This window comes from Glycine max, chromosome 6 (assembly GCF_000004515.6).
Source record: "Glycine max cultivar Williams 82 chromosome 6, Glycine_max_v4.0, whole genome shotgun sequence".
In the NCBI taxonomy this organism is placed as follows: Eukaryota; Viridiplantae; Streptophyta; class Magnoliopsida; order Fabales; family Fabaceae; genus Glycine; species Glycine max.
The window spans coordinates 14,485,773-14,626,340 of NC_038242.2; the positions used below are offsets into that span (position 1 = coordinate 14,485,773).

Genomic DNA, 140,568 nt, shown 5'->3' on the forward strand with positions numbered 1-140,568 from the left:
GAAAAGGTTAACACGTGCCATTCAGACATTAATAATTATATGGGTTAATTGTTACAAAATATAACTAGGACTCATGTTGCTTATCAAGCACATAGTATTTAGGATAAAATTAATTTTAAAAAAAATATTTTATACATTGGGATTTAAGAGAGAAATTGGTTACGAGCATTAAATTATTTTTTTTACAATATTACTTATAGTTTATGAAAAATAAGAAAAAGAGCAAAATATACTGATAATTAGATGAGGTTTGTGAAAGCGTGAAAAAAAATAAGAGAGAGAAGTATTTTGTGTAATTTAACGAAATCTCAAGAGATATCAGTTAGAAAAAATATCTTGTCAAATAATTAGACAATAGATAAAGTGAGCCAGGAAAAAAAAAATTGTGAAAATAGAAAGATAAAACAACATCCTCGTCATTTTTGGAGCCCAGCACTTGGTGTTGTCGTGCGTAACTAGTTACAACTCACAACGTACCTTGTCTCTCCTATTCCTTTCCTTTATCAACATTTACGTGCTCCCCGTCCCGCCATGCTGAAATCAACCTTCACTCCAATTTTCTGGGTACTCACACCCAAACCCAAACCTCCAAAACTCCCTTCCCATGCAATCACAAACACCTTCTTCACAAGCAGCATGCCACATGTTCGACATAATGCCCCTGTCAACCCCATCACCCCACCACCCGCATCTTCAGCCTACATCCACCTCCCATTCTGCCGCAAACGCTGCCACTACTGCGACTTCCCCATCGTCGCCCTCGGCTCCACCTCCGCCCTAATCGACGACGACCCACGAGTCTCAAACTACATCCACTGGCTCTGCAGAGAAATCAATGCCACCAATGTGGACCAACCTGATGATGCCAACACCATCACACCCCTTCAAACTGTCTACTTTGGAGGTGGGACGCCCTCGCTGGTGCCTCCTAGGATGGTTTCCTCAGTGTTGGACACACTGAGGACGAAGTTTGGGCTGCGCGAGGACGTGGAAATATCAATGGAGATGGACCCGGGCACGTTTGATGCTGAGAAGATGCGAGGGATGGTGGTGCTGGGAGTGAATAGAGTGTCCTTGGGAGTTTAGGCGTTTCGGGAGGAGCTGTTGAGAGCTTGTGGGAGGGCACATGGGCTGAAAGAGGTTCATGAGGCTATTGATGTTGTCAAGTTATGTGAAGTTGAGAATTGGAGTATTGATCTTATAGCTTCATTGCCTCATCAGACTAGTGACATGTGGGAGGAAAGTCTAAGGCTTGCCATTGAAGCACAACCAACCCATGTTTCGGTTTATGACTTGCAAATTGAGCAAGGCACGAAATTTGGACGATTGTAAGTGCCAGTTATGACTAGCAGAAGCCAAGTTTTAAATTGCGGTTGTGGTTGCAGTTTCATTGTGATCTTTGATATAGTGGAAATTGCAAAATCACAGTCTGCCACCGCAATTTCAGCTTCAATGTCAAGGTTTTTGGGCTCTTCGTATCATAGAGAGAGTCTTTGAGGAAGAGTGTCAGAGAGAATGTCATTAGCATTCCTCTTCTCTTTTCCGCAATGTCAAGAATTGCGATACAACTGCAATTTAAAACCTTGACATCAGATGCAGCTGCAACTATGGTTGTAGAGAGATCCCAAAAACCTTGACATTGCAGCAGCAATCTCCGTCGCTGAGACCCTAAAAATCTTGAAGTTGCAGTCACAATTGTGGTCTTTATGACCCTAAAGACCTTGATGTTGCCGTCACTAAACATTTTTTAAAACCTTGACTAGCATTGATGGCTTTTTCTTTTTTTTTCTTTTAAAGCATTAAAATGATTTGGAACCTGAAGGTGAAAATGTTTACAGGTACTCACTAGGGGAATTCCCAATGCCTTCTGAAACACAATCAGCTGAGTTCTATAAGATGGCTTCAAGAATGCTTTCTGATGCGAATTACAATCATTACGAAATCAGCAGCTACTGCAAGAGTGGATATGAGTGCAAACACAACTTTATCTATTGGAAGAACAAGCCTTTCTATGGCTTTGGCCTTTGCTCTGCTAGCTTTGTTGGTGGGTTGAGGTTTTCAAGACCAAGGAAAGTGAACGATTATATTAATTTTGTGCAGAATCTGGAAAATGGATTCGTAAATAGCTCTGTTGAAGGCCACATTCATGGCAAGGACACAGTCATGGATGTGGTGATGCTGTCCCTAAGAACTGCACAAGGCATAGACCTAATGAGTCTCCAAGAATCGTTTGGCAGCTCTATTGTTTTGTCTTTGCTTGAGGCTTATAAAACTTATTTTGAGAGTGGACATGTGGTTTGCTTGGACGAGTATAGGAGAACCGTTAGAATAGATGACCTTAATTCTTTTTTGAACAACACTAATGCAGAAGGAAGGGTGGCTTATATAAGGCTAAGTGATCCAGAAGGTTTCCTCTTATCAAATGAGTTGATAGCCATAGCTTTTGGGGTTATCGACTCTTGGAAGGATATGCCTCCATACCAAGAAGCAGAAGCTACTTGAAAGCATGAATGAATCTGTTAAAGCAACACATAAGTTATAGATGATATTATCTAACAATTATTTTATGTTTATTTATATAGAGCAAATATTTGTTGAAAGGAGGGGATGCATTTTCAAACACTAATGATGGTCATCTTTACATTCTATTGACACAGGTCACATGATCTTCATAACAAATTAATAGTTCATGAAATGAGATAAATCAGGATTAGGCTTAATTGCACTTTTTATTTTTAACTTTTTTTTGACAAATTTGACTTCCAACAAATTAATTTGTTGAATTTTATTTCTAACTTTTTTAAGAGCTTACATATTTTATTTTTCGTCATTGAGGTAACGTGATATTTTAAAATAATTATACTTTTTACATCTAATTTTTTATTTTTTGACAAATTTTACCGTCATTTTTTTATTTTCTGGTAAATTTTACTCCAAAAATAAGAAGATTATAGGTAAAAATACCCCAAAAATCTGAATGTTCAGGTAGAAAACCCACAATCTTGAGATTAAAAGCTCTGAAGTTTTTTTTTTTTAAATGGAGCACAAATGAACACCAAAAAGATATATCTCACATCTAGTAAAGTTTCTCCTACCAAATATACAATTGCAATACCATTGCTCACACAAGGAAAAACGTTGCACGCCAAACAAAAGGCGTTTGGTGATCTCACCTTGTTGCACACTGATAGACCCTTTTATAAGTGTGCATGAAATCGACTTAGTGATGTGGATTATATTCAAATACTCTCTTTATCCCCATATAACATCTATTGATTGTGGACATGTTTCATTTGAATGTGAAAACAAAAATCTTTTAAGTGTTTTTTCTACAATGATCTTATAAGTGTTATTCTTTTATTTTAAAACTAAAGAGCTATTTGGGCAACACTTTGTGAAGGGCATAGACTTGTGTCAAGGAAGGAAAAAAAAGCACTAACAATCACATATTAAGACTTTTTACAAGAAACCATACTACGAGGAAACAATCTTACATGATTTTTGGATGCCTATAAGCTTATTTAAAACCTGAAAAAAGAGATAAAAGAGAAAACAGGAAATAGGAAGAAAAAGAGTGAAGAGTACACAAGTGAGGTGTTTAAAAAAGTAGAGTGCAAAAAATCATTCTCTTTATTTTATTGTGAGAAAAATAGAAAAATACATATTTAGACTAAATTATGATTTAATTTCTCATTTGAACTTTATATCTATACAAACTTTAAGTTATAGTTTCTACACTTAGCAATTATTCATTTTAATATCTACACATATTTTTTTTATTTGTTTCAATTATTACACGTACACTTTTTAATCCATTTTAATTTTTATAATTTTGGAATAAAGTCTCCAAAACGAATTAAAAAGTACATATGTATAAAAACTAAAACAAATAGTTTTTAAATTTAAAAACTAAAATGTAACAAAAAAAATTTAAAATTAAGACTTAAATATATTTTTTTTTGTTTTTGTAAGTTAGTATTTTTTTTGTCGTGTAAGTTTATTTTTTTATTTTTAATCTTTGTAAGTTGACTTTTTCCAATTTTAGTTCCTTTAAAATTATATTTTTTATTTATATATTAAAAAAGCACAAACTTATAAGTAAAATATTTTATATGGATTAAAATTTAAAATAATATAATTAGAAAATAAACTTACCAGACCTAAAAGTAAAAAAGCACTAACTTACTTAAACCAAAAATATATTCTAACCAAAAGGAAAGATTTTTTTTAAAAGACTTTTTACTATCAGGATTCTTAACCCAAGATTTTAATGGATTTCTAACACAGATTTTTAAGATTTCAAAGTACTTTATGGATTTTTAAGATTTTGAAAGATTAATACATTTTAAACAAAAAAATAACGGAAGTTACAAAAGTGAATGAAAAAGATGATAAATAAATTATAATGTTTGAATAAAGAAAATAAAAACGATAGAAATTTTAAACCTTTTAATAACAAAGTCATTATTGCCTAAAAAAATAATAAGAAAGTGATTCTCACTTCATGTTCGCCTAATTATTAGCATTTCTCCACATATCTGAACCTATATTAGTCCTCCATATATTAGCATTTCTCCGCCTATATTATTAACACAATAATAATAATAATAACACGCTGTCAAAAAAATAATAATAACACATTAATAATTAACATTTTAATAATAACACAAGAAAATAATAATAATAATAATGGACGTTGTAAAAAAACAAGTTGAAGAAACAGAAAAAAAAAGAGTTTTTTATTTTGATTTGCATATACAGTACTAAAAAAAAGCAATATGAAATCTTGATGCATATCAATTGCCATTGATGCATATTCATTGCCTGGACGTTGAAAACAATATGAATACGAAATCGTGAAGCATATACAGCACCCTTTGCGTAATATACATATAGTATGAACAATATTGACTATCGATTGCCATTAAAAAAATAGGTAAAATTGATTGAAAAGTTGTAAGAGAATGAACCTGGTAGTGGTTTGTGTCTTGTTGGGCAGGAGAAGAAAAAGTCTTTGGAAGATTATGAAAAGTCTCAAGGGTTTGGGTGAGATTGTTGGAGGAGTATTTTATTTGTATTTCTAACTAAAAAGTCTCTCAAAATCCATTCCACAAAAGAATCCATCAAAATCTATTTACATTTGAATACCAAAAGACATTTTAAAAGTGTTAATAAATCTCAATTGAATACCAACAGATTTTGTTGCCCTGAAAAAAAAAATCTTTATTGTCTTAATTGAATACACAAAACTTTTTAATCATAAAAAGTTTTTTAAAATCCTTTTAAAATGTTAAGCTCGTGCATGAATGAAATGGGTAATTAAACCATAAATTATTAATAGTGTTGAACAATGCTAAACTAAACCAAAATGAGTAACTCAAATAAGAATTTGAACCCCAAAAAAGAAAAATTAATTAATCCATATATGATGTGAGTAGTATTTGCGACGCAGGGTCTAAGCAATTTGATGCGGCGCGGGGTTTAGACTTGAGTGTGCATTCTGAGAGGAGAGAAGAGAAGATGGGGAAGAAGACGAAGAAACCCGGCAAAGGCAAAGAGAAAACCGAGAGAAAAACCGCGAGAGCCGAAGAGAAGAAAGCTCGCAGGGAAACCAAGAAGCTCTCTCCCGAAGACGACATCGACGCCATTTTGGTATGCTTTTGCTATTCTCTAGTTTATCTTCGATCACATTTCCATTTCACTTTCACGAAGTAATAAGTAAGCAAAAACCTAAAAACAAAACAATGAAACTTGTATTTGACACAGTTGAGCATTCAAAAAGAGGAAGCTAAGAAGAAGGATGTCCAAGTCGACGACAACGTTCCCGCGCCTTCTCCTCGCTCCAACTGCTCGGTAACTAACGCCGTTAACTTCACTCACTCACTTATTCACTCACATCTCACCGTTGCGTTGCGTTTTCCGTTTTCCGTTTTTTCTTTTATCGGCAAATGTTAGTTGTTAGTATTGCGTTTTCCGTTTCTTGACGCATCGTTTTGCAGCTCACTGTCAATCCATTGAAGGAGACCGAGTTGATTCTCTACGGCGGCGAATTCTACAACGGAAACAAGGTTACAAGTTTGAACTTTCAACTCAAACGCGATTGCGTTTATTTGTTGATTGAGTGCCGTGATGTGAATGAATTGTTGTTGCCGCAATGTGAATTTGTGCAGACATTCGTGTATGGCGATCTCTTCCGGTATGATGTGGAGAAGCTGGAATGGAAATTGGTTTCCAGTCCTAACAGTCCTCCTCCTCGCAGTGCTCATCAAGCCGTTGCATGGAAGAATTATGTTTATATTTTTGGTAATTCACTTTACTTTGGTGTTCAAGTTTAGCTGAGACGAATGGCGATGTGTGAACCATGTAACCAATCTCAATTAGCGGGATAAGGGCTTTAGGTATGTTTGAATTTCCGTTCAAAACATCGTTGAATGCCAATTCAATCTTTTTGTTCAGTCATGTTCGGGGGCCTTGGAACGTGCCAAAACATAAAAACAAACACACACCTTGTTTTTTTCGTTGTTGATAGCTGAGTTTACTAGCTTTTGCTTGCTGCCCACAGTTGAAAAATTTGTGTGGTGATTGCTATTTTACTTTTGTTTGGGCTTTAGGTGGTGAGTTTACATCTCCAAACCAAGAGCGGTTTCATCACTACAAGGTTAAGCTCACATTGCCTTGCTTTTGATATGCGACGAGATTACAAGAATGTGGTTTGGTGTATTGGATTTTGACTATTTGGTTATGTTATTTTTTGGATTTTGATTTGTTTAGGATTTTTGGATGTTGGACCTGAAAACAAATCAGTGGGAGCAGCTTAATTTGAAAGGGTGCCCCAGTCCACGTTCAGGACATCGAATGGTATATTCAGGTTCATGAGAAGTGATACACTCATTCATTTACTAGTAAGGGTGTCAGATTATTGAATCTTTTATCAAACAGGTTTTTGGTATGTTTGTTTCTGAAAATGCATGCTATTGTCTGGATTGCATTGCAAATGTGAAAATAGAATCACTACTTATAACATAGCATGTTTACAATTCTGTTAGAACATCAACCTTAGATGATCCACATCACAGCTTGATTTGGTTCATTTCATTGTAATATTCCCATTTTGAGAGTGCAGTACAGTCATGTCAGAAATTAAATAACAAGAACAATTTATTATCTTGTTGCTGAAGCTGATTTAATTACTAATATTCTTGTTGTTGAAGTAACAATTACCTAATAAATTTGGCAAGATACTGCTATTGGGAATACAAATCTTTTGTGCTGTTTGGTCTTAAACAGCTGCAAGGTTGGATTACTTGCATATCTCAATTCTTGGATGACAGAACACATTAATTAATTGACTTTTTTGAATCATCAATCATCATATTGTTTGCACTTGTTACTAGATTGCATGCTCCTGACATATAGAATATCTGTTCTTTCTGTGTCTGACTGCAGTAGCTAAGAGCCTATTTCATGCATCTTATTTTGCATACTTTAAGGATGGTTGCTTTGCTCATTCTAATTGCTAAAATCCTGAAACCTTGCAATATTCTCCCTTCCTCTTTTTTTCATTTAAATCTCTTAGTTTTTTTACAGAGAAATCCATGGCATGTCCACTCCAACTTGTTTGTGATTATCTGAAATTTTGTTCTTGTTGGTATGTTTAGGAACCTGTTTGTGATATCATAGTTACGAATCTTTATTTTAGTAGTTAATCACTGTGTGCCCCCCCCAATATCATATGGCATATTAATCCAGTTTTTTTTTGTCTTCATCATATAGTTGTTTGTTCTAATGCTTTATTTTGGTTAATTAACAGGTATTGTACAAGCACAAGATTATTCTTTTTGGTGGCTTCTATGACACTCTTAGAGAAGTGAGGTTGTTAATGCTGCTTACTTTTTTTTGTTGATAATTTTTTATTGTCCATAATTGTGTTAATTATATGTATGTGATTTTCTTTCCCATATTAAAAAAATAAAAAACTCTGCAGCAGATGAGCTTTCCGTAGCTAATAGTTAAATTAAAATGTTCTGGTTTTGAAAAATGAGTTCTAGTATATAATATCCATGATTCAACATAAATCTAATTAAGTCTACCGGCAATTGAATTCAGGGAGAAGCAGAATTTGAGCTTCTAATAAACTCAAGTTACAGGATTTCTTTGGATTTTTTCTCTGCTTGTAAATGCATTATTAGTATATACTATATTGCATGTCAACATCAATTTCTTTGTGAAAAGGGTCAAGATGGTAATTCCACTTGTAACCCCCTTGCCCGTGAAACAAGTAGAAATGAGGAAGGTGTAAGGTATCATTTCTGGTAGAGGAAATATTTAAAAGCAGTGTAAAGGAGGGAAGAGTGGCAGAAATGGAGAATAGTTGGTTATGAGTGGGGTAGGTCTCTCAGGCTGGGGGCTCAATCTCTGGTTTAGTCTTTTTTTTTCCTCATAAATTTCATTTCTATTCCAAGAAAATCCTTAATCACTGTTCTGGAGATAGCAAGACGGATTATACCCAACCAGATGCTCTGTTTTATTACCATTTTTATTCATTTCTTTAGTTCTGTTTACTGATTCTTATCAGGTTACTTTCTTTGCTTGATATAACTTCAAAGTTTTGTCTTGAACACTTTAATATTAATATACTAATGTGGTAATTTTCAAATATTTAAACTATTTTTTGCCTTTTCGGTGGCCTGTGAGTAATGTAATGAAGAGTTACACCATACACAGTATCATTGAATAGTCGCATGAAGTTGTTTTGTGAAATCACATGTATTAAGCCTTCTGAAATTTATCCACATTAGTTGATTTTATGGAATTTTGAGAAAATTAAATTGACGTTTTGTGTTTTAATCATGACATAGAGGATGAATCAGTTATTCAGAAACTTATGGTATCATAGTTGTGTAAATATTGAATGTTATTGACCCTATAAATTTTAAATTTTGCATTTGATGTTTTTTGTGTATAAACATAAACGAAGTTCTTTAGATTATTTACCTAGAGAGACCAGTCATTGGTATTGATTCACTTAATATCATTTCTTTGCCAGGTTAAGACCTTTTAATTGATTATGCAGGTACTACAATGATCTATTTGTATTTGACCTTGATCAATTTAAGGTAAATATATCTAAATAGCTGGGTTATTATGTTAATATGCTATTTACTATTTAAGTTCAGCACCAAAACATCAGGCTGTTTGATTTAATGTAATAATGTTGATTTTGTGTTCATTAATTTTGATTAATGCCAATGTGATTTTGTGTTATAGTGGCAAGAAATAAAGCCTAAGCCCGCAGCAATGTGGCCAACTGCACGTAGTGGTTTTCAATTATTTGTTTACCAAGATGACGTGAGTAAAATACTGATCCCCTTTACATGATGCTAGTTTTTGTTTTAAATTACTTGTATTTATGTGTTAGAACTGGTATCAAAAACAGCAAGAAAGATTGAATTTTATTGACTGAAAAATAGGGAAAATTTCCCTAGAAAAGTCTATATCCACTTTATGCAACTCTACATTCACCAAAAGTCCCTAAATTGCTGAACTTCGAGGGTCTGCACCTCCCAATGCCCAAAGGCTCCAATTCTCTCAAATTTTGACACGAGATCTCTCTTTCCACCTCCCCTCTTATTTATAGGCAATATGCCTTATTTCATTGACCGACTATCCTAACTATCTAATGTAACTAACTAATGGGTATCTTTCATTATGTTTATTACTATAGTAAAGTTTTCCCCTATGTACTGTATGATTAATTTGTGTGGCTCTACAAAGTAGTTTTGAAGTTCCTTTCACCTTGCAGATTTTTTTGTATGGTGGCTATTCGAAAGAAGTTTCATCTGATAAGAGCAACTCTGAGAAAGGAATTGTTCATTCAGATATGTGGTCCCTTGATCCTAAGTCTTGGGAATGGAACAAGGTACTTTGGAGTTAAGTTTAATATTGAGTGAATTTGTATATTTCTCTTCTTAGGCAAGTTTGAGCTTTGTTATATATTATAGTTTTGCCTTGCCCACTAAATAAAATGATTCTAGTCAGTGTTCAATAGCTGTACAAACTTCTTTGTTTATGCTTCAATTTGATTATGAAATATTTTTCTCTTATATTTGCTTCTCTGTCCCTTCCCCTCATTAGGCTCATACACACCCGATGACTCACTGAAAACAGTGCATTTTGTTATCTTTTTGTACAACTGATTTTTTTTTCATCATCTTTTCCCCCTTCATGACAGGTTAAGAAAAGTGGAATGCCTCCTGGTCCTCGTGCTGGGTTTTCCATGTGTGTTCATAAGAGGAGGGCTCTGCTATTTGGTGGCGTTGTGGATATAGAAGTTGAAGGTTAGCTTTTGTTTTACATGATTATTATTTTTGCTATTTGTGAAACAGCTTATATTTTTAAAGCAAGTGATTGGGAAGTCATCTCTATGACCTAATGCTTGTAAACAATTAATAAGATGAGACAGTCAGCTCAAATTCTCTTTTGAAGGGGTGTATTTCATTGTTTATGCTTGTTGTGAGGTTAGTATCCTAATTGCAGCAACACTGTGCAGTTGATGTAATGATGAGCTTGTTTTTGAATGAGCTTTATGGCTTTCAGTTAGACACCAATCGCTGGTGAGTCCCACATTCCATTGGTGCTTTTATGTCATATTCTAAAGTTGCCATTTATGAACTGAATTCTTCCATTGACTTTTGATTCTAAGTCATTGTAATTTTGCATTTTGCTCTGTAATTGATTGTTTTCTGCGTATACTGGTTAGAGCATAGGTGTGCTATCATATTTAATGCTTTTTTTTTTTTTTTTTTTATCAGCAAAGATAATTAAATTAATATGAAATAAAGTACCAGAGGTACTAATTACAGAGAGTATGGAATATTACATGTAGTGCAGAAGTAGTCAAATAGATCTACTTGTGTGGTGTACATCTATTGCTGTTTTGTGTGTACTACCCTCTACATAAACAAAAAACCTTGTCTAATATTGCTTGACCACTGATTAAAGTGGATTGTGAAATCCTTCTCAAATTGTCTAAGCCAAGTCCAGACTATAAAAATAGCATCTTCAAAAAGCCGATTAGCATCAAATTTTGCATTTGCAAACAAAATTCTGTTTCTGAGCTTCCAAATAGACCATGTTACCGCCAACCACCAGTACCTCCATCGCTTAGCCCTTATTCCTTCGATCTGGATAGAAATGTGCTGGATGAAGTGCTGTTTCAGGCTGAAAGGGAAAACACCTTTGATCTTGATTTACTTATTTAATCTTGTTTTGGTAATAGGTATCCTCTGGAGTTAAGAAAGGAGAAGTCGACTAAAGATAAGGTAGATTGGATGTCATGCAAACATACTTTGGATCTCATGAAAATTTTCCCCATTTTAAAACACATCCTATGGACTATTCTGCATGTTATATTTCTTCTTAATTAAATGGCTTTTGTAGTTAAAAAAAATAGAACAAAATTGTCCTGATGATGTTGACAAGAAGATAAATCCAGCATGTGCAACAAGAGAAGAAACTGAGGAGTCAGATGATGAAGAAAACAGCATTGATTATATATCCAAGAATATAGCGTCAAACATGTCTATTGATGATGGTGAAACACTTACCAAATCCGAAGGAAAGCCTAAGGAATCCAGTGCTAAATTGGACCTTCAAAGTTCTTTGCCTGAGGTTGTCTTTTTAGACCATCTTATGATACTACTCCTATTTTTACCCAGATATTGATTAATTAGTTTTTTTTCTCTCCAAATTTTTAGGTAGTGAAGCCCTGTGGACGTATTAATGCCTGCATGGCCGTTGGAAGAGATACATTATATATATATGGTGGCATGATGGAGATTAAAGATCAAGAAATCACTCTTGATGATTTGTATTCTTTGAACCTTAGCAAACTTGATGAATGGAAGTGCATTATACCGGTTTGTTATTTTTTCTCTAGTTAACTAGCTTTTTACCAATACATGCATATGTTCTATACCATAGTTATCAATCATAGATAGCTGTGTGTAGCAGCTAACTCCAAAAATGCTATAGCGGTATAGCCCATAGTGGGATGACCGCTATTTTCATACATTTTATACAGTTTATATAATTTATACTAAATACATATAAATGCTCAAAAATTAAAAAAAAATCAATACTAAAAAATATTGACATGTTTATAATTAACAAAAAAAGGTTATAGATCTTAGCTCTTAAGCAAACATACAAGTAAATAGTAACAAAGTAACTAAAGGGACAGAAACAAAATTAGTGAATGAGTTTGGGTCTTTGGGAGATAGATAACCAAGAAAAGACATCAGAGACTTGGACTAGAGAGACAATAAACAGATAACATAGACTGATGGAGCAGAGAGAACAAAAAAAAATAGAAAGGAAAAAAATCACATTAGAGAGACAATAACACAGAACTCAGGTTAATAGAAAACAGAGAGCATAAGAGAACACTGATAACAAGAAAAAAAACTGAGAATGAGAACGGGAGAAGTAAAAAGGCTGCTAGATAGGTTGTCGGAGAGTCTCCGGAGGGTCACAAAATGGTTGCTAGAGAGTCCCACAAGGGTTGTGTAGTAATCGCAAGGTAGGAGAGGAGACAAGTGAGCCATGATAGTTATGAACTTTGAAACGGTTTTCTACAAGCTGAAACCCTTTTTACCCAAAATTACCTCCATAAAATTAACTAAGGATTTTGGGAGGCTATTCTCAGGATTTTGGACACCACCAGCATAGTGGTGCTATAGCACCATGAATGCTGCTATGCTATTACTACCACTACGACCCGCTACAGTGAAGTGTGATGCTATGGCAGTGCATATAGTGGTCAGGGGCCGCTATAGCGTGCTATAAAGCAGCGCTTTTGACAACCTGCTCTATACTATAGATTCAAAGTAATAATATTATACATCTAGGAAATCAGATGTACCCCAATATTAACACTCTCTAAAAGTGCTGTTAGTTGTAGGACATGGACCTAGTATTCCTTGAGTTGGTAATCGTAGCATTGGGCAGATTTTGTGCTTGTTGTTGAGACTGATATTGCTGAAACTGCTGAGGAAATTGCCCTTGCTTTGAATCCATTCCCCATGAGTTGACAGAGGAGAAATTGTTAGGCTGATAAGCTCCATAATTTTGTGGTACTGAATTCCAATTGCCGGGGTTTGAAGAAGGCTGAAACCCTTGAAAGTTGGGAGGCACTTGAGTCGGAAGCAGGATGTCCAAGTTTGTAACAAACTTGACATTGCACATTGGGATAACGACCACCATTAGACATGGCAACGGAGCGAGGCAGGGATAGGTATTGCCTCCTCAGTCCTCGACCTCGACTCCCCAACATATCTTCATACCCGTCCCAGATACCTGACAGGTTGAAATTTGTTATCCCTTCCCCATACCAGCTGGGTATTGGATATTCCTGTCCCTGCCTTGTCCCCAGTTCAAATTTGTAAAATAAGTTTTTTTTTCGTCAAAAAATTATATTAAAAATCCGATTTTAGAAAAAATAAATTGATTGTTACGCATTTATTTTTAACTACTTATATATCAATAAATTCATTGCAGCACATTTGTCTACAAAAATTATCAAGAAAGGAATCTTAAATTATGTAAAAATTATAAAATAAAATTAAAAAGTAATAAATAAAATTAAGACTAACTCATTTGTCTTCCGTGATTCCATTGTTTTTTAAGGTAAACAAAATACACCAAATATTAAATAACATAACTCAAAGTCATAGTGCCCAATGTTCATCATTTCAAATTACACCAAATTAGAAATAACTAAAAAATGAAAACAATGTTCATCATCAAAATAACCACCAACTTCACCAAAGATGTCATCAACATTGCTTCCTCAACCAGGTATTTTTATGTAACAAAAGGGCATTTTAATAATTTCATCATCGAGACGGGTACGGGTATGAGACAAGTAGTGGCATTCCCATCCTCGATCCTGATTAAAAAAGTCGGGTAGTCCCTGAACCCGAACCCGTAACCGTACCCGGTCAACTTGGGTATTCTTTGTCAAAGTCGGGATGGGTTCGAGCGGGTATCCACGTGTACGGGTTTCATTGTCATGCCTAACCACCATGACCGTGGCTACAACCATTTCGACCGCCGAGACCATGTCCAAAGCCGCGATACCCAGAATATGAGTTGTAGTTCGAATTCGCATTTTTAGATGCAAAATTCGCTTGAACAGAAGACGACTGTTGCTGTGAAGGGAATTTCTATTAGATTGAGTGAAACGGTTTTTGAGGCAAGCTTCTTTTGCGGTAGTTCCTGAACCCGAACCCGTACTCGGTTAACTTGGGTATTCCTCGTCAAAGTCGGGACGGGTTTGAGCGGATATCCACGGGTATGGGTTTCATTTTCATGCCTAACCACCATGACCATGGCCACGACCATTCCGACCGTCAAGACCACATCCAGAGCCGCGATACCCAGAATATGAGTTGTAGTTCGAATTTGCATTTTTAGATGCAACATTTGCTTGAGCAGAAGACGACTGTTGCAGTGAAGGGAATTTCTGTTAGATTGAGTGAAGCGGTTTCTGAGGCAAGCTTCTTTTGCGATTTTTCCAATTGCATCTCATGCGCAAGAAGAGCTTCCACTTCCTCAATTTGCATCGGTTGAAATTTGCTCTCGATAATGGAAATCACAGAATTGTTGCCAGAAGGCAAACCTTCAAGGATGATATCAACATGTTGCTCTGGTGTAATTGGATCTTCGGCAGAAGCTAGCGTATCTGCTAGGGCTTTGATGCGCAAGAGAAATTCTGAAACAGTTTTGCTATCAAGAGTAGTGGACCGCAATTCTGCACGAAGTTGATGAGCTCTTGCTCGAGTTAGCTTCTGAAAGTGATCATGAATCTTTTCCCAAAGTTGAAAGGAGTGAACAGATCCTAGAACGCGCAACAGAATCGAGCTGGAGAGAGTTGATTGTAGCCATGTTAGGTGCATCTGATCTTGTATTTCCCACACAGTGTACACAGTGCCAGAGTTCTGATCGGCTTCATTTGCATATCGAAGAGGAATATTCGGACACACCAAGTAATAGTGTAGTTGATGCGCTTTGATCACTGGTTCTACTTGTTGCTTCCACAGCAAGAAGTTTGAATCAGTGAGCTTCTCAGAAATCGAGTGCGAGAACGCTGAAGATGAAGAGAAAGAAGGAGTAGCGGAAGGAGGAGTAGGAGATTCTGTCATTGAAGGATCTTTTTGGCTCTGGATACCAAATTAGAAAGGGATATCGAAAAGAGAAAGAGAGAGAGAATTTGTAAGACTTATGCATTCTGATATTATTATTCCCAACTGTTTTCAGTTACACTGTAGTTTATAAAGAACTGTGAGACTTGCAGAGCAAGCTACACAAACTTGTAGAAGAAGATTTTAAGGCTTGCATTGCAAGCTTCTAGTTAGTTAGGTGCCAGCTGTCGAGGACAGCTGGATAACTAACTTACATACTCTGAACCGAGTACAATACTCATATCTTCTGACTAAATATCAAATTGTTGTTCTATTTTAGGAGCTGTGTCTCTGTATATCTCTCTCTCACGAGAAATGGTTAAGCAAGAAATAATTAATTTGTCTCATTCACAATATAACTACTGAAGGAAGAGATGCTTTTTCGGTTGTCCCCCTCAAATAATTAGAGAATATATCTCAGGATTTAATTGCAAATCATAATGTGAACTGGGTGACTTATCTTCTGATTACAATGTGGAATGTACAAAGACTAGGTCCCTGAATATGAGCTATGCTGAATCGCTGATGCTGTTAATATAGCTTTTGTTGATTCAATTTCAGCTTATTTAATCTAAGAATATATTGTGATTGTAATTTCCTAATTATAAATACATTTTTACTTTATTTGCTACAATCTGATTTAGCTTTTCTTCAACCCAGGCGTCAGAATCTGAATGGGTGGAAGCTTCAGATGATGATGAAGAAAATGATGATGATGAAGATGAATCTGACAATGATGGTTCAACTGATGAGGATGAAGATGATGAGGAAGAGGAGGAGGAAGAGGTATAGATTCTAACTTTGTAATTCAAACAAGAAAAAAATGAATGAATTATTCCCGCCTCTCCTATGTTTTACTGTTATGTCTCATATTGAGAACCTAGTCAAAACCCTCAGTTTGGCTACAATCAACCTCAAAATAGTGTTAGGCCTTGCTACCTTGTGTATGTTATGGTCAAATGTCATTCCCGTATTTAGATTACAGAAAAGGACGGAAACCATTTATTTGGTGTAGTGAAATACTGAAATTAAGGCTCAAATGGCTAGGAAACAAATTGAATCTTTAGTGCAAGTGTGCAACTTCTGCAAATGAAGTGTTCTCCCCCTTTTTTCAATATTACAAGGTTGAACAAGGGTAAAACTGACATTTGACCACACAACATCCATGATCCAACATCTTTTGTTAATGACTATATAAGTGTGATAGCATTGAGTTAGTTGTAGTGTAGTAACTAGTTTTATAAGAAGATTTTAGGTTTAATAAGAAAGGGGACATCTGTGTAGTAAATGCAAAATTCATGTGAAGGGAAAATAGTTTATTAAATCTAACACGGGGAGAAAACAACAGAATAAACTATCTTTTTGGAATTCTGCTTCTTTACTTTTCCTTTCATTATTTCAATTCACTTGTGAGTAGTTGATTTCTTTCTCATTTTTTTTGGATATTTTAAAGTCAACCTATTTTCCATGAAAAGATGTGTAATGGGAACAAAAGGGGTTCTCTCTAAGAAACTTTGTTTTTTGCTACATGTTACTATATCCTTAACAGTAAATAATATTTTGATGGACAAAAATAAACTTGTTGAACCAGTAACCTGTGACATGATCTTTGCCCATGCTAAAAGTTGTAATCCGTGATAAACATTAAGCATTTCTTAGGTATTTTTCCTAAACATGCAATTGCTATTCCACACAGATAATGTTGAAACATATATGGGTGATCAACTCTCCATAACCAGAAAGTTTATTTTTCTCCAAAGCAAGGTTTCCTACATTATTAAATTGGCTTTACCTTTTGGTCACTAGGCTCAGAATGCATCAGTTCAGGTGGTAGATGCCGTTGCTTTAATCAAAGGGGTGGGAAAGAATCTGCGGAGGAAAGAAAGGAGGTCACGGATAGAGCAGATTAGAGCTAGTCTTGGCTTGTCAGATTCACAGAGAACACCATTGGTAATATATTGATATTTATTAAAAACATTTTTGACTGTTGATAAAACATTACAACTAGTGAATATATTAAAAAAAAAATTAGCTTATGATTTCTTGTACTAGTACCTTTGTTGATTGATTTTATCTGGTTGTCATTGTGCCTTTAAAAGCATCTCTGGGCTTTCAATTAGTATTTTTTCTATCCCACTGTTTTCTTAATTTGATTCTTGTTGCATCCCAAGCCAGGAGAATCCTTGAGGGATTTCTACAGGCGTACAAATATGTATTGGCAAATGGCAGCCCATGAACATACTCAACACACTGGAAAAGTAGGTTTTCTCTTTTCTTTCTCTAGTTATATGATTCTCTTATAACTTCCCATGTAAAATCATATTATCTTTGGTAATTTGATTTGTTTTATGAACCTAGGAAAGAGACTTGAAAAATTTATAGAAACAAGCAGCGAAAATGAACAATTTTATTGAACGCATGAGAAGAGGAGAAAGACTTTTTCTTCAAGTTACCCCTTAATGGAGTTGACAGAAAACAAGAGAAAACTGAGATAGAGAAATCTTATATTATTCAACCCAACTGAAAAGTTGTTTCAAGACAGTTTATATAGACAGTTATGCTAACTGTCAACTAACTCTAACAAACTTGAGCTAGTTAACATACAATAGAAAGAGAACTTACTACTATCTATAGTGAGGATCCAGAATACAACAGAAAGAGTAAAAAACACGAGTGAAGTATACTCTTATACTCCCCTGCAAGCTCAAGAGGGGTTGGAAGAAGGTCTTTCAACCACTTTGAGCTTGGACCTAAAAGAAATAAAGGAAGAAGGAGACAAAGCTTTGGTCACAACATCTGCAATCTGATCCATAGCAGGAACATGAACAACATCTAGCTTCTTGTTCAAAACTTTCTCTCTGACAAAAAACAAATCCAGCTCCATATGCTTGGTTCTAGAGTGTAAAACAGGATTGTGAGCTAATGAGACAGTGCTGGTGTTGTCACAGAGAATGAGAGGTTTAGAGTGAGCAACTTGAAGTTCAGACAGCAAGGACTGAATCCAAGTGACCTCTGCTACAATAAGAGCCATGCTTCTGTATTCTGCCTCAGTACTGGATCTGGCCACCACAGACTGTTTCTTGTACCACCAAGAAATGAGATTGGGTCCAAGAAAAATAGCAGCACCAGAGGTGGACCTCCTTTCATCAGGATCAGACGCCCAGTCAGCGTCACAGTAAGCATGAAGAGGAAAGGGACGGAGAGAAGCTGCCTGAAGACGTAATCCCCAAGAGATAGTACCCTTGAGGTTCCTCAGAATACGCTTAACAGCCAGCCAGTGCTATTCAGAAGGCTTGGACATGAACTGGCTGACCTTGTTAACAGAGAAACAAATCTCAGGTCTTGTAATAGTAACATACTGCTAAGCCCCAACTATTGACCTGTATAAGGTAGGATCAGAGAAATCTGGAGAGCCAAGCTTGGTTAACTTGCAGCCTCCAACCCAAGGAGAAGAAATGGGATTAGACTCATCCATTTTAGTCTTGGCCAAGAGATCTCTAATCAGTACAAGCTTGGTTAACTGACAGAATTATGGTTTCCTAATTCACTTTAGATACTCTGTATAAGGGAACCATAGTCCTGCTAAAATTGGCCCATTGTGTAATTTCAGCAGTACAACTTGTACTGATTAAGATATAATACAATATTATTTTTGCTGAGTAAAAAAAAAATCTGGTTGCCTTTGCACTTCTATTCCCAAAAAATAATCTAAATCACCAAGATCTGAGAGAGAAGACAGAATTGAGTTGAGCAACAAGTGAGTGAATGAGTTTTGTATTATTTCCAGTGATGATAATGTCATCTACATAGACTAATATATAGACAACAGGAGCATTTTCTGAAAAAACAAAGAGTGAAGGATGACACTTGCTGGAAGAAAAATTGAAGTTGAGAAGATTAGCTTTAAGTTTGTCAAACCAGGCCCTAGGTGCTTAAGACCATAAATAGCTTTGTGTAACCTGCACACTTGATGCTTGTTAGAAGCACAAATCCTGGGGGTTGGGACATGTATACCTCTTCTTCAAGAATGCCATTGAGGAAGGCATTGTTGACATCAAGCTGCTGAAGGAGCTAGTTGTTAGAAATGGCAAGAGAGAGTACAAGTCTGACAGTTACTGGCTTTATTACAGGGGGAAAGGTCTCCTTGTAATCAAAGCCTAACTGCTGGTGGAAGCCCTTGGCAGCAAGCCTGACTTTGTACTTGTTGACTGAACCATCAGGATTCTCCTTCACTCTAAACACCCACTTACATCCTATAGTAGTTCTAGAGGGCGGGAGATCAACCAGAGACCAAGTGGCATTCTTGATTAAAGCTGCATATTCAGTTTGCATGGCTGAGAGCCAGGAGGGATCATTCAAAGCTGCTTTAGTGGACTTAGGTTCAAGATGGGCAAGGAGAAAGGTAGGGTTAATTCTAGGTTTGACAATTCTAGATTTTGCACAAGTGCACATGGGATAGGTATTTGTGGGTCTGACTAAGGCATGAACAGTGTCAGGTGGGGGAAGTTTATAAGTTTGAAGCTGGTCAGTATTGGTAGTGAGGGACTGAGTATCAGGATTAGTGGATGAAGTGGTTGGTTGCGGGTTGGACAAATCTGGAGAAGTGGATGGTGAAGATGTAGTATGGCTAGTGACATTAGTAGCAGATGCAGGTTGGGTGGTAGACAAAACAGTGAGGATTGAGGTAGGGTCAGGAACCTCAAAGGTAATTAAAGAAGGTTCAGGAAGAAGGTTACAGTAAGGAAAACTGTTTTCATTGAAAGTTACATCTTTAGAGATATAGAGTCTACCATCAGCAACAAGACATTTGTAACCTTTGTGTGAAGGAAAATATCCTAAAAACACACATTCTTGAGATCTGAACTGTAGCTTGTGCTTGTTGTAGGGCCTTAGAAAGGGAAACGAGCAACTAAATACCCTTTAAAAGGAGTAATCTGGCTGTTTGTTCAACAACTTTTGATAAGGAACCTCATTACCAATAGCAGATGAAGGCAATCTGTTGATGAGATAGACACTGGAAATAAAAGCATAGTGAAGAGGCAGCTTAGCTTGAGACACCAAAGTAAGGCCAAGCTCCACTATGTGTCTGTGTTTGCGTTCCACTACTCCATTTTGATGATGAGTGTGGGGACAGATGAGTCTATATATGCGATGTTCCTCCAAAAATCTAGTAAAGGGTCTGAACTCCCCTCCCCAATTTGACTGAACAGCCTTGATAGAAGAATTAAATTGATTTGAAACCATAGTTTTAAACAGTTTAAAAGTTTCTAAGTTAACAGATTTATTTTTAAGTAAAACCAAGTGAATCTGGTGTTAGCATTCACAAAAGTAACATAATACCTAAAACCCAAAGGAGATGAAAATGGTGCTGGACCCCAAAGATCAGTAAAAATAAGATCAAAAGGTTTGTCGTAGACTGTGAGAGAACTAGAGGAAGGGAGTCTATGAGACTTCCCAATACAGTTATTACAAAAATCTGAAGAATTTTTATTAAGATTGGGAAGATTACAAAGTCTAAACACAGTTTTCATGGCATCAACACTAGGTTGACCAAGCCTAGAATGTCAAATAGCAAAAGAAACAGAATTACAAGATGTTGTATTAACAACAGGAACAACAACAGCAGTACTATTTGAAGACACAACAGGAAACTCAGTACTACAAGTAGCTTTATTTACAACAGAAATTTTTACAGCAGTATGGTTTGAAAGGGATGAATGAAAACTTTTTGAGGAAGACTTATACTGAGGCATGGAAGCAAAGGGCTGAGGAAACTGATAGAGGCCATCACTTCCCACAAATCCTTCTAGCAGAAACAACTTAGTATCATGTGATTTAACAAGACAGACAGATGAGTGGAACTCAAAATAAACATTATTGTCTTTACAAAATTGACTGTCACTGATGAGATTTTTTGTAATGGAGGGAACAAACCAAAGATTACTTAGAACAAGAGAAAACTGAGGGTTAATAGGAGAGGAAAAGGTTGATAGACCTGAGGAATTGATATTGAGGCCCTGACCATTTCCAATAGTTATTTGATCAGGTCCTTCAAAAGGTGTTACTTGCTGAATGTTCTGTGACATATTGGTCACATGGTGAGAAGCACCAAAATCAGGATACAAACTCTAAGAAGGTGTGACAACAGAACTAGTTAGAAAAATCTGAGGAGAGTTGGTTTGTTGTTTTGGAGCTTGAATAGCTTGTGGTGGAGGTTGAATGTAAGCATACTGGGGTTGAGCAACATACTGAACAGGTTTAGGATATTGAGAGGATGGAACCACATATTGAACAGGTTGTGCATCCTGAATCTGCTGTGAGGGAAGAGCAGAAGAAGTCCATTGAACAGTGGACGCGGGTGGAGGAAGACTTGGCACATAGTTCTCATCAAGACAATGATAACAGAATGATGCACCATGTCCAGTCTTGTAACATTTGGCATTAAACATCGGAGAAACGACCTCTGCCGCCACCACTGCGTTCTAGACTGCAACCACCACAGCCACGATGGCCAAAGTTTCAACCACCATGACCATCGAAAAATCGATTTCCGGTGGAATTGCCACCAGAAGAAGTCCGAGAAGTCAAATTGACCTGTACCTGAGAATTAGGGTTCGCTATTTGGGCAGAATTAGGAGTAGAGGAATTCTCTAGAGACGAACTGCCAGAGGTACCTTCAATAAGATTAATGGAACCTAGGGTTCGCTTGTGAGATCTTTCAATGTGCGACTCATGCTCTAGCAAAATAGTTCCAACTTCATCAATTGAGAGAGGATCAAATCTTGTACTAATCACTGAGATGGATGAGTCATACTCATCCAGAAGACCGTCAAGAATCATATTCAGATGTTCAAATGAAGACATCGATTCACCAATCGAAGTGAGTTCATTAACCAGATTCTGAACATAAAGAAGATAATCAGTGATGGAGCAATTACCAAGGGAGGACATCGGAGTTCATTGCGAAGCTGACGAACATGAGCCTAAGTAAGAGATTGAAGATGGTCCCATAGCTGCCACAACAATTTGCAACCAATAACACTTGTAACCATATCAGCATAAATGGTCGATTGGGGCCAAGCAAGAAGGAATTGGTTTTATTCTTCCCAAACGCGATATGCATCAGTAGTTGTATTAGAATCGCGATCTTCGACAGAGGCATATTTCTGCGGAATCAATGGATTAACAAGAAAATGACAAAGATGATGACTCTTGATCTCAGGCTCAACTTGTTGAAGCCATAGAAGATAATTTGTCGCATGTAGTTTCTGAGAAATCGAATGCGAAAGCTGCTTCGAAGAAGTCGCCGACGAGGAAGACGGTGGAGGGGAGGGAGGAGGAGAAGAAGCGGAAGCCATGAATGAAGGCTAGGTTTCGACCTAAGCTCTGAATACCATAATGGAGTTGAGAGAAAAGAAGAGAAAACTGAGATAGAAAAATCTTGTATTATTCAACCCAGCTGAAAAGTTGTTACAAGACAATTTATATAGACAATTATGCTAACTGTCAACTGACTCTAACAAACTTGAGTTGGTTAACATACAATAGAAAGAGAACTTAGTACTAACTATAGTGAGGATCCAGAATACAACAAAAACAGTAAAAAACACGAGTAAAGTATACTCTTATACCCCTTTAATATGAATTTTCTAATTCTCTAAATGAATCCTTCCATTTTTTTTCCCTGTTGATCTAACTGATCCCCTCTAGGGGAGGCCAAATTTTGTGATACGGAACGTAAATGAGTTATACCCTAGAACTGTCCTTTGTAAAGTTCCATCCCCCAACACCTTTCTTTTTTCATATATACAAATACATGTGTTCATATAGTTACACACTAATGAGTGCCTCATGTCTTTGGTAAAATTCTGCTGGGTTATAGGAACTCCGCAAGGATGGTTTTGATCTTGCTGAAGCTCGGTACAGGGAGCTAAAGCCTATTCTTGACGAGGTGATATTTTGTTACACTCATTTGTAGAGTATTTCTTCAATTTTGCACCATCGGTGTTTTAAGTAAGTTCCGAGTTATTTTCTTTGGACACTGCAGCTAGCTCTACTAGAAGCTGAGCAGAAAGCGGAGGAGGCCGAAGCACCAGAAACTAGTGCAAAGAAAAGAGGAAAGAAAAAAACTAGAAATTGATAATTTATTTAGCGCACATTTGGGTGTCGCCAAGAATGTAACATGCAATTTTGATTTAGTTTGATGTCATTATCTGCGAAAATTGTGCCAAGAATTTTGTGCACATAATGTGTCGCATGGTCGCGTTACATGTAATCAGTAACCGGCACACACCCAAAATTCAGTTACACTACATGAATTCCCTCCCCGAATGTGCAATAGAAAAGAGAAGAGTTAAAAGAGTTTGTATGGCGCCGAATTTATCTGTGCCTGAGTGTATTTAAATTTTTTTGTAGTTGTTTAATGATCTTTTAAATCTGTGATACATTACATTTGTTCTCCCTCTATCTCGAATATATGTAATATTTCTATTGAAATAGAGTATTAGCTGCTGTTCATTTTTGTGTTTATCATCAAATCATGATTAGTATGGAACCCGACTTAATCTAATGATAAAATGCTGATTGGATGCTTTCGATGCTCGGAAAATGTATGCTGAAGACGGGAATGTACGGTTGAGTATAAACGAAGTTATTGATATTAAATATTGCAAAGTTTAGTTGTTTTAGGAAAAATAAAGTGTTACAGTATTTTATAATAAAAAAATTAAATATTAATTATCTTTAGTAACTTCACTTCATGAAGCGAGAAAAAAAAATAGCTCAATTGAATAGAATTATTTCTTAAAAGGAATCAATGATTTAATATTTTAAAATGGTGAAATTTATTAAAAAAAAGTTGCTGATTTCTAAATGTTGGAACAGACTGCATTGCCAAGTTCACGACCTAGCTCGCCACTGCTTTTATTTATGTGAATAGTAGCATGTGCAACATGAAGAGAGAATTTATCAAAAAATAAATAAAGTATGAAGAGGGAAGGAAACTAATCACGTAAAAAGAAGAGCCTAACAAGGCCATTGCTTTCTGCTACATAACTGTATTTCATATATTCTTTCACAAGTACTGACAAAAACAAAAGCTCTTTGAAAAAAAAATTCCTTGGATTACCGTATCTTAAAAGAAGAACCCACCGCAGTCTCTACACTCTCCAAGGGTCAAGACCAGACACATCATATAAGAACCTATCTATATGCGTAAAAGTATATGGTTTAAATATTTGTTTCCTGTATTTTAGCATTTTTTTATTTTTAAAAAAATTGTTTTAATACTTATAACATGTGTTTATTATTTTTTTCATCATTAAAATATTTTAGATTGTATTTCTCACTGCTCAAAGTATACTTTTACTGTTTAAAGTGTTATTTAAAAGTACTTTAAGAATAAAAAATAAAATAAATACATTTTGCAAGAGTTAAAATGAAAAAAAATACACAAATGAAAATGAAAAAAAAATCAATTGAAGGAAAAAAATATTTAAACCAAAGTATAAATACAAATTTCTTTGCGCATGCTAGGATTATAATTTTATATAATGCCTTTTGAAAATTAAAGCTGCCTTGTGTTTACAAAGATAAAAATCCAAAAAGGGTATTTTGGTATCAGCTGCACGCGTGGCTATGTTCTGCCTCTCTATTAGCAGTAGCCAGAAGCCAGTCCCCAAGTTGGAACAAAATTTAAGGCAAAAATTAGCGTACACATTCTTAAAAGTTGAAGCTTTATTTGCCGAAATGGAATCTCACAAGTAACGAGAAAGAAGGATACTCCTAACTTTTTCACATAAACTATAAAAAATCTTATTAATCAGTGTCTTGAGAGGTTATTTAAAGAATTAATAATAAATAAAGATTATTAGTAAAGTTTGAAATTTATTAAAAATCATAATAAAATATATTAATATACGGGAAATTCCACTTTTAATCAATTAGAAATGGAATTTAAGAAAATAAAAAAAGTGGGATGTTAAAACTTGTAAGTGTCATCTAGTGGTTAGGATCATGAAATTATGAATAAGAATAACTTAATTTACGAAAAAAAATATTTATTTACCATAGATACTTACTTAGAGTTTTGTTTTTTACTTAATTGCTCATCCAAATTACAGAATTTGAACTCTTTCATTTGTTCTTTTAATTGTGATTGATTATCATTGGGTAGGTCTCCTAAAAAAAATTATTGGGTGGCTAAAATTGATTTAGTTATGTTAAATTTTATCTTAAAATCAATTGATTGAGACAACCAACTTAGATATTTTCTAATAAATTATACAATAAAAAAATGATTTAATTATGTGAACTGAAATTGATGGCCGGGGAAAGAAGAAAAAAGTATTTTAGATAACCCAGAACCAATTGAAATAAGCAATTTAAATGACCAAGGGTTTAAAGGCTGAAAATACCCAGTATTTTTTAATATTGTATGTAACTTTGAGTAGAGGATTATTATATTGATGAATATTAACGATACTTTTTCTGACTTTTTTCTAACCCTCTCTTTCTAATATTTATTTTTTAATGGATTAAAATTTATTAAATATCATCAATTTTAGTGAATCTATTTTCAAATCAGAAGAAAAATTATTAAATAAAAAATATTTTTAAAATTAATAATTTTCAACAAATTTTAACGAGCTATAAAGCTAGTATTAAGAAGAGAGTGTTTGTGACCAGCATTTCTCATATTTGTTTTCATGCATCATGCGTCTTGCTAAATTACTTCATTCTTCTAAACACGCATGATAACCGTTTGAACTTGAGAGCATTTTCCTCCATCCCCTCTTTCCTCTTGAATTCTATATCACTCTCTTGTCATTTCCCGTGTATGTTGCCTCAACTAGATATATTTATGAATAAATCTTCACTTAAAATTATATGAATTGATTATTTTAGTTCCCAAGTATATTAAAATTTTATTTAATACATGATTTTATAGAATGTTATTCATGATAATTATTTTTTTAAAGGCCAAAAGCAATTTGAGAGTATAATAAAATATTTGTAAATTATCTTTAAAATTAATTTTAATTCATTCAAATATTTTTTATATTCTTATAATAAAAAATTCTAAACATATTCATTAAATGAAATAAAATAACATTACTAAAACAAGTAAATATTATATATTAATAAAATCGAGATAGTTTAAAATATTTTAAAGTTTTATTCTTTAAATTTAATTTAGATTTCATAGTTTTTATTAAATTTTATTTTTATTTAATTTCTTAAGTTTTAATTAAAATAGTGTATTTATTAAATATTATTTAATATATAATGATATTACTAAATTCAGTTTAAATAAATTATTTTTTATTTTCTAAAAATGTTATTCAACAATAGTAAAGAAGATTTAAAATATTTTATCTTTTGTAATTAATGCTTAAATTTATTTAATTGATTATATGTATATATATATATATATATATTAAAAGTTTATTCATAAATAATATTTACATTTATTAATTAAAATTTATATATTTAATACTATTATGTATTTTTTGTTATAATTAAAATAAATTTATGTTGATTAAGTTACTTTTACATAATTGTAACAAAAAGCTAATTTATATTTTTTTTTATCAATATATTCTTCTATTGAATGAGGTTTTTAGTTTAATTTAATTTAATTCCTTAAAAAAAATTAGCAACTTTTATCTTTAAAGGAGTTTTAAGACTAAAAAAATGAAAATGATCAAATTGCTTTTACTTTAGGCTTAATTATAGAATTAGTCCCTTAATTATATTTTAAGATTTAATTTAGTTTCTTAATTATTAAAAAGGTTTAATTTGATCCCTGAATTGTTTAAAACAAAACAATTACACCATTTTCATCACATCTGTTATGACAAAAATAGATCCTTCATGTATCAGTTGAAATATTTCTAATCATTTTTTTTACCGTCTATATAAAAGAACATCCTCAAATTTCTCCAATTTTATCTAAACTGAACTCTTTAAAAAATATAATATTTTATATTAGTTATGTTGATTGACCAATGTAAAAAATATCATTTTTCTTCACATAATTAATACATCTAATGGAATTATTTTATTTAAAATAATTGAGAAACAAAAATACACCTTTTTAATAATTGATTAAACAAATTAAACTTTAAAATATAATTAAGAGATTAATTATATAATTAATCCTTTACTTTATTTTAAAGTTGTTAGGTTTAACATCTTGTCCTGCTGACGACTATGATAATAATAATATATGGAGTAAGGAATGAAATTTATGAAAATATTGAAAGAGAGAATCTAATAATATAATTAAAATGGACATGGTTGTGTTGCGGAGTGCACGCGGATTGAAGTTATTTTAGATTTTTAGTTTATCAAGTAATTTTAAGCTCAAGTCCATATATATAATTTATAACAAAAAATACAGATTTTCTATAAAAAAAAATACAGAAATGAATCTATTAGAAAATAGTATTTGTTTTAGATTTGGATATAATTCTAAACAAAATCAAAGAAGAGCACGGGCATTTCATTTCCTTTTTCTAATTTCATTATTTTCCATATCTATTATTTTATACTAGATTGATTCTAAGAATTTCACACACTATATATGTATGAGGCTCATAAGATTCCCAGATGTGTATTGCCAAAATAGTCTTTGATTTGTCAAAGATTTTAATTTTGGATTTTTAAATGTATCTTCTTGTCTTGCATGTTAATAATTGGAAACAAAATCAAAGAAGAATCGAGCACCAGTATTTTATTTCGTTTTTCTAATATCGTGGGACTTCGTGATTTTAAAGTACAAGCTATATTATATTGGAAGTGGATTGATTCTAACAATTTGACCCAAAGTTTGAATTTAAACGACCGACTGCATCATTAGTTCATCATCCGGAGTCAAATCCATATCTTATGCTATCAGTTAAATCAAATATCATATAATACCTTAAAAAAAAAAAGTCATATCTTAAGTATTTTGCCTAGCTAGGTACAATGGCCCCAAAATTGTAAAACTTTAACAAATAAATATCATAGGAGAAGAACAAGAGTTGTAAAAAAAAAAAGTCTATTTAATGAGAGTTATTTTTTTAGAGAAATTTAACGAGTTTTTTTTCTTTTTTTTAAGGTTAAAATTTAATGAGTTTTAAGAATACTAAAATTCTAGTTAAAATGCTGTAAGTAGTTAAGAAATACTTAAAGCATTTATTGAATATTTTTAATTACATGTGAATAAATATTAAATGGCTTCATGTCTTTTATGTAATTATTTTTATTAAATTTTTTTTAATTTATATTCCCAATACTCAGTAGTTAGTCCTTTAAAAAAATAAAAAAGGAAAAAAATAATTAATTTTAATAGGTAAATAATTATTAAGGTACAATGACCCCAAAATTGTACAACTTTAACAAATTAACATTATAGGCGAAGGACACGAGTTGCAAAAAAAAAAGTCTAATTAATGAGAGTTTTAAAAAATACTAAAATTGAAGTTAAAAATGTTGTAAAAATTATTTAATGAATTTATTATACATTTTTAATTAGACAAAAATAAATATAAAATGACTTTCATGTTTTTTATGTTATTAATTTTATTATTTTTATGTTTTTTAATTAATATTCCCAATACCTTTAGTCCTTTTAAAAAAAGGAAAAAAGTAGTTAACTTTACTAAGCAAATAATTACTTTTTTCAAGGTACAAGCAAACAATCACCCCAAAATTGTAAAACTTTAACAAATTAGGTCTTTCGTTCCAGATTATATCATGTTTTATAGGGGAAAAAATTGTTTTAAAATAGATGTTATTATACAACACCAATGTTATATTAAATATTCTTTCCAACATTACCCTTAATTATTACCTCGTAGGAGTAGTGTATAAGAAGAGCAAATGAGTTGTTAATTAGAAAGATAAATAATATATTAAGAAATTGTCTTTATATTATTACATGTTTGGGTCTACTTCAAAGATTCACGTTTTCCTCTTGTCAAAACGTTCAAATTGACACAAAAACAAGGAAACAGTTACATTAACCACTATTTCAGGTAAATGCTGATTAATCGTAACCCAACGGTACATCTCTCATAAAAGGAACTAGAAACACATTATGTTAATTGCAACTTAATATGCAGATATGATTTCTAATTACTCCTATATACAAAAACACAAATGACGATTATTATTTGGTGGGAAGAGAGATAATATATTAAGGTGATTTCATAAAATAAATAAGAGAGAGAAAATTGTTTTTCTTAAAGAATCACAATTAATTAGTTAATGAAAAATTGATTGAAAGTGAATATTTAATGATCGTTAACCTGTGCAAAGTTGCACAGGATAGAAAAATCCTTCTCTTTTAAATGTTTCGGATAAAATTCATGATAAGAAAGCCAGAGGACAAAAAACAAGGAAAAAGAAAATATAAAAAATTGGCATCATAAAAACCTATCAATATTATTACTATCTCTACTTCTCTTCTATTTATAAGATTCAACTTTTTAAACTTATTTGTTCAAGATTAAATTCAATTCATATTATCTTATGTATTAATTATTTTTAGATTAAAAATATTCTTAATTAAATAAGAAAAAAGTTATATTAGCGTGTATTTAGAGGGAAAAAACACAATGATATTTTTAAATATATATATATATATATATATATATATATATATTTAGAATAAATTTATATCAATTTCATTAATTAATTTTTTTAATCTTGATAATTTAGATATTTAAGATTTATAAATACTAAAGGATGTATTATTTCCATGTATATTTAGGTTATATTCTTAGTTAACTTCTCTTTTCTTTTACTAGTTGAAATTTTTTTAAAAATATTAGTTTTTAATTTCTAATTTTTTTATATTTTTTCACACTTTTATCTCAATATATTTAATCATTTACCTTGTTATGTTTTTAAATAAATAATAATTTTTTTGTTATTTAACATTTTTAAAATATTTTAACAACTAATTTTATCAAATACTTTTAATTTAATAAATTATTTTTTCAGTTTTCAATTAATTTTTTTTAGCTTCCAACTATTTTTACAGTTAATTTGTTAGCTTCTAAATACCTTTACTGTTATTTTTATCAAACATAATATTATTTTAATTGATAACGAGGTACCACTTGGCATTTAGTGTATACATTTTTTAAACGAAAAGAACAAACCATTTATAAATAACTAGCAGGTAAGCTAGGAATGATGAAACCAACCACCCTCAAAGTTAAACAATTTCTTCTCTTCTTCTTCATAACATAACGCTCTTATTTGGCTATTTCCACACGTTAACATCAGTATATTCACTCCTGCATGATATCCACTTGCCCAGAGAATAAGAAGAAAAAAAAATCTCATACTTTTAAGCGTTACCCAGATATACCGTAACTTCATTCACATATTTCTCACGCAAACCCACCAAAAACAACAACATAAAAGCTTGAGAAAAAGTGTGTGAGAGATGGGAAGAGATCTTTGTGCAAATGGAAAAATGGAAGGGTTGAGAAGCTCATGGTCCCAAATGGAAAAGGCCTTGAACGATGTCGTTTCAAAGAGCTTTGTTGGGAGGTACTTCAAGTTGGAAGCAAGGAAGAGCTGCTTCACCAGGGAGCTTCGTGCCGCCATGGCCACTTTTCTGACCATGGTATACATCATCACCGTAAACGCCACCATCATCGCGGTCTCCGGTGGAACCTGCTCCGTCGAAGATTGCTCGTCTCCGACGAGGCCGGACTGTAAGGTGAAGCCCGACGTTGGGTACGAGAGTTGTCTTGCAAAGACGAAGAGTGACCTGGTTGTGGCCACCGCTGTTTCTGGCCTTATTGGGTCTGTTGCCATGGGCCTGTTTGCCAACCTCCCTTTGGGCCTGGCCCCTGGCATGGGGCCCAACGCATACTTCGCTTTTAACTTGGTTGGTTTTCATGGTACTGGGCCGCTCTCTTACCAGACTGCACTGGCTGTGATCTGTGTTGAGGGAATTGTTTTTCTTTTGGTCTCTGCTGTTGGGCTGAGGGGGAAGTTTGCAAAGCTCATTCCCCATTCAGTCAGGCTTGGTTGTGCTGCTGGGATTGGGCTTTTCATTGCCTTCACGGGCCTGCAGGTCGGCCTTGGTGTTGGACTTATTGGGCCTGATGCTGCTAATCTGGTTACCATAACTGCCTGTAAAGTTGTGGACCCAGAAACTGGGGCTTGCTTGGGTGGGAAACTGCAAAGCCCAAAATTCTGGTTGGGTCTTGTAGGTTTTCTAATCACAAGTTATGGGTTGATGAAAAATGTCAAAGGGAGTATGATTTATGGTATTCTTTTTGTGACTTTGGTGTCTTGGTTTAGGCACACTGAAGTCACTTATTTTCCTGACACCCCGCTTGGTGATGCAAATTATAACTATTTCAAGAAAGTGGTTGATTTTCACAACATGGATTCCACTGCTGGGGTTCTTAGGTATGTTATTATATCCATATATTTATATTCACTTTGATTCTAATTTTTATTTCTTTATTTTCAATCACATTTATAAGATTTTAAATTGCGATTACAATCATAGTTGCATCTCTATTGCATTTCTTGATATTACAGAAAATTGTAAACAAATGTGACCAATGATACCACAATTTGTCACAAACACTCAAAAATCTTGACATTATTGTCAAAATTGTCATTGCACATCATTTGTTAAAACCTTTCATATCTATTAGTTTCTCTTTCTTTCATTATATTTTTTTTATCTCTCCTAATTTTTCATATTTACAATGTTTTAAATTATAGTCAGCACTTACATTTTCATTGTGTTTCTTAATGTTGTGGGAAATTACAAATAAATGTGGCTGATGCAGTCACAAATATAATTGCAAATACTCCAAAAATCTTTACATTGTATTTCACAAACTGTTTTTTAAAACCTTTTATATCTATCATTTTCTTGCTCTTCCTTTATATTATTTTTTTGTGTATATCTCCTAATTCCACCTTACAATTGGGGTGTATGTTTACCTTTTTCTCTTTTCAGCTTTAGAGGTTTCAACAAAAGGGAAGTTTGGGTGGCCTTGGCTACTTTGTTATACGTTGATGTGCTTGCCATCACTGGCACTATGTACACCATGGCAGAGATGGGAGGGTATGTGGACGAAAAAGGACATTTTGAAGGTGAATACGTGGCATACTTGGTTGATGCAGGTAGCACCATTGTGGGTTCTGCATTGGGTGTGTCAACCACAGCAACATTTGTGGAGTCATCAGCCGGTATGAGAGAAGGTGGTCGCACAGGACTAACAGCAGTTTTCATAGGATTCTTCTTCTTTCTGTCACTATTCTTCACTCCACTCTTGGCTAGTGTTCCTCCTTGGGCTATAGGACCCTCACTTGTGATGGTTGGGGTGATGATGATGAAGGTGGTGAAGGACATAGATTGGACCAACACAAAGGATGCAGTGACTGCTTTTGCCACCATGCTCCTCATGCCTCTCACTTACTCCATTGCAAATGGTATCATTGGTGGGGTTGGGCTCTACATTGCTCTTAGCCTCTATGACTATGCTGCAAGCATTGTAAATTGGTCGAGGAAGATGAGGAGAATGGTGGCCAAGGAACAAAACCAAGTTTCTGTTGACTCAGCAGTGGAAATGATATGAGATGCTATAATTTTGGTTATCAAAAGTGGACTTATGGTCTTTAGTTTTAGAAGTTTTTGTTTATAGATTTTAGTTGGTAATATATAGGTCGATCCTAGTCTAGAGTCAGAAGATGAAATGCATTCACAGTGTCATCCTACATACTATTTTAGCATAGTAGTAGCTTCATGAGTGGGAACTTGACGCTTGTGAGGGTTGTTTGCATTTATTTTAAGTTGGAGAGTAAAATTTGTGGGTTCAAATTTGCTGCCTTATAAGTGTTTTTTGCTTTTTGTTTTTTTACAATGAGGGCTAATGACTAAAGGCCCGGCCCCAAAGAAAACAAAATTAGCTTAGAATAGCATGTTTGGATTAGATTCAGTTTTTGGAGAAATAATTCTAAAATTACGTTGAAAGCTAAAACAATAAATAATTACTTTTATTTTTAAAAAATTTCATCATAATTTTAAGTCCTGGAATCAATTCTATTAGGTTGTAGTTGGTCACGGTCAAAGTGTTTCCCTTTATGCATTCTCTATGCATAGAGGAAAACAAATACTATGACCGACTAACGTTTACAGGCTTGAATGTTTTGAAGTTTGAACCATTGACCAATACAAATGTGCTTTGCGGCACTCATGCATTCCAAGCCCAGTCATGACTCATGAGTACTGTATTATTGCAGTATTGCCTAGTTTTCTTTGAAAACATGACTAGTTCTATCTTATAAAGCATATTTAACTCATAATTTCTCTTTGTTACTTGGTCACATTTTTATTTTTTTTCACAGAAAGGAGATTAACTCATATATCTTTGATAATCAACTCAGCAATACAATGTGAAAAATGCTGAAAATTATGGAGACCAGGTAGTAATGGAGCCACCCTAGCAAGAACATCGCAATATCATTTACTTGCCTCCTTACAAATTGAACATGAAATATTTCATTTCTCAAGTATCAAACAACCACAAAATTACTTTATCACATTTTAAGTAGATTCTACACGACTCTTTTTTCCTTTTTGCAACTTAAGTAACTCTTCTCTCCAACTCAATAATTTTAAACATTTTAATAAATAATTCTGATATCATATTCTTAATTATGAATGGAAAAAAATATTAGAAGAAATTCAGTCTTTTAAAATTATATATAGACAATCATGATGACTTTTTTTAGAGACAATATTTTTTTTAAAACATTTAAGAGACAATCATGATACCTTTAAAATCGAAGTTCACATATTTATTGATATTTATCGGTCAAAATTTAACCATATTCAAACTATTTTAATGATTAGAAAACTATTTAAATATTTGTCAAAAGAAAAACAGTTTAAAAATTATACTACTAAAAAAACATAATTACTATCTTTTGTTTACACCCGTAAATGCAAAGAATGACTAAATCTTTTTTTATGCGTGTACACAATTAAAAATAGTAATGAAATATATTTTTGAAATGATCAGAGCACCGTATACTGTCAATTAATTTATATTTTTATTAAAATAAATGACAAATAATAAAAAATAACAATCATAATAATAATTAAATAATAAATATAACAAATATTTTAAATGAGCTATAAATAAGCAATACTTACAACTTAATTTATTATTTTTATGTTTGAAATGAGCTACAAAATATATTTATGATTTGTTTATTTATAATCATAAATGAATATACCTACTAAAACAAGAACAAGAATAATAGATATTTCAAAACGGAAGCCAGTTTTTTATTGACGAGAAGCCATTGTGGATTTGTTGTACAGGATAATCTACGATGTACTGTACCAAAAATGATCTCAAACACTGCAGATGCTTCTCTGTACGGCTAACTAACATCATGACTTGTGGACTATACTTACAGCTAAGATACGTTGATACCTGCTCTCAGGATCAGCTCAACCTCAAAAATACACTCATCTTCTGGTTGAATGCTATTAGCTCTCCTAAAATCTAACCATCCATGTGTCGTGGTTGCATGGTAAAAGACCGGCCACAGTCTCATCAAGTGGATCCCGAAGGAACACTACCATCTTCTTATCCTGGAATGGTTTTACATAGCGAGTCAAAGGCAGGTATTCGGACAATTTCAGCAGTAAATACAAAATACAAGTGGTCATCAAAACAAACAAGATTGAGAAACCACATGTGATAAGCTAATTGAGAGTAGTAAAATTTGGCACTCAAAATACAAAGTGGTTCTAGGACTTGTGTAGCTATCCTATCATTAAGAGGCTGTAACCATAACGATAAAATACTTTTAGTGTTAATCTCCAATCAAAATTAAAGTTTCATATCGATAATCCTGACAATAGAAGTTGGCATCAAAGGCCGCACAGGCTACACTCTTCCATTGGAGAACAACACTAAAACTTAGAGTATTGTACCTAAGTTTTGTGCTAAACATAATCCTAGTCTGTAATGCAAAATCAGTTTACAGCATAAACTATATAATATAACAACTTAACAAGACATCGAGACAAGGTCAATCAGGGTCAGTTAATATCGCACAAGGGAAACATTATAATTGATCACCACTCAGGAGAGGGTGCAGTTTTAAAGTGAATCTCATTATCTTGATTAGATATGTCAGAGTCCATCTCTTCCTCAATCTCCTTTGGCAACCCTACAATGAGAGAAATTATCCATGAGAAAGAATTTGGTGATGCAAGTATAGAGAAGTGCATACACAAAGTGAGTACAAAGTTTAAAACAGAATTTGGGGGGGTGGGAGAATTCAACTCCTGTTGCTCATAAACTGAGAACCTGTTAATGTACATTATTGCAGCAAGTGCATGTACCCATGAATAATGACTAATGAGATATAAAGTGATAACAATTTCCACAGAAGTAATGGGAAAGAAAATCCCCGTTTCATTCAATTTATCCATGGAACCGCACAATTTGGGAGTCATGTCCATAGGCAATTTCTTCACTTCACCTGTAATCATAATAACTGATTAATAACCTGGGAAAATTAAAGTGCTTGTTTGAGAAAATAAATATAAACTGAGAAGATGCCCCATTGTGAATATGAGCGTCTAAGTGATTTGAGATCTCATTGAACTTCTGTTTGGTCTCACAAGAACCATCAATATGCAAAGCAGGTTCCTTTTTGGATATTGGAGCCTGATCACTTTCTGAAAATAAGCCAATGTGGAGTAAAAATAATAAAATCCGAATCTTGGATATCACCACATGTATTACAAGAGATAAACGTAGAAGCTTGAAGCACTAGAAGTGTGAAAAATAAGGAAGATTTACCAGGACAGTTTTTATCTGATCCTGTAACAAATTTAAGTCTAGAAATGAAAATGAAGCTACTATGTTAACTATAGAACCTAAGCCCTTGGAAAATTGGCACTCTTGAGCTTCCCCGCTGGACATGATGGTTTTGTTCTCTTTGTTTTCTTCAATATTCAAAGTAGAAGTCTTGTCATGTGTGCTTTGTATGCCTCATCTAGATTAGTACTTCTTCCAGACATTTCAAGTTCAGATATATCTAAGGCAGCTGCCATACTGAATATCCCTTCAAACATAGTATATTTACAATGTACGATTGCATCATTTTCAAATATATGGGATCCATAATCAAAAACTTTTAAATCTCCGTTCACAATTTTCATGGTCCCATCAACACCATGGCTCTGGTCAAATTCTAGACTTGTCGAATAACATGGGTCTTCACGGTGTTTTGATATGCACATAAGTTGGCCACTCTCCACACTATTTTGTGGTACTACTGAGTCAACCTCGCTGCACTGGCTTTTCATTTTCGGCACACGATGCTTGGAGACAAATAAGGCATTGGATTCTTCTCTAACTGGAGAGCCACTTCTGGCCCTACTTCTTCTGCTTTCTTGCTTTAGGAAAGTCAAGCTTTTCACATGCAGATGGATCATAGATCTTGACATCCAAGTGCAAATCCTTAACGTAATTGAATACCAGAAGATATCCAACTTTAAGTCCATGATTCAATGAAAAAGCACTCCATCCTTACTTTTACATTCCATTGCCATTGACTTGAACCATTGATAGCAATTTTCTTATTAACCAAGTCTGACACAATACTACTAAAAGAAGGAGGAATATACTGCAGTTCAAAAAGATGTTGAGAAATAATATACAAGATCAAAACCCATGGTCAACATAGAGGGAAATAAGCCAAAGAAAAAAGTAGTATGCAGATAAATGGATGGACCAGGCCAAAATGCAGGCTGCAGTATCTGCTTCAGGCAACACAAATAATATGAATGAATGTGTGATGTACCAAGCTCTATAAAAAGAAAAAATCACTTGTATATTGTTACAAAAGTAGAAAAGGTAAGCACAATAGAAATGAAGATCAAGTATATATTGGGAAGTGTTCAAACCAAAATCTTATTTGATCAGAAGGGATCAATTGTTTTTGGTCTATATATACATATTTCCTCAGCTAATAATGAGAATTCTGCGGGTCAGGAATTTTGGAACCTTTGGAAGAATCAGTATAAGCACCTTAATGATAGATCACAAGCAATACTTTATCAAGTTAAATATATGTATGTGTGTTACATGCAATACTTTATTAAGTTAAATAGATACGTGTAGAATAAGAAGCTCTTCTCTAGTAGTAATGTCATAGTAGTGTGCGCACCATCGTGTATGCCTCAACACTCAAATAGAAATGGGACTGAATTTTGCACTTTGGTTGCAATGTATTCAATCCCTCATCGCTGGAAAAAATGTATAGAGACAAGTTTTAAATATCAGTCACGGTCGCATTGCAACGAGTGCATTGCGTTTGTTGATATTGCAGCAAATCACAGACAAATGCAGTGTCAATTGCGGTTGCAGATAGTAAAAAAGACCTTGATCTTGCGGCCCAAATCACTGCCGCACACCTTTTTCAAAACCTTAACCTTCTGTTTGGATCAAGAATTTCAAAATTTCAAGGAATTTAAAATGCTTAGAATTTGAATTGCTTTGATTTTAATTTCCTTTATTTTTCAAATGCTTTGTTTATATAAATCAATTCAAATTTCTTTCATTTTAAATTTTTTGTTTGGATAGGATAATTCAATTTTCTTCATATGTAAAATTTCAATTTTATATTTTAAATAGATGAAATTTTAATATTAAACTTTATACAAAATAAACGCAATCTAATTTTGAAATATTAATTAAAAAATATTTTCAATTTTTAATAATTTATAAATACAAAATATTGATAATTTTAACTAGGGTTGTTTTGTCTAACCACAACCAGTGATGTTTTTTAACCGACATCAATCAAGACTATTTTTCGGTCGACATCAAATAAGGTTTTTTTGTCAAAGTATATCGGGAATATTTGTCAGCTGACGTCAGTTGAGGCTATTTTTTGGATAACGTTGGTTGAGTCTATTTTTCAGTCGATGTTGGTTAGATTTTTTTACCAATGTTGGCTAGGGTTTGTTTGGCCAACACTGGCTAAGGTCTTTTCGAACGACATTGACTAAGGCTATTTTTAGCCAACGTTGGCCTAAAAAATCCTAGCAGGCGTTGACGAAAAAATCTACCCAATATCAACTAAAAAATAGCTTGGTTGATGCCGACCAATAGAACCTACCCGATGTCGGCTGAAAATCATCATTGGTCAACATTGATGGAAAAATCCCTAGTCGAAGTTGGCTAAAAAATATCTCTGACCAATGTCGGACAAAAAACCCTACCCAACATCGACTATAAAATAGTCTTGGCTGATGTTGGCCAAAACCGATGTCGACCGAAAAAAATCTAGCGGATGTCGACTGTAAGAACCTAGTCGATGTCGACTAAAAATAATCATGCCTGATGTCGATCAAAAATACCTAGTTGGTGTTAGCAGAAAAAACCCTAGTCAACATCAACCAAAAAAACGTAGTTAATGTGGTTAAGAAATAGCTATGGTTTATGTTAGCCATAAAACCCTAGTCGATGTCAATAAAAAAATCCTAACCAACATTGACTAAGAAAATCTAGTTGACATCAGCCAAAATACCCTAGCTAAAATTAGCTAAAAAATAACCCTAGTCGATATTGGCTAAAAAATAATTTTGGCTAATGTTGGCTGGAAAAACTTAGTTGATGTCAGTTGAAAAACCCTAATAGATGTCTACTCAAAAGTTAATCATGATCAATGTCAGCAGAAAAAATCTAGCCAACATTGGTAAAAAAAATCATTAGTCAACATCAATTGAAAGAACCTAGATGACAACGGCAAAAAAAAATCCCATGACTGGCATTAGTGAGAAAATTTCCCATGACTGACGTTAGTGAGAAAATAACCCTAACCAACATCATCTAAAAAAAATCTTAGTCGATATCAGCAAAAAATAGCTTTGGTTGACATTATACAAAAAAAATTTGATCGAAAAAACCTCGATCAACGTCAATGAAAAATAACTTATATCGATATCGATCGTAAAAACTTTGGTCACCTGTAGTTGTGAGTGTTGAGCGAGAAAGAGTCGCGAGCAAGAACATGAGTTAGAGTGAACATCTCCGAAAAAAGAATTTCAAATTCTATGTTTTTTGAGAGAGTTTGAAATCCAAGTGTTTTAGTCAATCAAAATAATTCATAAAAATATCAAAAATTAAATTTCCTTTCAAATACTTTATCCAAACAAGCTATTTTATTATGAATCATTTTAAATTCCTTGAAAAAATGAATTTCTATGTTAAATTTCTTCATCCAAACACACCAAGAGATTTCAAAATATGAAAAATCCCCAACTGTAACAACGGCGTCATGTCTCAAGTGCAATTTACTGAAAAACAAATGTTTTTTCTTTGAAGAGTGCTTAACACATTCTACTATTAGCTAAATTTTATTGAAATGAACAAAATCACAAGAAAACGGTAAATAAAAAAGATGTAAGTGTTGGTATTTTAGGGGATCCTTATAAAATACCAATATAACCACCAGAAACACATTACGTTAAATTATCAAGAAGAGTTTTAGGAATACCTGAATTCATAATAATTGATCAAACAAACGCAATGGAATTTGAATCCGTAGGTGATTTCTGATCTATGTACTCTTCTTAGGATCTGTTACGGAACGGATAACCGGTTAACAGCATAACCGGTGGCTTCATGATTCTTCTTCAACTGGAACTTCTTTATTCCTTAATAAGACTTTCGTAACTCTTTAGATGGAGATAAGAGAAACTATATGTGACGGCTCGATATATTGAGGACCATAACCTTCTTATAGTGTATTAACCTAATAGGGTTCCCATTATTTTTCAATGGACCAACATTGACATCTATTCATTTAAGTTCATATCCTCTTATTTATTTGTCTAATGAGCTCATTTAATTTGATCACATAAAATAAAATCCAATAATGATAAATAGCTAGTATAATTGTCATATAATATTAACCCATGTTAATTATTTAAATAGAAAAGTCCAACAGTGAGACCTACTATGTTTTTTGTAATTTCCAAACAAATTCAATAGAAAAGGAAAAAACTGTGTTCAAAATAGTTATGTTCAAAATAGTTATGTGTTGTTAACATTTCTCTTTTTCTATCAAAGGAAGAGAAGCCTTGTGGCTGACTAGATGTTAAAGTTAAACAACAAAGAAACCAAATTTGCATGTAAACACAAAATAATAAGTAAAAGATATGGAAGACTAAGAATGTTTGGAAAAAAGAAAGTAAAAAATGTAGGAGAAGATGAATATGATATGATACAAACCAAAGTTGTTAAATGTTCTCGTTTAGTGATGAGCTTGAAGAAAGAGATGGGTGAAGGTGGTGAGGTTTGTTTTGTTTTGTGGAACAGTAGACAGTTGTCGGTGTAGGCAACACAAGCATAAACTCATTATCCCTCGCCACACATTTTTTTCTCTTCTCTCAACTCGATGTTCAAGTTTCTCTACTTCAAAACACACAAAAGCAAAAGCAAAACCCCAACTTAACATTTCATCTTTATTATTATTATTATTTTATTTGCAAGAGGAACAACAACAAGCTAGTGAAGCTAGTAGCTAAATCATGAGAGAAGTTAGCACTAACAAAATATTAGAACACGTGGCGCGGACAAGATATCACAGGATAGATACTAATTTTTTTTAGGGTTTAATAAGTTTTTAATCCTCAATTTTTTTGAAATTTCAAATTTTAACCCTTAAATAAATTTTTGACTTATCAACCGTTCTTAATTTTTCACTCCATTATATATTGTTGTCCTTTTCATCTATCTCTCTATTAACGGTTGGTGTGAATATATAATTGTCAATTATTCATATATCACGCCAATGTTTATGTTGATATGATATTTTTGTAAATAAAAATATATTTTTTTAATTTTCTTGTGATTGAAAAATAAATATCATTTAGTTATATAGAATGGAAATTGAATCGGTCCTTTATTTTTTGCCTAATATTTTTGTCATTTAAAATGAAAATTAAATCTTGTACTTTATTTTGTTAATTCTAATTAAAAAAATAATAAAATGAAAAATGTATATTTACTTTAATTCTTTCCCAATTTCTTTTGGTGAACATAATAAATAATTTTTAAATAAAAATGAAAAATAAATTTGTTCTAGAATTTTTTGCCTATTTTTTTGTTTAGTGAATATAAAAAATTATTAAATAAAATGAAAAATAAAATTGGGTGCTAGAATTACTCTTCCATTTCTTTCTTTGATAAATTTAAAAATTAAATAATTTCATGATCGAAGACATTCCATGAAAATAAATAAAAATGATGAATAAATATATACTTTAACTTTTTTTCCTTTTAGACTTGTAGTACCTCTATCTCCAAACACAGATGTCTTTTTATACTATTAGGAGATAAAGAATAGATTGACAACACACAAATATGATAATGAATAACTCCATAATTGAAGGCATTGCATGTTATATCAAGTGACACGTGTTTTTGTCGTGAGTTAAATTTTCATTACAGATTCACGATAATAGCCATTACTTACAATCAAAAAATAAATTATCAATCAACCATCCCCGAGCAAACTATAATAAGGTGTTACATGCCAAAAAAACATGTGACTATAAATGTATTAAGGTTGCATCAGTTGACTACAACAACAAAAAAAAACTTTCTCCAAGTAATCTATTTTTTTTCCTTTTCCCATTGACTTGATCTTGGATTTTTCCATCGCTTCCTACAAACAAATAAGAAGGGGCAAATTGTTAGTTCCAAACCTCCATTCATGTTTAACTGAAATTATAAAATGTAAAAAATTTACATGAGTTTCTTTCAAAGCCATGTAAGATTCAATAATCTCATATGGCTTCACTTTATCCTTTTCGGCCTACAAATATACAATAGCGCCTACTTAGAACCACTTAGATTAATGAAAACTAGTTTGCAAATGTTATATTATATGTTACCATCTTCTCTGCTAAAAGGACCACAAACCCAAGCATTTCTTCAGTTGTTTCAGTCACACGGCTTTTAGATGGTTTTTTTTCTTACAACCCTGGATGGTGTTGGCTTTGTTGGTGTTTTGGTACCTTTATTGACTTTGGTTGTTGCAGTTAGTCCTTTGCCTTTTGCATTAGATGATGGTGCACTTGATGCAACAATTGTTGTTTCTAGTTCAGTAGTTGCATTATCAACATTGGTTGTGGTTCTCGGATACCGTAAAAGAATAAATACAATACAAATGATCACATTATAAGTAGATTTCACTAAAAAAAAACATAACAAAACAAAGGTTTATTTGTTGAAGATGCACTTGAGATGCAGTTTGGTGTGCCCCTTGAGATTCATTATGATGTGTTCCTTGAGTTGTAGGTGGAGTTGCATCTATTACTACTAATAGTCCAACATGCTGTTAGAGTTTTAAATTCAAAATATAATAATCTTTATCAACCAAAAACAATAAAAAAACAACTTATTAAGTTTAATGTCTATACATTATCTGTGGGAGTAGCAGATTGTTGTGCTTTGTACTTGGTGCAGTGCCATTATCACATGTTCACCTATTATGTCCAGGTTTACCACAAATCCCACAATTGATCACAAGTGTTTTGCGTCTCTTCCTTAGTTTGGTTCTAGGCCCTTCTTTACTAGGCTTTCTCTTTCTTAATTTCTTTGGCCTTCTAGGTCCGCGTTTATTATTTGGTGGTAAACACTCATCATACGAAGTTTTGGGCAAGTGAGGTTGACCTTTTAAGGGAGATATGGCATTCTCATAGCACATTTTGTACAAGTCCTTACTGTAATATCTATGCACATACATTTATGGTTTTTTTGGAATTGACTATAAATGCCATGCCTACATGGGATACTAACTAGATTCCAAAAGTTACAAATACATGTTTTCTTATCTATGTCAACTATAAACTTTTTTGTGGAAAGGTTGTGGGACACTTCAAACACTGACCCTGTTGAAGAAGTTGCAAACCAATTACCATTATATTCAGTTTCTCTATTTAACCTTTTCAATGGCTTGGGCATTATCTCTCCATATTGTTTAAGTGATTTCTCTCTTAGTGCACTAAACTTACGCATTAAGTAAACTCTAATCCAATCAACCATGGTGAGAATTGGTTTGTCCCTTGCAACTAAAAATGTACTATTCAAGGACTCGGACAAATTATTGATAACAAAATCACATTTGGAAAGATACCTGAATTTTTATATGTACCAACTATTCATAGGTAGATTGCACAACCACTAATATGCTTCCTAATTAACGGCCTTGATCTGTTTCATCTTCTCAACCCATGCAACTTCGTATGTTGCCTTAGAAGCCCCCATCATAAGGTCCTTCATCATAGTGCCTCCTCCAAACTTCTTCTTGAAGTTCTACTATAAATGTTTGACATAGATTCTGCGTTCACAACCTGGCATCATTTCTTGTACACAGATATCGAGTCCCTATAAAGTGATACAAACCATTAACATTATCACATAAAATAATAATTCAGTAGTGGGGTCAAAATAATAAAGAAACATTATAATACCTTTTTCTTATATGACATAATTACCCATGGAACAACTATTGGATTGCCTATGTCTTCAAAAAGCAGTGTCAAAAACCATCTCCATATGTCCTTTGTGTGAATGCATATCATGTAGGTTTTGATGATGCCAAAGTATTACCTAAAGATGATTGTCATCATAAAAAAAGGGAAAATGTGAATGAATATCATGTAGGTTTTGATGATGCCAAAAATGTTACTTGATGAGCATGGATTGAATCAAGTCAAAAGAACAAGATCAAGTAAATCTAAGATAAGAACTTAGTAAATTTGTTTAAAGAATCTCAATTTGATTGCTTTAGTTTGGCCTCAACATCTTTAATATCAAACACTCTTTTATCAAAGGCTAAATTAGTTCAAAAAGATATTTTTGAACTGGTAATCGATTATCGGACTGTGTAATTGATTACCAGAGAGTTTGTGAAGATATTTTTTACTAACGGCACAAAATTATTGAATTTTGATCTATGTAATCGATTAATAGAATCCTGTAATCGACTACCAGAGTCCTATAATCGATTACCAAAGAAGAGATTTCAAAAAACCTTTGAAAAGTCATGACTCTTCAGAAATATAACTGTGTAATCGATTACTAGAATCCTGTAATCAATTACCAGTGAGAAAATTTTAGAAAAGTTTTTTGAAAAGACACGTCTCTTCAAACCATTTTGAAAAGGCACAATGGGCTTATATATATGTGCATCTGACTTCAAAAAGTAAGAGAGAGATGTTCTAAGAGAACTTAATTGTCAAATGCTCTCTAAACAACTATTGGCCAAACACTTGCAAATCTAATTAAGTATTCTTCTAAGATCTTTAACTTGTATTATCTTCTCTAAAAGAAAGAAAAACATCTGTACTTTTTGAAAAGATTTGTTGCGATCAAGAGACTGTTTGTCTCTTGAATTGTGAGAATCCTGAACACAAGGGAGAAGGATCCCAATGTGTGTTCAAAAGTTGTACAGAGTTTACAAGATAGTGGAAAATCTCAAGTGGGTTGCTTGAGGACTGGATGTAGGCACATGAAGTGACCGAACCATGATAAAATGATTTTGCAATTTTCTCTTCCCTTATCTTGTTTATTTTATTGCAACTAATTTTGTCTTGCACGTTTAAAAAACATTGATTAATTTAGTTGATGCTTCTTCTTTCTGCATTTTGAGCCTATCATATATTATTTAAAGGAGAGGATTAAAAAACTTGTTAGTCGGAAATTTGTAAGACTTAATTCACCACCCTATTAAGTTATTGAGGTCGCTTGTCCAATACTTTGTATTGGTCTCAACAATAACAAATGATTCTTCTCTATATCTGTCAAATTTCTCTACATTTACATATTATGTATTAGAACCTATTTCACTATCTAACTCTTCAGATAAATAATCTTCATCTACATCATCCAAATTTGACAAATCATGTGCTACCCCACTAAAGTAAAAAGACTTATGTGTTTCCCTTGAATTTACATCAGTAGTATCATCCTCGTTCTCTGTGTCCAAGCTAGTGTGCAAACTATCCTCCTCAACTCCACTACATATAAAATATTCATCTTCATCACTACTCTTGGTGTCACTTCCTCCATTGTGTACAATTTCAACACCATCCATTTGTTCATGCAGAACTTCCTGCACATCAACTGCAACTTCCTCCATATCAGGCACCTGCTCATTCACAACTTCCTCTGCAACTGCCTTCACACCAACCTCATGTTCATCCACAACTTCCTCTATAACTGCCTCCTCACCAGTCACATGTCCATCCATCACATTTGCCTCCCCATTAACTACAGCAGATGCCTCAACATCATCCATAATTGTCTCGCTATTATTTATCCAAGGCAATGGGTTTATAATATCCACATCAGTAATAGGAATTGGAATATGATCTAAATATATGAGAACTTCTTAATTAGTTGAAAGTGCATAATTTGCTAGTTTTATTGCTTATATGTCATCACTGGTCAACTTTAACCCTTGATCAAAATCTATATGATTTTGCTTCCACCACAATCTGAACTTATATTGTTCGGGTATCCTAATTCAACAACCAACCCAACAACTTCAAAGAATGACCAAGTGTCCACATCCTGGTTGCGAATGACATCTACATCTTCTTCTTTGTAATGTAGATGGGGATTTCTGCAGAAAGAACCCCTATGATGAAACACTATGACAAAAACCATGATTGGAAAAAAATATTAAAAAACTGTTATATAATTTGTCCATTTTAGTATAATATAATATTAAAGTGTCACTCTATTCATATCCCATGCAAGCATAAAGTATAGTCAACCAAGCTTACATATTAATGCCAAACACAATACCATACAAAAAAATAGCAATTCAAAACCCTAAATAAAGTTACATAATAGCATCGGCCCCACATAATTTTACTAGAATCACATGACTTGAATACCAACAACCCACCATTGTAGTATTCAATACACACCAAATAGCAAAAATAAAGATAGGACCACACACCAAAATAATCAAAAACATTTCTTGGTCCACTACATGCCCTCAGTTGTTGCACAAACAACTCAAGAATCTTTGCCTTCAATATAAATTGGTAGTCTTATGTTGTCTTCATAGAGTAACTGTCGCAACCTACCCTTCGGCGGGAGGGCGAAGCGAGGCTCGCAGGTGCGTCTTCCATGGGAGGAAAATGCGCGGAGTCGCCACCAACGTTTATTCGAGGAAAACATCGGAAAAACCGGAAAGGTGTGGTCTACGAACTTTAAGTGTGAAAGGTTCGGGAGTTGTATTTACGCACAGGGAAGATATTAGCACCCCACGCGTCCGTCCCGAGGGACGACAGCCTTTAATCAAGTGTGCAAATATGACTTCAATTTGTTTTATTTTCCCTTTTACGTTTTTTATGTCTTTTATGCCCTTTGTATTTTTTATCTTTTTGTGGTCGACAAGGGTGTTTCCCTCGCTCCTACGTATCCTCAATTGCGATGAGGAAATCAGACCTACGTAGTTCTTTCAGAACTAAACGTTGGTTAAGTTGTTTTGATCTTTTTCCGCAAGATCAATTTTAACCGAACAAAGGTCATTTAAGGCGTTGGACCATTAAATGATCTTTTGATTTTGAAAGGAGAGAAACGTTAAGGCGTTGGACCATTAATGATCTCTTGTTTTTGAAAGGAGAGAAATATTAAGGCGTTGGACTATTAACGATCTCTTGGGGTGGTCGACAAAAGCAGGACTTTTGCTCCTACGTATCCTCAATTGCGATGAGGAAATTAGACCTACGTAGTTCTTGCAAAAGCGGTAAAATTATGTGTTGATTTTATGTTTTTGAACGGTCCATGTTAACCGATAAAAACAAAGAGGACCGTTTAAGGCGTTGGACCTTAAAACGGTTTTGAATGACTTTTGCGGACGAAACTTGATTTGTGAGTTGATTTTAGCCTTAGTTTCACTTTGGTTATTAGTCTATTCATTCAAGGAAAACTTCCAAAGAAAAACGTCCGATTGATTTTTTTGATTATTTTATTCAAAGATATTTTGATTATTTTATTATTAATTTTCAAGATATTTTGATTATTTTATTATTATTTTGCCTTTTTTTGGTTTAACCGTGGTTACAGCGTGAACGATCAGTTAGATTTTGTTTTAACAGTGATTAAACGAGATTACAACACAAGTGATCGGTTGAAATTCATTTTATCATTTATTAGGTGAGAAAATGGCTTAAATAAACGGTTAAAGCACGTTAAAAATGGAAGAAAAGAAAATTGAAAGTAAGCGAAATTAAAGTGAAAGTACACAAAACAAGTAGGGACCACTAAGGGTGCATAGAATGAATTGAAAGATTCGATTTCGGGAACTTACCGGTTGAAGACCGAAGAACGACGAAGAACGAACGAAGAACAGTGAAGAACAATGAAGAATTTCCACAGAATCGCTTACGGAAGCGTTGCGGAAGCACTTCGACTCGATTTTTCTTCACAAAAACGTGTTTTTTGCCCAAAATAGCCGAAATGCATAGCCAAGGGATTTTTGAATATTTTTGAAACAGCCCCCCTCCCCTATTTACAGGGAAAAAGAGAGGTGCTTGCCGCCCAAAGACTTAATGAAGAAGATTTCTAAGCGCACCCGAATTACTAAGTTCACCCCCCTTTTCGTATTTTACGGAAAAGTTATGGAAGCCTTACGGAAGTGTTTCGGATTTGATTCATCTTTTTCTCTCTTCCCTTTCACCAATGTTAAGTGTGAAATATGCTTACCCAAATTTTTCGGAAATTTTACGGAAGCATTACGGAAGCCATGGAAGTCCCGGAAACCATTTTTCAAAAGCTTGGAGGAGCTTGCTGCCCAGTTGCTTCCTCCTTAAGCAACCCAACTTCTAAAATGTTCCGGAAGGGCCTAGACTCAAATTGCTATTTACACCCTTATCTTGATAAGTTCACCCCCCTCATTTTTGTGTTTTTGGCTGTTTTCTTTCCGAAATCTCATGAAACTTTACGGATTCCATAACGACATCCATTTTCTTTCCGAAATGTTGCGAAACTTTACGTATTAAGCAACAATGCTCTTTTTGACTTCCGAAATGTTGCGGAACTTTACGGATTGCGCAACAATGCTTCTTTGTGACTTCCGGAATGTTGCAGAACTTTACGGATTGTGCAACAATGCTTCTTTTTTACTTCCGGAATGTCGTGGAACTTTACGAATTACCTAATGATGGGTGTTAAGTACCTCGAGGCGGTGAAGCGAAGGTTGCATGCCACGTACAATGGTCCCCGGACGAAATTAGGGTATGACAGTAACCGTATCGTTTGTTTAATGCCTTCTGTAGGTGTGGGTTTTTGTTGAGGTTTGGGTTCTATCAAGGGTGGGGTTGCGTCAATGGTGGGAGGGTGGTTGTCGATGGTGGTCTTCGACGGTCGGGGTTCCGTCGAGGGTGGGATTCTATTGCAAGTAGGGTTCCATCAAGGGTGGGAGGGTGGTCGTTGACGGTGGCTGCAATTGAGGTTAGGTTCGTCAATTGTGGATATGTCAATGGTGGGTTCAAGAGAATAAATTATTCTAGAGATAAAAAGCTTCATGAGAGTTGAGGGAAATAGGTAAGATTTGGGGAAATATTAATTTTTAATTTGGTGATTAATCTTCTAAAAAAAATTGGTGATTAATTAATATTCAATTATTTCTTCATTTAATAAATTTTAATTTAAATTATTCAAGTTATTTTTTTAAAAAATAGAACCTGTGCTATATTAATATACCACATCAACATCAATCTCCACGTGGTACATAGTTACTTGATAGTTGTACATCCACACCAATAGATAACAACGTCATAGATGGAAAAGACAAAAATGGGTAACAAAATAAAAGATTAAAGACGTTGACCAGTAAAAACTTTGTTTGAGGACTAAAACATGAAATTTCAAAAAGTTCAAAGACTAAAAACTTAGTAAATTCATTTTTTTATATGTAGAAATTAAAAAGAGTACCAACTCACAAATCCTATGGATACTATTGTCTTAGTGTCTTAGTAACAGTTTTGAGTTTAGACTTTAGTTATGTTTTTTTCCTTCTCATCATGTTTCTTTCTGACTCAACATTCCCTACTTGTTTACTTGCTTGTTGTGTACACTTTCTCTCATTGCAAGGCAAGCAAGGTGCACAACAAAATTCTTAAAATATCACTTTGATTTTTTGTTTTTGCATTTTTCATTTTTTGCCTTTATGTTTTTAAAATTTTTATTCTGATTCTTTATATTTTAGATGTTACCTAAAATGGTTTTTGTGTTTGTTTTACACTATGTTTTTCTTGGCACACAAACTTATTTTAGTATCTTTTAGCTTATTTTCATAAGTTACTTCAAGTACCTTATAAAAATAAGTTAGTTTATAAACTATATTTTCCCTTTTTTATTCTTATCCTCATAATTTATTTGAGGTTTTTTTGTACCTTTTTAATCATACAATGTATTATATCCCTTTATGTTATTTTACATTTATCACTTAACTTATCAACTAATCTTATCAAATGTTTTCGATTCAATCAACTAGCTTATAAATTTTCATCTTTTTAGCTAGCTTATAAGTTTTACTAGCTTGCAAGCTAGTTTTAATTTCAAAGTAATATATATAATGGTGACTAAAAATTTTAGGGATTAGGGCGGTTTATAATTTTTAAAATAAGATAAAGATAGTATCAAAATGAAACAAAATTAAACTTTAAAAATATAACAAAGGATTAAAATGAAACTTTTAAAAAATCTTGTATCAAAATGAAGCAACACTAAAATATAATGGGCAAAAATTAACATTTAGCCTAGAAAATATAAACTTCCTCTCTTTCTACTTCATGTCATTCAATGTGCTTCTTCCCTGATCCTCCTTCACCCGTCTTCTTTGATTTAGAGCATCCAATCCATGCAATTGTGTGATCCGTGTTGAATGGGTGGTGGGTCAGGCTCAATGAAAGCTACAAATCCAAAGAAGATGAAAATGTGAGTCTCCTTTTTCATACTACAATGATTGTAATGTTGTTTACTATCAATGTGAGAAGAAAGTTGTGATTCAACCTATAAAAACAACAAGAAGCAAGGGAAGTTGTTCTTCACATGCCCATTGCTAAAGGTTAGGAAATTTTGGCTTGAATGTCTTTGTGATTACTTTGGATGGATTCATGTTGGTGTTGATGATAAATGGAAGGGAGATCTTATGGTGAAGATTAATTTAGTTGGTCTTTGAAGTGAAATTTTTGAAGAACTATTTTTTGTTTTGTTTTGTTTATTATGTATTTGATGATGATATGTTACTTGTTGTGGTTGGTGCATAGAATATGTTGTAATTCCATAAATAATGTTATGTAGTGTTGTATTCATTTTAATAGAAATAATGTTCTATTGATTTTAATTTCAAATTTTAAGTTGGGCTATAATTGTGATTTTGATAATATTCTTTTTTGATTGAAATATAAGAAAAAAAACTCAATATGTATTAGACTAAAATATAAACAATTTTTTTAGTAAATCTCTCATATTTAGTGATAGTATTTCAAAAGCACTCTTCATTTAATTGAAGTTTTATTTCTAACAACCCTTTTTTGTCCTATGCAATTAATTAAGATGGTACTTTAGGAAATGTATTAACTCTTATGCTGAGACTATTAAAATTAGATGATGTTAACTATTTTTTTTTTATGATCATGATTCAATTTTCTTCTTCTTATATTTAAGTCCAAATGGAGTAGTATATTGTGAAGCAAACTTTAATCAAATGAAATCTGTTGGCAAAAATATGTAATGTTTGACAAAGTAGTCCACGACGTGAATAATAAACATAAACATGCTTTCATTATCATCATTATCACCATTTAAAAAAGAGTCCATTGAAATGACTAAAGTTATGAATTAGCGGTGAGTATGGACTGAGTTAGATTTATCTAAATGAAGAGATTCATAACAAAGTCATATATGATTTGAACAAATTTCTCTTAAGTGAAAGATACATGTAGTATTTTAAAAAAATAGTGCCCTTAAAAGATTGTCATTTTCACTTTATTTTTTTTATTTAATCAATAGGTATTTGAGATATCTTATTTTACATCCAATTATTTTCCTTCCATGGAGTGACTCATTTTGAGATAAAATGATACATTTAATTGCTATTCTCTACCCAAGCTAAAAATCAAACCCTAAATCTCAATTAAGAGATCAAGATATCGAATCATTGTTTTAATAACTTTTCATATATATATATTTTAGTTTCAGCACATATAAACATCGTTTCATTAAAAATTGGAGAAATAATTTTAGCCTGTTTGATAATTTATTCGACTCAATTTATTTAAAAAGTATATTTTTTTCAATTCAGTATTTTTTTAAGGCAAATTATTAATCCTCTTAAAATATCATTTCAAACATGTTATTAAATAATTGAATTTTGAATGCCGGATCAAGATATTTCAGAAATCCGTGGTGGTCTAAGAAAAGAAACATTTGTTTTTGGACAAAAGAGACCCCAAATCAAAAGAGGAATATATATATATAAAACCGCGTTCCAGTATATACCGGTCCAATCCAATCCTCAAAATTTCAAAACAAGAAAACGACAAGCAAGAAAGAGGGAAAGAAAGAAAAAGTAAAAAGAGAAAAAAAAAGGAACGGAAAAGCCAACTACGCACTTGCTACGTTGCGATTACTTACTCTTGATCCGCGTCTATTCTCAAGCGAAACGGAAAAAAGTCTTACTCGTTAAGTACTCGTGTTAGAGGAAAACCTTGGGAATTCCTTCCAATCTTCAAAACCCTCGTTATCGGAAACGCGCAAACACAGAGTGATCGAGTTCGAAGAAGAAGAAGAGAGCACGCGGCGCGAGCGAAACCACCACCGCTTCCGCCACCATGGTTAGGGCTCGCGAGAACTGGGAGAAGCTGGTTCGCGCGACGCTGAAGAGGGAGCAACATAGGAATGCGGGCCAAGGCCACGCCAGAGTCCCCAGCGGAATCGCCGGCGCGGTTCCGCCGTCGCTCGCGCAAACCACCAACATTGACTTGATCTTGCAGGCCGCCGACGATATTCAATCTGAGGATCCCAACGTCGCCAGGATCTGTAAGTGTTGGATTCTTGCTCAACCGAAGTGGTTGCGAGTTTCGATTTTCGATGCTGCGTGCGGTTTACGTTGTTTGTTGTGTATGAATATGAGATCTGCGTGTGCATTGTAGTAGCCTTGCGAGTTAGTTTGAGTATGTTCTGAAAGATAAGCTTGTTTAGTTTTTTTTTTTTTTTTTTTAATTTGGTGATTTGTGGAACTGGTATTATTGAGGATTGGGGAAACTTGTTTCTTATAGGAATTTGAATTTAGTGTTGGCTGAAATGAAATATATGTTGAAGATGGAGTTATATAACTTATGTTGAGACGAGGGTGGGAAATTGGAGGTGGTGTGATAGTCATGTTTAGTGCGGAAGTGAAACTGGCTGTGATACAGTGTTTTTTTTTTTTTGAACGGCCAAAAGTAATCATATATTATATAAGGATAGTACCAGAGGTACTACAAAGATACATATAGAAAGCCATATGCTGAGGCTAGAAAACAAAGCCTGCAAAAACCTCCCCAACAAGAAACATTACAAAACCCAGCCAACCTTCCCACACTAGGTGAAGGCAAAAGACATAGATGAGGACCATTGTTGAAACGGAACAGCAAAGTCCTTTTCCCACCCCCTCAACCAAGACCAGGTGAGAAAGATTGCATTATCCACCAACTTAGAGATAACAAACTGTTGATTTTTGAAAATCATATCATTCCTATAGTTCCAAATAGAAACTGTTGCTGCTATCCACCAAGTCTTCCACTTTCTATTAGTAGCCCTCGAAGCAGCCAAAGAGAAGTGCTGAGTGAAGTTGTCCACAGGCCTACAATGCAAGACTCTTACTTCCTTGACCCAAGAGTTAAATTCCCACCACAGTGGCATAATTTTTTTGCATGTGAAGAAGAGATGAGAGGCAGATTCCACTTGGCTTTGGCAGAAGGTGCAGAGATCACTATCAAGAGCAACTTGCCTTCTAGATAAGTTTTCCTTAGTCGGTAACCTATCCCAAAGTAGTCTCCAAGCAAAGGATAGAGCTCTCGGAGGTGCTTTTATTTCCCACAACTGATTGAAAGCATGATTTAGGTATGTTGTTGACTGATCACCTTTAATACAAAGGTAAGCAGTGGATGTAGTAAAGGTTCCTTTTGGATCAGCACCCCACACCCAATGGTCCTTCAGAGCTGCATTAGGGCTTAAAGCTGTGACCTGATCAATAAAATCTGAGGCACTTCCCAACTCATTGTCAAAAAGGTTTCTCCTCCAAGAGAATTCCCACTGCCAACCTTCTTCTCCAAAGAACCCCATGTTTCCCACTAGCTGAGATTTGTGAGAGGATATTTGATACAAATCTGGATATTTTTCTCTAAGAGTTCTTCCATCACCCATCCAAGAATCTTTCCAAAATAATATTTGATCACCACTGCCCAATTTCCATTGGAACTGATTTAGGACCCCAGCCATGCTGATGTGGAGCATTATAGACTTCAAATCAGACCACCAAAAGGAATGGGTCTGCTTGTGAGAGGCCTCTTCCAACCCTCTCCATCCTTTGTACTTTGAGATGAGAATTCTACACCATAGTTGGTCTGATTGCTGGAACATCAGCCACTTCCATTTGATGAGAAGGGCTCTGTTAAAATCCTTGATAGCTTTGATTCCCAAGCCTCCTTTATTTCTAGGAGCATAGACTTGATCCCAAGCCACCCAAGCAATTTTTTTCCCCTCTGCACCTCCTCCCCACAAAAAGTTTCTTTGGATTGAAGTTAGCCTCTTTATCACTGCTGAAGGGGCCCTGAAAAATGACAAATAAAACAGAGGCAAGGCTGTCAAGACAAAATTTATTAAAGTAATTCTGCTTGCCATTGAAACTTTCCTCTGGTTCCATTTATTCAGCTTGGCCTCAAATTTTCTAAATATGGGCTCCCACATAATTTTCCTTCTCGGGTTAGCACCTATGGGCATCCCTAAATAGGTGAAAGGAAGCTGCAGAGAACCACAGTTCAGTTGTTCAGCTGCAGATCTGCATCACTGCTGAGTTTGGCCAATGGCACCAAAATGACTCTTAGCAAAGTTAATTCTAAGGCCAGATACCATCTCATAACTTCTGAGCATTGCCTTAATAAGTGTGACATTGTCCATAGAGGGTTCCTCAAAGAATATAGTATCGTCAGCAAATTGGAGCATATTGATTGGGATCTTTTTCTTCCCCACCAAAAAACTGTGATAGAGGTTTTTGGAAACAGCTTCCCTCATCATACCTGTTAACCCTTCAGCTACTAGATTAAACAAAAAAGGTGCCAAGGGATCCCCTTGTCTCAAACCTCTTTGGGGTTTGAATTCATCAGTAGGACTGCCATTCACTAGAATGGATATGGAAGCTGATGATAAACACTCTTTAATCCAGCCTATCCACTTTTCTTGGAAACCCATTCTTCTCATCATATAAAAAAGGAAGTGCCAAGACACGGAGTCATATGATTTTTCAAAGTCAGCTTTAAACAGCAAGCAAGGTCTCTTACCTCTCCTAGCCTCCTCCACAACCTCATTAGCAATTAAAACTGCATGAAGTAACTGTCTGCCCTTAACAAAGGCTGATTGCCTTTCATCTATTGGATGATTCATAACCTTACTGAGCCTATTAGCTAGGACTTTGGCAATAACTTTGTAGACACATCCTATTAAGGATATTGGTCTGAAGTCAGTGATGAGTTGTGGGTCTTTGATCTTGGGGATGAGAGCAATGAATGATGAATTTAGGCCCTTGGGGATAACTGCATTGACATGAAATTCTGAGAAGAACCTGAGGAACTCAGGTTTCAGAACCTTCCAGAAATGTTTAATAAAGCAGAAATTTAGCCCATCAGGCCCTGGGCTTTTATCACTACCACAGGCCCACACTGCATTAGATATCTCCTCCTCCTTAAAAGGTTCCACCAGCATCTCACTTTGGATTAGAGACAAGGCCTTGAAAGATACTCCATCTAAGTTAGGACTAGGCAAACATGGTTCTGCAAATCTGCCTTTAAAATGCTGAAGAACTGCTTCCTTAATAACTGTGGGCTTATCTACCCAGCCCCCATTAATTTGCATCCCCCTTAGAGTATTCCTCCTTCTACTTGAATTGATGATTTTATGGAAGTAAGCAGAACTACTATCTCCCTGTTTAAGCCATTTACACCTGGATTTCTGTTGCATGATACAATGTGTGAGGTGACTTTAGTGGATGTGAAAATGGAAGAGGGATGTTATGAACTGAAATGATTGAAGGAGGAAATAATCTGATTGCCTGATACGTGCTTAGTAGGATTCACAGTGCTAGAAGTGGTAAAGTTGTAGTAAACAAACTGAGGTGACTGGATGTTAGGTTTGTTAAGTTTGAGCTTTTTTACTTGGTTATTGGATATTCATCGTCAATTGGGAGCCTAGCTTGGCAATCATTGATCAGGCTAAGCTCATTAGAGTTATTACAAGGGTTAGGGTTTGTTAGTCTAATTTATGAATACATTGGCACTGCAAGATTTTGCAATATTTGTTACACATGCTCTTTAGAGTTGCCTTTGTTTTTCCTCTTCCTTTTTTAGGTGGTGTGCCATGTGCCTGCTTATTATGGGTTCATCTTTTCTTGTTTTAGCACTTTGTTTGTGTTCCTTGTCTTGTCTCTCACTATTGTCTGTGTTTAGCAAGAGTAAATACCTAGACTTTTTTGCACTTGAAATCAGAGAGCATGCTGAATTCTGTGTCTAAATCAGACCACACTATGATATATTTATGCCAGTTACTTGTTAGGTACAGTCGTAATTATAAGAGTAGTTACCTGATGTTAATCACCCTGTAAGAAGACTTTTATATTTATGCCAAGGCAATGGCGATGCCAGCATTAAATAATAGCCATGGAGAGAAAGAGACAAATTTACACAGCATTAGCAGCCTGAGAAAGTATGATAGGTATCGAGGTGTACAATTTGCTTGCTTTCTTTCAGTCTAGAGAGAAAATATATTTTCACTCACTTGCACTAATTAATATAAATTTGGTTAACTGATCCACAATATAATCCTCTGTGTAGTACTGTACAGTTTAGGGTTTCACTCACTCACTCACTCACTAACTAATATATGGCTAGTTATTCTATTACATTCTTTTAGCTCATATGTTTATGCTTTCAAGTTTCAACATAACTTTCTTAATATTTTCTCATGTATTGGGTAAAAATTTATGCATACCATATTGCCATTTAAGCTTATGTCAATGGTCATCCCTTTGTCTTGTGAAATCTCAAGATATTCAATTCGTTGCACGGTAAATATTAGTGTAATATCTGTCGAGCTTGAATCAATTGATAGTGTTCTTTTTGTGATATGCATCAGTATGACCTTTTACTTCTGATCTTCAGTGTGTGAGCAGGCATATAGTATGGCTCAAAATCTTGATCCCAACAGTGATGGTAGGGGAGTTCTGCAGTTCAAGACTGGTTTAATGTCTGTTATCAAGGTATTGGTTGTGATTGGTGAATTTTGAGTGATACATTGGACAGGAAACTTTTTTGTTCATTTGATTTTTTTCCCTTTCTTTTTTCAAGTGACTTTAAAGGGATTATCATCTCACTTGTTTATGTATTTCATTTTGCCGTCTTCTACAGCAAAAACTTGTTAAGAAGGATAGGGTACGGATTGATCGCAACCATGACATTGAACACCTGTGGAAGTTTTATCAACACTACAAGCAACGCCATAGAGTGGATGACATCCAACGAGAAGAACAGAGACTGCAAGAATCTGGAACTTTTAGCTCCACCACATTGGGAGAGTATGTCCAACTCTGTTTTTTTAAATTAAACCTACAAATATGTAGTTTATTTCTTCAGTAAGAGTGATGAAGGATATTTCTTTGTTTTTGTGTGACTATAAAGCTTGATTCTTATTTGAAATTATTGCCTTAAATTGTTTTGGCCAATGGATAAAATCATCAACTTGTTTTATAGGAGTTGCCTTTATATGTCAATGAGAATTCAAGCCTTGGTCTATTCATTTTGGTTCAAAATTATTTTACAGGAAAACTAACTATGAAAGCCTATGCTTGTTGGTGCTTGTTAACGAGTTTTATTGAAATACTTTTTTGCTTCATTGGTTGCTAAAGCTGGTTAGAGGTCAACATTGACCCTTGCTTATTTTTTCTTTTCTTGGATAGGTAATTAAAATGCAATAGAAGTTTTCTGTGGCTAAGATGTCATTGTGTTGAAGGTGGTGAAAAATAATATAATATGTTAATATGCAAAATAATCAGCTAATAGTGATGTGGAACCACTGAAACAGGCAGATAGACTGCCTATTTACTTTCCATAAGTCATATATGCGAATAATTATACTTATCCATAATTTTTAAGGTAGTGATATTGTTGGATGACCACTCTATCATAACTAAATAAATTCTTAAAATATGCAGAAAGATCTTCTCGTTACTTTTTTGCATTTTTGTTGATTAAAAACCTAATTTTATTTTATCAAGATTGTTTTTTGCCCTAGCATAATATTTCTGTGAATTGTTTTAATGCTCTAGGTTGAAACTTAGATCGTCAGAAATGAGAAAGATAATTGCCACTCTACGTGCTTTAGTGGAGGTCCTGGAGTCACTTAGCAAGGATGCTGATCCCAGTGGAGTTGGAGGGCTCATAATGGAGGAGGTACTCTTTTTATGTTAAGATGTTTATCCTAAAGCAAATTAACTTCACTGATTATGCATTGGATTCTTCAATTTTTTAAAATGTTCATTTTATTATTGATCATTAATTTGGTAGTTTTTCAAATTTATAAGCCACTAGTTTTCGTTCTTTTTGGATTACTAGTTGACAACTAACTGATTGCTATTTGCAAATAACTCATCATATTTGTCTGTCTTGTTTTCTTAGTTGAGAAAAATAAAGAAGTCAAGTGTGACATTATCTGGAGAGTTGACACCATACAATATTATTCCTCTGGAAGCACCATCATTAACCAATCCTATCAGAATTTTCCCTGAAGTAAGTTGAACCCTTTAGAAGACCTGTGGTATTGTCTCTCTCTACCATTTCAATTGGCTTGGACTTGATCTGTTTCCTTTATTGGCAATAACTATGAGTTACTGTCATTGACACATCTATTTATTGTTGTCTGCATGATTTCGGTAACATTATCCTGGAATTCATGTACTCTTCGTAGTAGTTTTTGTAACTGAGGTTTGGTTCTTAATATCAGGTTAAAGCAGCAATATCTGCAATTAGATATACTGACCAGTTCCCTAGACTTCCTGCTGGACTTAGAATATCTGGACAAAGGGATGCAGACATGTTTGATCTTTTGGAATTTGTGTTCGGTTTCCAGGTTTGTAATGATTGTTGGAAAATTTTAGTTTTTTATGTCATTGCTGTGTATATGGCTAATTGTGTGGTAACTAACATATATGTTTGAAGGTTCCTACTGGATTTGTCACCTTTTTAAACTTTTATTAGTGAATACTTTTTTTTGCTCAGCAAAAATAGATATTTTTATATATAAGAAGAGTACCAGTGGTACTAAAGATATATAATAAGGATTATGTAGTCAGCTGGTTCCTTTGGTTGTTACAGGGAACCGAGCTAGACTCACAATAACATATTACAAATGACCAGCACCTACTATCCCATCCTAAATACAAAAAACCTGCTCTTAGATGACCGTTCTTCTAATTGCTGGCCATTTGACCCCCTCCCTAGCCCTCTGACATTATAAGTAATAATGTTCATGGTGAACTCCTCCTATTTCTCAATCTCTCTGCCTCTTTTCTATCTCTTTCCTCCATTTCCATTATTTTGTCCACATAATTCCTTTGCAGTGACCCACAAGTGACCCCCAATGTTTTTGCCACATCCCATAAGGCTGCGACCCCCAATGTTTTTGCCACATCCCATAAGGCTGCTGCCTCCTGCTTCTGAATGTTCGCAAATTCTGCCTCCTCATTCTCTATTTGTGCTGATATGTCATCTATGTTGGAAGTGATTTCTTCTTGTACAGACCCACATTTCTCTTTGTTCTCACGTTGTTGCTGACGTGGACTTGATATAATTAGATCGGTGGCCATGTCTGTGTCTGAGCTTGGTCCAGCTGTACAGCCCAACTCCAATTTCTTTTTGAAACACCTTTTCCGCGAGTAAACTTGCAACTTGCTTGTTTGTGGTCTAGAAAACTGTCGTTCTGTTGTGGCATGGGGGGTGTGGGTAGCACAGCCCAATCCACTTTCAGATGCCCCCTCAGATTCACGTGACTCCTTTACTTTGATTACCTGCCTACCCGTGATATCACCATGAAGTTCCCCTTCATAGTTTCCTTTTTCGCACACTCTCTCAGTCCTCTCTGCAGGGATTAAGTTCCCGATGCCCTTCCAGGGGGACGCTGTATCTCCCTTATTTCTGTTTGGGCTGAAAACGTGAGGTGTTGGGGTGATATCGGGGGTGGGAAAAGAAAAGCCGATTACATTTGAAATGTTTTCCTGTTCCATAAATGGGTTACGTGCCTCTTCCTCCTTGCTTCTTATTTCTCCTACCACGTCCCCACTCCCTGTAACTGCCTCCTTTTCACTATTATAGCAAAAATTCTGGTCAGCTATGTCACTTTTCCTCCCGGCATGCTGCTCCCTACCCACTGTGCATCTTTCGGCAGGTGAATGGGTGAAGTCAAACCTTACTGATATAAAAAGGTGGTTCACATTCCCAATATTAACATTAACAAGTAGCAAAATACCAACATACTGCTGAATAACAAAGGAGGGGGATTTTGTGACACTAAACCTATCACGTGCCCCTGTTCCAATAATGCCAAATACTGCCCTCACTAACATTCAAATGATTATTGAAAATGTCTGAAGAGTGATTTTTGAGTTTTGGGGTTTGCCACCCCTTAGGCTGGCCAGTGGGCACTTGATGTTCCATTTAATGAGTGTTTGGTTTAGTTTATTTTGGAGAAGTAATTCCTTATTTTTGTCAATTTTCTCATAAAATTTTTAAAAACAAATGATTATTTTTCTCTAGAAAAAGCTAAACCATGTACCTAGTCATTTTATCTCCTCTTTCTTCTCTGTTATTTCTTTGTATTGTGTTTTGAATTCCCACATATCTAGATTGAATAATACAAAGTCTTTTCCATCTATACTTCTGGTTTTCCTGCTCTAGCAGTCATTCAGTTTCATACTACACAGTACATTTTTTTGGAAGTGTTCTAGATTATGTTTGGAAGACAAAATAATAGTTTAGAATTTTAATTTCAATTCCAATTGTCATAATTGGATTTGTTCAGTAATATGGATTTTATGTTTGGGTTATGCAAATAGTTGGGCCATACAATTAGAATTTTACCTACAACTTTCCTAGTTATAATATTCCTTGAAATGTCATTTCCAAGAATGTAATAGTATATGTTGAAACAAATGTTACCTAATACTTAATTGGAATTGGCCACTGGGTTGGGTTTGGGTTTGAGGAAAAATTGGTTCACGCCAGTTAGATGGATTTAGGTTTTTGGGAAAATTATGTTCAACCTGTACCTATCCAATTTCCAGCTTGGTTTGGGTCAGGCTATTGGGTCACACAAATTTAAGCTTTTTTAAAAATGCATTTAAAAAAAACTAAAAATAGAAAAATAAGGGTTTGGGTTAGGTCGGAAATGTTTGAATTTGTTGACCTGAGACTCAAACCCAAACTAATCTGGCCTTATTATTTTTTGCTTGAGGTGGCCTGATTTTTAAGCTTTTTGTTGGGTTGGTTAGTTCACAGATTTACCAAAACCGTTACACATTTTTACCTCTTGTTCTTAGGTGTATAGTTGACCATTTTTAGGGTTTGACTTAGGCCATGTTTGGCAAGACATTTCAGCTAGTTTCTAGCTTTTTTTACTAGCTGAAAAATTCTTTTGACTGTTTGGTACGTAAGTTTATTTTAGTAGCTTCCAGCGTTTTCTTTTAATTTTATCCTCGATATATTTATTCATTTTCCTTGTTATCTTTTTTAAATAAATCGTGATTTTATTTTTTTTCTGTCATTTTACACTTTTCAGCTACTTCAACAACTGATTTTACTGAACACTTCTAATTTAATAATTTAGTTTTTCAGCTTCAAGTTAGTTTTGTCGAGCATAACCTTAAGAATGGGAAAAGAGTCAAGTTTGTTATTGTTAGGAAACAAGAATTGAAATGAGAAAGAAAATAAAAGATTTTATTGACTAGTAAGAAAAAAACAGAAAATAGGAGAGAAAACTCTCCTCCAAGGGTTTCCCCTTCACAAAAGATTTCTCTTTTCACAAAGAGCTAATGCTCAATCTACAAATGATAAGATCCCCCCTCTCCTATCATTCTTCCTGTATTTATATCTAATAAACCCCTCTAACTAACTAACTCATTGGTAGTCTAACTATATTAACTAACTCTTCCTTCTCCTTATATCCTAACAATACACCCTTCCTTAAAATCAATCTTGTCCTCAAGGTTGGAATCTGAAAAATGGAATTGCACATTGAAACTTCCTAAAGTTTTGTCTGATTGCTGGAAGACAGCTGTACCCCTTGTAGCTTAACTAGGAATAACCCATTGCCCCTGCATGCAAACTGAGGTCCGGTGGCTTTGGTGGTGGGAGGGACAAGGGTGGACTCCATATAACTTTAATCAGCTTGACTGGCTCAGTACATTCCTTCTGCCTTAGCTCCATGGCTAAGCTGTCAACCATAGATGCAACAAAATTTAATGCTAAAGGCTCACCCAACAAGTTGACATTCCAAGATTCCAGCACCATTGTTGTTCCAACCATTTTCATGAATGATTTTTGTTTCACCATAACAATCTTTTTATGAAAATTTGAATCTTGAAAACAGTGTGGCTTGGTTGAATCACCAGCTTCGACTACCTTCTTGATCAAATCTGTAATTGGGTTATCAAGAAAATCGTCTTCGCTGCCCACATTCGTCACTCCGTTTTCCTTGTGCTTCTCCCTCTTTGTTGATGGATCAACTTCTTCCTTCATAACATTTTCAATTTTTTTTTTCTCTTGCTAACTTTGCTTCATCATTTTTGGTTTCTTCTCCACCACAAAGGGTGTGGTTCTTGATTACTGAACCTTCTTTACTTCTGTTTTCTGATTTCAAGAACTGCAATGGGTCACTGTCACACTCAAAATTGCTACCCTTCAAATCAGTTCCCCCTTCTATGCTTCTATCAAAGCTGGGTAGTTCCACCTTTTTTGCCCAAGAACTAGCCTTTGCTTCACTGAATTCTGACCCACTTCCCTCCATGCTATTTTTGTCTTGTTGAGAGGCATGAGAATCAACTTCTTCATTCAATATCTTGCGCAACATGTGTTTCCGCTCTGAAATGTTGGTACTCCCCTTCGAGAACTCTATGGAAGTCTCCCATTTTTTGATGTGGGTTTCTGTCTCAGTTGACTTTTCTTGCTTCAAGATACTCAATCTTTCAAAGATGTGGTTTACCATGGTGATCTCCGAATCTTTTGATCAAAGTTGTGGAAAATGACTCCCAATTTGAATCTGGGTTGTTTTGGCCCCAAATGTAGAACCAATGTGTCGCAGCACCCTCCATGCTCATGAATGCATATTGCAGCTTATGGAACGAAGGGATTTTTTGTACCTCAAAGAATTTTTCAGCCCTAGCAATCCAAACAATTGGGTTTGTCCCCATGAACGCTGGCAGCTCCACCTTCTTAGCCCAAATTTGCGCTTCCTCCATCTTTATCACTGGCTTTCCCTCGAAGATTCGGCAGGTCGGACCAATTTGTTAGGAACCAAGAATTGAAATGAGAAAGAAAATAAAAGATTTTATTGACTAGTAAGAAAAGAACAGAAAATAAGAGAGAAAACTCTCCTTCAAGGGTTTCTCCTTCACAAATGATTTCTCTTTTCACAAAGAACTAATGCTCAATCTACAAATGATAAGATTCTCTCTCTCCTATCTTCTTCCTCTATTTATATCTAATAAACCCCTCTAACTATATTAACTAACTCATTAGTAGTCTAACTATATTAACTAACTCTTCCTTCTCCTTATATCCTAACAGTTATTTTGTTCAATGGAAATGTCATGGTATTTTGATTGTAATTCTGAAAGGACTTTCGACCATTACACATAATTAATAGGGGAAATTCCCATTCCCAGCTCCAATTTGAAGCTCAATTTGAGAAACCAAATGGGCACTTATAGTTATGATTAAACAAGTTTTTTTTATTATGAGTTTTCTTTGATTAGATGTTTTGCTTCCTGGCACATGTTAAATACTGGTTATAATCTTAATTTTTGTATACGCAGAAAGATAATGTAAGGAACCAGCGTGAAAATGTTGTTTTGATGATAGCAAATAAGCAGTCTCGACTTGGCATACCTGCTGAAACTGATCCAGTGAGTTATTTTATGAATTCATTTTGTAGACTTTTTGCTTTTTTATTTTATTATCCTCCCCCCCCCCCCCCCCCCCCCCAACTCTTGCATGGGTCATGGGTTCGAATCCAGAAACAACTTCTTTGCATATGCAAGGGTAAGGTTGTGTACAATGACCCTTCCCTTCCCCATACCTTTGCATATCAAGGAGCCTCTTGACACTGGGGTACGTTAGTTTTATCTGTCTTGAAAGAATACAGAATTATTTTGTAATCCGACTTGTAGTTATTCCCTGAGGGTTGACATAGAACTTTAGCATGAAATTGGTAAAGTCACAAAGAGATGCAAACTAGTTCTTTGTTCTGGCAGTGATATAGTGACTAGTTTTTCTGAGTTTAGAATTTTGTTCTTTGCAGTTGTAAGTCTTAAATGATTTGGCATCTTTATCCATATTATAAGAATGCATTTCTTTGACTGTATTGGTATTTGGATTTAACTTTTGATGAGCGACTAAGACTTGTTTTCTTATAGCTCCTTTTTTGCATTAGAGATGGTTAAATTAGGTGAGACATAAATTGATTTTATCACCATCATATATTTAAGTGGTTTGTTGTTTTGATGCTTAATGCATAGCTGTCAGTAGTGCCAAATTTGTGTCACAAAATGCTCATAGTTTGAAGTAGTTGCTGCAATAACGAACCAAACCACAAAATTTGCAGAACTGGAACTTTACTTTCTCAGTCACTTGTGCGCATCTTGTTATGAAGTACTACTTCGGTCTCAAATATAAACTAAAAAATCCATTGTATCTTTTTTTTTGGAAGGCAGAAAATATATAATATTATTAATAAGAACTACAGTACCAGGGGTACTGATGATAAGATTATACAAAGCAGCTATGCTGCCAGCCTCCCAAAAACACAACTGAAACCCATCACAAAGCCCAACCAAAGGATAGAAACAACCCAGATTAAGCAAAGGCCTCCATTAGGTTGGAAGACCAATGATTAAAAGGGATATTAAAGTCTTTATCTCTAGCTTTAGACCAGGACCAAGCTATGAATAAGGCATCATCCATCACTTTGGAAGATACAAAAGGAATGCCCTGAAAAATCAGTAAGTTCCTATGCTTCCAAATGGCAAAAGTTAAGGCAATCCACCACCCACACCATCTAGACTGGTTTCTTCCTACAACAAAACCATCACAAAATAGACTGAAATGACTTACTGGGGAAGAAGGGAGGGCTCCAATAGCCTGGATCCACCTCAAAGATTCCCACCACAGGCCAATAGTGTAATTGCAGTGAAAAAAAAGATGGCCTGCCTCCTCCTGCTCACTATGACAAAGAGGGCAGACAGACTCCTGCAACTCCACATTTCTTCTATGGAGGTTAGCTCTAGTGGGGAGCCTATCTTTAATAAGCCTCCAGGTGAAAATGGCCGCCTTTGGGGGGATTTTTAATTTCCAAATATGCTGAAAGTTCATCCCATCTGAAGCAGGTCTATTTTGATTTGACAGAAGCCCATAAGCTGACCTGGTAGAATACATCCCACTAGGATCAGCTTTCCACAGCAAATTATCTTTCAAGTGTCTCTGAATAGGATAAGCAGTGATCTCTTCCATGAAAATCCATTGTATCTTGGTTTCAAATGTAAGCAAATCTCAACTACTTTTGTCTTATTTAATGAGGCTATCTTCAAAATACCCTTCATTTAATAGGGAGTTTATGCTTGATGTCAAGTTTGAATAAATGGTAGTTTAGAAAAAGTTTATTTTTTAATTGGGATATACACAATTTAATGAACTTCTCCAATTTTCTTAATAATTGTGAAATCCGTTTTTTTTTCCCGCTTATAAATGAGAGTGGATGGAGTGGACCTATTGTTCTTCTTTACCACTAACATGCACCCTTCTCCGGCAACATTGCCAACATCTCCTAGCATTTTCTAGCCAATTTGACATCTGGATCCTCTGCTCTCCATGGATTCTGATCATCCTTGAGTCTTATGCAGCCACTTTTTTGGGAAACCCATCACTTTTTCCAACCAACTGTGACTGCTGCTGCCTAGCTTTGTTCTATCCCTGTCATGTACTGTTTTTAATCTCTCTTAAAAAGGTCTCTTATTTCGTTGTCTTGTGCTCTCTTCTAAGTTTTACCCTTTCATTTTTTAATTCAAAATTGCCGCCATCCCAGTACCTGCTGTAACATTTTCAGAATGGATGTTCCCCGCTGCTATTTGGTATTATTAGATTTTAGTGTTTGGGGAAAAACTTTGTATTTAACACAAAATGCGAAAATGTACAATTCAACTTCTGCTTACCATCATATTTATAGTGCAGAAGCTTCAGAACCTTATAGGTGCCAGCTGTGACAGTTACAATTGACATGTATATGTGTGATATATATACATGTTTATTTTTTTTTATCGATAAATGTTAGTTTGTTAGAAATGTCACTTGAAAGATTGAAACTCACGACCTCTCCTCCCTCTCCTCCCTCTCTTCTCTCTTTTCCAACCACTAGGTTAGTTATAATAGGTTTCTACGTTATGCTTGAATATTATCAATAGCTTTTTAAATATCTTTATGTTTGGTAAACTCTTGGGAGTTTACTAATCATGTCTACAAGTCAAGTTTATGGAAATCTTCTTACTTAAACAGAGAGAGAATGTTAGAGAGAGGGAGAGAGAGAGAGGGAGAGAAAGAGAATGGAATATTGTGAGGAACAGAAGGAGAGGACGACTGAGAATGGAACCAATTGAGAGAACGGATCCTAGACTAAGCTACGAAGGTAATCGGCATGGACAGCAACCCAAATACCATCATGCAAATTGGAGGGATGGTACAGACATCACCTCATTCTACTTCACTAGGTTCCTTGAGGATGCAAGAGGAGGAGCTGTGGACCATTTTCAAAAAATGGGGGGACGTAAGGGAGATATTCATATCCAGACAGAGGAACAAAGGAGGCAGGAGGTATGGGTTTGTAAGATTCAAAGGTGTGTCTGATGAAACCAGACTGGAAAGGCAGCTTGACAATATCATAGTTGGGGGCCTGAAGATGCATGTAAACATACCAAAATATGGGAGAGGAAAGGCGACACAAGGAAAATCCACAAATAAGCATTATGCAGATAGATGAGATGAGAGAGGTGAGAGAGGGTAGAACGAGAGAGGGTAGAACGAGAGAAAGAGTGAGCTTGAGAGGGAGATTACGAAGGAGAGTTCATGACAGTGTAAGAGGGAGTGCCCGTGACAGTGTAAGAGGGCGTGTTCGAGTGAGAGAACGGGAAAAAGGAGGCCAGGTACATTATCCAGCCTCTGATGGCCAACATGGGGAGAAGTACACTGCTAGAGAAAGGAGAAGAAACACTGAATATGGTGAAAGTAGGGGTCTTGCAGAGAGTAGGAGGGCATCTTATGAGGTGGATAACAGCCCTACTAGAACTGATGAAGGGTGGGTGGAAGTATCTCATAGGAGGAAGAAGAAAACAGCTGTAGACAGAGGACCCTCTGTGCTCAATAAGCGACAAAGGCAACATAGGAGAGGTACATGGAGAGATAAGGAGGATGTCACCTCCTTTTACTTCTCAAGATTCCCTGATGGGGTAAATGAAAAGAATTTATGACAGATTTTCCAAAGGTGGGGTAAGGTGTGGGAGGTTTTCATTCATAAAGCTAAAAACAAGGCAGGCCATAGGTTCGGTTTTGTCAGGTATAAGGAGGTTCAAGATGTGCAGAGGTTGGAAAGACAGTTGGATAATAGCATTTTTCTTGGTGGGATCAAAATGTTTGTCAATAAACCAAAGTTTGAAAGGGATACCGTGAATAGAGGCCATCTGCATGGTACTCTTACAAATGGAAAGGGGAGAATACAGGAGGTGGACAACGGTGGTCAGAAAACATATGACACGGGCGGAAGACTTGGGTCCTATGTCGAGGTGGCTAGGGGGGTAATACCACCAGTGGATAACTTGTCTAACCAGAAGGTGGCTGTCCAAGGTGACAACAGACTCGTCCTGAGCCCTGTCATTTTAAATCCAACCAACGAACACAAAGAGTGGTTACAGAAGGCTTGGGTGGGGCAGATTGAAGAATAGGGGAATGTTTGAAAAAGTGAAGGAGGAACTGAGATGGGTTTTAGACCCCGACATCAATCCTCGCTATTGGGTTGATGATTGGGTTATCTTACCCAACCTCGAAGACGATAAGGCGCTTCGTTTAGTGAATGAGGAAAGGACGAAGGGCTCCACACCTATACTGGACCTCCATAAATGGTCCCCACATATTCGTCCAACACACAGGTTGGCTTGGGTGCTGTTATGGGGTTTACCGCCAACTGTGTGGGAAGTAGTTTATATGGAGAAGGTCGTGGCGGAGCTTGGGGAGCTGGTGGAGGTTGATGAAATGGTCGAGGAACGTTGGAGGATGGACGCGGCGCGAATCTTGATTAGGACGAACCTCAGGCCGGGCATTGCCATGGCGGTCCCAGTTGTCATTGATGGAGTGGATGCCGTTATTCACATCGTTGAAGACATGCAGGGGCTCAGAACGAAGACGAAGCCCAAACAATCACTCACGTGGTACCCGCCATCACCTCTCTCAACCGAGCCAAACACTCCGATGACATACGCAGCTCAAACCCCAGGGGTTGATACCAAGGGAGCTTCGTCGGACGGTGGGTCACAAGGCTCCGACGGTGGGTTTTCTGGGCACTGGCGCCGTACCCAGTCGTTCCTTGCGGGTCGAGTCAATCGGACCCAATCTGCCCACATCTGCCACATGGATTGGTCTGCCGCTGACAAACCTGACATGGCCCAATCGTATGGCGACAACAATGGTGTGGAGGACCAAAGCCCTAAGGAACACAACAACGGTCATCTACGACAGGAAGGGAAAACATTTAATGCCTCGTCCCACAGTAGGTGCTGCGTTGACATGCAAAAGGAAATAATTACTTTGACCACAATGGGTGCAGCGGAGGAGCAGAAAGAAGACGCTGTTGAGGTGGCAGATTTTGATCAGAACCAAAAAGGTGTCGAGGAGCAGAATGAAGACGCTGTCGTGGCCTTGTCTGGTTCCAAAGTGGGTATTATGGAGGGAGAAAAGCAAATAATAGGCCCTTTTGAGGAAAGGTTAGCCTATAGTAGAGGTCAATATAATTGCCTGGAAAATTCAACCCCTTTACCCGTAGGTCCTTATCATTTTCAAAATGAAGAGGGGGAGTTGGGCCAGCAATCAATAGGCCCAATTAATTCTGGTACCAAAGTCTATGTTAGAAGAAAGGAATTTAAGGATTCCAAAACTGTGGCCCAATCTGCTCTGCATCCAAAACTTTTGCTGGCAGCCACCACCATTCTCTACCATCCGTCACCGGAGCTCTGACAACCTTTCCAGTAGGTGACCCCCACCACTAGCATCATTGTTCACTGATCTACAGGGTGGTGGTTACAACATCTCGATTGGGCTTGCGACGCTCCTGCGCACACCCACTCTTTTGCACGCTAGACTTGGCCAAACAATGCTTTTCTCTTGCACTTGTAGGCGTGTGGCGCACCGTCTTGGGCTGCGCTTCTACTGCAGGAGTCTCTTTTCTGAGCATAACCTAAGAGTTTGCCTCAAACAGAGCATCCTTGCGGACACACCATTGGAGCTCGATTTTGTTTACCCTTTTTTAAGTACTGTTTGGTTTGTGATTTTGGGCACTGTGCAGTCCATTTTTTATGTGTTTTGCATTGTTGCGAAGAAGTTTCCAGTCGCCTATCCTACCGTTGTCTCTTATTAGCGTGTTTTTTGGCCACCGCCTTTATCTTGCCACTCATTTTCCGGCGAAGAACTGTCTAGTCGCCTATTCTGTTGCTGTCCTTTTCTGGCGTGTTTCTTAGTGACTTATTTGTCACTTTATGACGATTTCGTCTCTTCAGTTTGAATAATTGGGTCTCAACACTTCGTTTGAAGCTTCCAAATGTTGGTTTTAAGAAGATCAAAACTTGCTTTGGATTCACTTAAGCTGATGGGTGTTCCAGCTCTCTCTTCCTAGCAATATTCCCTGATTTCACCAAGATCCCTAAGTTGTCTTCAAAATATTGGTTTAGAGCTTTAGAATGTGGTTCTTAAGAAGGTCAGAACTTGCTTGCTTTGCTTGCCATAAATTTCTTAGCTGATGGTTATTCCAGCTCTTTGGCAATGTTATCTTTCTAGCAATATTCCCTGACTTTGCCAACATCCTCGAGTTGTCTTTCAAACATTTTTTTTGGTGGAAGTCAATTTTATGTTTTTATTTATTGGTTGGGAATAAATTTTCTTGTAACAAGTTGATTGCTTAGTAAACTTTAGCTTGAGGGGGAGTGTTGAAAATTAGAATGAATATTCGGATTCTTGTAATTTATAGGGACATTATCTTTGATTTAGAGAATGAATATTCTCTATGTATGTACCATTAATGTAATTATCCTATGTAAACACGCATCCGCTGTGTACTCTTACACATGGTTTCAGTCTATTATCCCTCTATATTTTCTCCTATTTTACATATTCCATGCTTTTTGTTGAATTTCTTATGGACTAGAGATCCACTGATAATTGTTGTTTATTTTTGTTTTTCGAATTATTAATTTTTTACTTCTGTCTATTCTTTTGTGGGATATACAGAAAATAGATGAGAAAACAATCAATGAAGTGTTCTTGAAGGTGCTAGATAACTATATCAGGTGGTGCAGATACTTACGAATTCGTCTTGCATGGAATAGGTTATTACTTCAACCTACTCATGCTTTGAATATCTTATCTCTTTAATATTTTACTTGATCGTATTTCATTTCATGTTTCCTGCAGTTTAGAGGCAATTAACCGGGATAGGAAGCTTTTTTTGGTTTCTCTGTATTTTCTTATTTGGGGTGAAGCTGCAAATGTTCGTTTTCTTCCGGAGTGTATTTGCTATATATTCCACAATGTAAGTTTCTAATTGTACTCTTTAAATTTTGGGCCATGTTTGCCTCTGTTAGCATTGTTAGTTTGTTACCACTAATAATTTTCAAACCACTTTTTGAAATAATTTATAAATAGTATATTTTGATTAGCTTCTCTGTGAAGTTCATTGAAATAAAATAAGCTAAAGAAAAGCTTCTCCAAAACTTAGTTTCCAGGCCAAATTTTACTCTCAAACTTACTTTTGGGGGGTAACCATTCATGACCCTAGACTGCTTTTACTCATAAGCATATTTTTGAAACACTCCCACCGGAAATCCAAACATACCCTTAATCTTCAAGTCTTCTAAAATAATTTTCTACTAAAGTAGCTCCAAATACCTTGTGCCATAGCTCAAAACTCAGTTTCTACTTTCTAGTTATAGACCGAGCTACAACATTCTGTTTTTTACTCCTCCAATACTAAATTTCCTCGAAGAAAGGTGCAATATCTAGTAGTGGACTTCCTGTCAGTCAATGACCCTGCATTGTCTGCGCCAATGTAAGCATCAAGAATTGCATTCCCATTTCTTCTGTTTTAAAATTCGTTTTCATGGAGTTCCTTTTTAAGGCATTGCAGTATTCTATGTGTGGCCTGTCAGCAACTCTTTCAGCAGTGCATAAATTGACTAACTATCAACACAAGCAATATTTGGCCTTGTGTGAGACAGATCAATTTTCTAACCAAATGCTGATACATCTCCTTATTCTCCGCTGCACTATTTATGCATTGAACCTAGGTATACCATGTACTCAGGCTACTTGGAAACATAAATATTAAAGAAGCTTTTGTCTCCAAAACTTTTCCTATTTCCAACACTATTTAATTTTTTTCTTCATAAAATTGATACTCTCACATCAAGGTTCCTCTAGTACTCATTTTTGATAAGCATACGGATACCCCAAACAATGGTGGCTGGTATTTAGTCACATGTTTCATTTAATTGAAACAAATAGAAAACAATTTTCTTTATTTTATATTTCACACGAGTGTTAAACTTGGCAAAATATTAGCCGTTGATTGCTAAGGGGTACCGGTACTCATCGAATTTGAGAGAGAGAAGAAGAAGAAGAAAGCTGGAAGATATTATTATTGATTCAGAATGAAAGGTTGGTTACAAGCTGATTATGTTTCTCTATTTATAGAGAGAACAAATATGATTACACATAACCTAACTAAGGCAGTTAACTAACTAAAGTTAGTTACTGCTCTAACAGAAACAACAGCTTTTAACAAAACCACAACTGTCCTAACTGAATCATAACTGAATCACAAAGTAAAACTTACTTGATACACTAATAGGTACCCTCACAAAAGGAAGGCTTTTAATTTTAAGCCTCCTTGTTTTGTCTGATTTAATTTTAATTTTCAAATACATCTTGACATAGTTATGTACCTTTTAAAAAGTAAATTGTATGTTTTGAATTCAAAAGGTTAGGCACAGGAAGCATTTTTAAGCAATGTTTTTCATATCTTAATTTATTTTTTGTTTTGAAAATGTTCCTGTTCTCTTTTTTGATTGTTTGTTGAATATACGATGTGTTGCTCGGTGCTTCGGTTTTACTTAGTTTATGCCCATTTTCATGATGTACATTTTTGATTGATGTATGTGAATCTTATAGATAGTAATTTCAAATCACTTTTAATGCTAATTTTTTAACCAATAATCTGTTATTTAGATGGCTAAAGAGTTGGATGCTATTTTGGATCATGGAGAAGCTGCACCTGCAGTCAGCTGCGTAACCGACGATGGTTCTGCAAAATTCCTTGAGAAAATAATTTATCCTATTTATCAAACGCTATTTGAAGTGAGTTGCTTTATTCACCCTTCTTGTATATTGAAATTTTATGTTTCAAATCTTCCATTTCTGACAATTTTGTTATAAGTTGATAGTGATCTAAGGGAGCTATAAATAGCTATAGCCCTTCATCATTGTAACAATTAACTCTCATTTTTGAGAAATGCGATATTTCAGTTAAATATTATCCTCTCTCTCAAAATCCCTATCAGTTCCATTGAATTTCTCTTCTTTCCAGTGTTGTCAATAGTGGATCATGGAAAGCCAAAATCCAATATATCATACAGGGACAGTTTGTTTAAACTTTTTTTTTAAAAGTGTTTTTTATAAAAGTGCTTTTTAAGCAGATGGGATTTGCTTATTAAAAAAAAAGTTGAAAACTGTTTATTTTATTTTAAAAAAGTTATTTTGTAAATAAGTGTAAGCAAATGGGGCCATAGTGGACAACATTGTGGGAAAATAGTGAAAGTCACATAGTAGTTGAAATATATATGGAAAAATAATAAGAGTTTGGTATATGGAGAGATAATGAAACATTACAAACTAGATGAAGATAAATCAGAAAAAACCGGAAAACTGAGGGAATTTTGCAAGAGCAGGACTTTATAGAACGAGAGAAAATAAGTAAAAAATGAACAAAAAAAACTTAAAATTTGGAAGAAACAGAGGTAATCAATAAGAGGAAAAAGTAAAATGGAAAGTTTAAAGAAGAAGAAAGAGCAAATGAACAAGAAAGTGGGGGAGATTAAAGAAAAAATAAGGTAAAAAAATACAGTACCATTACCTGAGAGGCTGAGTTGCTGGAGAATTTCTGGAGAGGCCACGGATGAAAGAAGTTGATGGAGGAATGATGTCTTTTCCTTACACAATGAGCAAGGTTCCTATCATTTTGTTAGCTGAGGATAGCACAATACAATAGTTGCAGAAAACTTATCATTTTGTATCCAGACATTGGTTCCTAATAGACTACATCAAGTCTGATATTGGAACCATTTCTTTGATGTATTAAATTGTAACCTTTGTACCTCTGGTACTCAAATCAATATAATTATATATTTTTGCTGATAAAATAAAAAAAACAATGAGCAAGGTTCAGGTGGTGTGTAATTTTCAGTTCTTAGTATTCAGAGCTTAACATGGTGGAACTAGTGACTAGGGAGACAATATATGCACAGGAGACACTTGGGGCTGGGGATTCAAAAAGAAATATAACACTGGGCAGGGATTGAAAATAGAAAAGGAACTTGGAGCCCAAAACAAGATGCAGCTTGGGAATTATAAGGCAGTGTTGTTAAAAAGCGGCCATGGCGGCGCCATGGCGATTTTTTGAAAAAACGCCACCGAATAGCGGTGGCGTGGCGGGTTTCGAATGGCGGTGCCATGGCGGTTATGGCGGCATGGTGGAAAATAACATTTTCTTTTTGTTTTTTTCTGCGGTAGGAGTTGAGCTGACCCGACCCATCCCTACCCGGTAACTTAGTCAAAAGCACAACCCTCCCCTCTCAATCAGAACGCAACCCTCCTCCAACTAAAAGCTCAACCCCTGCACCCAGCAGTGACGCCACGCACCCAGCTGCGACCCCCCGCACGCAGAACGCAGCCAACAGCGACGACCCCACGGTGGCGACGAGCACTGGCATGAAGGGCGGCGACAAGCACCAGCACGAAGGGCGGCGACGAGCACCGGCACAAAGGCAGTGAACATCGCGGCCTTTGCGAAGTGGTGTGGGCAAGCTGTAATTTTTTTTTGTTTTGTTTTTTCTGTTAGACACCCCTTTTTTGTGTCTGCAGCTTTTTTTTTCCTTTTGCTAATTGACACCCTCTTTTTACTTTTGACAGTCCCATTTTTATTTTTTTTTCCTATTTGACACAACAATTTTTTATTCCTGTTCAGTCCTCTTTTGTTTTTTTTCAATTTCAATGAGTTTATATATGTGTATATTTTTTTGTTTTGTCCGCCATGACATCCGCCATTTTCCGCTACGCCATCCGCCATATTTTTATGGCGGATTTTTGGCTTTCCGCCATGAACCGCCATCCGCCATTAACAACATTGTTATAAGGGCACATGCAGCACAAACCCAACACGGATGGCAATGTTGCTGGAAATTAAAAAAATCATGTCAAGGTGCAGCTGGAAATTAAAAAACTGGTGCAGGACTTCAGGTGCTGTGTGTTACTATGTTGGGACACAGTACATAGGTTATGTTTTAACCAAAATGTAACCCATCCTGTGAAGCTGCAAGATCCTTAATGGCAGACAAACCTGTGATGCCCAACATTCCCGACATTGCATTTTTCATGTAGGCCACACTACTACTCCACTGTGATAGTGAATCAGCGCAGACTTGTGATGTTATAGGGCAATTGCACTGCTATCTTTACTATTTGATAGCACTCTTCTTTCTTAGTTATTTTTGTTTCTTTTATAGAATTTTAATTTATTATTTTTCCTCATTCACTTTTTATGTTTCAATATTTAAGTAATATCTTGAGATTGTATGTGGTCCACTTATTGTTTTATGTGGTTATTGTTTTCTTTGCTTTCTTTTTATTTATTCCATTACTTAGCGTTGACTCCCCCAACAAAAAATATGCAGGAAGCTGATAGAAACAACAATGGGAAAGCTGCACACTCAGCATGGAGGAATTATGATGACTTCAATGAATACTTTTGGTTAGCAGGACTGATGCCATATGACATTTTGGCTTGTAGGTGGACTTATTCTAATTTGAAATTATATGCAGGTCGCGTGCTTGTTTTGAATTAAACTGGCCAATGAGGCCAAATTCACCTTTCTTGCGGAAACCTAAAAGAACTAAAAGGGTTAGTTTTGCTGCTTTCTTCACACATGTGCTTGTTTATAATTTCTTTTGGTAGTTATTTTTAAAGATTTTATTTTATAATATGATATTTATATAAATTGTTTCCCTTGTGTGTTCAACATGTGGCTTGCAGACTGGTAAAAGCAGTTTTGTTGAGCATAGAACATTTCTTCACTTGTATAGAAGTTTCCATCGTCTTTGGATCTTCTTGGCATTAATGTTTCAGGTTCGTTTTTTGCCATCCATCATTATATTTCTCTGAAGTCTTAACTCTGATTATGGATGATTTTTTCTAGCATAAAGCATGTCTAATTCCTGTTCCATGCAGGCTTTGACAATCATTGCTTTCAATCATGGACACATCAACTTGAATACTTTCAAAACAATACTTAGCATTGGGCCGTCATTTGCAATCATGAATTTTGTCAAGAGTAAGATATTTGTGTTTTCTGTAGTTGTTGCTTGTGTGAATGGCAAGTAATTCTCAAATTACTATTTTTATGATGAATAGGTTTCTTAGATGTGTTGCTTACTTTTGGGGCTTACACCACTGCAAGGGGCATGGCTGTTTCAAGACTAGTTATAAAGTTTTTCTGGGGTGGCTTGACTTCCGTGTTTGTAACATATGTTTACCTGTGAGTTTCGAATTCCCCCTTTGCTATTATGTTATGTTATTAACAGTGTTGTGAGGCAGTGAGTGGGTTGAGGCGGCTGCATTGTTTTGATTCGAGGAGGCAAAGTGATCACGTGAATGAAGTGATGCTGATATTAAAAAAATACTATAATTATTCATAATTTTTTGTAGTGACAAATTACAATCAATATACAATTTAAATGCAAACTAAGCAATGCCAATACTTTGAAGTTTTTTTCTTAGCTCCTTTTTAGTGTTCTCTGCCTATGGTTTTTTTAGAGGAGGGGGTGCCTTGATTTTCAGAGCGACTGGCATGCTGTGTTGCATGTATCTTGATCATGTTTTGTTTTTTTCCTTAGATTTTTCATTGTCTTTTTTTTTTTGAGGATTTCTTATTCTCTAGACCAATGTATCTTTTCTTTCATAATAAATAAATTCTTTGTTCATGAAAAAAAAACTTTAAAAATGTGAAGCAATCCAAATTGACAATGAGGCTATTTTCTGCACTGCCCCTGTGCCTAGGTGGCTACATCTGCCGTTTTGCCAACACTGGTAATTTGGAGTACATCTCAACTATATTAGTTTTTACCATAATTATGCTCAATTGCAGGAAGGTTTTGCAGGAGAGAAATAGCAATAGCTCTGACAATTCATTCTATTTCCGGATATACCTTCTTGTGCTTGGTGTTTATGCTGCTATACGTCTATTCCTTGCACTGTTGCTCAAATTTCCAGCTTGTCATGCACTTTCGGAAATGTCTGATCAGTTTTTCTTTCAGTTTTTTAAGTGGATTTATCAAGTGAGTTATTTTTACTATTTAATTGTGTCCTTGTTATTTCAACTTATTTCACTTTTGGAAATAACTTGGTATTTATGTCTTTTTAATAATTTAATTCAGGAACGATACTATGTTGGACGTGGTCTTTATGAGAGGATGAGTGATTACTGCAGGTTGGTTATCATGCAGAAAATGAAATCTTGTTGTGATAAGCTGTAACTAATAGGATGAGAGACCTATTTACTTGCTTGTACTGAGTTTGTAACTTTAATACACTCAGGTTAAATACAAATATGATTAATTTTTTTTTTGAACTACTGCTCTTGAAGCTTGTCTAATTACCACTATCAGTGTTGATAACTTATTTCTTGTACTGGGTTGTTATTAATGTTTACTTTTTTTTTTGGACATTTCTTACTGCTTGTATTACCTTTTATGTTGTCAGTAGTGCTGCGTTGTGATATAGATTTTTCAATTGTTATTTTTCTCAATTCTGTTTTTGAGTTCTGCAGGTATGTGGCCTTTTGGTTGGTGGTACTTGCCGTCAAATTTACTTTTGCTTACTTTCTCCAGGTAAGGCAATACGTTTCATATATATATATATAGACACAGACGTTGTATGTATCTAGGTGAGGCTATTGACCCTCCAGTATGCTGATTTCCGCTTTTTAGATTTTTACTTTTGTTATACTTTCTATACTTTCCCTTATTTGATTTTTTCTTCTATATAGAAATTGACATAATTTAAATTTACTTCCTTCGTACATTGTAAAAATAAAGTAAATATGAAAACAGTTTATTTTTAATTAAAACAATAAATATTTGTAATTATGATAAGATTATTTTATTAAGGGAAAACTTTTAAATTTAATAACCTTTCCAATAAATAAGTATTCTATTTATCACTATCTTAAACATGAGAAGTAATATTTTTATTTATAAAAAGATCAATGTAATTTTGGAAATAAAATAAAAACATAATTAGCTGAAAAAGAAAAATGGAAGAGGGAAGTTAATTCATTTTTTCTCTTTTTACTTCACCTGATTATGGTTTCTATAGTTTTATTTATATTAATAAAAAGGTTAAATTTGTTTTTTGGGTCCTCTAATTTATTTTTTAGATTCAATTTGGTCTTCTAGTTTATTTGGGGTTCAATTTGGTCCTAAAATTCTTAAAAACGATTTAATTTGATCCTACCTTCAAAATTAGGTCAACGGGGCTAGGAAATCACACTTTGTGGCGGTTTAAAACCGCAACTATGTAGTTTTAAACCACCACAAAACACACATTTCCTAACACCGTCAGTTTATTTTGACAAAAAGATCAAATTGAAGAATTAGAGGACTAAATTGAACCCAAAAAATATTAGAGGACCAAATTAAACCTTAATAATAAATCGGAGGGCCAAAAAACTAGTTTAACCTAATAAAAATACAAAAAATTATAATAAATAAATTTTCAAGTATAAATAACTGTAAAAAAAGGTGTTGAAAACATGTTAGTGAAGGATATTTTGAGTATTTGAAGTTATAAACAACTAAGAAATGTAGATAGGAAAATATTAGTGCTAAAAATTCTAGTGTATTCCCGCAAGAGTGTCATTGTGAGTGTAAGCATACAAGTTATAAATCCCATGTATTATTATTAATAAGGGCAGAGTACTCCTATTGCATTGCTTGCAGCTAATTAGGATCAGACATAGCATGCTTCACACTCTTTGGTTCACAATGAGTTAGAAGAAGAGTTGGGTTAATTCTGGGTTGAACTATGTCAGACTTTGATCTAGTCTACATAGGATGAGTGTTAGCGCTGGCTATGGGCAAAGGAGAATGAGCTAGAATAGCAGAGTCTAAATGCTCAACAGATGCAGAGACAATGTTAGAAATATTAGGAACTGAGATATCAGTTGAATGTCCAGTAATTTCAACACTAGTATCATCATTACCACTAGTGATTCCACCATTAGAAGGTAAGGTGCTATCAGAATCAAAATATTAGAAGGAAGAGACAAAAACAATGCAGATGTGCTGGGAAGAGGACATGGGGAATAATGAAGCCGGTCACTTATAACATCAGAGGCCTAGGAGGGGGGGTGTTAAGAGAAGTTCAATAAGGAGATTAGTACTAAAAGAACAGGTGGATATGGTCTGTTTGTAAGAGACAAAAAAAGAAAGAATTGATAGATCCATTTGCATGGAGTTGTGGGTTGATTTCAAAGTTTGCTGGGCAGAAAGTCCAGCAATAAATACAGCGGGAGGAATTTTGTGTATATGGAGTGAAGTATCATTTGCAATGCAGAGGAAAATAGTGGGTAGTGGTTTCATAATGCTTGAAGGCATTTGGAAGGAAGTGGAGAAAGAATTGCCATTGCAAATATATATGCACCCTGTGACATAGTATTGGAGAGAGCTTTATTGGAGGAGATAAAAAAGATTTAGCAAGAAAGCCAGCTAGACATGTGGTGCCAGCTAGAGAAACTTAGATGAGGATAAATTTCAAAAGTTGAATAGCAGTTAAAAAGTGAACAGTGTAAATAGGCATATTGGAGTGCCAGTAGCCCCCACCTGATGTTTCTAGTGAAATGGCTATTTTTATTTGGTATAGTGGACCAAATGTCATGTAAGTATGTAAATATAAATGCCATTAGCATAGTAGATAGTATGCATGCATAAAAGTAAAGGTGTCATTAGTACAGTAGTAGATAGAACGTGGATAAGGAAAACATTTACATTTACGATTTACTAATTATCATCAATTTCTAATTCCTAATATTGCAGATTAAACCTCTTGTCGAACCTACCAATATCATTGTTCATCTTCCATCTTTGCCTTACTCATGGCATGATTTGATATCAAGGAGTAAGTATATGCTGTTATTATTTGATTTTTATTCATTGGGTCAATTTTTAAGCCTTGGTGTTTTCTGTTCCATTTTTGCATGCTGTATGTTTTTGAATGTATCTCTAATCTAATAGTATAAATTTTTGTGCTTTTGATTTGATTATTCTTTTAGATTAATGATTAATTCATTGAAAAAGAAGTAGAAGGTTGGTGGAACTGGAATCTTTTAGGAATATAGATAAGTAGAAAAGAAACAAAGAAAGAAGTACGAACAAAGAGTGGTAAAGATAGATAAGGTGATCGAGCAAATTTCTAGAAGTATAGATTATAACATAGCTGGAATATGTTAGAAGGGAAAATTCTAAATATGCGCCATTGATGTTCGGTGTTGTAAATGGCAGATTGCAGGAAATCATGAAAAGCCAAAAATCTGCTATATAATATAGTGGATAGTATTGCAGGCTCTTATATTCTTAGAATGTGAATTTATGTCTAACTCCATCCCAAAAGCTAGCTCAAGGGGAGAGGGTTGTCCCTCACTTATATACTCTAACTTGGTTTAATTTTAAGCCGATATGAGACTTGAGTTTTTTCCAATACACCCTTTCACGCCCAACACTTCTTGAGCTTGATGCGTGGATAACAATGGTGGATGATCCTTTGGATTAATCTTAAATATGCTCTGATACCATCTTAGATTCTTAGAATGTGAATTTAGGCTTAACTCAACCCCAAATGCTAGCTCAAGGGGTGAGGGTTGTCCCTTACTTATATATTCTGACTTAACTTTATTTTTAGCCGATGTGGGACTTGATTTTTTCTCAATACAGACAAGCAGAAGTGACATAGCAGTGGAAAATGAAATATAAGACATATATAGACAGCAAAGGACAAAAACAAAAGTGGAAGAGAAATAAAAAAATGGGTCAAGAAAAATAAGAGAAAAGAATAATATAAAAATGGAAAAAAAACTGGAAAGCTATAATATTTTATAGGTTAAGTGGGAACAAAATGTTGTGCCCTGGAGGACTTGAGTATGTGCAGGTTTTAGGATTGGGGAAAATGGTCTTTGGCACAGACCCTTCAATTTTAGGTTTGGTCAAGTAACACCCAACAGCTTTATCAGATGATTCAGATCTGCAACTGACACCCCAAGATCCATGACCTATGCCACAACCACAAGATGCCTAGTGCTTGCGATGACACTTTTTTGTGGAATATGCAATGTGGCAATGTTGTGATAGAAGATCAGCTCGAATCTGCAAGGCAATAGCACTATAGTGCCCCTATTGTCACTGTTCTACAATACTTATGAACATGTCATCATATTTCCACTCATTTGGGTGGTTGATTCCTTTGGCAATGCTGTTAAAATAATGTATCTATCCAATGGGTTTCACCCTGATTTCCAATTTCAAATGAAAATGGATTCCAATCTTGTGGGATTGGAGAGGTACTGCCAGGGAAATACACAAATTGTAGTTTGTTTTAGTTTATTTGACTTGCGGATAAGTTTGATTGACCAAAATGTGTTTGGTAAATCAGTTGATCTCACTAGCTTCTAGCACCTTTCTATGTTATTTGAAGTAGTGCTTGAGCTTATATTATGTTTTTCTTTTCTTTCTATTTTTCACCCTCAACAATTTAACAGAATTTCTTATTTACCCCTCCTGAATCTAGTATTTCATGAGAGGACCATTCACATTGAAATAGATTTCCATTTCATTTTGGTGATGATCTTATCTAGAGTGATCACCACTCTCTTTGATAATTTGAACTAGTTTTTTTTTGCTCAGCAAAAGTAGAAATGTTATTAATATGAGGAAGTACCAGTGGTACTATAAGTACATATAGGCTGTAGGGATCCATCTGGTTCCTTTAATTACAGAACCAGAGAAGATACACCTAACAGAATTACATAGATTCATCATCTGGTAGCCCCTTCTAGTTACTAAACCCTTCCTTTAAATTAGTGGACCATTGGTTAAAATGTACTACAAAATCCTTCTCCATGGATTTGACCCACGTCCAAATTAAGAGGACAACATCATCCATCAATTTGCTTCCATCAAAACTTCCATTTTGAAAAACTATTCTGTTTCTATGCTGCCATATTGTTCTTGTGAGAGCAATCCACCAGCATTTCCATCTTGTAGCCTTCTTTCCTTGATCTTTCCCGATTCCATGTTGCAAGAAGTGATCCCTTGGGTTTTGAGGTAGAGCTGTAGTTAGGTTAACCCAGGACAATGACTCCCACCATAGAGGGAGGATGCTGGTGCTGTTGAAGAATAGGTGAGTAGCCTCCTCCTCTTCAATTCTGCAGAAAGGGCACCGCGTATCTGTTAACATCACTTGTCTCCTTCTTAGGTTTGACTTTGTTGGTAGTCTATCCCTAATTAGCCTCCAGGCAAACACCGCTAGAGATAGTGTCAAGATAGAGTTTACAAGTGTTGGACAACCCTCACCCTATGAGTTAGCTTTTGGGGTTAAGATAGGCCCGAACTCACATTCTAAGATGGTATCAAAACCTATCCTAGATCCATCAAAAGGACACCCACCATATTATCCACACACCAAGCCCTAAAGTGCTGGGGGTGTATTCTGAAAAACCCAAGTCCTATATTGGCTAGAGATAGTGCCAAGATAGAGTATATAAGTGATGAACAACCTTCACACTATGAGCTAGCTTTTGGGGTTGAGTTAGGTTCAAACTTACATTCTTAGATGTTGACAGTGTAAAATAGTTCAAGAGGTAGTGCTGGAAACTTTGTAAATACTGTTTAGGATAACTCTTATGTGTGTAGTTATTATTTTTGGTCCATATATTGAGCTTTGCTGTGTAATACATGAATTTCACCAGTCTCTCATTATCTCTTCCCTAATAGATCTGTCATGAACCTACAGATCCAAAAGCTTAAACTGTTAGCTTGATACACATGAAATTTTTTATACCCCGCCTGATATACTAGAGTCCTTTGAGATTGAAGTGGGGATATTACACAGGTCCAGCTACCTTGTGCTGAAATTTAACTTTTATCAGGGCAGCAAGAATTGAACTCTAGGCCACTTGAACATAAGATTTTGATACCAATGTCTCAAACCAACAATTCCAAAAGCTTAAGTTGCTAGGTGAAGACATACAGATGGTTTTACAATATCAAGAACATATTTCTTTCTAATAACCACTCAATAAAAGAGCAATGGCCATGTACAAATTTCTTTAAAACTGTTAATCACTTTGTGCGAACAGTTAACCACTCTTTAACAAACAATATAACTTTCTTAATAAGGATATTTTTGTCTATTATGTCAAATCTAATGATTCTTCTCTCCAAATAATTCTTTTGTGGTTATCCTTTGTAATATAATTTGAAGCTTTCTTTTTTAGGTGTTCTTGATGTAAATTTTATCTCAATTTGGTTTGCTTGTATCTTGTGGATATCAGTAATATACAGTTAAGAAATTATGTTTGGGACTGATTTATGCATGCAAACTTTGCAGATAATTACAATGCCTTTACTATTCTTAGCTTGTGGGCTCCTGTTGTGGCTGTGAGTATTCCTTGCTTTAACTTTGTCGTCATCAATCTGAGAAAACTGTTACTTGATCATGCTAATTGATTGTGGATTGGTTTATCGAGTTTTTTTTTTTTGGTATACTTCAGGAGTAATTTCCAATAAAAACTAGGAATTGGTTCACACCATTTGTATTCAGAGGGAATATTAGGGAGGTTGATATCAGAGGAGAGTGGAGAAATATTGGGGAAGTTGACTGATAAAATAGTGTGTCAGTGTTATATATATTAATTATCTGACTTTCATTTCATTTTTTCTTATAAAATCCCATTTATGGTGATTCTTATTGTTTTGAGTGTCCTCTTATCTGATGGCAGCATGTTGGAAATAGGAATATTTTAGGAGATAAAAGTTTCTTTGATGTTTTTTTCCAAGCATCCTAGATACGGTGTTGAGAATCTAAAAGATATTCTAAATGATATTGTAATATATGTACTTTGTAGGCATATAATCCCTGATTTACAGGAAACCAAATATCCTGTATTTATGTGTAACCAATGCTATAAGCCTATATAAACATGCATCTGCTGTGTACTCTAACACATGGTTTACACTCAAATATCCCTCAGTTTCTCTCATTTTACACTGGGTATAGCCTAGATAATTGTTCTTCACGTGGCTGAAGCCATGGAAATTGGGGTTATATGGAGACTGATTTCATCTAAACCACCCATGGACCCTGCTGATGTAATCATGTGATGACAGAACCAAGAATCTTTGGCATGTCAGCCAGACACTAGCCCACCTGCGGCAACTAGTCGATTGTTGTTGTTGGATTTGCCAAGGGCAACAAAGTCACTGTGGGTGGGCACAACATATGTGCATCACTCTTGCTCTAATTTGCTTTTGGAGAAAGGGAAGGGGCAGAATTGACATTAAGTGGGTCTGATTATGAATCTAATGGGCCAAAGCCTAAATGGGTGTCATATCCCAGTTGAAAAAGGCAATGGGCATAGACAACTGGGAGTCTCAATTAAATTTTATTCCAACCTTGGGGACAAGGTTGAATATGAAGGGGGTGGTATTGGTAGGAGTTAGGACAGTTATTGTAGTTCGTTTGTAGAAGAGTTAGTCAATTTGAGGGATTTGAGACGTTAATAAAGTGAATGAGGATGTAAAGGTAGAGGCATTCTATCTTGTATCATTTGAGAACTGAGCATTGCTCTTTGTGAAAGGAGAAATCTTATGCGAAGGCTAAAACCTTGGAGGAGAGTTCTCTCTCTTATTTTCTATTCCTTTGTAAATAAGAAATACAATCTGTTTCTTCTATTTTCTAAACCCGGTTCCTAACTTATTCTTTCTCTATTTTCCAAGTTTTTTTAGTAGTTTCATCAACAGCTGTGATTGTTTAGAAGTATTTATTAGCTCATTTTCATTTCACATACTCTCATACTCCTGCATGTTTTATTAGTCTAATGTGAAAGCATGTTGCTCCTGGACTTCTATTATCATTTGGTCTAGGCTCTTAAGAATTTTTAAAACATAAACCTGTCTTATTGACTATTATGGTAGCTTTTAGTATTTAAAAATACCGGTAATGTATGATACACTTCATATCCAATATTGTGTATTAAACATTATGCATTATAGCAGGTAGATTTGTATGGGATGTAAATCTTGAAATCAGAAAATGATATCTGTAAAGCACAAAAGACACAGGTCTGGGTAATCTAATCAGAGGAAATTTTTCTCTAATCTGAAGCATAGGACATCAAATGTTAGTTGGCATTTCACTTTTATATGATGTTTATTGTGTTGGGGTAGACACCTCACAAGTTCAAATAACAGTACCCTTACATCCTGTTAACAACTATGCTTTTCCTGTATTTGTTTAATGTACTGTATTCATGTATACTTGGCTGTGTCTTACTTTGCTAATGCATTCAAATTCTACAGATTTATCTCATGGATATTCTCATTTTTTACACTATCATGTCAGCAATTGTTGGTGGTGTGAGTGGTGCGCGTGCTCGGCTAGGCGAGGTATTTGGGTTCCAAAGTGGCATATGAGGATTTAGATTGTTGTTTCTTTTCCTTTCAATTATTAATATTAATTGTTTAATGAAAGTTGTTGGGTTTGCATATTCTTAAGTTGTATTAATAAGTGCATTATTTAATGATGGGAGAGAAAATGCTGAAAGATTAAGCTGAAGGGTAATAAGAGAGTGACAGGAAAGAATAAAATAAGAATGACTGACTATATTCTTGTCTCTTTTAACAGAAGGGTCCCATTATAATTTCTCTTCATATTCCTGAGACTGGTATGATAGTTTCCTCCATAGGCTGCTTGGGAGTTTATTGCTATCCTTGCTAAACCAATAGTATTGTGATAAATGAGAAGCTCAAAAGTTGCAACCAATTGAAAATATAATAGGATATGAGATTAATGTACTTGATTTCTGGTGCTTGTAGGTTAGCATCAGTCGATTGCTCAAATATTAATGTTAAATTATGCACTTTTTACTCCTTATCAATGGGGACCCTGCTAGAGTAACTCTCTCATTTATGTCCGAGAGGTTACTGAATCTGTGTCCAAGGTCACAGTTCAGCAGTCAGTTAGTCGGTTGGCTAGTTTTTAGTGATTTGTAGTAGTCTGTATAGGAGTATACTTACTCAATAGAGTCCTTTCTTTTCTTAAGTATGTGTGTATAGGCTTAACTATAGTTCTCTGTACTCTTGTTAGTTAGCTAACTGACTAGAGTCAGTTGAAAGTTACAAGTGTAACTGTCTATATAATCTGAGGTGTAACTGTTTGCTCATTGGGTCGAATCTTTTCACCTTTCACCTCAAATTCTGTTGTGAATTTTCTGTATAAATACTAAATTGTACACAAATCATTTGATGCATTTTTTTTTTTTGGTCAGCAAAGATAATATAATATTTATATTGAAACAGTACCAGAGGTACCAAAAGTTACAGATTACAGTTTAGAGCCACAGATAATAGGATCCGCAGCATAGTTTGGATAGTATGACTATAAAACAGTTTCAGTCTACATGTGGAAGACTGATGCATAGGCCTAGTCTATTAACCCATCCACCACTACTGAACGAAAGCTATGCTAAGATTGCTAGACCACTGGTTGTAGTGGGTGGTGAAATCTTTCTCCAAATCATTTGATGCATTGAAATCTGAATTCTAGTCCAAAGTCTCTTAAAATCTCTCCCCTTTCACTTGCTCATATTTTCTATCACAATCTTCAACTCTGCAACAATCTTAATAGACCCTAACGTTGCAGGTGCACTCCTGCACTCCCTTGCTTGAAAGCTCTTCATTTTGATGTGTTACACTGTTACTTAGGCACTCCTATGCTAGGGGGACCACATGGGAAATGAGTAATGGCAGAAGAGGGATTTGGGCTTATATCAAACTTGCCTACATGGTAACAGGTGTGGGATATTAAGGGGCAAAGATAGAGGCTGTGTGAATACAAGGGAAGAGGGATGAAATTAGACATGTGGGCAGTTAAGGAGTGAAAATTTGACTAGTCGCTTGACTGACCTGTTGCATCTTTTGCTCTTCTGTTTTGAGGATTTCCTACTGTCTACATCTATTTTAAGGATTTAAGGATCTATTCTCTATTATTCTTTAAGAAATCAAAATTCCCATGACTACAAAAATCTGTTTTATGCATGGATTGTCTGTAAACAATTATTTCTTATTAATGACTTCTTGCAGATTCGTTCAATTGAAATGGTGCATAGACGTTTTGAAAGTTTCCCAGGGGCATTTGTAAAAAATTTGGTCTCTCCACAAATAAAAAGGTGGGTTTTCTTAGATATAGCTGGTTTAACTGATATATTTCTATATGGCAAGCTAGTAGTTACATTTATCTTTTCTATCCATTCTTAATTTACATAGTAATTGACTTGATGATATAGATCTGGCGGGTCATCATTTAGATCGGTGGTTAGGGAATATGATTTTTCTTTCTTTTTTTACACTGTCGAGGTGCTAGGTATTTCTAGTAAAGGCTTTTTGGTATTTTGCTATTTTTGGTGAATAGTAGATTTGATCAGGGAGATTTCTCATGTCATATTAGAGCTCTTTGGACAGGCAAGGTTTATGGGTGATTGCCATATATGTTATTATTTGGGTATCATATTTTTACTTTTCAAGGACAACTTGTGGGTCTGATGCATGGGGATATTTAAAAGCATAGAGAATCTCTGTGAATCGCTTTAGTGATAGTACTTAGCATACTTGATGTTTGCATACATAAAAGAATCAAAGAATGCATACATTTTAGTTTTACAACAATAATAAAAAATTAAAACTATTTTCTACGACTTTTCTTCGGGATGATACATTAATCCGCATAAATCCCAATGAAAATTAATCATTACCTATATTTCCTTGCTTGTGTCTTGTATTTTTTTCTACAATAATTTTTTTATTATGCAAGTTTAGTTTTGATGTATGCTATTGAATTGTGACCATATATAATAATTTTGTTTTATTAGTTGAAATATAGCCTTTTTTTTGGGCCAATTTGATTATGTTTTTGTGCCTTTTCAGGATTCCCTTGAGCGGACAATCAACCCAGGTATTTTATTTTGTTTTGTAGGGGAAGAGTATGCTACACTAAGTTAAAATTTGTATTGTTTTATTGCTAGTTATTTTAGTTGGTTCAGATCCAAATAGATCTGTGCAATTCTATGTTGTTTTTTTCCTTCCTTTGATGAAATTTGATTTAAACTGTCATAGAAGCCTCCGGCAAAAGTTTGTATATGAAGGGAAGGGTTTAGTTTCGGAGAACTTAACTGTTTTTTTTTTTTAAGAATTCCAGATCCTGTTGGTGGCATTGCACCTTTTTATATCTTTGTATTCTGTAGCTACTTGTTTAAATTACAAATATTTTTTTTATCATCTATGCACTTCTATTTTTAGGAATTTTAGAATTCAGTTTGGGAAAATGAATGTGATTGATTTGGTGCAGGATTCTCAAGATATGAACAAAGCATATGCTGCCATGTTTGCTCCATTTTGGAATGAGATAATTAAAAGCCTGCGTGAGGAAGATTTTATTAGCAATAGGTTAGTCAAAAGAAACTTGCTGCTTGACAATGTGTAATAAAAAGAAACTTACTGTTTCATGGTATGTGGCAAAAGCTCATGGGAAGAAGAGACTGGCAGCTTTGCACATATTTTAACCTTTTTAGTGTTACTTTCTTTTAGGGGATATTTTATTCTCCTCTGGTTGTGTTATAATCAAAGGGAAAGGAAAAGTAGTTAGGGATAGTTAGTGCCGTTAAAGCAATTAGTTAGAGGGAATCAGTTAGAAAAATAAGGGGGAATTATTGTGGAAGGATTTCATTCAGAATAAGAAAGTTTGTAAAAATGGGGAACCCTTGGAGTAAATTTCCTTTCTCCTTATTTCTGTTCAATTTCATTCAAATGTAATAAAAATGATCATTCTCTTGCCCGATGCCTTTAGGGGCTCCTATCAAATTGTTCATTTCTTCTTTTACCTCTGATAAAAAATGCCTTTAATCTTTTAAAATTGTGATAATAGCATGCCTGCTCTGTATCTTTTAGTTTCAAAATCTTTTCTAGCCAGTTACCCGTTTTTATAGATTGCTTATTTGTTTATTTTTTAACTATTACAGGGAAATGGACTTGCTCTCAATTCCTAGTAATGCAGGAAGTCTGAGATTAGTTCAATGGCCTTTATTTCTTCTAAGCAGTAAGGTGGAAATTATTATGCAATATGAATTACTTGGAATGGATATTTGAAGAGACTTCTATGGTATGCCAGGGTTGTGTTAATCTGAATTAATGTATCTTAATGTTCAGATCCTGTTGGCGATTGATTTGGCTTTGGACTGCAAAGATACTCAGACTGATCTGTGGAACAGGATATGTAGGGATGAGTATATGGCCTATGCAGTTAAGGAATGCTATTACAGTGTTGAAAAAATATTATATTCATTAGTTGACAACGAAGGAAGACTTTGGTATGAATTTCACCACTCACTTCTCAAATTCAGAAAATTTATCTATAAAGGAAGTGTCATGTTATGTACAATTCCATTTGGAATTTTTAAAGCATTTGACTGTTGAACGGGAGACCTTATCCCAATTAAAATATTTATGTTGATATTTTTAAAGCTAAAAGGTACTGAAATTAGGGTTACGGTTTTATGTGTTCAAGATTGGGGAACTTTTTTTTGGTTGTAAAGAGAGAAGTTTAGAGGTAGTCCATGCATATGTATCCGCTTGAAGAGTTCTTTTCTATAGCTTAGCTAGGAAGGAAAAGGACAGATGAGAAACAACTATACTCACTGAGCACATACTTGAGAAACAACTATACTCACTGAGCAAATCATATAACCAAAATGTTGCTTGGAGAGCTTTTGATTGAAAAACTGTTTTTGTAGAAATTAAGCCAAATCATACATTAGCTAAGTCTGTTCTGAATTCTTAATGACTATTACTGTGCTAAAAGTCTTTCAAGGGACTTATTTTTCCTGGAAAGCTTTGTTTCAGTTAATGATTATGTCTTTGATTTATTGACAATTATTTTCTAATTCATTGTTATTTTTACTTTGGCTAAATGAGTTTTCCTTTTGTCAGTGAAAAAATATGACCAACAGTTTACTGGATGCTCGAAAAATTAAAAGATTGAACTTTGTATTGAAATTAGTACCTGGTTAAGTTAACTCAGTGTCTACCAAGACTTAACCATGACCATTTCTAAGATATTGTGACAACAATTTCTGCTAGGGTAACTCCTGCAATTCTGACATTGAACATGAAAATGGGTTTTAGGAATCCGAAATTAAATTTTGTTTCAGAAAAGTTTTCTGAATTTACACTTCCAAAGTTTTCTGCTTTCTTTCCATTCCTTATTTTTTGCTTGAGCTACAGACATATTCATGATGAAAGATTGCCAATATTCTCTGACAGGGTGGAGAGAATTTTTCGTGAGATCAATAACAGTATTATAGAGGGTTCGCTTGTTATAACCTTGTCTCTTAAGAAGCTTCCAGTTGTTTTATCAAGACTTACGGCATTGACCGGACTCCTGGTAATACGTTTGACGACTACTTTTATTGTTATTACTCTTGATTCTTGAAACTGAATATTTTTGTGTACGGTGTATATTAATTTACATGAGGAAATCATACAAATGTTTATGTATGGAGAACATAATCAAATTTCCAAAGTTGAGGAATTGAAATCAGTAGGACCTGGCCCAGTGTTGTTAAAAAGCGGTCATGGTGGCGTCATCACAGAAAGGCGTGGCGATTTTTTGAAAAAATGCCAGCGAATAGCGGTGGCGTGGCGGGTTTCAAATGGCGGCGCCATGGCGGTTATGGCGGCATGGCAGAAAATAGCATTTTTTTTTTGGTTTTTTCCGCGGTAGGAGTTGGGCTGACCCGACCCATCCCTACTCGGTAACTTAGTCAAAAGCACAATCCTCCCCTCTCAATCAGAACGCAGCCCTCCTCCAATTAAAAGCTCAACCCCTGCACCCAGTAGCGACGACCCCACAGTGGCGACGAGCACCGGCACGAAGGGCGGCGACAAGCACCAGCACGAAGGGCAACGACGAGCACTGGCACGAAGGCAGTGAACATCGCGGCCTTTGTGAAGTGGTGCGCGCAAGCTGTAATTCTTTTTTGTTTTGTTTTTTCTTTTAGACACCCCTTTTTTATGTTTGCAACTTTTTTTTTCCTTTTGCTAATTGACACCCTCTTTTTACTTTTGACAGTCCCATTTTTATTTTTTTTTCCTATTTGACACAACAATTTTTTTTTCCTGTTCAGTCCTCATTTGTTTTTTCAATTTCAATGTGTTTATATATATGTATATTTTTTTGTTTTGTCCGTCATGACATCCGCTATTTTTCGCTACGCCATCCGCCATATTTTTATGGCGGATTTTTGGCTTTCTGCCATCCGCCATTAACAACATTGACCTGGCCTGAACTATCTAAGGAAACAAATCAAGGAATAAAATTAAGTAGTGCAAACAACAATAAACTCTCCATGCTGCATCCAATTTATTATGTATGTATGCTATTATGTGACCCCTTGTAAAGATGTATGTTGTTTGTCCTCATAACCTTAGAAAGCAACTCTTCATGATTTTGAGATGATCTTTTCACGTATGAAATGATATTTACCTTATGTCTTTAGTCCTCTTATGAAAGATTAGGTTGGAATTAGACCAATTATTTTAGCCATGTCAGAAGAGAAAAACAAAATAGATTTTATTTTCTGAATTTGCTTGAGTATATCAGTCAACAAAGTAATCTATTTTTTTAGGAGTGAGCAGAGTAATCTATTTATAATAATGATAATAATAATAAGGCTTGAATATATTTTTGATCTTTGATATATACCCAAAATTTGCATGTGATCCCTAATAAATTTTTCCTTTGAGATGGGTCCCTAATATTTAAAAAATTTTGTGGGGGGTCCCTGCTGTTAGAAGGGATCTGTTAACTGCTGATGTAACTGTTAACTCGACATGTCGGCAAGCTACCTGTGGTGTCACGTGGGATTTTTGTGACTTGTAAGTTGACCATGTGTCGGCTGACATAGCGTCATAATTTAATTAAATTAAAAATTAAATTTAAACAAAAAAATATAAGATTAGGGTTCCCTCTCCCCCAGTTACCTCCTCCTCTTCCATTCATCCTTTCCTTGCAAGCAGTTGCAGCAAAAGGGTCAAAAAACAAAACCTGGCAATACCCCTTTAACTTCTCACTTGCCTTCTCATAAAAAAACTTCACCTCCTTCACAGGCCTATACTTATACTTACTAAGCTCAGTTTCAAGTTTAACATCAGTAGTCCACCAAACTTCACCTCCAGTATTAACACTACTAACAACACTCACACTGTTCCCAACCATTTCCATCAACCCTATTTACATTTCCTCTTCCTCCACCACCTTGACCTTCTCTCACCAAACCCTCATTTCCCAATATCCCAACAACCCCACCATGTGGTTTCTATCGAAGCCCCTACACTACAGCACCATCATTCCTTGATCCTCAATTTCACTCAAATTCCCAGATTGGTTCCCTAATTCAACCCTAATCCCACCTTTGGCACCCACCTCTGGCACCTACCTCGTTCCTTCTAAACCCTTGATTATGAAACCCGTCAACCCTCCTCAAAACCCCAGATTCCATAACCTCACTTCCTCCACCACCACCGACACCCTTTCCATTGCCACCAACACTCTTTCCACTTCGTCATTTTGAAACCCCGAATCGTCGTTGTAAAGGTCCTCGTAATTGTTGACTTCTTCCTCGGCCAAGAAACCCTCGTCAACAATGGCGGATATAGCTTCATTATGGTGGAACTGATCCATGGGTTCGCTGCTCTCACCGTACCGTCCCTCGCCTTTGTCCATTTTTGGGTCCATTTTGGTGGATATGGCTTCTTTTTTTTCGTTTTAATTTAATTAAAATATGATGCCATGTTAGACGACACATGGTCAGCTTACATGTCACATTTAATCTGACAAGGCATCACAAGTAGCTTGCCGACATGTCGAGTTAATGGCTATTTTCGATAAACTGAGTGAAAGTGAGAGAGAAAATGAAAAAGATAAAGCTGATATTATTGCTCAAAAGAAAAAACTCAATGAGTTAGATATAACAGAGGTATTTAAAGAGTTCTGACTTGAGAAACTAATCACAACTAACTTTAACTACCTCTAACTAACTTTTAACAGAATGTAAACTAACTCTAACTACCTCTAACAGAATGTAACTACTTAGGCGCAGTTTAGTGAAAACTCACAGCTCTTACAACATATACATTGCTGTCTAATACTAGATGGGTGAAATTAGCAAGAACTAGCTGCCCTTACAATTATGAAACAAAACTGTTTACATAATTATGTATTTACATACTCCAGTACCCCCCTCAAACTCAAGGGGACTAGTTTTCAGAAGAAACACTCTTCACATTGAGTTTGCCTCGAAGAACTTTAAATCTTGAGGCAGAGAGAGGCTTAGTCAGAATGTCAGCCCACTGATCCAGAGTTGGAACATGAACAATAGTGAGCTGCTTGGCCAAAAATTTTTCTCTGACAAAGAACACATCAATTTCCATGTGTTTAGTTGTGCTATGAAAGACTGGATTATGAGCAATGCAGACTGCACTTTGATTATCACAGAAAATAACAGGAGTAGTGAAAGAGACTTGTAACTCTGCCAACAAAGTATAAATCCAGGTTAACTCAGTGAAAGTTTGAGCTATGCTGCGATATTCAACTTTTGTGCTGGAGCTGATAGTAACTTTTTGTTTGCGAGACCACCAATATATTAAATTTTGACCAAGAAAGATGGCAGCTCGTGAGGTTGAGCGCCTATCATCCACATTAGACGCCCAGTCAGCATCACAGAATGCTCTAATATTCAAGGGCTTTGCAATAGAGGTGGGCTGAAGTAGCAGACCATGAGACAAGGTCCCTTTGAGGTATCTTAAGATTCTTTTCACCACTGTCCAGTGAGAATCTAGAGGAGCAGCCATAAATTGACAAACTTTATTGACAGCAAAACTGATTTTAGGTCTAGTAAGGGTAGCATATTGCAATGCACCAACCACAGACCTGTATATTGCAATGCACCAAACACAGCCCCATGTCTGGATAGTTTGCAATTGGAGACCATTGGAGAAGAAATGGAGTGAGCCTCAACCATATTAGTTTTATGGAGTAAACCTCGAATGTATTTGCTCTGAGTCATCAAGATAGACTTGTTGGACAAATACTTGATTTCTAGGCCCAAGAAGTAGTCTAAATGGCCAAGCTGTTTAAGAGAAAAAGTAGTATTAAGTTTGTCTGTAAGCTGCTGAATCAAAGAGGTTGAGCTGCCAGTCAAAATTATATCATTCACATAAACCAGCAAATAAACAGTATGCAACTGATGCCGGTAGATAAACAAAGAGGAATCACTCTTGCTTCCAACAAAACAAAGTTGTAGTAAAGTGGACTTAAGTCTACTAAACCACTGCTTGTGAGCTTGTTTTAAACCATAGATGGTTTTATTGAGTTTATAGACTAGTGACCTGTCAGTAACTTCAAATCCAGGAGGTTGTTTCATTAAAATAGTTTCTTCAAGAGTCCCGTTTAAAAAGGCATTATTCACATCAAGCTTAAACAATTTCCACCCATAGGATAGAGCAAGAGTAAGGATAATTCTAATGGTAACAGGCTTAATCACAGGTGAAAAAGTTTCATGAAAATCAAAGCCATGAACTTGATGGAACCCCTTAGCTACTAACCTTGCTTTGAATCTATTAACAGAACCATGAGCATTTTCCTTAACCTTGTACAGCCAATAACATACCTATTAGGAGGTAATGATACCAATTCCCAAGTATTGTTCTTCATCAAGGCATCATATTCTTGCTGCATAGTAGAGAGCCAATCATCATTTGCTAGAGCTTCTTTCACAGTCTTAGGCTCAGAATGAGTGAGAAACAATGAAGGGTGGAGTCTAGGATTGTGAATACCAAATTTAGATCTTGTTTGCATGGGGTGAGTGTTAATTGGAGGTAGCAGAGTAACAATGTCTGAAGTGAATGTTGGAATGGTAGTGAACTAAGAATTTCAATGTTCAGCAGACATGGATGTAGAAGAAGTAGATGTTGGAGGTACAAACATAGTAGTGATGGGAGAATGAGTGGGCAAAGGTGAAAAAACCAGGAGGAATGAGAGGAACACAACCTGAATTAGTAGGTGGTATAGTTGCAACACAAGGTGGAGATAGATTAGGACTGAGACTAAAGTAGGAATCCAAATTTTTTGTGAAATTAGAGGAGGAAGGAAAAAGATCAGCGTAAGGAAATCTTAACTCATTAAACAAGACAGCCTTAGAGATGTAAATCCTTCCAGAAGGTGACAAACACTTGTAGCCTCTGTGAGTAGAAGAGTAACCCAGAAATAGACACTCTTGAGACCTAAAATTAAGTTTGTGTGTATGATATGGTCTTAGCAAAGGAAAACAGGCACAACCAAAGGTTTTGAGAAAGTGATAATCAGGCTCTTTATTTAACAAGGCAACAAAAGGAACAACAAATTTAAGAGTAGTGGTAGGTAGCCTGTTAATTAGGCAAACAACTGTTGTAAAAGCGTAGTCCCAAGACTATAGAGGTAAAGAAGCATGATGCAACAAAGTTAAACCCAAATCAACTATGTGTCTGTGTTTTCTCTCAACAACAGCGAGTAGCCTTGAGTGTAGTTTAGCGACGCAGAACTGGACGTTTGAGCATCTCGATTGTAGTGTGTAAGACGAGTCTCATGGCCATAAAGAAGAGCTTCAATTCCTGCAATGGAGGGAGTACGCTTCTTTCTCTCGATAACAGAGATGACTGGCGTGTAATCTGACGGTAATCCTTCGAGGAGCGCATCAACATACTCCTCGTGACCAGCTAATTCATCAAAGTAGCCTTTGATTTTGCACAAGTATTCCTCAATTGATTTTTCAAGACTGACCGCGCGCATGGCAGATCGAAGTTGTCGTGCACAAGATTTGTACTCATGGATTTTGTCCCAAACTTGGTACGAGTGATTGGAACCAAGAACTCTCGACAATACGGACTTCGAAAGTGTAGATTGTAGACAAACAAGAAGTGTTTGGTCTTGAACTTCCCAAGTTTCATATTCTGGATTAACTTGATCAGTGATATGATCGTCTTCGGTGAGGTAATGCGGAGGAACAACGAGATTAATCACAAATCGCTGCAGCTTGTGCAATTTGATCATTGGCTCTACGTGTTGACGCTAGTGCAGATAATTGGAGTCATCAAGTTTCTTTGCTACCGAATTGGAAAATGACTGAGAAACAGAATTGGAAGGAGCGGAAGCCATGGACGCACAGTAGGAAGCTTCGCAGAAGAACAAGCTCACAAAAAAATTGCTCTAGATACCATTTTTGATGAACTGAGTGAAAGTGAGAGAGAAAATGAAAAAGATAAAGCTGAAATAAGTTAGGTACAACAGAGGTATTTAAAGAGTTTTCACTTGAGAAACTAACCACAACTAACTCTAACTACCTCTAACTAACTTTTAACAGAATGTAACTAACTCTTACTACCTCTAACAGAATGTAACTCACAGCTCTTACAATATATACACTGCTGTCTAATACTAGATGGGTGCAGTTAGCAAGAGCTAACTGCCCTTACAATTATGAAACAAAACTATTTACACTGTTATGTATTTACATACTCCAATAGGCTACATCAACGCTTAATGGCTCCCTTCTAACGGTAGGGACCTCGCACAAAACTTTTCAAATATTAGAGAACCATGTCAAAGAAAATTTTTATCAGGGATCAAATGCAAAATTCGGGTATATATCAGGGATCAAAAACATATTTAAGCCTAATAATAATAACTTACAATCGGCAAGTATCTTTGCGCTGGTCTTGAGGCACTTGTTGCAGTGGCTCCTTGTGTTGTTGCTGCCTGCCTTGTTGGACATGCTCTGCAACCTGCACCATTGCTGGACAGCCTGTCACTTCCGTTCTGACCTCTCACTCCTCCATCTATGATCTCTCCCATAGGGAGTAAGGGTTTTCACATAGACAAGTGACACTTGGCAAGCAGAGCAACTGATGTGTCCTAGTTAGGGTTTCAGGGGATTGGGCTTAAACGTTTTTCTGTGTTTTTTCCTCTCCTTTTTGGTTTTTATTTGTTTGGCCTCAATTTGAGTCCAATCTAGCTTCCCTCTCTTTTATGCCAAACATTATGTATTATAAACTAGATAAAGCTTAATATATGATATAATAAACTAAAGAATAATAGTAATAGAAATAAAAAATTATAATAAACACTTATTCCTTGTGCATTTTGAGGGTCCACATACTAGTATAATAAACTAAAGCCTGAAATAAGTTTTTGGTCCATATAAAATAGGGAGGTTTTGATTTTAGTCCTTTAAAGATTTTTGTTTTGAATTTGATTTTGGTTTAAGATTTAATTCAGCTTTTTATAAAAAACTTCCCACCCTATGGGACTGTAGCTTGAAAGTGGGTGTTTTAGGTGTTGATAGGTGCATTCAGGAAGATGATTTTTTTTCAGAAATGGGCCAACTCTGAACTTGTTAACAAGTTTTTTAACTGACAAGTTTCACTGAGTTTGGGTTAGCCAACCAAATTTTTTTTTCATTGTATTTGTTTGAGTCTGACTTTGACTGAGTTTGCATTGTTTACAAAGATCCTATTTAACTCAGTTTCTAAGTCTACAAATGTAACTTATTTACTAAAAATTTCAACAACTTCATTTATGTTGTATGGAGGCAGAATTAAGTACCTTGTACTAACCTGAGATTAGAAAAGCAAATTTAGTGGTATTCCAAGTCTTTGATTGCACTCAACCTGAATGAATTATGATGAAAGTTTTATTATGATAAAAGATTTGAACACCTAAATCATAGAACCAAATAGAATATCTTATCATTTATTTGTGTTTTCAAGGGTTCTTTATATATATCTTACCATTTAGTTGTGGATCATTCTTCATTACTTCCATGAAATTATATATTTATTTCAGATTCGAAATGATCCTGAACTTGCTAAAGGTGCTGCAAAAGCTGTACATGACCTGTATGAAGTTGTTACTCATGAACTGGTATCTTCAGATTTAAGGTATATGGTTGCATAAGTCTGAACTCCCAGCCTATGTTTATACTAGTATTATTTTTGGGTAAAATTAACATTTCCATTCTCTAAGTAAATAGTTGGGTTTGATTTTGCTCCCAATTTTTTCTTATTGAATTTAGTCTTCAAGCCTATGCTTTTGTATGACATTTATCCTACTATAACAGTGTTATCTGTTACCGTTAAGTTGTTAGAATGTTGGTTATCACACCAGAAATTTGGTTATTCAGCCTCCATTGTCCTCTTCCTCTTCCTTTTCTCTTTAATGGAGGGTGAGGTGGACAATGCCCCAATTTAAAGACCCTTTTTTCCCCTTTTTAACCATTAGTGAAATTGATTGAGGGGTTCCTCCCGATGTTAAATTACGATCAACATATATAAAATTTATGTAATTTCATTGGCTAAAACTAGAGATAAAAGTCTGAGCAATAAAACTCAGTTTTGTCAAACCTGATTTCTAGAACACATTTTTTTCTTTCAGCAATTATTGAAATTGATTGAGGGTTCCTCTAGAATTGGATTGTTTTTCGTGACTTGTTTTCCTCGCATTTTGCTTTGAACATGAGATCTTTACATTCTGCCAATGATTTATCGAATTTATTTGGGGCCTCCTCTTGTCGCTAATGTGCAACTTTCACCCTTAAGTGTCCTCTTGAGGTTCTGGGGAACTAATGATGGGATATGTAAACATAAGTTGACTAAACTAAACTAAAAAGAAAGTTAAACGTTGAAATTGAAATCAATCCGTAACTTAGATGACAAAAATACTAATTGTCTTTCTTTCCCTGAATTTCCTGTACTCATTTTAATTTTCCAGGGAGAATCTTGATACATGGAACCTTTTAGCTAGAGCTAGGGATGAGGGACGTCTTTTTTCTAGGATAGTATGGCCTAATGATCCTGAGATTGTAAGTTCCTTCTATTTGCATACAATTCATCTTTTTTTTTTCCTGTTTAAATACATTAAAGTATTTTTTTTCTTTTTTGTTGTAGAAAGAGCTTGTAAAGAGGTTGCATCTTCTTCTTACTGTAAAGGACTCTGCTGCTAATGTTCCAAAAAATCTTGAAGCCAGAAGAAGATTAGAGTTTTTCTCAAATTCATTATTTATGGACATGCCTTCAGCAAAGCCTGTTAGTGAAATGTTGCCATTCAGGTATATGCATGTGTAAGCATATAGTTTACAGTGGATTTTCTTTTGTTTTTTTTTATCCTTCATATTCACTTTTTCCTTTTGTTTTTTGCTTGTTGTAGTGTTTTCACTCCATACTATAGTGAAACTGTGCTTTATAGTACTTCCGAATTGCAAAAAGAGAACGAAGATGGCATATCTATTCTTTTCTATCTTCAAAAGATATTTCCAGGTAATGTGTCTTCTCTCTTAGTAGATCCCCCCTCACCAAGAATAAACATGTGTCAATGTTCAGAACTCTTATTAGGTTCACAGTTATCTCCTTTTATCATTCTTAAAGATTGATTATGCCTGCAAATTTCAAGACTGTATTTGGTTTGCCTGCAAATTTTTTAACAGTCCCATGATCACTCCATTGTGTTTTACAATCGTAGCCAATATGTGATGGTGAAGAAACAAAAGGAAAAGTGAATTTATCTTGTTAATATCTATTGAGAAGTAGCTATACTCTAATCTGTTTTGGAGATTGATGAAGGACAAGGAAAGGTTTTTGTTATCTTGCCCCGGGCCATTTTGGGGTTGAGCTTGAATTTTTTTCTGTTACAGATGAATGGGAAAACTTTCTTGAAAGAATTGGTCGAGGAGCATCCACTGGGGACGCAGAACTTCAAGAAAATTCCAGTGACTCTTTGGAACTTCGTTTTTGGGCTTCTTATCGAGGGCAGACTCTGGCGAGGACAGGTCACAAATTCTAAGCATATATCTTATTTGTCTTCCTTTCTTTTTTCGTATGACAAGTTGAGGCATGACTATATTTCCACAAGTATTGGTTACCTGCTTATTCCCAGCCTACGATATTTTTACATTCCCTTATTTTTTTGGCTTTACAGTGCGTGGTATGATGTACTATAGGAGGGCTTTAATGCTGCAGAGCTTTCTGGAGAGCAGATCACTTGGAGGTAGTTTCATATGAACATTCTGCATTGCAGTTTGTGATTCTGATTTTCATTCTAATGAAGTTTGACATGGATATTTGCTGGCAATCTCTTGTGTCAATAGTGGACAATTATTCTCAAAACAACTTCATTACAACTCAAGATTTTGAATCATCTCGCGAATCACGGGCACAGGCAGATTTGAAGTTTACTTATGTTGTATCATGCCAAATTTATGGTCAACAAAAGCAGCGAAAGGCACCAGAAGCTGCTGATATTGCTTTATTGTTACAGAGGTATCAATTTGTGTGCTTATTATTTTCAATGCTCTTCAAGTTAATACTCTACAATATCATAATATATATGGGTACCCATACTGTATACCTTAAAATGTGTTTTTGGAAAGCATTGGGGCACTGAACTTTTTAATTTGTTTGCAGAAGAATTTTATTATGTTAAAGTAAAGGCTGTTCTAGTCAGGGAGGATGTTGCTGAATGTCGTCTCATTAGAATCATTTTTGGTCACAATTTTTATTGTGATGTAAACTTTATGTGGAATCACTATTATTGAAGCTTTATTGAGTAAACCCTCATTCTCCTCCTTGAGATAGTAAGCATTGACCATTTAGTCTTTGACTTTATAAAATCCTCAATTTGCATAATATTACCATCCACTTTATTCCTTTTTTGTGCAAACCAATGGAAAATGAAATAAAGAAGGAATAGAATGAATGAGTTTTTGCAAGATTAGGGGCTAAATTGAAGATTTGTTGTAATAAATTGACCGATGCTTATAATTTCAAGGATTAGAATGAGAGCTTACTCTATTTAATATTTTAATTTCATAGTTATGTGTGTGTCAAGAATAGAGGATTTGTTGGAAAACCTCCTTAATTGCAGTCACCCGTAGCCCACCTTAGTTGCAGCATCAAGGGTGTTGGTTTAGCCTCATATGGACTATAAGATATGGCTTAAATAGGGTGGTTGGGCAGTCCTCACCTTACAAACCGGTTTTGTGGGATTGAGTTAAGCCTTAAAGCCCAAATTCTAAGATTAATATGTGGTGGAGGGTTTTGGGTAGAATTCATTTGGTCATAGGTTCTAATCTCAGTGCGATCATTGTTCACCAAAAAAAAATAGAGGATATCTTGATTACTGTTTTTCTGTTTCCATCTTTTCCCAACTTTTTTTGCTATAAATTACATAACATTAAGATTTTGTCTTTGTTATCAGGAATGAGGCACTCCGAGTTGCTTTCATTCATGTTGATGAAAGTACAACTGATGGAAATACTTCAAAAGTGTTTTATTCAAAGCTTGTCAAAGCCGATATAAATGGAAAAGATCAGGTGAAGAAAAACTTCCACTGATGTCGGCTTCTGCTCATCAAATAGGCTTAACTTTTTTTTATAAGTGCAACATATAATTTAGGATTTTCTTGCTGGTGATGTTATTATTGGTCATTTTGTTTTTCATGTTATAGATTGCAACAGATATTCATGCTTAAAAATATTTGAATTTTCTCCATTGCATAGATGGCTTGGGTGATTTTCTAAAAATATTTCTATGTATAGCAGTATAAAGTTGCCATATTAAAGCAACTGATTATTATGTCCATGCCTTAATGTGATGACTTTCTCTATGTTGTTGTTGGTTTGTTGTGGAGGGCTGTGTTGCAGATCCAAAAAGGCTTGGACTCTGTCAGCAATATTTTTGTTATTTTTCGATTATTTTAGTGATTTTTTATAATTAATCATAAATAGATAAAATTAGGCTTAATAATATTTTTTCTTGTTAAACTGAGTTCTTCAACCATTAGGTTCTCCAAAGGTTTTTGGTGGGAGTGGGACAAGCTAATGTTTGTGGCTATGGTTAACCATCTTTCTTGTTTATCATTTCCCGTAATTTATCTATGATTTTTGTTTGAGCTTTCTAGTCATAAAATTACTTGGGAAAAAATTTCAATGCTTTTTTTTTTGTCAGTATCTTTTTTTCTGTCATTCAGTTGAACGTAATATTTTGCCTTCTTTTGGTGCAATTCCTAGTCACCGAACAGACAGTAATATGATATACTCTGTACAGTGTATAATGTGGAAATGGAATGGTTGGGGGTTGGTTATATATCTAAAACATGATGTAGGTGTTATATTTATGCTTTGAGCATGTTACAAATTGAGCAAAGAAGATAGTTCCAGGCATTGAGAAGAATCAGAAAGATGTTATTGTTCATAGATTTCTTATGTGATAAGTTTATATAGTAAATTTGTAACTAACTGCTGACTCAGCAGTTATTACATGACAGTGACTGATTGCAACTGAATCAAGAAAGAAAAGTGTTTATCTGCGTAACTGAAAGCTACATGACAGTAAGATATATGTGATTAAGTACACTTTAATATACTCTAACACAGTAATACAAAAATGATATGATTTGAGCTAGTATTGAACTCTAATGTCACCATTATCCTTTGAATTGCCAAATTATGAGTTACATTGATATTTGGTATTATAGTTTAAAAATGAAAATTTTGTCACCATTCTACATTGCATATCTGGATAGTTGTTCCCTTTATTATAACTGAAGACAGTTTAAATTTCAGGCTACATCATTGCATATCTGGATATTTTGGATGGTCACAGTTGCAGTTTTACCTCACTTTTAATGTGTGTGCCTTCATAATAATGACAGACAATTTAAATTTTCATCTTGCTCGTCACTTTTGTGTTGTTGATTTATTGTCACTTTTGTTTAAGACGAAAGTGACGAGCAAGATGGAGTTATTAAGTTATGAATTCTTTGTCCTGCTTTTTTATTTTCATTGTCAATTTTCTTTTCTTTTGCTAGATTGAATGCTTTGTCATTCATTTTCAAAAATAGAACTCTCCGTGCTAGTCTGGGATATCATATTCTTGCTTTGCGAATTATTAAGTTATTATTCAACTGTAATATTTACTGTTTTATCTCGTCTTTCTTTTCCCTAATGCGTTCTTTATTTTCATCTGGTACATAGGAAATATATTCTATAAAACTTCCTGGAGATCCTAAGCTTGGGGAAGGAAAGCCTGAAAACCAAAACCATGCAATAGTTTTCACTCGTGGTGAAGCTGTTCAAACTATTGACATGAATCAGGTGAAGATATGTCTCATATGGTCATTTGTTCTTTTTCTCTTTGCCATCTGTTATACCTTTTTTGGTTATTACTAGGTGCTATACATTGTGCTACAATGGACAAATTAAAAGGATTTAAGGAAAAGGAAGGTCCTTTCAGTTCTATGCTTTGTCGAGTTGAAAATATGTTATATATATGTTTTAGCTGTGAGGCTTCTCTTTTTATCTGAGTTGTCATATTACAATTTGCATATTGAAATAACTGGGCTTCCACCATAGATTTCAAACTTAATTAGCGGTGCAAAATCTGGTTAAGTTTTTTTTTTTTTTTCATTTGGTGACTCTGTTAGTTATGATGCACTTGGGTCACTGAATGTTTAAATGATTTGTATTTTTATTTGTATTTCTGTTACTTGATTTCATGCAAAAATAGATGTTTGTCCTTTTTAAGCTTATGTTTCTCTCAAAAGACTTGAACATATTGTCAAGTATGGTATATTCTGTATTTGTTTATGACTTGGCTGAACATGTGTTGTTGACTAGACAAATTATTGCCTTTTGTAAATGCACTTCATCGTTGTTAATTTCTAGAAATGGGAGGGACGTAATCCTGTTGCGGTCATGGCATTAGTGAGATTTTTATCCTGTTGTACTTGTTCAGTTCTTCCAAATCCTTGAATTTCACTTTTACATGTCATTTGGACTGTTGCATACTTATTGACCTTGGATTAATATGTGGTTCACCAGCCTTTTGTAGAGAAATCCCTCTTCCTCTGCCCTCAACTGTATGTATGTGAGTGAATGAATGAATGGGGAAAGAAAATTTATGTAATTTAATCTGATATATATTTTTTAAATTTTGAAAGGACAATTATCTTGAAGAAGCAATGAAAATGAGGAATCTTCTGGAGGAGTTCCATGCGAATCATGGCCTTCGCCCTCCAAGCATTCTTGGAGTGAGGGAGCATGTTTTTACAGGAAGGTTGACATGCACATTTTATAAATTTGATAAACAAAGTGATACTTTTAAGCTTTAACTGTCTTATCTTGCTTACATATTGCTTGCTTCATACCACTGCAGTGTCTCTTCCTTGGCTTGGTTCATGTCAAATCAAGAAACTAGCTTTGTAACCTTGGCCCAACGAGTTTTAGCAAATCCTCTCAAGTAAGTTGTGTTTACTGTTGATTGTCAAGGGAATTGATTAGCAAAAGTTTCTGATTATTTAAAACTGGCCAATTCATAGCATAATACAGCTGGACATTTAAAGGCAACGATGTCTTTCGAATTGTATAAGTGCAATATTTTAAATATGTTATTTATTCCTGAATTAATTTAGCCAATTTATAATCCATTTAGCTAAAATACATGGATGAATATTAGCTTGTATTACTGTATTTATATGAGAATTCTGCACAGGAGAAGACTGTTTCCCCTAGACTTTTGTGAGTTTGACATTCATAATCTGTACTGAACAAAATTAGTGTAAGTAATTAGTGAACCCATAAATTTAATATTTTTGTTTTTATTTTTACTTCATCCATTAAGAATGATACTTCTAGGATTTGCTTCCTTCTTACATCTTGAATATTTTGGGTTTGATTTCCAGTGAGACTACTGCTATTAATGTAGTTTTTTTCTCTTCAATGAAATTACCTTTGAAAGTCGTCTTTGGAGGACTCTATTTCTGTAGGCCTCATTTGCTTTTAATATGTATGGTTTGTATTCCAGAGTTCCATTTTATGTGACGCTCTAATTTAATACCAACTTTTGAAGAATCTAATTGTTGGAAAGCTTCCTTGATTGTGGTCCCCCCTAGCTTGCCTTAGTTGCGGCCTCTTTGGGGCTTTTGCTTTTAATATGTATGGTTTGTATTCCAGAGTTCCATTTTATGTGACGCTCTAATTTAATACCAACTTTTGAAGAATCTAATTGTTGGAAAGCTTCCTTGATTGTGGTCCCCCCTAGCTTGCCTTAGTTGCGGCCTCTTTGGGGCTGCCTTAATTGCAGCCTCAAGGGTGGTGGTTTAGTTCTACATCGGCTAGTGATATGGTCAAAGTCGTGTACATAAGTGCGAGACAACCCTCACCTTACAAGTCAGTTTTGTAAGATTGAGTTTGATCCAAACTCAAAATCTAAGATGGTATCAAAGCGTATCCTAGATCCATTGTTGGGTCACCTGCATTTGCCACACTCCAGGTTGGAAGTTTTGGGCATGAGGGCGAGTGTTGGAAAGCCGCCTTAATTGTGGTTCCCCTAGCCAGCCTTAGTTGCAGCCTCTTTGGGGGCTGCCTTAATTGCAGCCTCAAGGGGGTTGGTTTAGTCCCACATTAACTCATGATATGGCCAAAGTAGTGTATATAAGTAGGAGACAACTCTCACCTTACAAGTTGGTTTTGTTGGGTCGAGTTAGGTCCAAAGCCAAATTCTAAGACTAATGCTTTAGAAATTGTTGGAATCTGCCTTAATTGCTGTCACCCCTAGCCTGCCTTAGCTGCAGCTTCTTTGGGGCCGTCCTTAATTGCACCTCAAGTGTGGAGGTTTAATCCAACATGAACTAGAGATATGACTTAATTTGAGTTTATAAAGCTTTGGGAGAGGAACATATAAGAGAGAGAAAATAGATCCATTATTATGACAAGAGATTTTACAATTAGTTACTGAATCTCTGTTTACAACTGTATTTATGCATACAGAGATTCTAACTAACTAACTAACACAGTTAACCTAACCATAACAGACTAACCATAGGTAGCTTTAAACTAATAGAGTTATACTCTTACAAGCTTGGCCAGTCCTCACCTTATGAGCCAATTTTGTGGTTCTCCAAAAATTGTTATCTTCCTTGAAGCTTAAAATGTCAATATCTTCATTTTTAATTTTATATTCTATCAAACAATGCATTTTTATGGAGATTTTGTATCAATTCATCCTGTTTTTGGTTGGGGAAAAAATCTTGCAGAGTTCGCATGCACTATGGACACCCAGATGTATTTGACCGAATATTTCACATAACTCGAGGAGGCATTAGTAAGGCATCACGTGTTATTAATATTAGTGAGGATATATACGCTGGTAAGAATGATATCTGTAATATACGTTCATTTGAGATTACCCTTGATCTTCTAGCTTAATTCATGTCACGTACTTTTAAATTTGAAGTGATATTATGATATAGTATTACAGAAACAACTGAATATCTTGAGTTATTTAAATTCATTTTATAATCTGTTTGAGAACTAGCCTATGATGATGATGATGTCTGTCTTATTATTGATGAAGACTACTTGTTTTCAAAATGAAGCTGTATTTCCATATAATCAATAATGCCTTTTTGAAATTCTAGATTTTTCTTGCTCTTCATACCTATTAAAATTTAGAGAAAATATAGAAGGAAAAGAAATTGATGGTGAGCCTTGGGGCAGTGGTAAAGTTGCGTCTTGGTGACTTGTTGGTCATGGGTTTTAATCTAGAAACAGTTTCTTTGCATATGCATGGTTAAGGCTGTGTACAATGACCCTCTCTCATACCTTCACATAGCAAGGAGCCTTCTAGCACTGGGATACATTAGTTAGTTAGTTTTTAATAGAAGCAAAAGAAATCATCAAACTGTCATTAAGAGAAACTGTACAGAGGACGAAGTCTTGAATTGTTAAGCTATATTATATGCTGCTGAGTCAGCACCTTACTAACTTACTGACAGAATGACACTGAAATTACAGTGAAATTACAACCATAAATTGTACATATTGTTTTATTACCTGTCCTAACTGAAGAAGCTTTACTTGATTTTGTATCTGTTAATGAAAATTAACAGTATCTTTATGTTTCTGCCATGAATGAGCGGGAATACAGGAAAAGATAAGATTAGTAATGAAAGTATTAGATAGAAATTTAAAGTAGCACCTATTGAAGAAAAGATGACAGTTACTCACTTAAGATGGTTTGTTCATGTGAGGAGAAGGCTAATAGAGGCCCCAAAAATTAGTGAGTTGATCATAAGGGTGCTAGTCCAGTAAACAAAGGACCCAGGAAGAGAAACCGTTACAAAAAAAAAATCCTAACCTAAATGGCCTTATTTTTTTTTGTTGAACTCAATGGTGAGATTTTATCCGTGTAGTTGACCTCTTAATGGGAAAAAAAAAAGTTGTTGATTCTAATGTTGGAAGAAATAAAAGAAAAAATAATATGGACAAAGGTAGACAATGATTGATCATTATCAACTAATGTTGGGAGATCTAATATACGAATTTAAAATGTAATATTCTAAAATGCTTAGGATCAGGGCTTGTCTCTTATTACCTTCTGTTAGGCACAATGGTTATGATATTCTACCTTGAAGTACTCTTTCTCTTCCTAGGGTTTTTTCATTTATATATTATTATTTTATATAATTAATCTGATGAATTGAAGACATAATGTACTGCAGGTTTCAACTCCACATTGCGGCTGGGAAATGTCACACACCATGAATACATTCAGGTTGAAAATACAAGTGAACTGTGGATGCTTTCTGCTTTCTGCTCAATGTAACTCTTTCATTCCCTAATTGTTGCGTTCTTCCGTAGGTTGGAAAAGGAAGGGATGTTGGGTTAAACCAGATTGCCCTCTTTGAGGGGAAAGTGGCAGGTGGTAATGGAGAGCAAGTGCTTAGCAGGGACATTTACAGGCTTGGACAACTTTTTGATTTCTTCAGAATGCTTTCTTTCTTCTTCACAACTGTTGGTTATTATGTCTGCACCATGGTATAGTTGATAGGCTCTCAATTTTTTTCCTGGATAAAGGGTGGCATTGACTTGTCTTGGTTGTCTAATTAATTTTATTCTATTTTCTATTGCAGATGACAGTCCTTACAGTTTATATATTCTTATATGGAAGAGCATACCTGGTAATCTGATAGGACTTGCTCAGTTATCTGTCTTTCACCACTTTTTGGACTTCGTAAACTGATAGGACTTTGTTTGCTATGATTCACAGTATAAATAATATCCTCCTGATTATTTGTAATTATCTTTGCTCCTAACAAATTTTCTGTTCTACCCATGATAAACTTCATGGCATGTTTTTACATAAATAAGTTGATCAACTTCTGTGCACAGTACAAAATATGTTGAGCATGTGAAGTTGTGTTTTTTTCTCTCTTTCCTTTTTTTTTTTAACTTGTTAACAGTAAGGAAAATGTTTCTTGAACATCAAATGTTGTTTCCCTCTGATTTTAGGGTTTATTCTTGAGATTCATGTATATGAAAAAGATAAAAAAGTGAGATAAATTTAATTATATATGGTGTCATATATGATGTAAATATTTTGATGTCACGTATCACTCTTAACATGTCTTACTATATTCATGCACTGGCTTGTTTATAGGTATATTAATTGCAGATATTGGGACTTTTTTTTTATCTTTTAGTCACTTTTTCGGCCTTGTGAAATCTGATAGTTAGGCAAATAATTATTTTATTCATTTGATTTTTGCATGTTATATCCTCAACTGAGCAGCAAACACTTTTGCAGATCATGAAAAAAAAAACAGAATTTGCTGAAATATTTAAATGCTAAAATTTGGCTAAATCTCTACATTTTACCTTATTAATTTGATTTTCTTCCTTGATGGTGCTCTTTTTTTTCAGGCGTTTTCTGGTCTTGATGAAGCTGTCTCAGAGAAGGCAAAATTGCAGGGTAACACAGCACTTGATGCAGCTTTAAATGCTCAATTTTTGGTCCAGATTGGCGTTTTCACTGCAGTTCCAATGATAATGGGTTTTATACTTGAATTAGGATTGCTGAAGGTTAGTTCATATATTAAGAATATTTAAAATATGTGGATGTTAGAATATAATTCTTGATTTTTGCTCAATTTTTGCTGAAGACTAATTCTTGATTGTTGCTTTAATATGTATTAGTCTTATTGTAAGTGGATGTTAGAATATATGAAAATAGCTTTCCATATCTTAGATTATTAGTTTCCTTCTTCCTCATTCTCTCTTACGATTGGTCATCATATTTCCCAGTCTCGTGATTTGTTTACTTTAGTAATGATAAGTATAAAAGGTTTTAGTGCTCAGTGCTCTAGGTTTTAAGAAAAACATACCAACACATTGTCTTGCATCAAGTTTATATCAATCTCTTAATATTTATTGTCTATTCTGTCCCTCTATACCTGGAATCCCATAATTTTAACATGGCATCAAGCCTATCCAATCTTTTTTTTTTTTTGCTCAGCAAAAATATATAATATATTTATAGGCTAGTACCAGTGGTACTGAAAGTACATAGGAATAGATGTGAATCCTGCTTTTCCAGAATATTGGGAAAGAGCTGGAGACACAAAGAAGTGTTACAAGAATTCACCCACACCTGCCCCCCTAATTACAGAACCCTTCCTTCAAATTGGAGGACCATTGGTTAAAGTGAAGAGTGAAATCCTTGTCCATTGCTCTGATCCATGACCATAGTAGGAGTAGAGCATCGTCCAGCAGCTTAGAACCGTGAAAAGTTGCATTTTGGAACACCACCTTATTTCTATGCTGCCATATTGTCCAGGTTAAGGCAGTCCACCTGCATTTCCATCTTTTAGACTTAACTCCCTCTGCTAGCTCAGTTCCATGTTGTAAGAAATGGTCCCTAGGATTTTGTGGTAATGCACTGGTGAGATTGACCCATGACATTGATTCCCACCATAAGGGGAGGGTTTTGATACAATTGAAAAACAAGTGATCAGCCCCCTCTTCCTTAATTCTGCAAAAAGGACACAGCATATCATCTACTTCTATTTGTCTCCTTCGAAGGTTTGTCTTTGTTGGTAATCTATCCCGAATTAGCCTCCAAGTGAAAACTGTTGTCTTTAAGGGTATTTTGAGTTTCCATATTTCCCCAAATTCATGTTCCTGTCTTTCTTCCATCAATTCCCCCCATAGCAATTCATATTCCAATCTTAATGTTGGGCTGGTAATTAATATTATTATTTTAATTTTTAATATAATATATGATGCAATATTAAAAAAATAACAATGTTTATAACTTCACAATATTAATAATTAAACTTTATTTATAAATATCATCATTGACAACATATTGACTAAAATAGCAATTTTAATCCTTCTTTGAATCCTACACCTAACATATTCACATCAAAAAATAATTTAGTTAATTAAAATGTTAAAACTAAAAGAGATAAATATGTGCAAAATTGAGAATTGGACCAAAGTTATAGATTTTCTAAAATATGGGGACCTAAATCGCAAATCAGTTGACTAAAAGTGCAATTTAGTCTAACATATCCCCCCATTTATATACTTTATCTTGGCCTTATCTCTAGCCAATGTGGGATTTAGGTTTTTCACAATATGACCCCTCTTGTCCAACACTTTTGGGCTTGGTGTGTGGATAACATGATGGGTGACCCTTTGAATGGGTCTAGGATAGGTTCCGATGCCATCTTAGAATGTGGGTTTGAGCTAATTCAACCCCAAAAGTTAGCTCATAGGGTGAGGGTTGCCTCCTACTCGTATACTATATATCTTGGCTTTATCTCTAGCCAATACAAGACTTGGATTTTTTCCAATGGACAGAACTATCAATCATCATAATATTGGACTAGAATTCTTTCAAGCATCATAAAATTGGTTTTCTTATGTAAAAAAAAAAAAAATATATATATATATATATATATATATATATATATATATATATAGGAATTATCCAACAAACTGGCCCGAACCAATTATGGCTGGTAATGCCCAGTTTTGAACTGGTTTTACACCGGTTATTTGTAAGGCTTGTTTCGAGGGTTGGTTAAACTGGTTTCGTGACCAGTTCCCAGTTGGATTGGTTGGTTTGGTACGGTTCAGACAACTATGGCTTCTGTTGTAACATTTATCAAATATATTTTCAGTTTTATTACTTAAAACTGCTTTTCTCTTGTTTCTTCAGTGTGTGTGTGTATATATATATATATAAGAGAGAGAGTTAGTTCTGGGAAGAAAAGTATTATCAATGTTCTGATGTGATGCACATTGAGAGATATTTATATTATACAAGGCTTGGTGTGCGAGCTACTGAAACCTAACTACTCTTTATCCCTAACCCTGAACCTTAATTCAACATGGTTATGATGTCATTTTTAATTATAATATGAACTTATTCTTATATGGTCTAAATATTGTCTGTCTTGACTCTTGATGAAAATGTTTGCAGGCTGTTTTCAGTTTCATCACAATGCAACTACAATTGTGTTCTGTCTTCTTCACTTTCTCATTGGGAACTAGAACTCATTATTTTGGGCGTACCATTCTCCATGGGGGTGCAAAAGTATGTTTCTTGTTATCATTTGGTTTTTGGTGGGAAGCTCGAATGTTAGTTGTTTTGAGTGACTTAGATTTGTGTTTGACTTTTTTACCATAGTATCGTGCTACTGGTAGAGGCTTTGTTGTCCGTCACATAAAGTTTGCTGAAAATTACAGACTATATTCTAGGAGCCACTTTGTCAAAGCGTGAGTAATATCATTTGTTGATTTATAATTTTTTGGTTTCGTTTCTTGAAAGAAACTGCATTGCATTGAGTATTAATTCTGTGCAATGCAACAGGCTTGAGGTGGCATTGCTTCTTATAGTTTATATCGCATATGGGTATGCAGAGGGAGGTGCTGTTACGTATGTTTTGCTAACTCTAAGTAGTTGGTTCCTTGTCATTTCTTGGCTTTTCGCTCCTTACCTTTTCAACCCCTCTGGTTTCGAGTGGCAGAAGTAAGTTGACTGCTGTTTTAATTACATCCATTAGTTTTAATGTTATATTTTCTTGATAGTAAATACTGATTTTGGTCCTCCAAAAGCATAAATGTTACTGTATTTTGGACCTCTGATGATTAATAAATCCGAATGTTCTTTCAATGTTAACTTTAGATATCAAATCAATTGTTTTGGAGGACCAATTGGATGTCAAAAATGGCATCTGTGAAAGGATTTACTGTAATGTGTTGTGTCTCTTGGATGACCACACTTAGTTTTATTTATAATAAGCAAATAGAATCAGTATTGATTACATAGGATCAATCTAGTAATAAGAAAAGTGGACTAAATCCCTAATTGTTATCTAATAATAAATAGGAGAATAAAATATAATCTGATAGCATTCAATGACTAATTTGAAATTAAAAGGGAAAAAAGAATATATATATATATATATATATATATATATATATAAAAACTTCGTACCCCATTGCCCAGAGGCTCTTCGCTATGCGAAGGTATGGGGGAGTATATTGACATTAAAAGACACTTTGATGTCTTCATTATTCAAGGAGCAAACTACGACAATTTTCTATTTTGGGAGGACCAAAATGGATTTTTTGATTTTGATTTGATTGCAGTTAGGCTTTTAAATGGATCCTTTTTCGTGTTTTTGGAAAGATGATGAAATTATATGAATTGTGTGAACAATTGTTTATCTTTCTAATCTGATTAGCTGGTAAACAGGACTGTGGAAGATTTTGATGATTGGACAAGTTGGCTTCTTTACAAAGGAGGAGTAGGAGTAAAAGGAGAAAATAGTTGGGAGTCTTGGTGGGACGAAGAACAGGTTAACACTGATTTTTTCACTTGATTTTTTGTATGTTTTGGGATCAAAATGGAACAATACTTAAATTGATTGTTTCTTCCTATATTATTGCTAGGGAGTTCATTTTTCAACCATATTCACATTTATAATCAATGTTATTTGCACGTATGGCATGCTAGAATAGCCTTCTCATTGATGCCGGCTCTATTAATTTAATTTCTAATGAGTGCTACTCTTTCTCTAGATGCATATCCAAACTTGGAGGGGTCGTATTTTGGAGACAATTTTGAGTGCAAGGTTCTTCTTGTTTCAATATGGTGTTGTGTATAAGCTGCATCTTACTGGAAATGATACATCACTTGCGGTAAAAACAATTTGTCTTCACCCGAGAATTAGATAATTATCATGTATTTAGTCCTAATGTAAAGCATAATATAAAATCATGCTTTGATCCTGTACTAATTATATGGCCTACTTGTGTTTATGTGAAAAGGCTTATGACTCCAAGTATTTCATTAACGAAGAGCTTATATACGACTCTTATAGATTCTGATTTTTTTCTTTGTAGATCTATGGATTCTCATGGGCTGTCTTGGTTGGAATTGTCTTGATATTTAAGGTTTGGGCTTTTCCTAATAATTTGGTCTTATTTGTATTTTCTGTTTTTGCGGGCTGCATTTTTTATCTTTTCACTTTAAGCTTTTTGACATGTCTTTTTTTAGGATTCTGAGATTTCCTTGCTTTGCAGATCTTTGCCTACAGCCCAAAAAAGGCTGCTAATTTCCAGGTAGTGTTGCGATTTGCACAAGGGGTTGCATCTATAGGCCTTGTTGCAGCTGTGTGTCTTGTTGTTGCCTTTACTCAACTGTCGATAGCTGACCTTTTTGCAAGCATCCTTGCATTTATCCCTACTGGATGGGGAATATTATCTGTGAGTTCTGATTTATTTTTGTATGAATTTTCTTGTGATAATAGATGTCTGTGTGTTGGAAAGGGTTACCATTGACAGATAGGCTGACCAGAAAGGCTTAGTGAAATGTTGTAATATACAGCCACCGGTACATCGACTCTCTCTGGTGGTTTGAGATCTCACATCGACTAGAGATATATCCAGTGTATTCCTTATAAAGCTTGGGAAGTCCTTAATTTACAAGCCGGTTTTGTGGGCTTAAGTTAGGCCCTAAACTGAAATTCTAAGACCAACTCTTATTTGGTGCATGAGGTTGTCTAACTTTTTTTTCCAAATGTCCTAATGGAATTCGTATATTTAAAACTGGCTATTCATTACCACTTTAATTTTATTTTATTTTTTGCATCATTGCTGACATTTGAAGTTAATTCCAGCTTCTAACATTTGTAAAATTTTCCACACTTTCAGTTGGCAATTGCATGGAAGAAGATAGTTTGGAGTCTCGGCATGTGGGATTCTGTCCGTGAGTTTGCTAGAATGTATGACGCTGGAATGGGTATGATCATTTTTGCACCAATAGCATTTTTATCGTGGTTTCCATTCATTTCAACTTTCCAATCTCGCCTTCTCTTCAATCAAGCCTTCAGCCGTGGTCTTGAAATTTCTATCATCCTTGCTGGAAACAAAGCTAACGTTGAGACTTAGCGCCTTTCATCTTACTCTGTATCCCTGTGGGGCTTGTATATTTAGATGTATATTATTTTTGTAGTTCATTGTTGAGTTGTACATTTAGTCTAAAAAAAAAATTGAAAGATGCCTTTTTAATGGTTGCGTTAGTTTTGCCTTCTTCGGCGGTTTAGTTTCCACTATTATACTTTTTGTCTTGATCAGTCTTTTGGAATTTTTGCGCACAATCAAATTTGAGGTCAACGCCACTTGAATGCAAGTGCTCATATTAGAGATTAACTCTGGTTGGTTTAGATGTAAACCAAGCACAAAGGGGGAAAACAGAGTCAGTACTCACTTGATGTATCAATTGTATCATTCTCTCTTACTAGTCAACCAGGGCATACTAGTGTCCTAATGTTTTACACCTGATGCAGTTCCATATCACGCTTCATTCTTTATTAAAATAGGCTTGTTTTAAATACATAGTTAAACATCTTTTGTGGTTAAGATTCTGTACAGTTCTATTAAAACTATAGAGCATTTAAATATGTTTTCTAGTTGTGGGAGTCCAGATATATGACTTGAGCAAAGTGAACGTTTTTGTACAGTTTTATCTCATGCATTTTAACTTTTTGTTCATATATTCTAATAATTCTCTATGCCATTTCGAAAACATCGAGTACCCTCGTTCTGAAAAGGCATGGAAGCAGGAACACTTATTTAAAACAATTATAGAAATTTGTACTTTTAACTAATTCTAATAATTCTCTATACCAGATATATGTCGTCTGAGTGTCTAGATATAATATACTTTTAATTAATCCACACTTATTAGTAGCTATAAGTTTATTATTACTAATTTGTACTATTCTTTCAAAATTATTCTTAAGTTATTGTGATATATCATTTCACTCTTTCCACTTTTTATAATTGAAATAAAGAATGATACCAACTTCTACTATTAAGTGTTATTAAGTGGTTGTAAGATCCTATTTTGATTTCAAATATTCATCTCCAAAAGTTATAATTAATTTTTCTTTACACTTCTAGCAATATTATACTTGGTTTTTTTTTCCTATTTAACGAAGACATCGACTGTGATGTGGCTTCTGTTACCGAGGACTATCTTTTGATGGAAAAGATCAAGGTCTTTCATTCCTTTGTTAGACTTGTTTGAGCTTGTACAAATTATTGACTAATATTTGACATTAAGATACTGTGGGCCTGAGCATAATCGAGTGGCAGGAATTATTTTGTGCACCCATTATTTTTCTTTTGCATCCTGCAATTTTTCAAAATTCTAAAAATATCCCCTGTTAACTTCTTCCTTTTTCTTATTCACGCACCATTCACTCTATTGTATTGTTCTTTGCATCCATTCTCATGAGAGGTGATTGTTCATTGTTGTGTCCATTTTGGTCAAGGCGCATTGGTTACGTTAGCTCGTTGGCAAGTGGTGGTTGTTGTGGCTGTTAACAGCAAAGGTTTGTTGATTTTCTTCTGTAACATTGATCTAGTTTTGTACGGATTTATAATCCTTATAAAACTTATGGAGTGATAATCCTTGGTCAATGTTTGTTGACTATGTGAAACAAACATGGTTGATTTCTCATAAAGAAATATTTGTTAAAGCTTGAATGAATAAGGTGATGCATTTAGGAATCAAAACAATTAACAGGTACGAAAATTGTAAATATATTTTGGTGTTAGGGTTTAGGGTCCAATGGATAAAAATAATTATTTTTGTTTACTTGTTTGTGTATTTCAAATGCAGGGTTAAGTCTGTTCATTGGATCTTAAAGAGACTATAGTGGAATAACCTTGGAGACCTATGTAGTGTTTGAGAAGTCATGAACAACATGATCACGTTGCAACACGCTGAAATTAAGTCATCTTTTGAGACAAGTACATATGTGGTTGGACATGTTTTTAAAGTTATCTTGTACAAGAAACTACTTTGCGTGGTATCAAGGTATGCTTTAGATTAGATTATTGTTGAGTTTGAGCGTGTAAATTATATTGGCATTGACAGTTCTTGTTATGGATGTGTAACAAGAACTACTCACAGTCTTCCATGTGCATGCGAGGTAACTGGATATATTGTTGATACCATACCACTTGACACAATCCATATGTTTTGGTAGAGACTAAGTTTTTCAGACCAAGGTCTATCTGAACCCGAAGTTAGCATAACCGAAGAGATGGAAATCATATCCAAGTAGTTTAAAGAGCTTGATGTATGTAGCAAAGTTATTCTAAAGAGTAAACTTCAGGAAATTTCCTACCCTAATCTAAATTTTATGTATGCTCCTCCAGAAATGGTGAAAACAAAATATGCTCAAAAGAAAATGATAATCAGACATTAAAGATCAACGAAGCGTGATTCATCTTACTGAGGTCACGAAATGCGTCCAAGAATACCACGTGCACGTGTGTGACACTCTTGTTAGCAAACAGTGTGCAACTAACTAGATGCAACAGATATACTCGAGCTGCTACAATTCATTGTCCTGCGTCACATTTGCTACGATAAATGTCTCGCAACCAGGATAGCCGAACATATGCCCTTCTGGTTTGGAATGTCTCATCTTTTGCTTCTTCTATACTCACTTGAAGCAATTCAACTAGCAGCTCCAGTGCATGGTCTACGGCAAGAGCATCGAAGTTATAGAAGCACCTGTAATGGGCAAATGTAGCAACGATGTCACATCATCGAGGGTGATAGTGACTTCTCCTGCCAAAAGATGGAAACTACTAGTTTCCTTGTACCACCTCTCTGCAAAAACATATATAAGTCCCATGTCACAAGTGTCTAAGGAACATGCAATCAAAGGACTTAATCCTGTGAGAGCCACTATGCCTTCAATCCCTGGTGTAGACCTTCCAAATTTTTGTACCTTCCTCCCATGAAAGAACAACTTCAACTCAGGATGTTCCTGAAAAAAAATAAAATCAGTTACTTCAGGTTAAATGAAAAATAGTTATTCAAGTGTTATATAATTCAAGTAATAAGTACCTCTCCTGTCCAAATTGTGGTTGTCATATGATAAACATAATCTGTTGAAACAAATGTATTGTGGGGCTTGTCTAGAAAATCCTGGGCATCAACACATACATCATTAGTAACTGGCTCCTGAGGCTACTCATGAACCTCGTCAGTTGGATGATCTATATGCTCAACATCCTCAACAACAGTTGCAGTTGCCTGTTTTCTACGTGCATATGCTATCAGCCTTAAACACTAAGGGATTTCTTTCGTTTCACCACTAACTTGTGTCCTTAAGGCTCTTCTTATAACTCTACCTAAAACAAGACGCAATCCTCTTATTCTAACCATAATCTACATATTTAAACCGTAATAATAATTAATTAATGTTATTGTTCAAATAATAGTTGAGTTTCATAAACTAAGAAATTAACTAATAAATAAATTTGATTTAAAATATTTAATAAATTACTATTTCATAATTCATAAATAAATATTTTATTAATTTTTAAATAACTTTTTTAATACTTTATATATTCATAAATCAATATAGAAATTCTTTTTTAAAATTTATAGACTTCACATCACTAATTCTAGTAAACTAAAATATATGATGAAAATCTAAGTACAAACTTGTTTTTTATTTCTAATAAATGACTATTTATTTTTTTACAAATTAGGATTTGAATACTTTTAAATATTTATAAACAAATTAAGAAATTTTAGTTTTATACTTCCAAACACTATTTATATAAATATTTAATACTATTAGTGTAATAATATTTATGCGACTATATAAAAAAAATTGTCATATACAATATTAGATTTTCTTGTTTAAATAAATTATACAATATATACTTATAAAAATTGGAATTTTTTATATTTAAAAAATTTATAAAAATCTATTTTAAATATCAAATATAATTAAATCACTTGTATTTTAAAAATAAATAAATAACAATAATATTTATACATTCATTTTTAAATAAACAAAATTCATAAATTAATTATTTATTGAATTAATTAATTATTAAAAACCAACTTCAAAAAAAATATAATTAATTAATTAATTACATATTAAAAATATACAACAAAATTTATTTATTAAATAAATAATATTATAACAACAAAAATATTAATTTATTTTTAAATAATAATAATTTATTCAATTATTATTTTATTAATTAATAAATTAAAAAAATAATAATAATAATACGGATTGGAAATCCGTATAATCCATATGGAATGTTAATCCATATGCATTATACGGATTTCCTACACAATCCCATTTTCAATCAAGGAGTGGAAAAAAGAGACTTATGGCGAAGGTAATGGCAGGGACTAGCAGCAACATGCAAACGAAGGCACGAATGACGACGGCGGCAGCACGGTGAGAAGAAGCGAAGAACGAAGAGGGAAGCACATCAGCACAACATAGGGAGTGGGAGAGGAGAAGGTGAGCTTTTTAAAATTTTAAGTGAATGGTAATTTTGTCATTTTACTTAAAATGTTGGATGCACAAGAAATTGTGTTGAATGCACCTAACAATCCCCTCGAGAGACCGTAAAAGAAAAGAACACTACTAAAAGAAGTATTTCAAAAAAAAATAAGTATTTAAAAAAAAATAAGAAGTATTACATGCTTCTCTAATATGCCAAGTGTTAAAGTGCAAATTTTTGGATTTGCTTTCGAACACCATTATTTTTAACCTTTTTACAATTTACAATTTCAAGCTATTTCTTGTTGCATAAGTATCATTTTTTATGAAAAAGGTGAATTTTTTTTTTCTAAATACAATTTTGAGACCATTTCCTTTCTTTTCACTATTTTTTTCTTTCACTTCAAATATTTTGAAATTTTTAATTTGCATTCTGTTCCATTAATAAATATTATTGTCCCAAAAAGTACAGATGCTATTCAGGCCAAACATGATTTTGAGCAACCCAAAGAGAGAGGTTTTTTTTTTATCAACAAAAGAGTGAGATTAACTGACATTTCAACGTGATTTTGAGCAACCCAAATGTGCTAATCTTATGTGGAGGAAATGCAAAGATATATTAGCAGTTTGAATAAATTTGCTACACAGAGTTGATTTGGATAAAAAAATGTCCATTATGTTGAAAGTTTGATTAAACTGGTGTCATGCCCTATGGGTCCTTCAGTGAAAGAAGGATGAGCGACGACGGAGAACACTCCAGAAGAGAAGGGATAAAACTGGAAAAGATGAGAAAATAATTAAACCAAAAAAAGGAAAAATCTGGCCATAGATATTTTTTGTGTTTGGTTCGTTAAAAAAACACGTTCCAAGGCACAAAACCCAACGCAATGTGAGAATTTTTTTTAACGCCAGTTGTGTTGAGAGAAACGCGTACTCACACATTTAATAAGTTAATCTAACAAATATAATTGACCAAACTTGTTTAGGTCTCCCACCGTAGCATTCGTCATCCTTCCGATACTTCTCTTGTCTATCGTAATTTTCACCTATAAGTTTAGTTGAGCAGTTATTCCGGCATTAATCAAGTTTAAAATTCAATTGGCAACCATGATAGAAAAGCAAGAAAAACAACATTCACACCCATTTTACACCAGCACAAAATCATAATCTAATAATGATCCAAGTGAAAGAAATCAAACCAGAAGCAAAAACATAAGCTACATGTTACAGTAATAAAAATTCTATTAGGTATATAATGCTATTCTGCAAGGCTTGTGCCACATTGGGCATAACTAGTGAAATTACATAATTTATCATGTTTTTGGATAAGAAAATTACAAATTATGGGTGATGTGCATACTCAAAGTCAGTGTTTTACACAGACTGCTGATTCCCATCATCGGCATCTCCATTTTCAGCCACATCAACACCAGCTGAGTTTGTATACGAGGATTGTTGATCAAGTCCAGCCATAGTTGAGGGTGGTGGGTGATCGAACTTACAAGCTGGTCCAAATTTGCAAATTCCATAACGGCGGTAATATGTGCAAACAGTCTGCTCCTGAATTTCACAATACATTTAACATAGATCAGAGAAACTAGCAAGTCTTGTAGTGTCATGACCAGTAATAATAATTTAAAAAAAAAAAAACCGATATTGTCTTTTGCAAAATCAGAAAAGCAATAATCTCTACATAGCATAAGTTAATTCCATTTTATTTTAAAGAACTTAGATTTGAACAACCACCTCGTATCTTAGAACTTAGAAGAACCTGAACACATGTACATCAATGTGTACATGTCAACCAAAAAGGGGGTTTTAGGATCAGTTGGGTACACTCATAAACATCAGGATGGAGTTTTTCATATCAAAATCATCACTAAATTCTAGTCCCCACCTATCTTATTAGCTTAAACAACAATTATAGAAATTGTTGATACAACTATTCTGAATCCGAATGCTCCTGTTTCACACAGCATATTGAAATGATGAGAATATGGCAAAATCTTTTCTTGTTCAGAACCAACATCTTTTTTTTCCTCTAAATTTCTCATGAAATAATTTCTTTCAAATGTGTAAAGAAGTGGGAAAAAAAAAGAAGCTAAAAGAGACAGTGTAACAAAAGTAAGAACAAGATTTTAATTTGTACAATCTCCATGTAAGCAAAAAACAGCTGAATAAAATAAATAACTTACCGGTCTCAAAGGTAGACCCTTGTCACTGAGGTTGCATGGAGGTAATCTTGCAATCCGATTCTTTGGATGATGAAATTTACAATTAGATTTAAACTTGCAATCCCCAGTTTTTAAGAAATAGCTGCATTCGGGTTCACCAGGCCTTTCTGGAAACTCTTCAACCTGCATTTGTTTTTGATGGTGCATATAAACATTTGATTCTATAGCTGGGTTGTTCATGACATATGTTGAAGGTGGATGCAGACTCCTCTCAGATAGATAGACTGGTGCCTGTACAAACCACAAATTGATCAAATTGCAGGGAAAACAATCAATTATAAGGGTTAACAGGCATAATATTCAACTCACAGAAAGGGAGGAGGATAAAAGTTTCTTGCTTTAAATCCAATAGACCAAAGCCAGCCCAACAAGAATCAAGACAGACAGCAAAATATTGAATAGTAGGACAACTGAGGATTTATTAGAAAATGAGAGAAGAGGAAGAGGAGAGAACATAAAGCATAAAGAAAGAAAACAGTCTCTGACTTTTAAGAAACTGATGTGGGCATATAAATCTCAATCCTTAAATAGTATATAACTCGTGCCACTATTCAGTGTTCAGTATTCACTGTACAAATAACACACTGGGAATTACAGACAAGTGTGCTAACAGCCAACCGATATCTATATCTCACTATGTACTATATGTTGCAGGAATAGAGGACATTAACACTGTGAAAGAAAATTGGCAGACTAATTTTCCATCATATACTGATAACATTATAATAGAATGTCCCTAGCAAGATAGTTTATTGGCATTTAATCCATTGATTTACCTGGTATCCATTCCATTCAGAACTTTGGGGAGAAACCCCTGGATTATGTGAAAGTATCACCGGCACAAAAGGAGCAGGTTCATTTAATGGTCTAGTAGAAGACCATGAGGATATAGATGATTGTGATACACCTTGCAACGAAATAGAACTTCCATTACCATAACCGGAAGGAGAATCACCTCCTCCAATAGCTGTAGGATCAGGATGATTAAACCTGCAGTTTGCTCCAAACTTACAAGAGCCAGTACGCATGTAATAATGGCACTCTTTCTCTCCCTGTCATGAAAAACAACCTCGTCAAGTTTCAGGGACAAGTATTTCAGACAGCATAGAGAGACAGAAGATAGTGTACACAAACTAACTTTCAGCATAACTTGCTAAGTAAGAAATTAAGGTTATACCACACGAATAGGCAGGCCAAGGAAGTTAAGCTCTGCAGTAGAGGATGCTGATGAACTCTTTCCTCTTGTGTGATTAAACTTGCAAGCCTTTCCGAACTTACACCCCCCAGACCTTAAATAATACTGCCATAACATCGGGAAAAGAAAAGTTTATTATGAACATGTAATAAATAGTAGGCATGTTTGAGACATGGCTCAGGAAAGAGATTCAACATATACAAGCATGGTTCATCCAAAAATTGTTATAGAGATCATCATTTTTTACATAGCAAGGCTAGGCCAGCATGATCACAAATGCCAAAAGAACAAATGCCAAAAGAAAAGCACAAAAGAAAAATTCACAATGACCAAACATATACTAATATAGCATCACAGAAAGAACTCAGCCAAACTAACACGGCATGATCCACCATGACAATTTTCTCTTTGCATTACAGTCCATGGCTAATTGACACCATATAGATAGAATATACCCATTGACTCTCATCCATCTGACAACTAGAGTTCAGCATATTGACACAAGAAAGTCCCAAAAATTCAATGCATGAAATAGATATATAATCAATTAAATCCATGCATCTAAAGGAAATGAAGAATATAAAATCACATATATGGTTAAACCTCCTCAAGTTAACCTTACACAATCTTCCACGGAAAGTCTCATGGGCAACGGAACCTACATTTTACTAAATACATTTGATCAACTGATACACCTTTGGCCCAAGTATGTAGGAGAAAGAGACATGGACTGGGAAAGAATGGGCATAACAGAAAGGATAGGGAAAATGGAGAAATGACCATAAGAAGGAATGAACCAAAAGAGAAATTTGTTACACAAGGACAGCTGGCAAATTCTGAGGAGAGAATCAGAGGGAAATGATTGAGAATCAGCAGGGAGGTGAAACTAAAAAGGATTGTGGGAAGTCTGTTAGGGGTAGGAAAGCTTTGAGAGAATATTGGGAGGTATGGTAGAGGGTGTCTCCTGCAGTCTGGGACCCTTTAGGCACTTCTATCTGGTTGTATTTTCAGAGGACTACCTCTTGCATCTTTCGAGTTAGTGTCTCATAAGAATATATTGATATATAAATTTCCCAGACTCCTTCGACAATGACTCCTTCGACAACAACAAAATGATGGAAGAGGCAGCTTTCCTCACGTGGACATGGCTTAGGAATTTGGAGAAGGACTTTGTAATTCATTTTAATCAATGGTCTAGTAACCTAAGAGAAGGGTTTGTGTATCACTAGAGGATATAACCATAGATTAATAGTAGAGTTTAACATCAGGGTATGGCCTGGCTGTGGTTCCTAACCAGACTCCATTTAGTCGGTATTGGAACCAGAGTAAGGGCAATTATATAGCTGTACTTTAGTACCTCTGGTACTCAATTTATTTATTAATATATATATTATGTTTGCTGATAAAAATAAATAAATTTCCCAGACTTTTAACATTAACAATATAGCCCTATGTTAAAAATTCAGAAAGTACAATCTAGCATTTGCAAACCAACAGGGGTTGGGGTCTAGTGAAAGAGGCTAATCCCCCACAAAATGACGAACATGGTTCAAATCCCCATTGGTAGAGTTATTCATGGTTAGTTTCAGACTACGCATTGGGCAAGACTGCTTCCTTTGGAAGATCAAGACCCCGAGCAAATTTTTAATGTTTGCTTGGAGGTTACTGTGGGACAGATTACCTACAAAAGTTAATTTAAGGGCCAGGCAAGTGCAGATCTTGGATCTGACTTGTCCTTTCTGTAGAAGGGGGGAGGAGACTGCTTCCCACATTTTTATTCACTGCAGTAAGACTCAGCCTATATGGTGGGAAACAATGAATTGGATAAATATGCAGGGACCCCTTCCATGGAGTATAACAGATCATTTCATGCAGTTCTCTTCCTTGAAAGAGGCTGGTATAAGATCTAGGAGGTGGCAGTGGTGGTGGATGGCGGTTACTTGGTCTATTTGGCAGCTTAGAAACAGCATTGTATTTTCCAATGCAACTTTTGATGGCAACAAACTGGTTGAAGATGCATCTTTCTTAGTATGGACTTGGCTTCACAATTTGGAGAAGGACTTCTCTTTACATTTTAATCAATGGTCGAGTAACCTTCGACAGAATTTTTTGCAGTAGTAGGGTTACACTCTTGGTTTTAATTTATATGTATTCCCTCCATATTTTGGTTCCTTATCAGACTGTGTTGTCTGCTTTCAGGAACCAATTATATGGACTTTTATTTTGTAATAGTACCTCTGGTACTTTTTATTCAATATATATATATTTATCTTTGCAGACCAAAAAAAAAAAAAAAGACTGCTTCCTTTGGAGGATACCTGTGGGAAACCAAAAACACAAAAACTAGTTTGCAACAAAATTCAACACCATAATTTTGAAAATACCTTGCATTCCGTCTGGCCTGATCTTTCTTCCTGCTCTTCTCTTTCTCCCGCATTCTCGTTTTTAGCCTTCATGTAGTGTTAATACAACAAAATCTCAGAAAAGTTTTTAAGTGAACATGTATAACACATTTCCATTCAACAAATGCGCAAGAATAAGAAATACAAAATTGATGGTCAATAATGATATAGGTACAACCCTCTAAAGATAATACTTTATGCATTCTTTTTACCCAGGCAAAAAATCCTTAAAGAAAAACTTTTAAAGTTTAGGCAAACTATAGAGGGAAAAAAGAAATCCCAAAATACATTTAAAAGCATATTACCAAGCAAATTGTTCGAAACATACAATTGACTATTGAGCATCAATCATGATGAACAGCTAGTACCAGCCCTCCTAATCATACTCACTACCTTCAGAAAAGACAATGCTTTTCTTCTCAATTCAATCATTCCACAGATAACACAACGGCAATATATAGACACACAAAGTCACAAACACACCACCAAAAAAACTTGGAAACATAACAATCTTTACATCAGTAAATTCTAAGCTTCGGTTTCAACATCTAATACGTAAATGATGCATAGCTATTAATCACCTATTAATGTAACCATACCCGGTAGTTAATTAGGAATGGTGTGCTAGAGAGGGAAACAAAAGAAAGTTATACCAGGTTTTTCCTCCTAAGCGGGTGATTGAACTTGCAATTGAATCCAAATTTGCAAGTCCCAGTTTTGAGATAAAATGCACAGTCTTCAGCCTCTGGCCTCAACGGGTACTGTTGAGCTTTACCGCTGCTCCTCTCATCTTTATATTCCACTCCCACCTTATCACTCTCACTCTCATTCACATTCTCATTCTCAATCCAATCACACCCCTCATCACTACCATTCCAACCATCAACATCAACAACAACTACTACATCATTACGAACAACACCATCATCATCATCATCCTCATCAACAACAACTAAATCATCACGAACAGCAACACCGTCATCATCATCCTCATCAACAACAACTAAATCATCACGAACAACACCACCATCCTCAGCAACAACTACATCATCACCGATAACACCATAATCATTAGCAACACCACCAACATCACCATCACACCCTTCTCCCTTGCCACCTTCTGGGGCAGCAGCACCTTCATCACCCAATTTTTCACTCGCATCTTCCAAGTTTGAACCTTTATCCTCGCTCAATTTTTCACCCCCATCTTCCAAGTTCGAACCATTATTCTCACTCTCACCCCCATCCTTCAAATCCAACTTGTTCTGAAACTCCTCACCAAGTGCATCATCAACAGGGGTAACGCGATTGAGATCTGAAGGTTGAGGATCGTGATCGAGGGGGTGAACAGTGGAAGAAGGTTCACCCAGTTGCTGGTCTTTGGCGGAGGAACTAACTGATTCGGATTCAATGGGCTCCATTGTTGCCCTTCCACATTTCAAATGAAAAACCCTAATGGTGGGGAAATTGATTGATTGCTGAAACAAAGAAGAGTGTAAGAGAAGAAGGGATGGGATTTATTTATGTGGGAAAAATCAGAAAACGAGAATGAGCAAAGTGTGAAACCAAAGGGGGTTACTTTTTTGTTGTGGGTGAATGAATGAGAATGGTGTGTATTGTGGTACTTTAGCACTCTCTCTTGTATGGGTGCATGTACCTTGTGAAGGTAATACGTATTTCAATACGGTGTGCATACGGCCGCCATGGTATATTTTGACCAAAATCGGTTGGGATCATCATGCAAAATAACAAAAGTAAGCCATACATTGTTTAAATTACTGTTACTATTTTTTTTCTCTAGACCCATTTTTTAATCTTAATTTTTTATGTAACATAATTTTATTTGAGTCGGATATTATTATTATAAATTAATGAGTTTGAACTCTTGATATCTAGTTGAATAAAAACAATCATATATAGATTAATCTGAATGCTTACTTGGTGGTTATTGATTCATCCTTATTACTTTGTATTATTATAATATTATTAAATATTTCATCTCAATTGAACTATAAAAAAAATGATTATTAAAAGTCATAATTGATATTCTAATTCTATTAATAATTATAGTTTATATCAATATTATTTTTATGCAGAGAAAACAAAATATTTTTTATTTATATACATTTGATGTAATCATATTCAAATTAATTATATAAAAGATAATTCTTAATTTATCATACAAAAGACAGTCCTTGACGAGGACTATCAACACAGTGTCATGTTATGATAAAAAGGTATTCTGCATTTTTTTAGTTCAAAATTATGATAAAAAGAAAAATATTTTTAATTGATATTATCTTAAGTATTAATTGATTCAAAAAGTAATAATTAATTTATTACATATTAATAAAAAAATCATTATATTATTTAAATTTCATATCAATAACAATATCTATCTATATTTATATCATATCATATATTAATAAATTTTTATCAAATTTTCATTATGACTATTTAGATTCTTTAAAAAAAATCATTTTATTTAATTTTTAGAAATAATTTATTTAGGACAATAAATCATGTTAAAAACGGATTTCATTTAGGTAATATTTTAATTTAAAATTTCTAGACCAAATTAAATGTGATAAGAAGTTATTTTCATATATAAATTTTGATAAATTGTAATTGAATTTCATAAATATTTGGTTGTTTTTTTATTATGATTCTGATTTCTTTTTTTAAAAAATCATTTTTTACTACTTCTCTATTCTCTATAAATTATGAAATTGAAAGTAATATTGTAACTAATTTCTTCTCACTTGATAAATTTTTTATTTTCTAATTATTATTTAATTGATTGTCATTCTTTGTTGTTTTTATTTAATTGTTGTAATTTTAAACAATGTTGATAATCGAGCCATGGTGATGGTTTGATGAAGTTGTAGACTTGTAGTATTTGTTTTTATGTTTTGTCCTTTGTTTTTCTTCTCTCTTTTTTTTCATACATATTGTTTGATCTTTGGTTGTAGCCTTGTTGACATTGATCATTTGATCCTATTGTCTAACTTGGAAGGGAAAGTAAATAGATTACATCGTCTTTTGTTTGTAAAATATTTTATTTTATGTTTTTGTTTTTTTTATGTTATTCTTCTTCTTTTTTGTTTTTGTTGTCTATAAATATATGGTAAAATATTTTTATGGATGTGACTTGTGTGTTATAATTAAGAGTGAGAAGAAGTATAATGATATTAATGAAAATAAGTTTTTTATTGCAAAAATTTGATTTAGCTTTCTATTTTTAAGCAATATAACAATTTGTGATAATAACAAATTAGTAACATTCTCAACATATTTTTTATTTATAAATTCAATATCTTCTTAAAAACTTGTACATCGCATAGATACTATCTAGTTATCCTATATAAACATGCACCCATTGTGTACTCTAATACACAATTTTCACTCAAAATATTTCTTTGTTTCTCTTATTTTACATGGTATTAGAGTCACAGTAAGGGAATAACAAAAAAAAAATGTTCCTCAGGGTGAGCCCTTTTTGCTCGCTACTCTTCTTCTAATAACCCTATCTCCTTGTGTGACAACTTCTTTCACATTTCTCCTTGCTTTCGACACCACTTCTTAGCTCGAGGAGGAGTGTTGAAAATCATAATTAATATTCAGATTTTATTAATAGTTATAGTGTATAGGGACACTATCTTTGACTTAGAAGAAACACAATATCCTCTATTTATGTATCATTAATGCAATTATCCTATGTAAAAATGCATTCCATGTGTACTCTTACAACATACTATTTACACACAAATATCCATTAGTTTCTCCTATTTTATAATATCCATTATGAAAATTAGTTAACATCATTTAATTTTGGCAGTCTCAATAAATAAAAACTAAAGTACCCCTTATATTTAAGTGCATATGACAAAAAAGAAGGTTGTTAGAAATAAATTTTTAATTAAATTAAGAGTATTTTAGACATAGTATCATTAAATAGGAGATAGCTAGTTAAATTTTGCTCATTCTTTAGTCCATCACACCTATAATTTTTTTGCTTATATTTCAATTGGAAGCATAGTTATCAGACTTAGTTTGAATGGGTTGAGTCAGCCCGTTCTGAGCACCTAATCGATCTAAGCCATCATTTGAATTCGATGCGCATTTGACCCGATGTGACCCAATTCAACTCGGCCCGAGGAGTTTTAAGGTGGATTGGATGGTTAAAGGAGGAGGAAAAAGGAGAAATGCCACAACGGCTTCGATTCCTTCTACCAATAAAACTAACATTTGTCATTAAAAAAAAAAAAACTCGACCTGACTCAACCTTGACTCGTTGACCCGATTGATCCAACATGTAATGTAATTTTATTTTATTTTTTACAGCTAAACAACATTACTCATATGAGAAAATTCAATTTATACCTTACAATTGTGTTATTTATAGATTTGCTTGCTTTTTTATCAATCATAATCGCATCTTGCGGTTTGAGATGATTTTTTTATCGAAAAATGTTAATTGTGTTATACTATTATTTATAAATTTACTTATTTTTTTTATCATGTATAATCACATCTTGTGATTTGAGATGATAAAATTGTCACTTTCAATTTAACTTATATTGTTATCTATGAGTAAAACTTGCATTTATTCTATCTCATCGAATATACTTATTGATTTAAAAAAATGATTATTCTTTATAAAGCAATAATGGGATGAAAGGAAAATTTTTATTGTCTAAATAAAATAAATGAACCATACCATATATATATATATATATATATGAATAGGTGATGATGACGTGCCAATGTAAAAACATATGCAGGCAAAAGAAATTGTGTGACGAAGACCGGAAGAGATGTGGTATTTATTTGAATGAATCATACCTTTAACTTGCTAGATTGTTATTTGATTATATAATACTAGTAATAATGATGAAAAGGAGATAAAAAGCGACAACAAATTGATTATAAAATTATTAAATATTATTTTTCTGTCCTAAAATGGGTACAAATTCTTTTCAAGTGAAACGGGATCACTATAGTTTTAACACATGTGTGATGATAACCCGATTTCTCGTTGAAAATAAATTTATAAACTAAACATTTAGTTTCTTGTGGACTGCACTCTCACCCGTGATAAGCCACTCTGGTTTGGGTGAAGAAGCAAGGTTAGGACATTGGAAAGGAGAGGGCAAAGCTTTGGTGTGTATTTGGATTTGTGGTGACAAAATTGATTTTACAGAGTAGTTGATTATGAAATAACGTGATCTCAATCCCTTGTCAACTAAAACACTATAACACAATCAAGTGTCCAAAATACGGGTTTGTCTATCATAATTTTCACCCATCAATTAAGTTGAGCTAGTTATTCTCACATTAACATTACTCAAGTTCATAATTCAATAGGCAACCATGATGGAAAAACAAGAAAATCTACATTCACACTCATTTTACACCAGCGCAACCATAGTCTAATAATGATACAAGTGAAAGAAAACAAACCAAAAGCTAAAGAAAATCCACATTCACGCTCATTTTACACCAGCATTTAAATATTAGGCATATATATTGCCATTAATCAAAGCTTGTGTCACATTAGGTATAACTAGTGAAATTAAAAAAAAAAAAAAGGTTATCATTTTTTTTAAGAAAATTACAAATTATGGGAGATATGCATACTCAGCCAGAAATTAGATATTTGCACAGACTACTGATTCCCATTACTGACACCTCCATTTTCAGCCACATCAACACTCACTAGCAGAGTTTGAGTTCACGAGCTTTTGATGAAGTCTTGCATAGTTGAGGGTGGTGGAACATACAAACTCGTCCAAATTTGCAAATTCTGTAACGGCCGTAATACCGGCAAACCTTTCGCTCCTGAATTTCGTAATACATTTTAGTATAGATCAGAGAACTAGCTTTGTTGTGTCATGACCAATAAAAAAAACTCTATGAAATTGTCTCCTAAATAAGAAGTGCAATAATCTCTAGTAGATTTGCACAACCACATCATATATTAGAAACAAGAGCCTTGAACACATGTACATTAATGCATGCATATATATCAACTAAAAAGGTGTTTCTAGGATCATCAAGGTGGAGTATTTCATATCAAAATCATCACTGAATTCTCCATCCTCATTTTTTAAGGGTATACCTAGCTAACTGACTTAAGTCCCAACCTATCTTATTGGCTTAAGCAGCAATTAAAAGATCGAAATTGTTATAAGGTTTTAAAAAACGGTCTGCGACGGTAATATGAGCCGCAACATCAATGTTTTTTAACTGTTTTGGATCGTAATTTGTCTGTAATTTACCACGATATCAACAAACGCGACAAATATTTAAAACTTAATTCAGAATCCGAATGCTCTTATTTCACTCCTCAAAAGCATATTTGAATGATGAGAAAATGGCAAAATCTTTTACTTCAGAACCAACAACTTTTTTGTTCAAAATTTCTTTCAAATGTGTAAAGAAGTGGAAAAAAAGAAGAAAGCTAAACAGTGTAACAAAAGTAAGAACAAGCTTTTAATTTTTACAATCTCCTAGTAATTCAGGAAAAAACAGCAGAATAAAAATAAAATAAATAACTACTTACCGGTCTCAAAGGTAGACTTTTGTCATTGAGGTTGCATGGAGGTAATCTTTCAATCCAACTCTTTGGATGGTGAAATTTACAATCAGATTTGAACTTGCAGTGCCCGGTTTTTAAGAAATAGCTGCATTCGGGTTCACCAGGCCTTTCTGGAAGCTCTTCAATTTGTTTATTATAGTGAAAGTGCATATAAATTGTTGAAGGTGGACGCAGATTCCTCCTAGATTCGAAGATAGGTGGCTGTACAAACCACAAAATATGATCAAATTGCTGAGAAAACAATCGATTATAAGGGATGATTCACAAAGATCAACATTAGGTTTCTTGTTTTAAATCCAATACATCAAAGCCAACCCCATAAGAATCAAAACAAGCAGCAAAATAACGAATAGTGAGGATTTACTAGAAAATAGTAAGCCAAGAAAATGAGAGAGCAGAGGAAAGGGAGGGAAAATTACAACTTGGCATGACAGCACAATGTGAGTTGCAGAATACTTAGGCCCTAGAAACTATTGATTAAACTGGAGAAACTAGCTTACTTAGTGTTTACATGTTTAAATATGTTTTTTAAATCTATCTTAACATAAGTATTATTTGTTTTAATTTTTCAAAAAATCATTTTCTTTTTTATCTAACAAAATAAACAAACAATTTTGTGAAAAAACAAATGTCACACACCATGCACATTTTTATGAAAAATTATTAGGTGGTCGTAAATCACTACTTAGTTTATGATTCCGACCAATCTTTATATGACAAGTAATTGTTTAGTGTTATTAATTTTTTCTAGTAAGTTAAAAAGTTTAAATACTTATCACATATTCTCATGCACGCGTACGTCTTCTTGCTCCCACTTCCAATTTCCCGCTCCTCTGAATTGAGGATTGAGTCACCATGCATCTCGTTGAGAAATTCAGGCCACAAAACATCAAATGACAAATATTGGCCTGTTCTAAGGACACATATATAAAACCCTGTTGTTCCCTGTTTATGGATCAAAGGAAAGCAAAAGACAAGATTGGATTTTCAATTGATCGTGTCCTTGTTTAATTTTCTGAAACAATGGCGGTGGATTTAGCTAATAGCTAATGAATAATTACTAGTCTTGAACCAATACCTCTAAATTAGCCCTGCAACCCTATATTGAGCATATCTAATAAATATGTTAAATTATAAATGTGAGTTGAAGTCTTAAAAAAAAAAGTTAGAACACCATATAAGAAAATATTTTCTTATATAAATATGAGTCTTAAAATTTTAAATTGAAATATATTATCAAATTCACTTATATGATTCTTTATGATCTATTAGTGAAATTTTTTTAAGTATTTCTGAATTCTGTAACAACATAATATTTCTTGAAACAATAATTTTAACTAGTTAAAATTAAAGATGGCAGACTACAAATCTGTTATCAATTTGGGTATATATGCTGACTAAAAAGATACTTTTTAGTCGAAAAAGAAAACTTACCCATATAGATTCAAAATATGATCCAGGTTGAAGAAGGTACTGCTCGACATTTCTTGAACTTGAAGTCTCAATATTCACGGCAGCAGCATTGCGATTTCGAACCGGCCAACTCCAAGGACTAAGAAATGAGGTATCTTTACGAAGAAAAGATGTTAGTCTAGTATAAGATATTGTATTTTCCCTCTCACTCATCATATGCTACCCAATTTCCTCCACAGAATCTTGTTCATTCTTGCATGGAAGTTTCGGGGGTTGCGCTCATTTGTTTCTTAACTGGACGCCAATATATATATATATATACTTCAATGGTTAGTTATATGCTGGTAGTCTTCAACGGATACTCATAAATATCACTGGCAGTGAATAGTAGTGCATTTTTTTCCCATTAATTATTGAGAATAAATAACTCGTACTGTTCTTTCGGTCTCATCATCATTAAAATTGTCTGAAAGTGATCGTCATTTTAGTTTTATAATTAAATATTAATTATTTTTTTTACTTAAAACATCTCTAATGGATGCAATTTAAATAATTCATTTTGAGTTGTTTATTTTATATTAATTGATCTCGACGATATCAAATCATAATTAAGCAATTCATATATATTTTAGTCCAATGTTATAATTTTTAAATAACAGGAAAATATTCTTTTTATTCGTAGGATAGACGACATATAAATCATCTCCAAAGGTAAAAAAAGAATTAAGTAATGGTATCTAAAAATAAGTAACTTAAGCAACCAACATTCATAATGCTCTTATATTCTTTATAATATTAAGGGTGGACAATAAAATTTATGAATAACCAAATTAATGATGATATAAAAATAATTTTATAAAATTATTACTTTTATCTTTTTAATATATAACGCAGGACGATTATTATTTTCGGATGAAATAGATTGCTCGGGTCGAATTAAATATTGCTGTATGTATCGATGTTTCTCTCCTAAAACTGACATGAGGGGTGAAGAGTTTTAGATTTCTCTGGCTCTCTTCTTGCTAACATGCAAGTAGAGATTGGTTTAATAGTATTTGTTTTTAATATTAGTTTGTTATTTGGGGTGCAAGGTTCATGATTTGTGGTTTATGCTTTTTAGATAAGGAAAGCTATAATTCCAGAATGATGATATATTATACACAAGAGCGGATCCAGACTTAACAACATGACTGTAAAAATGACATTTAACAACGGTTAATAAAGATATTCAACAACAGTAGACCTTTAACGATAATTATAAAATAATCGTCATAAAAAATATAAATAATATGTTTCAATATCATTAATATATTACAAATACTATATTATATTTTATAATATATATAATATACTATAGGATTCGTAATATTATTTGGATACTAATAATATTCGAATATCAAAGTATATTATTTGTATATAATTATATTTATTATATATAAATGTAAATACTAAAACATCAATAGTAAAATATAGAAAATTAAAAATACTTTTCTTTTGTGCGTGCCTCGATCTTTTCCTTTTGCCAATGTCGTGTCTTTGGTTTGTGATTACAACAATTGTTTTTGTGCGTCATTTAGAATTTGAAAATAATAATAATTTTTTATCAATCCAAACACTTGTTTATGATATTTTAAAAATAATAACTCCTTCAATGACAAGAAAAATATAGATTAACAAAGTGTAAGGAAAGTATAAATTTATTATATAATAACTAAATTTAATAAAATATTTGGATAAGATTTCTTAAAAATAAGATAAAATTACTTGGTTTTATAATTTTAAGAAGTCATGAGATAAAAATTGATTGTATAATAATTAGAATTTGATAAAATCACATATGTGATTTTTTTATTTTATAAAAACCAAAAACAAACAATTTTTGTTGGTAGGCCTAAAATAATTTTTTATAAACACATGTGATTTTTTTATTTTATAAAAATCCAATCTAGCTGTACGCGGTTTTCACCAAGAAAAAAAGAAAAATGAGTTGTACATCAGCTTAGCCTAAGCTGCTTTTGTGTTATAATTAATGATAACAATAGTTACACCATAATCTTCCTTACATTACTAAAATGTTTTTTCTTACGTTAAGATTATTTTTTAAAAAAAAGTCAGGGGCCATGGCCCCCCTCAGTAACACATGGGTCCGTCCTTGACTATAAGTGTATGGTCATTTGCTAAAATTTAACATGTATTCGATCAATGGTAGGCTAGAAATTTTTTGGTTAAATTAATTTTTCCCCCTAATTTATATTTTAGGTTAGATTTAGTTCTCTAGATTTTTTTTTAAGTTCAAGTTTATCCTTTAATTTTTTCTGTCATCTAAATTAAACCAAAGGTGTAAAAAAATATACACATCGTGTTATAACATTTTGTGGTGATTTCAAATCTCTACTAAATTATTTGCACATAATGGTGATTTGAAATCTCTACAATCATAATTTAGTAATATTTGTTATAAAAATATTAAAAAAACATTTAAAACTTACACTTAGCGACGGTAACCAAACAACTACTATATTAAATTAATAACCTTTATTTTAAAAAATTAAAAAAATGAATTATAATATAATTTGATATTTTATAAATTAATACTAACTATACAATATAATATAATTTTTAAAAAGTTACAATGTTCATATTAATAACATTATAAATAATTTTTAAAAATAAGTAAACAAATAATAAATTATTATTATTTTTAAATTATTTTAAAAACTTAGTAAATAAATCTTTAATAATAACTATTATTTTAGTAAAATAAAATAATATAGTATACTAATAATTATTATATTTTTTAGTAATTATTTATTTATTTATTATTTTTAAACTAATATTAATAAAATATAATATTAAATATTAATGTTAATTACTTTGTTTACATTTAAAAAAATATTATATGATATTAAATTATATATTATCATAATATAATAACAAAAATTATTATAAAATAATATAATAAAAAATTAAAAATATTATAAAACAAAATTATGAAATTGTTAGAATTTTATTATATTTTTCAAAATTTATTTAAAATATTTTTTAAAATATACTTTTTAGAATTATTATAATGTCGGTTATAACACTGTAAATTTTAAATGTTTATTAAGAGAGATTATTTTTTTAAATTAAGAATTAGTACTAGTGACATATGCAAATAACTTATTGATAGTTTTAGAGTGTTACAAAGTGCGACACCGTTAGCATGATATTACATTTCTTATCATCATTTGTTTAATTTATACGGAGAAACAACAGTAACTGGTTTTAAAATTTAGAGGACCTAATTAAATGTGAAGTTAGAGGATCAAATTGAATATAAAAGGTTTAATTATCCATTTAGTTCCTATAGTTTTTAGATTTATTTAATTTAGTCTCTGTAGTTAGTGACTTTTTAATTCTTATAATTTATCATTTAATTTCCGATAAGTTCCTGCCGTTAAAATTATTTAACACATTCGGGAGGCTCCCGCCTTACAACAGATACTGCACTTCCACCCCTACCCTCACGTCGTCGCCCACTACAAAATCGGCTCCAACACATGCAAAGGCGAGAAATGGAGAGAAGGTTTTGACGGCATGATGTACAACAGGATTTTCCATTTCAGACATAACACTCAACGATGATGACAAATGTTTTGTTTCTTTTCATCCCCTCCATCTTATTTTCACCACAGATCTATTCTTCAAACGCTGTCAACAATGGTTGCAACCACCCCTCAACCACGTATAAAGCTCGAGTCCTTATTTGATTCCAATGGCAACAACAACCACGGGTTGAGGTTCAGATTCTCACGGTTTCGGATTCATAGTTGACGACAACAACAACTACTATTTGCAGCGGGCATCGGCGGTGAGGGTGGGGTGGAAATGCAATATCTGTTGCAAGGCGGGAGCCTCCCGAAAGAGAGGGAGCTCCGGAGAAGGACTATCGACAATACTAATTTAATTTAACGGTGTTAAATAATTTTAACTGTAGGATCTATCGAAAATTAAATGATAAACGACAGAGACTACAAAAGTCACCTATTAACTATAGGGACTAAATTGAATAACTTAGGAAACTATAGAGACTAAATGAATAATTAAACAAATATAAAAAATAAATTAGAGAAAAGAAAATTAATTTAATTAAATTTCTTAATAGGTAAAAAGATTTAATATTGATATTTATATACATTTTGGGAATACGTGATGATGACATGATAATGAGAAACACAAATGTAGGCATTAGGCAAAGGAATTTGTGTGACGAATACCACAAGAGATGCATCTAAATTGTTAGAGTGATATTTGATTATATAATACTGAACAGGAGATACAAAAAAAGTGACAACAAATCGATCGAATATTTTTGGAAAATTTAACTTGTGCATTCTGTTTCCATTATTAAATACTATTTTCGGTCCCAAAAAAGGTACAATTTTTTTTTCAGGTGAAACGGGATCACTTTAGTTTTAACACATGCATTCAGACAACCATGATAGAAAAACAAGAAAATCCACATTCAATCCCATTTTACACCAGCACAACCATAATCTAATAATGATCCAAGTCAGAGAATAAACCAGAAGCAAAAGATAATCTGCATGTAACTTGTAACAAAACTTCTATTAGGATTTAGGCATACACAATGCTATATTCTGCCAATCTCGTGTCACATTAGGCATAACTAGTGAAATTAATTAAAAAAAAAAGTTACCATGCATGTCTTTGGAGAAGAAAATTACAAACTTTGGGTGATATATGCATACTTAATTAAAGCCAGAAAATGTTTACACAGACTACTGATTCCCATCACATTGGCACCTTTATTTTCAACCACATCAATACTATTACTAGCTGAGTTTGTGTTCACAGGATGTCGATGAAGTTCAGCGATAGTTGAGGGTGGTGGAAGATACACGTTGCTCCATATTTGCAAGTTCCGAAACTGATGTAATGCCGGCAAACATCCCGGTTCTGAATTTCATAATAATAGATTAAGCATAGATTAGAGAAACTAGAAAGCATATATAAGAAGTTGTCTTTCCCTAATCAGAAATGCAATAATCTCTAGTAGATTTGCACAAACCTTAGAAACAAGCTAGAGCCCTGAACACATATACAATATAATACATTAATGCATGCATATCAACCAAAAAGGGGTATATAGGATCATCAGGGTGGAGTTTTTCATTTGAAAATCATCACTGAATTCTTCATCCTTATTTTTAAGGGGGTACCTAGCTAACGGACTCAAGTTTCAAACCCCCACCTATCTTAGCTTAAACAACAATTAAAAGAAATTGTTATCTATGATACAATTATTCTGAATCCAAATGCTCGCTTCAATCTGCCAAGCATATTTGAATGATGAGAAAATGGTAATTTTTTTTTCTTCAGAACCAACAGCTTTTCCGATCTAAATTTCTCATGAAATAAGTTCTTTCAAATGTGTAAAGAAGTGAAGGAAAAAAAACTAGACAGAGACAGTGTAAAAAAAAACTACAAAAGTAAGAACAAGTTTTTAATTTTTACAATCTCCATGTAAGCAAAAAAAAGCAGCATAGTAAAATAAAATAACTTATTTCAATCCAATCCTTTGGATGGTGAAATTTACAAGTAGAGTTGAACTTGCAGAGTCCGGTTCTTAAGAAATGGCCGCATTCGAGTTTACCAGGCCTTTGTGGAAACTTTCTAATTTGTTTATTATAGTCAGGGTTCATATAAACTGTTGAAGGTGGACGCAGACTCCTAACTTCTAAGAAAGGTGGCTGTACAAACCATAAAATCATCAAATTGCCGAGAAAACAATCGATTATAAGGGTTAACAGGCAATAGATTTCTTGTTTTAAATCCAATAGATCAAAGCCAACCCCATAATAAGAATCAAGACATGCAGCAAACGAAAAAGTAAGGTGGCTGAGGATTTACCAGAAAACAGTGAGCTAAGAAAATTAGAGAGCAGGGTTTAGGTTGAGAAAGCTACAACTTAGCAGCACAATGTGAGTTGCAAAATACTTAGGGATCTAGAAACTATTGATTAAACTAGAAAAACCAGCTTACTTAGTGGTTACATGTTTAAATATGTTTTTTCAGATTCCATATTAATATAATAATATTTTTTAATAAAAAAACATTTTCTTTTTTATCTAACAAAAAAAGAAACTTTTTTGTGAAAAACAAATGCCACACACCATACATATCCTTAGGAAAAACTAATTAGGTAGTCTTGGATCACTACTTGATATATGATATAACACATAATCAAATGTTATTAATTGTTTCTGATAAATTAAATAAATTAAAATATGTATTACATACAAATTAGTTGAGACCATGAACGAGTAGTGGTCAAGGACTACCTCATATTTTCTTCATATTCAGAGCTCCTTTCATGAATAAAATAAGATGGATTGTAATATTTGCTTTGAGAGCATTCAATGCTTACAGTTAAATCAATTTTTTTCTGAGATTAATCTTCCTACTAAAGTTACACGTGACCCCTCTTTCTCTTCGCCATGCACACGTCTTCTTGCTCCAATTTCCCTCTCCTCCGAAGACTATTCACAAGAGGGAATTAAGGCACCAAGCAACTCATTGAGAAATTCATGCCACAGCATCAAATAACAAATGGCCTGTTCTAAGGGCACATATATAAAACCCTGTTGTTCCCTGTTTTTGGATCATAGGAAAGCAAAGAAATGATGGGTTTTTCAATTGAGCGTGTCCTTTGTTTTTCTGCTTCTAAAATTCCTACATTGCTTTTTCTGAAATTTCTTACTAGAGCTAATGAAGAAATTAATTAGTCTTGAACCCAATACCTCTAAATTATAGCCCTGAAACCTTGATTAATTGTGTACATCTAATATTTCTTGAAGCAATCTTTACATGCACCCGAAAGAAACACAAGAATTAGTATAACGACAAAAAAAAAACAAGAATTCTTACTTTTTAGAGCCCTTTATCAATATTTTTGGATTCAACTAGTCAAATGATCTCATATTAGTACTATGAATATGCACGCATGCCGTAAAAAAACTGTTATTGGGTATGCCGTCAAGGTTTTTTTTAAAGGAACTAAGAGGGAATGTATTATTTACATTGAATAAAAATATAGAAAAATGAAGAAAACTTACCCATAGAACGTTGTGATATGATCGAGGTCCAGGTTGAGGAAGGTACTGCTCTACTCTTCTTGTTGAACTTGAAGCTATATCAACAGCAGCACCCCCAGCAGCTGTGTGATGGGTGATGCGTTTGTTAGGGAGTTTTCTCCACTGAAAAGAATCTTGTTCTTGCACTGCAGTTTCAGAGGTTAATATCTTAACTGCTTCTTTGTTTTTCAACTTACCTTTTTACATTAAAGATTTAAAACAAAAAATAAATTAAATTAAAAAAAATCGGAAGAAACACAAGAAAAAGTGCATAAACAAAATAGTATATTTGACATTTTTTTATTCCAAAAAAATAAAAGAAACACAAATGACACATCTTGAAGAATATTAAAAAGAGGAGAGAGTGAGTGTGATGAAAAAAAAATCGGATAACCAATAGAAAAAGAAAGAAAAATGTCTAACAAAATCTTAAGAATTTGAATGAAATTGTTTGATAAATATTTTATATTAAAATGTTTGATGAAAATCATCAAAATTATATTTAAAAAATAATCCATAGAAATTTATATATTTTGAATACTAAAAGACTTTTTATAAATTATAAAAAATCTTAATTGAATACATCGAATTTTTTTATTTTCTTTAAAAAAAAATTAAAAGTCTTAATTGAATATCAGAAGACTTATTTGTAATATTTAAAAATCATTATTAAATACCACCCGACTTTTTTATAAAAAAAATATTTTAAAATCTTTTGAAATCCTAATCCATTACACCCCTTAATCTTTGATGATAAACAAATAATTTTTTTTTTATTAAAGCATCCTTTTATTAATCATTCTGAACATAATAAAATAAAATTGTTTTTAGAGGAAGAAAATAAATATGGTAACAATACATATAAATCTATTTCTTTGAAAGATAAATTATTATTATTATTGAAATCAATATTAATATTAAATATTTAATTTCTTTAATCTATATTATTTATTTTACGATACATATATTATTTTGGTCATAATGACAGTTATTGCATATCTTGTATTGATTCCTCTTGCTTTGCATTTTAGCTGCTAATACGAGGAGTAT

General features: G+C 34.2%; 4 protein-coding genes and 1 long non-coding RNA gene across 7 annotated transcripts; 4 read left to right on the forward strand and 1 right to left on the reverse strand.

The window, feature by feature from the left end:
* The first annotated feature begins 282 nt into the window (after nt 1-282).
* LOC100807236 (coproporphyrinogen-III oxidase-like) lies at nt 283-2,679 on the forward strand. Its single transcript, NR_163598.1, has 2 exons — nt 283-1,328; nt 1,839-2,679. It is a non-coding gene; the product is annotated as a coproporphyrinogen-III oxidase-like (long non-coding RNA).
* A 2,740-nt stretch (nt 2,680-5,419) lies between these two features.
* Nucleotides 5,420-23,738, forward strand: LOC100807766 (kelch domain-containing protein 4). 2 transcript variants are annotated; one of them, XM_003528072.5, is made up of 20 exons: nt 5,420-5,652; nt 5,767-5,853; nt 6,000-6,068; nt 6,171-6,303; nt 6,612-6,658; nt 6,772-6,858; nt 7,811-7,872; nt 9,074-9,116; nt 9,268-9,348; nt 9,803-9,919; nt 10,232-10,337; nt 10,550-10,613; nt 11,279-11,321; nt 11,440-11,670; nt 11,757-11,918; nt 15,903-16,028; nt 17,049-17,192; nt 17,414-17,500; nt 23,125-23,193; nt 23,290-23,738. In XM_003528072.5, exons 1-20 carry the CDS (start codon nt 5,521-5,523, stop codon nt 23,380-23,382), a joined length of 1,983 nt encoding a protein of 660 aa, XP_003528120.1. In that variant the 5' UTR covers nt 5,420-5,520; the 3' UTR covers nt 23,383-23,738. The 2 variants fall into 2 exon arrangements, with proteins under 2 accessions (XP_003528120.1, XP_040872497.1); XM_041016563.1 differs by lacking the exons at nt 23,125-23,193; nt 23,290-23,738 and having other exon boundaries at nt 5,423-5,652; nt 17,418-17,495.
* A 6,692-nt stretch (nt 23,739-30,430) lies between these two features.
* LOC100808299 (adenine/guanine permease AZG2) lies at nt 30,431-33,096 on the forward strand. The gene is made up of 2 exons (XM_003528073.5): nt 30,431-31,667; nt 32,233-33,096. Exons 1-2 carry the CDS (start codon nt 30,688-30,690, stop codon nt 32,852-32,854), a joined length of 1,602 nt encoding a protein of 533 aa, XP_003528121.1. The 5' UTR covers nt 30,431-30,687; the 3' UTR covers nt 32,855-33,096.
* Nucleotides 33,097-51,850: 18,754 nt separating this feature from the next.
* LOC100809371 (callose synthase 10) lies at nt 51,851-114,534 on the forward strand. Of its 2 annotated transcripts, XM_041016564.1 has the most exons (51): nt 51,851-52,387; nt 56,761-56,858; nt 57,007-57,173; nt 57,924-58,047; nt 58,273-58,383; nt 58,598-58,723; nt 63,681-63,770; nt 70,402-70,499; nt 70,585-70,702; nt 72,397-72,525; nt 75,117-75,193; nt 75,265-75,343; nt 75,476-75,568; nt 75,671-75,773; nt 75,854-75,977; nt 76,587-76,776; nt 76,876-76,928; nt 77,268-77,328; nt 79,534-79,615; nt 83,099-83,148; nt 85,069-85,155; nt 86,851-86,936; nt 87,691-87,718; nt 88,112-88,209; nt 88,782-88,863; nt 88,969-89,129; nt 90,082-90,202; nt 97,697-97,791; nt 98,621-98,711; nt 98,797-98,957; nt 99,056-99,165; nt 99,540-99,674; nt 99,824-99,892; nt 99,993-100,164; nt 101,102-101,216; nt 102,879-102,998; nt 103,844-103,959; nt 104,059-104,142; nt 105,938-106,050; nt 107,405-107,457; nt 107,544-107,720; nt 107,816-107,863; nt 108,606-108,764; nt 111,172-111,285; nt 111,379-111,467; nt 111,562-111,720; nt 112,450-112,552; nt 112,776-112,895; nt 113,100-113,150; nt 113,280-113,462; nt 113,910-114,534. In XM_041016564.1, the coding sequence occupies exons 1-51, from the start codon at nt 52,180-52,182 to the stop codon at nt 114,144-114,146; spliced, it is 5,718 nt and encodes a 1,905-aa protein (XP_040872498.1). In that variant the 5' UTR covers nt 51,851-52,179; the 3' UTR covers nt 114,147-114,534. The 2 variants fall into 2 exon arrangements, with proteins under 2 accessions (XP_040872498.1, XP_014632014.1); XM_014776528.3 differs by lacking the exons at nt 51,851-52,387; nt 56,761-56,858; nt 57,007-57,173; ... (2 more) ...; nt 58,598-58,723; nt 63,681-63,770 and adding an exon at nt 65,357-65,401.
* Nucleotides 114,535-119,677: 5,143 nt separating this feature from the next.
* On the reverse strand, nt 119,678-126,153 carry LOC100809906 (zinc finger CCCH domain-containing protein 43). The gene is made up of 6 exons (XM_006581827.4): nt 125,019-126,153; nt 124,348-124,413; nt 121,946-122,068; nt 121,545-121,820; nt 120,730-120,999; nt 119,678-120,094 (listed from the first exon to the last, which is right to left on the reverse strand). The coding sequence occupies exons 1-6, from the start codon at nt 125,784-125,786 to the stop codon at nt 119,909-119,911; spliced, it is 1,689 nt and encodes a 562-aa protein (XP_006581890.1). The 5' UTR covers nt 125,787-126,153; the 3' UTR covers nt 119,678-119,908.
* Nucleotides 126,154-140,568: the final 14,415 nt, after the last annotated feature.

What these genes read in the sequence shown, in the direction of transcription:
- LOC100807766 (XM_003528072.5), top strand. Translation starts at nt 5,521, where the DNA reads ATGGGGAAGAAGACGAAGAAACCCGGCAAAGGCAAAGAGAAAACCGAG. An exon ending in AGAAGTCGACTAAAGATAAG is followed by an intron (nt 11,322 to 11,439) that starts GTAGATTGGATG and finishes TGGCTTTTGTAG; the next exon opens with TTAAAAAAAATAGAACAAAA. An exon ending in TAAAGCCTATTCTTGACGAG is followed by an intron (nt 23,194 to 23,289) that starts GTGATATTTTGT and finishes TGGACACTGCAG; the next exon opens with CTAGCTCTACTAGAAGCTGA.
- LOC100808299 (XM_003528073.5), top strand. Translation starts at nt 30,688, where the DNA reads ATGGGAAGAGATCTTTGTGCAAATGGAAAAATGGAAGGGTTGAGAAGC. An exon ending in TCCACTGCTGGGGTTCTTAG is followed by an intron (nt 31,668 to 32,232) that starts GTATGTTATTAT and finishes TTCTCTTTTCAG; the next exon opens with CTTTAGAGGTTTCAACAAAA.
- LOC100809371 (XM_041016564.1), top strand. Translation starts at nt 52,180, where the DNA reads ATGGTTAGGGCTCGCGAGAACTGGGAGAAGCTGGTTCGCGCGACGCTG. An exon ending in TACCTGCTGAAACTGATCCA is followed by an intron (nt 63,771 to 70,401) that starts GTGAGTTATTTT and finishes TGGGATATACAG; the next exon opens with AAAATAGATGAGAAAACAAT. An exon ending in TCTGGTTTCGAGTGGCAGAA is followed by an intron (nt 111,721 to 112,449) that starts GTAAGTTGACTG and finishes GCTGGTAAACAG; the next exon opens with GACTGTGGAAGATTTTGATG.
- LOC100809906 (XM_006581827.4), bottom strand. Translation starts at nt 125,786, where the DNA reads ATGGAGCCCATTGAATCCGAATCAGTTAGTTCCTCCGCCAAAGACCAG. An exon ending in TTGGCCTGCCTATTCGTGTG is followed by an intron (nt 121,821 to 121,945) that starts GTATAACCTTAA and finishes TTTTCATGACAG; the next exon opens with GGAGAGAAAGAGTGCCATTA. An exon ending in CTGAATGGAATGGATACCAG is followed by an intron (nt 121,000 to 121,544) that starts GTAAATCAATGG and finishes TGGTTTGTACAG; the next exon opens with GCACCAGTCTATCTATCTGA.